The 143,182-nt window shown below is 46.7% G+C and overlaps 2 protein-coding genes across 7 annotated transcripts; one reads left to right on the plus strand and one right to left on the minus strand.

Annotated features, from left to right (window-relative positions):
• The first annotated feature begins 39,718 nt into the window (after positions 1-39,718).
• Positions 39,719-66,495, plus strand: SLC41A3 (solute carrier family 41 member 3). Of its 6 annotated transcripts, XM_065642656.1 has the most exons (12): positions 42,084-42,167; positions 43,033-43,086; positions 46,305-47,126; positions 52,551-52,658; positions 53,506-53,577; positions 54,388-54,532; positions 56,673-56,819; positions 59,436-59,580; positions 60,298-60,377; positions 62,154-62,288; positions 63,098-63,246; positions 65,583-66,495. In XM_065642656.1, the coding sequence occupies exons 3-12, from the start codon at positions 46,932-46,934 to the stop codon at positions 65,766-65,768; spliced, it is 1,362 nt and encodes a 453-aa protein (XP_065498728.1). In that variant the 5' UTR covers positions 42,084-42,167; positions 43,033-43,086; positions 46,305-46,931; the 3' UTR covers positions 65,769-66,495. The 6 variants fall into 6 exon arrangements, with proteins under 6 accessions (XP_065498727.1, XP_065498726.1, XP_065498730.1 ...); XM_065642655.1 differs by lacking the exons at positions 43,033-43,086; positions 46,305-47,126 and adding an exon at positions 39,719-40,004 and having other exon boundaries at positions 41,849-42,167; XM_065642654.1 differs by lacking the exons at positions 43,033-43,086; positions 46,305-47,126 and adding an exon at positions 40,751-40,865 and having other exon boundaries at positions 41,849-42,167.
• A 7,194-nt stretch (positions 66,496-73,689) lies between these two features.
• Positions 73,690-101,126, minus strand: CHST13 (carbohydrate sulfotransferase 13). The gene is made up of 3 exons (XM_065642734.1): positions 101,033-101,126; positions 77,766-77,848; positions 73,690-74,885 (listed from the first exon to the last, which is right to left on the minus strand). The coding sequence occupies exons 1-3, from the start codon at positions 101,124-101,126 to the stop codon at positions 74,040-74,042; spliced, it is 1,023 nt and encodes a 340-aa protein (XP_065498806.1). The 3' UTR covers positions 73,690-74,039.
• Positions 101,127-143,182: the final 42,056 nt, after the last annotated feature.

The following is a 143,182-nucleotide window of genomic DNA, read 5'->3' on the forward strand; positions in this document are numbered from 1 at the left end:
CAAAGCACCTATAAGCTACCTGGGGAATTCCGTGCCTCCTCATCGTCCCATTTAGGGCTCATTCAAAGAAAGGACTGGAATTTGTTGTCGCTGGCAATGCTTGTAGAAGAGGATGTGTGCACCGCTCCGTGGGAGCGTGTGCTCTCGGTGTTGGGTGCTGATGTCCATACAGAAGCTGATGTGTTGTTCTTGATGTCCGTGATTTGATCTGCAGAAGGTGTCTATCATCTCCAGGGCCTCAAAGATTCACCTTTCTCTAAGTGTTCTAACTGCACAAATAAGCACATTTAGGTCCATCCTGGACATATTTCAAATTTCAGGCTGGATTCTGTGCTAATATAAATTGTCAGTGTTTAACAAAGCCAAGAGGATTTACAGCAGCTGCAGATTTGATGCTTCTCCCCAGTGACTGCCTTGGGGTTCAGTTCTGAGCTTGACAGATTGAGTGGTGACTCTACTCTTAAGCCCTTCTGTGAAGAGGTATTTTAAATTCTCAAATTCATCATCTTCCTTAGAGCTAGACAAAACCCAAAGGTTGACTTCCAGCCAGGAGGCACTTCTAAGCTAGGGCGGGGAAAAAAAAAAAAAAATCAGACTTCTGGTTAATGCAGAGAAAGAATAATCATGGAGACTGAAAAGTTGTGTACTAAAATGTGTTTGCATAGTGAACCTTTTTTACCTGTGTGCTCAAGAGCACACAGCTGTTCACATCCACAAGAAGATGTGGAAATCAGAACGGCTGCGGTTGACGGTTACCGTATGCAGATGTAAATACCAATGCCCAGCAGAAAGCAGAGAAGAATCAGGCCTTTTCCGTTAAAATATTTCTCTGGCCCAGGTCATAGGAGTTGCCAGCAAAGGACTTGGTGCCAAGTTCAGTAAGCCTCCCTAAGAATGCGATGATTGTGCTCTTCAGCCACTTGCACTCCTGTAAATCAGCAACATGTGATTACAAGACAATGAAGTTACTGCAGTATCAGCTCAACTGAAGTAAAAGGATTGGAGTATTTTCCAGTTTTCATGGGTATCATTTCTGCAAAGAAAATTCTAAGATGGATGATGCAAAGGAGGACACTACAGACAAGAAAAGATCTGATTGCCATTTCTTTGTTGTTGTTATTATTAATTGCATCTTTTCTAGTCTGAATGCATTTTTAATTCATTAAACTCTGTCAATGTTGAAGTACATTTTTATTACTAGAATGCATTTCAAAACCGTCCTGTATGTAATTTTGTGTGTGTTTGGTTTGAGTCAGCAGTTTCCAGTTTGTACAGAAGTAACATTTGCAATACCGAGTCCTAGAGGAATTTTTCAAGACAACAAGGTTACTTCATACAAGCTGTTGGGGGGGGGGGGATCAAAAAAATTACAAACATCTGTATTTTCTCGAGGGAGACATAGATTATTGCTTACAATGGTGTGGGCTGGAATGTGCCTCTTTCAGCTGGATGAATCCATGTGCTCTTGCCAAGAAAGTTTTACATTTCCCTTTTTCCTCGGCTGCTGTATCCAGCCTTGGCACTGGATCTACTTATTATATTTATTTCTTGGATTTGCTGGTTCCAGTTTTGGCATTTACTACATTTCTGTGTTTGTCTCCCTAACCCCATCTGACATCATTCAAGTGAGATCAGGGTGGGAAAAAACCCACAGCTTGGAGAGTCTGGTCAGGTATGATAGTAAAAATAAGAGCTTATGTAGTGAGAAAAATGACAGACAGTTGGCCAGTTCTGAGAAGGGTTGTTCTCCGGGAGTTTTGCCGTTGTTTTCAATGAGATCAGGACTGGGCACTCGGCTGCAGTGAGAAGTGGACCAGGGCCATGTGGATTTTCATCCAGACCTTCCCAAAGCTCAGGAGTGTTTAAATCTGGCCTCCCCTTGGTGAGAACGTGCAACGCTTGGATGTACATGCGGGTGAGTTGATTTTGAACGTGCCATGTAGGCAGAGCCCTGGCGTTAACGTTGCCAAGCAGAATTTTGTAGAGGGATTGCGATCGTCCTTGGACTTTGAACAAGATGCTTAACGGTGCCATCTCCTTGTGTCATCTTTTTTCCCAGCCGTGCTTGTCCCATCTAAGCGCCAGGGACAGTGTGGCTCACTGTGGTGTCTTTCCAAAGCTGTAAATATCCAGCTATCATATTAAAAAAATTGATGCTTAATACATTTTCAGGAAGACAATTCTGTGCTCACTGCTTGAACCCTGCTCCTGTACAGCTTGTATTCAAAGCAAAGAGTGAAGGCACAAGGCTGCTGTGTTAGGCACTCCAGAGTCAGAACAATGTCCTTTAATGCAGTAGTTACTCTTCATCTTGGCCTTTTATGGTCTTGATTTATTTAAACCACTGCAAAAAATCTGGGAAGCTGGCAACTTTGATTTCTTAATTCCCCGATTAATTTTCTTTAATTTTTTAATAGAGAAATTTGAAAAGAAAACAAGGTTGAGAATTGATATGTGGTATATACCACGTCCTCTTTTGATGGGTAACATGAATCTGTCTCATATGCCTCAGATATAAATCACTTCTCACCAGAGGGACATAAAGACTCTTAGTACAAATGTATGTGTTGGGAAATTGTTCTGCAAATGTTACATGTACATGTGCAGTAGCTAATTTGCAAATCTGAACAACTTGGCTTGTTGACATAGTCTCTGAAGTAATGCAGGGTGCCTGCTTTGTGTTGGGAAATGGGCTGATCTGCCAAATGAAGCTCTGGGGCGGCGGGGGGGGAACCCAAAGCACGGATGGTATTGTTGCACAAAATGTCCCAGCCTGGAAAACTTCTTATTTAATTTTGAGTTTATTTTTAGCACTTATTAATTAAGGGGGGGTTCTCCATGTGGGCAGAGGCGCTATGTCCTGGCACCTCTTCAGTCCACAGTGCAGGGCTTGGTGACGAATAGTGACGAGCGACTTAAGCTCTAAAGATCTGGCTTGGATATGTTGGTCAAACTGAATGCTTTACAAGTCTTTTCAGCTAGGATTGATGTAGAAATGTCTGCTTCTGGGCAGTTCAAATCTGCCTCCAGCCTGAAGCCCTGAATGCTAAGCTTCATTTTGGTGTGTGTATTGTGGTTTTTTTTTTTCCCCACATGAAACTAGGATTAAATCAGTTTCATTTGAGAAAAAAATAGGAGGACGATTTTTCCGAGAGTTTCCTTGCTCTGAGGAGCCAGTAACTAGTAGCCTGTAAATTCTGGGGCCTGTAGATGAGCTGAAAGCTGGTTTCTTATTTCTGAGAGAACTGCTACAGTCAAAGCCTGTCCCTCTGGGTAGACTTTTGGGATATGGATTTATCCTTATTTGATGTGGACACAGTCAAACATGCTGTCTGCAAAGAACAGTATATGTAATAATACGGGAACATGACTCAAACAGGAGTCCAAATCCAAGGGTGCAATGAATGAATTGGTGGTTAATTGAAAGTGCTTCTGAAGTATTTGGATGATATAATGGGAGAGTAGTTTAAAAATGCTTTGGTCTGGTCATTGCTCTCTACTTGTTTACCTGGAAAACAAGTATGTACCAACCAGTAGTAATAACATGATTGGTACCTTCATGCTCAGCTCACGTGTCTGTAGGTTGAATTGTTCAGTGCACATTAAACCATAGGGAAGTCAGAGGGTTTAAATGAATGTCTTGAGTTTAACCTCTTGTGTGATTGCAGGCAAGGGCAAGGAAGCCAAACTGCAATGTGAGTACCAAAGGTGTTACACGGTTTTTAAATGCAGGCCAAAGCCATATTTTCTGTTTTATTGCTAAGTGAGGACTTAAGTTGGTGGCCCCGAAGGTTTACAGAGTTTTAAATGTTAAGTTCAGCCAGCAAACAATGCTTTACATGCAAAAAATGCGCTTGTGTGGTCATAGATGTTCATAAGTAGATCGAAGTTTTACTTGGCGTGGCTTAAAGTTCAGCCCTAACACGTCCATAGGCGAAAACTGTGTGTAATGTGATATTAAGAGGAAAAAAAAAAAGGATCTAGAGAGAGATTAGATTTTGGTGAGATTTAAAATACTTCATCCAGTGTGGGGGGTGTGTGTGTGTGGTTTTTTTTTTTTTTAATAAGTGATTTAGCCACCAAAGGCTTTCAAATACTCTTCAGCATGTTTTAACCTAGAGCAGTGTGTGCAGACTGTAGTGTTTGCGTAAGAAAATATTGTGTGGGGCTGAAATAGTTCCCTTTTTATACGTGTAATTTGTATCTTCCATTACAAAGAATGGCCATGAACTGATGCTGTAATAATAATATGATGAAGATTTTTGGTTTCAGCAGAAATGTGGCAAATTCTGGCGGGCAGTGTGGTTTCCAGAAGACGGACATGTCATGAGAGGCTGCTGTCCTTTGAGTTTATCAATCTGCTCAAATGCCCACACATTAAAAAATAACAGCAATTTGATTCCTGCCTTTGATTATAAGGAAATCATGGATGACATTGTAATGATGGTTATTCAAAATTCCCGTAGTGCCCCAGTGGGAACTTGCGCAAGGAGTAAACCGACACAAAATATTGAAAATGAGGGAGAACCGTGCTGCTTTGGAGTAAAGGAGGAAGAGGAGGGGAACGTGCCCGAGGGTTTTTGGTTCAAGGTTTCCTCATGTCCTTGCCCACCAATCCCTCAGTGTGGTCACTGTTTTTGCATAACCCAGCCCTTGTCCACACGCAGCCGTAGTGACTCCAAACCATTCGTTATGTTTTTCACACCCAGTAAAACGCAGCAAAGCTTCCCTGCATCCCCCCGGTGCCGCAGCTCCGCGCTCTCATCCTCCGTGCTCCCCACACCACCTCACCCTGGTTACACAAGGCAGCCAGCGAGCCAAGAGAAACCGCGGAGCCCTCTGGCCGAACAACTGCTGGTGGGAGCCAGGTCTCTGCTGTATCATCCCTCCAAGGGATCGGGCAGGCGGCAGAAAGGGCCGGGGTTGGGGCTCACAGGGGCTGCCGAGGGGGACACCTCCTCCTCAAACCCTCCCGTCGGAGGAGGCTGCGTTGGCACCTTTGCAGCGCGAGGCCATGGGAATGTGCTCCAAGTAGGATCTGTCATTCGGGACCTTTGGTGGTGGGGATCATGTTATGTGAAAGGGGAGTATTGAGGTTTTTGGACGTGTCTTTACCAGCTTGGGACTGGTCTGTCTCTCTCTTTAGCTGGTTTGTATCCCCAGGTTTTCCCAAGTCTCTGTTAACAAGTGTTTGTTTATGTAGTGCTTGCTCTAGGCCACTCTCTGCCTAGCAAAGCATAATGCACAACATCTAAACAAAGAGAGCAATGTGGGCTAATTAATTCCTGATTCAGGGAAACAAAAGACACATTCCTAAGTAAACTAAATTTTCCTAAAGCTAAATAACCCTTCCCACCTACTTTCTCTCCTCTTGTGCTCCTGTGTACAATAAAATGGCCACCCAAGAAACATGCAGCTCTACTGAAAACACGATGGGCTCAGTTGGGGTTTGGAGGAGCACCAAGAGATGATCTTTGGGCCGTGCTGAGGAGAATTTTTCTGGATGCTACGGTAACACCATCTCTAATGGGAACGCTCTAGTGACACAGCCTGACTTGGCCAGTGTCCACTAGGAGATGGTGCTTTGCTTGTCCTGTTTGCCAAGCTGGGGCATTTGGGCTCCTGTGTTCTCAAGATTGAGCTCAAGCCCTAGGATGTGGGTGTCCCTCATCTCTCCAAGCCTTCTGCTCTCAGTGGATGGGGAGGCTCCTCGAGTGGATAATCCAGACTATATAAATCACTGTCCTCTATTGACTCTCCTATCAGAGGTGCACATGGAAAGCAATTTCATTAGCTGCCTCAGTGAATCTCTTCCCTCCCTCAGGATCAGTCTTTGCTATTCTAGGAGCCCAGGACAGGGGATGCAATCAATTCTGGCACATGCACATGTCAGATGTCAGTGCCTACCTGTGTCCACGCTGCATAAAGAAATGCCTAGAACTCTAACTTCTTTCAGCAGCAGCTGACACCAGGAGTTGGGAAGGATTCTGTCAGCCTGACAGTGGCCAGAGAGCAGAGAGACGGCTGGTCACGCCACGCTCCATGTCTCTGGTGTGAGTCAAGTTGTACACCCCTCTGCTCTGCTCCACACTTCCCCTTAACTCTACGCTTGAGTATGGATTCTTATCCCTGTAGTATTTCTTCAGCTCTCTGAAAGAGTCCCACTGGGTAATCTTTACTGGTGACTATAAACTGACTGGGTAGAGTTGTGCCTCCTTCTTTCCATTCAATTCCCTACAGGGCATATCCTGAAAGCCTTTCTTCCAGTTTCAGTCAGTCCTGTAACTGGGATTTCTCTGTCCAAGGTTTGCTGATATCACTGATGCTGGAGGGTATTCATTAGCTGAACACAACATTTTGGGGCCGGTCCAGGCATGGCTGGGTGAAATTATATGGGCTGTTTTATACTGAGGCTCAGGGAAGATAATTTGTTTTTTAAAACTTGGGTTCAGTGGGAATATCACCTGTCAGCATCTGGCGCTGTAAATTGCCATGTCAGTTTGTTGGCAGAAACTACGAATGGGACCAAAAGTGCCCCTGATTTACACCACTCAAAGCTGATACTGTTGTTTTAGCTTCACAGGATACACAGGCACAGCTAAAGAACCATTCTCGGGGGGGGAAAAAAAAAAGTTAGATATTTTCTTCCTACTCATGGGAGCTGAAAATTCAAGCTTACTGTAAACAGCCTTGGAAAACATTTTATGTTTCCAGAGTTCTGAATCCAAACATTTCCATGAAGCAGTGACACAGTTCGACAGTAACACACTACTTTTCATTAATGTTGGTGGCTTTTTTTTTTCCTAATAGAGGTACAATTTAAAAAAAAAATTGCTCCTCTTGCATTTAGGGACAAATACCTCCCTTCTCAGAGCAGATTTCGGTCAGAGGTGGAGAAAGGGAAGTGTGGACTTCCTTAAAGAAATACCTATATGTGTTTTTAGTATTTCTGGGTATTTTATTTTTCAAGCAGAACCTTGGTGCGCTTTTTTTTAATAACCATCGTACAGGACTATGGAAAATGTACAGGGTTATTTTGGCTGGATGGAGCAAAGCAGCGGGTTAAATTTTAGCACATTTAGTAGCACAGAGATCTCTCTTCTGTGAAAGACAGGATTGTATTATGTAACAGTCCGGCTGCCAAATACTTTTGCTGGCAGCAGTCAGCCTTCTATGCACCATTGACATCAAAACCTAATGAGGTTTGATCCAGAGAAGGGATTTGAAAGGACGTCTTGTTTTTCTTCAATCTTCACAAACTCAAGTTGTTTAAAAAGGGGGAGGAAAGAAAAAGATACAGAGTCTTGTTTGATAAATGAGGAAAAAATAGTAGGTTTTCTCCAAAGTTTTGCCTATTTATTAGTTTAACAGCTATTGCTCAGAACAAGTCGTTTCTTTTGACGGTGTTTATCGTATCCCCTCACCTTGTGTGATGGATCGAGGGGGCCGGAGGTCAGGCCCGCACGTGTTCCCCTCACAGGGACTTTCCGACAGCTTATCTTAGCATCTCCTGTGCCTAACAGTTACACATAGTCATATGGACCATTCAATAAACGTGAGACCAAACAAGTGTCTCACTCCCTATGATGTGTGTGCTCAATGAAATATATCAGCACATAAGTGGGGACAAGGAACACAGGAACATAACCAGGCGGTGCAGGAGTCCTTGGCTCCATGAAGGCTGCCACAGTGCTAGACGCAATATTGCAGGATATTGTGCCAGAGCTAATAAGCTCTTGCTGAAAAACAGGTCTTGCTAGTTTACCTAAAAATGTAAGTGATATGCTACTGGGTGAGGGTAAAGGTTTGTCTAGCCTGATGTCCCCTCTGATGACTGGTAACAAAGGCTGGAAGGAGGAGATCGGGGAGCAGAGCATGTGTTGAGTGGTCTGTCCCCTAATCCAACACCAACCGGCAGGTTAGTCCTATCCTGAGCTGGAGATTTAATACACTGTGACTCTGTGAATGCATTAAATCCCATTTTGAACTTGTATCATGTGGTCACAAGCTCCACAGTTTGTGTTGCATGGAAAACTTTTTCCTCTGTTTTGTTTCAGACCTGCTCTCAGTTTATTTGCACCCAGGCTCCTTTCTCCACGTTGTTGCGTACAGGAACATGGGAACACACTGGCTCATGAAAATACGGAGCAGCGTTAGATCAGACGTCTCCCTTTCACGTTTCTATCGCACTGCAGACATAGTTGGTTTTGGCATAATACGAGAAAGTTTCAGTTTATGAACTTCTCTTGTCATTGTCATGTTTTAGGGTGATTTTGTGGCAGAGTTGGTTTAAAGTGAGGATTTAATCAAGAATGAGGCATACTTAAAGGTGTGTATTAGAAACAGCTTAATGAGAGGTGTAGTATCATTTGTGCATCCATGGAAAAAAGGAATATGAAGTTTCTAATTTGAAATAAATAGCAGAGTTGCCGGCACTAGCAAAACAGAGGCAGGAATGAACATAAGGGTAGCATGTTGAATATTTTACGCAAGTACTGTGCTTGCCTTGGAAACGTATGGCAAAACGTACCCACTTACCTTAACCTCACCTGGGAAGTTCAATATCCTTTTCTTCATTTGCCCCTGGTGTAACCAGGGGTTAAATACCCCAAGTGAAACCGCTGAACAAGTCAGTGGCAGAGCTAGGATTGCAGTCCAGGAGCAATGTCTTACAGTTATGTATTTAGTCTCCTGCTTGTGCTTTTCTGAAAAAGTATTTCTGCTCACAGTGTTAGAGGTGTTAACTCAAATGAAGCCTGACAGTTATACTTGTATTTCTGCTTTCATCTTGAATGTTTCAGGGCTCTCTTGCCTGTTCAACAAGTCCTGTCAAAGCTGTTTAAGAGAAGACTACAGAGCTCAGGATTATGGTTATTTTTGTTTCTTGTTCAGTGTGTCAGCTGTTGCCAAAGCTTTCTGATGATGGTCACATGTAGGAACAGAAACATGCTTAGAAAGCCCAACTTTAGCGTCCGTGCGTGTTACTAATGGTACAGGAGTGGAATGCGAACGACAAACAGCGCTGCCGTGTGATGGGCTGCATTTTGCATGCAGGTCTCAGCATCCGCTTCTCTCCTTTAGAGTAACGTCCAGCCTGCCAGGATCCTGGGCAGCAACAGAAAGCTGGTTGCTTACAAGGTAACCTGTAGAGGAATGAGGTTGTTTTCTCCTGTTTTTCTGTCCCCCTAGGTATTCTTTCCAAAAGCCCAGCATGTTTCAGATCAGTATTATGCCAACGAAAACATATCTGCATTTATAAGTAGCATATGGGTACAAGTCATTTGATATCACAACACTGCAGATTTCTCCTGTTAGGAAGGAGTAATTACACTGAAAGTTTTCTGGTCTAGCACTGTAACGTATAGAGGTCTTGGGGCATACACCCAGAAAGAACCAAGACACTCAAACCTTATCCCAATTTGGATTTTTTGAAGTGCACAAGTTTACGTGGCTTTCAGGGAACTGTAAGTCTCAGCATCTGTGAAGACAACGTAAATTAATGAAACGGTCTTCAGACAGTGTCTGGGAGGAAGGACTAACGATGGGTGATAGAGCAGTGACTGATGGGGACAGGAAACTGCCGAGTCCCTTGGAAAAGCCAGGCTGTGCAATCGGTTCTGTTTTGCGATCATGTCCATATCTACTTTGCTATCCTGATTAAGACAGGGATAAAGAGAGGGATTAGCATCTTATGCTTGTATACCCTGAAAATTTTGGGCTTAGTGAGTGTACCCTTAGCAGTTCCTGCATTTGTAGGAGTGGGTTGTTTTAACAACAGATATGACTGAAAACCAAACAAAATTTATTTATCCAAAGATCAAGTCTTGAAGTCGTATTGTCCCTTGAGAAAGCTGGTCGGGACACAGTTCTTAAACTCATCCGCATTTTCAGGGGTAGGGAGGTATCCTGGGGTTCATGCCATGTTTGTGGTGTGTGTGGGGTTGTGTTTAGTACAATCTCAAGGAACCCACACTTGGACTGTGAGAGCTTCACAAAGAAATATCATGGAATGGAATGATCTTGTAGTTCAGTCTTGTCATTTTAGTCAAAGTAGAGGTTACTTGGAGGATGGACGTACTAAAAACAGTGTTGCCTAAAAGCCTGGTTTAGTGCCCCAGTTTGGTGTGACTCCATTGATTGTGGAGAAGTTGTATTCGTGTCAAAGTGTGGTGACAAGAGGATGAATCACGTTCTGGAATGTTTAATGTAGAAAAGAAAACCACAAAATTTAAGTTGGAGTGACTTATAATATGAACCTATTCCATCAGGGGCACATCTGAAGAAATAAGAGTGTCCTCTTGTTTACAGTACATGGGCCAAAACCAGAGAACATGGTGTTGAAATACTTTTTCTCAAACCTGGCATGACACCCTCTTTTTTTACACTGCTTGATAACTTGACGCTACTAATTATTTATATTAATGTATAGTAAGGCAGGAAAATTGTTGGCTTTTGCTTGGTAATCAATCAAAAAATGTTGATGTCCATGAAGCCTTTACAAGAGGTTATCTCAATACGTTTTGCAGCAGAACATGAGAGCATATTTGCATGTCACCTTGGATGCGCTCAGACTCTTCACAAATACATATATAGATGTGGATGCCACGAGCCTGGGAAAGTGAAGGAAAAGCACCAGACTTGGCAAAGCTCGGGATACAGGTTTGGCTTTGGATATCTGCAAACCAGCTCTAGACAGCGCCCGATTTTTCAGGCCAGGCGGTGTGCCTAGGCCCCGCTATTTTGTTCTGCCCTCATTTTGGGAACATGGCGCAACCCAGAAGCCAAGGCAAACATGGTGTTCGCTTTTACTGGTTATGTTTGGCTGACATTTCCTGAAGGAAAGAGCTCAGGAAAATAAAAACTTAATTTTTATCGGGCATCGTAATAAGAATAATAGCAGCTCATTAAACAGAGCAGTGGCATTTCACTCTATACTTCTGAGAGGCTTGTGGGAGAAACAGACAATGTGCTTTGTAGTGAGGAGCAGAGATTAGTTCTCCATCTATGCGTCAGAAAGTAACAGGTTGCACAAAATAATTTTGGGAACAAACTGCATATTTACTTCTGTATCTGAAAGCCTGACTAGGTAGCAAAGATCTTGTATAGCTTCAAGAGGAAAAAACAACTTTCTGTTACTTAGTTCTGCCTTTCAACCGTTTAAAATGGCCACTTGTAGCATCTGGCTGCCACAGGGAGCCAAATGCAAGCACAGTCATTTCCAGTACCCAGGGAAGTTGATAGAAGGACGTAATCTGGTTTTGATTTGGGCCTCAGACAAAGCATCTGAGGGGGATATATCATGTGGTAGTGTGGCACCTAAATTTCGTGGTGATTTGTTCATTGTCCATACTGCAGAATGAAAAGAATACAACTGCAGGCAAACTGTGGTATCTGTAAATTAATGTCTTTCAACAACACGGATACAGTAGAACATCTGAAAAGGACCATATGTTTGACTAGCAAGACCTATCCACCTAAATCTGGGATGCAGTGTCTCAGCCTGCATCTCATCAGCTGAATTCTCAAGATCAGTTTAGCAGCTGGAATTATCTGCCTGTTCTCCCAGATGTGCTCTATTTGGTTTTGCAGCACCATCTTTGTTATTTAGATGCTACCAGTTTTTACACAAAAGACTTACCTCTCCTGGTTCTTTGTGCCTACTATACAAGCAACCCTGGATGCAAAACAAAACAAACAAATTTGAGTCTTGGATAATTAACCCCTATTTTGGGATATTTATTGCTATGGTGCCTCTATAAGTGTTTGCACAGAAAAGGGATCAGGAGTTGAATCCAGTAAAAGATGCAAACACTTTCGCATTGTGCAATTGTCCTTGTAGCTGTTTAAATCCAGTAGGAACAGCTCCCAAAGGGGCAAAACTTTAGTTACAGTTTCCTAGGAGCTAATGAAGGTGATTCTGCACTGGGCATGGTGGCTTTTGTGGTTGTCACTGGTGCATATGCACCCACCTAATGCAATATGTAGGGATCCGTAAGGCCCTCAAAGGTAGGCACTACAGTGCCGGCCTTTGGTGTTGGGAAACAAAAGGTAAAATCTTCATGTTTAGCAAATGTAAAAATAGGCAGGATAGTAGAACTGCATTCTGGCACTGTGTATTCTAAAAGGAATCACAAATTGATTAGAGAAGCTGTTTTATTATTATTCTGGGGATCTGCCTTTAGCAGTACTATGCATTTATTCTTGGAAAGTTTGCCCTGTTATGATGTTTCAGGTTAGATGCACCAAAATTAAGTCACACTTTCCTCAGCCGTATCTTCTGATTTTCAAATGAAATCTAGATGTATTTATAGTTGGGGGGGCGGGGAGTGAAAGCCAAACCCAGCAGCAACAAATTGTTCCCTTCATGATACAACGAAGGATAAACTTCTATTGGTTTATGGGTTTGCTTCCCCCTTGTCACTTGGCTGCATCTTGGACTTGTAATCTGCACCTTTTAACACCAGAATGAAGTAGATTTGCTCCATATGTTTCGTACTGTATATTGCTATGCTATCTGCTCTTGCTGTGCCCATAGCCCAGTGACTCCCATGTCAACGATGCAAGAGCCAGTAAATTGCAAGCTCTTGGCAATAACGGCAACTATTCCCCCTGAAAATATTGCATTATCCTCCCTGGCAAAAAAGAACATCTAATGGGGTACAGATGATGTGAATTAATCTTTGAATAAGCATTTAATTTGTTGGCCAAGATCCGATTGCCCTTTTTTTTTGGTAGTATTCTCATAATGAACATAAAAAGATTACAAGATTTGTGAATGTAGTCAGTTCTCTGGAAGCTCTGGCAGCTGGCTCAGCTTTAACTTCTTTTTTTTTTTTTTTTTCCCCCTTAGTAATTAAAACCCCTTGTACAAACTCAGAACACAACTATCATTAAGGGTGCTTCCAGAGCAAGATGTGAGATTCAGAACTCCATCACCTCACTTAGCCCCTTCTAGCCAGAGATGCTGAAGAAAAGTATCCTGCTGAGAATTTATTTGAGAAATGTGTTTCTTGCGCAGGTCATTAGAATTGAACAGGTTGGCTTGTCTACAAACATATGGATTAAAAATATTGCTATAGCTGAGATACAGGACACTTAAATTAATCCCTCCTCTTGGGTAAACCCTGCTTTCATTAGACTCAACGAGGAGCACACTGCAATGGCCTATAATAAATCTCACTCCTAAATCATTTCCAGAATGACATACAAGATGGCAGAGAATAGATGTTGGTAATTACATAAAACTTTGGTTAAAAATACATGGAATATATTTGAAGATTCACAAACTTATTAGCAGAAGACCAGAGGAAGGCCCTGTGGCGTTCAATGGAAGCGTCTTGCACCAGCAGCGTGTTTGCGTCACGACAGAGAGGAACTGGGAACAGAAGGAGCGATGAGAGCGAGAGGGATAAAAAAATCCAGAAGAGTTATTTTGAACTGAATCCCAGGAACAATGGGGTGTAGATAAGATTGCAGGCAAGGCTCGTCTTGGTTCAAAGATTTACTGGTGAAATCAGGGGGCCGTGGGTCCTGGCCTGGATCCCACTAGCGCTGCATTAGACTCCATCCCGCAACATGTGGGATCTCGTGTTCCTGAAGCAGCTGAATGTACGAGGCTCCGTGTCTGAGCAGGATGGGGCGAGAAGGTGGGAAATTCCTCACTGCACCTCGTGGGGTTGGTGTTGTGGGCAGCTGGGGAAGGTCCGTAAGAGAAGGGGTGTTTGCTGTTCCCCACGGCCAGAAGCGTTCGTGGCCCAAAGGAATGGGGACGCAATGCAGGCCTTGGCATTTAAACAAGGAGGTGGTGACAGGAAGATTTGCAGGCAACAGATGTGGAAGGAGAAGGAGAGTTCAGGGACAAGGAGGATGGTGTGGTGGGTTCAGGTGCAAAAAGAGGGGGTGGCTGGAGACAAAGCAGCAGGTGCTGGGTCACCTTTGAAAGTGTGCATCTCAAATGGCTGTGGCTTTTTATTATTTTAGCACATGTGGCAGGTTGACAGAGTTCAGAGCTGCATTTCCAGCTTTGAGCTCCTGTTTGCAGTGAGGATTCTTTTCTCGAGCACATTTCTGCAGGGCTTGTGTTACGAGGTGGAAAAATATGGTTTTGGGCTAAAGCCAAGGAGTGGAGCAAAGATAGCTGGGTTTTATTTCTGATCCCAACACAGGTGTAAGGTTTGCAGGAGTCGTTTAACTTTCCATTTCCTTTAATGTAAAACAGAATAATAGCCTCTTCTTACATAAAAGGGTATTTCAAGGCTTAATTCCTTAGTAAAGCACTTCTGAGATAAAAGCCACTGGTGAGTGGTAGAAAATGCTGAAGCAATGTTCACACATCCAGGAGCTGTGTCTTTGACTTTTAACTCTAGCCCAAAGGACATCTGCCTTTTGGTATCTGTACTTCTGTTTTACAATGTTTGTGCAAGTGTTATGTTTGCCGTTTTCCTGGTCAAACTTGCGTGACAAGGTCAGGTAGCATCTTATCTGATCCAGAAGTGTCAGAGTGACTTTGGGCCCTGCTGCAGTTTGTTGTCAACCATGGACACCAGGTGCCTTTTTGGAGATTTCTCCGCTTTGTAGCAGATCGCTCACACACGACTGGGTCTGGATTCAGTGCAGCTGATGGGTAACTGAAAACATTGGGGAAAAAGAGAACAGTGCAACTCCTTTACAGCAATTAGGGAACAAATTACCCATTCTCCTTGTGAGCCTCTTATGTCAGAAAAATTCCCAGCGCATATGCTGCATGATCCTCAAGGATGCTGAGCACTCATGTTGCCTTTTGTTTCCAATGGAGAATCGAGCTGTTAGTTTACTGATAGATTGACTTCTAGTGAGAAACTACAGGTGGGAGAAATTAAATGGGACTGTGACTTTCACAGATTGACATGATGCAGGAACATCTTAAACCTTTTGAAGACCTCTTTTTCTGTCAAAATTAATATTTTTCATGTTCATCAGGGTCCTCTTTGTCCTGCAGCATTGCAAGGGAGGAAAAAGTAAGGTCCATCCACTTTGCTTTGTGTAGTTTGCAATGTTGTGTTTGCCGCATATGGGACCCTCACAGATTGCTGTGTTCTCCCAAATACAAAACCAGCTTCGAGCACCAGTCAGGCACCGCTGTGTGCTGAGGGGTGGTCAGTGTCCTCCCGAGCTGATAAGAGAAGTGAACTGAGCCAAAAGGAAGCCCTTTTGTTCCCGTTATATAAATGGGAGAGGCCCTAAAATGGTGTGACTTGCTTTGGATTGTGCTGAATGAGGGTGGCAGAGCTGCACTGGGACCTGGCATTTTAACTCTGCCACCGAACTGTCCTTGTTCTCCCCTAAGGCCATATTACTCAAACAGGATGATTAAATTCCAGCCGTCAGGATCTATTTTGCTATTAGTAGAGCTGCTGAGTGTTTCTCTGGGATTCCGCTCCCCCCAGGGTTTTCTGTGTGCAGTTATGGATCTCTTAAGTTTTCCTTGAAAACTCAGATTCATTCAGTTCCATGAATGCACGATTCACAGCGGAGCTGACATATTTCATTAAGCTCAGCACATTGCGTAGAGGCTTGGCAAAGGGTCCCGGGTTTATTCAACCCAGACACACCGTGTGACCAGCTGTCGCAGATTGCGTTGTAAAATTAGAATAAAACCATAAAACACACTTGAGGGAAGGAAAAAAAAATTGTCCCTCTCTGGGGACAGCACTTTGAGCTGTGACAAAAGATTCACAGAGCGCATCAGACACACACAAAAGCTTTGTGCAAAACTCAGCTGGTTTCATTTTTCATGCTTGAACATTATACTATGGGTAGGTGCCACTGTATAAAGGATTCACCTTGTTCCAGCTTCAGCACAAAGTTCTGCTCTTAATTTTGCTGTCCACAGTTTCTGGTGGAACAGTGTAGCCTTTTAACCAGGCTACAGGATTAAAAACAACCTGTAAAAACTTTGTGCCTTGTTGTGCTACGTTAGGGAGTGGTGTGAGGATGGAGAGTCGTGCAGCCCTTTTCCATAAAGGAACTAAAATCTGTTTGTATTCATTAGATCTGCTGGAGTCTGTGTGAGGTAGGCACACGTACTGGTTGTCCTTGTTTTGCAGAGCTCCTTCTTTCCCCCTGCATTGCGGGGGGCAGCACGTTGTGGGATTCTTCACCATACAGATGCATCTGGGTATGGTTTTTTGGGGCTCCTCTGGCCTCAGGACTGTGAAGTGGCCTCACCCCAAGCGGTGCAAAGCTCTGACCTCTCAGTTCTGCATAAGGAGCATAGCTGGGTGGCTGTCACAGCGCATTTAATGTATAGGATGTTGCATCAGGAGAGAGGGGTCTGCGCTGCAAGTGTTTCAGACGTCTTTTTGGGGAAATGTCAGGCAGGAATGAGCTGGAACATGAAGCTTGTAGTATCCAATGAAATGGCTAAAGAATCATTGCAGAATTGACTTCTAGGACTTGGAGGCACTGAGGGATTGATTTGTTGAATATCTGTATTATTTCTTGATGTCAGATGGAGATCTTGATTGTCTGAAAACAGGACTGCCCAAATTAGTGGATATGAGGAAACTGTGGCCTAAGTGAATTGGCCACAAACAGCAAGTAACTCCTATTTCCTTAGTTTCACTATTGCAGTTGAACTAGCAGGTGTCATTTTTATTGTCACTGTTAGGTAACTGGCTGATGTATAAGTAGGTCATAACTTTGGTAGAGAAATAATTGGTGACCTCAAGGCACTGATAGATGGCTACTGTAGCTGCTAACAAAATTAGTTAATCAACAGTGATGAAATTATATCATCATCCAGTAAGCGAAGCATGCAACACCGCTACTGGAATCTGCTCAACGCCTGCTGTTTACCTTGATTCATGCCAATTTATAAAATGGGTTAAGCTATTTCCATTCCAGCATCATGTTCTCCATGTGGGAGAAAGCTTGCTTAATGAAATGCTTCCAAGTGGAAAATTCTGTTCTGAGGCTCATTAATCTCTTTCGTCTGTGATAAGGAGGTGCAGTTCTATGTCCACACTGAATCCTGACCCCTCTGGAGCAGAGAGGGGAGCGAAAGCATATACAATGTGGAAATTAAATACATCTTAAATTCTTGTTTGTTTGTGTTTAAGAGCCACACGTAACCTTGGATAGAACAGCTCCTTGAGGTTATTAACAGGCATCTGCAGTGACTTTTCCATGCAATACTATGAGTTGCATTAATCTATTAAGATTAGGTCAGTATGTTGAAAGGGCAGAAAGATGAGGCTGCCGAGGTGCGTCAGCACAATAAATGAAGGTTCGGGTTCAGATCTGTTCTCTGTTGGACTCAAGAGTCAGATCAAGTCCCTGTTCTGGACACTGACACAGCCCCAGTACTGGAGATGGAAAGTCCCCACGTGCTCCATGATAGCACTGGTTCTGCTCTGGGATGGACGGATGGATGGATTTGGGCCTGGGGAAGGCCAGACAGCTCAGTTTCTGTGGCTATCCTGCATTTTGCAATTCCTAAGCATAGTACAGATGATTTGCATCTGATTTACAGCAGAACTTATTAGGCTTATTCTGCATGATTCACTGTGTGGGAGCAGATGTGGCTTTTTGCAATATATAGACAAGAGATCCCACTTGCAGCATTATTTTGTTCAAAAAGGGAGAAAAAATGTCTGATATTGGGAAGCAGCAGGCTGGTATTTGCATGCGAAGAGAGCATCTTGAATATGAGCGTGGGGCTGATAACAGGAGGAAATCTAAATTATGATCTTGGGGTTTTAGCTGCCTTATTCATAAGAAGGTGGCAATGTTCAGCACCTCACAGGATTTAATCCAGGAAGGGATATCTGACATTACCCCTAGTTTCTACTGTGCTTCTATAAATCCTTAACATAAGATGTATATATGTTTGGGTTTTTTTAATAAAGGATTTTTTTTATGGCTTTTATCGGAATGAATCTTAGGTACAGCCCTTCTACAAGTCATGAGGCACATTGATGCGCACATAGAGACGCTTTTCCCTGAGGAGCTGTGGGATTTCACAGTTTGGTTTTTTTTTTTTCTTTTCCTCTCCTTATTCCAACTGGGTATCTGAGGCACAAGGCTGTTTGTCAGGCAGCGTTTTTGTCTCAAGTGGAATGTGACCGGCCTTCCCAATGAAAGGCTTTCAAACGGGCTGCCTGGGGGATCCTACCCCAAACTCTCCCTCACCTCAATGGGAACAGAGCGGCTCCGATCCAGCCCGGCCGGGCAGATCCCCGGGAACGCAGCCAGCTGGAGTGTCCTCTTGACTGAACAAATCCTAAAGGGAGCCCTTATTCTGCTGGGAAGAAGTTGTGGGATTGGTTTTACTCCAAGTCTCTGGCGAGAGGGACGTGTCTGTGGCAGCGAGAGGGTTTTGTCCCTAAATGCTGTGATATGGCCATGCTCTGTGCTCAGGATGGGAAGTGGGGGAAACGGAGCTGAAGTCAGAGCAGTCCTGAAATTGTTTCAGTGGCAATGTGAGCTCAACCAGGCCCCACATATGAGGAGGATAAATGTACCTTTGTGCTGCTTTTCCTTCTCTCCTTTGCTTTTTCTTGCTCTCCTGCCGTTCGCAGAAAAGCCCTCAGGCCTTGCGTCTCACTGCCCATTTGCTGCTCTTTATTTTTCCAGGCAGGTGTTTGGATTGATTCCGATATAATCAAGTGGTTATTGTCATCCTCAGACCTGCTGTTACGTGTTTTTAAGTCCGTAAAACTGCTCGCCTGATGTGTGCAGTATTGCACTGCATGTAAATTCAGGCGTTTTGTTTGTAGCTTCTGAAGCACCTTCCCCAAACAGGTAATAGACATATTTTTCCCATTTAGCAAATAATACCTTAAAGAAAAAAAAAAATATGTGAGTGCTGCGGTTCCCTTGAGTTTTTATATAGTGAAGGCCTCCTTGCTAAATAGACTACTACCAGACTGGGCAGGAGGGTTGGATTTTCAGAAATGTGATGGTTTAGGCCTTTTTAATGCAAATCTGTGTTTCTCGGAGCTCATTTAACAGAAGGAGCTTGTGTGAAAGCAACATCTTTAGGTGCATGCAGTTTTTAAAATCTGTTAACTTGAAGGGTAGTTTAGCTTTGGCAATTGGTTGTTGATATGACAATTAGCACATTTTCCATGGTAATGGCTATTTTCTACAGGCTGGAAAAAAAATACCATACTTCTGTTAAGCACAGAGATACCAGACTCAGTGCGGTATATGTGAACTTACTGTTTTCTAATGGACTTCAGAAATGAACTGCTTTCTTAAGTAACAATTATCACTAGCATTAAAAAATACTGAGGATGGAATTCTGCTCTCATCCATCGTTTAGCTTCGTGTTTCTGTACCTCAGTCTTCCCATCTGCAGTCTGGGAACAAGTAGCTCTGCGCTTCTCAAGACTGCTGTGAAACTTCATGAATGAGAATTTATAGAAGGATTTGAGGTGCCCTGGCAGTGGGGCGGAATATTATTAGAGTCCGAACTGGTCCAGATATTGAGCTCATGCACGGACCCTGGGGACTATAGCTTGACTCAGATGCTGTAGGTAAATTTAAATCTGTGCCACAGTCGCTACGTCTTCAGAGAATGGCTGTTTTCCTTTTAATCTGCTGTTCTTCAATGGGTTTTCAGCCTTTGCTAGCCTGTCTTTGTGAAATGAATTTTCCCCATTCAAAAGCAGCAGTGTTTTATTTTTGTTTTAGCAGTGCTTGGGAATGCAGAGCAATTCAATCAAGAGGAAAATACACCATGAAAAGCTCTGAAAGCCCCGAGGTCAAGGATCTGAAGTTACCCACAATATTAATGACAAACCAGTGGCTGCACCATGGCAACGGACAGAAGAATATGTGGCGTGGAAACCATAAGTAGTGTGGGGCTTTGAAAAAGCACAACCGAGAGAAAAATGGAAATTACATGATGTTCTCTCTGTTCAGTGCTAGGACAGCCATGTACAGTCTAATCCCTAATGTTGGTGAGTCCAAGACTTTCAAGAGGGCCCCATAAGAGATGGAGGAAGGAGTTGGAGCTGGAATTTAAACTGCTGAGAAGTTTTATTTAAAGGGAGAAAAGTTTGGGTGGGAGCAAGTTAAATGAAATTCCTTTTTTTTTAAAAAAAAAAGGATGCTGATGCTATGGGATCTCCATGCCTGGATTCTCCTCTGGGGTTCCCTGCTGGGTCCAAGTGACTCACTCAAAAACCAAACACTGGTGGTGGATTTGATTAGAAATATGAACCTCAGCTCTTTTGCCAGAGCTGGGAATTAGTGGCAATAGGTTGTGCTGTTGACTTCAGAAGGTGTTGAGTTTCCTAATTAAGAAGCGAAGGGATTGTTTCCAAAAATGCCTCTAGATAGAATAGCTTGTTATTATTTACTTTTTAGTAAAAGGTTATGTTTGTGTGACCATCTCTGTTGGCTTGTGGTATGTGAGACAATAAACAGCTGAAGATACTGAGGGCGGAACTGTCCAGCTCGTGCATTCCGTGGCAGTGCTGGGGAGCAGGGAACGAGGCAGGGAGGGAGAGTGAACTTTCTGCTCCTACGGGGCCCAGTGAAAACTGCAGTTCCTGTGACTGTAAGTATGAGAATCATATCAGAAAAAAAAAAAAAGCCAAATAAGCTCTCTAATGTTAGTCTTGCAGTAGTGCTGGTGTCACCTTCATCCTCGCTGGCAGATGAGGTACTGATGAGAGAACTCTCTGAAACAGGGGCTGCTCTTTCACTTCGCCAAAACCCGCTTGTGCTGATGGAGCAGCGTAGCACACAGGGTTAGTTCACACCAATTTGAGCTGGTCTAGTTCAGGCTTTGACAAACATTTTTCATTTGGCAACAATGATGGCAGCAAGTAGTTGGCACTGGTGAAACCACGCTTTACAAACCAGTGATGATCCACCTTACCACGGCCTCACCACCCCAATCTAGAGTAAGTGTGTTTTTGTCATTGCACTGCAATGTGTGCTGAACCTCTGCCTAATCCTCAGGTGACCCACGTTATCAATATGGCTTGAAATCAATGCTGGCAGTTGCAACTGCATATTATCCTGCACAAATGCCTTTTTTTCTTTTTTTTTTCAGCTGTAAGAGCATCTCAGCCAGGTAACTGTATATGGAGCCATGCAGCTTTGTATACGTGTGGGGTTTTTCTTCTTCTTTTTTTTTTTTTTTTTTTTTTTAACCAAGCCCCTAATTTTCAGAACACCAGTGATACAGATAGTGGCTCAAATCCAGGTCATGGTTAAAGTGGATCACTGAGCAGCCTGCCTGCCATTCTGCGTTGCTGTAACATCTGTTGCTGTAGCATTTGTTGTGTACGTTTGCAATCAGATGACCTAATTCTCTTTGTGTGAACAGGGAGAGGGCTGAGATTGGAGGAGAGGCCTGTGCAGGAATCAGTGCATTGAATCTAGTTGGCCAGAGGAACTTGATTGCAACAACTGAATGAGAAGAGCACAGAGAAGTGTACAATACTTGCGGGGGGGAAAGGAGGGTAACTTCACTGGGAAAAGGAAATGGGCAACAGAGGAGGGCAGCATGACTTGGTGGAAGAACATTAAATACAATGAGGAGGTGGTCAAGGGAAGGAAGACCATCTGAAATCGGAGAAGAAGGTTTTTAAAATGAAAATCAAAATTCTTCAGGTAAAGGCGAGAACTGGAAAAGCACTGAGCTTGTTGCAGTGAATGCTGCAGAGGATTGCTTAGCGCCTCAAATATGCCCGTAAGAGCCTTTTGATGGTATAAGAGGCAGTAGCTCAGGACGTGTTGAATTTGGAACAGGAGGGCTGTGCAGCTTCTGGGCCCTCTGGTGAGCGGTCTCCTTTGAAGTACTCTGGTCACTTGGGAAAAGCTGGAGGTAAATGACAGAAGGGAACAGAAAGTTCAGCTGGGACATGTGGCTGAGAAACGTGACTGTGTTTCCTTCAGTTGGTTGGCATTTCTTAGGTACCTTTTAATTTCTTGTTCAGTATACTGTTCAGTGGCCACCCAGCTGATCTGGAGTGTTTCACTTCTGAACATGTGAGAGTTGCATCTTCCCACACCTTCTAACGCTTGTGGTGCTGTAGCTCCAATCATATGGCAAACAGAAATGAGGTGAAACTGGCTAGTCGTTAATACTATTATTTCCTGAGGGCATTCTGCTTTCTAAAATAATCTTAACCGTACCAACTTAGTGAATTTTTAACTGCCTCCTTTGCATGGATCCTTTTATCCTCATAACTAGTTGAAATGTCTAACATGGTTGTGAATTTGCGCTCATGCAGGGGAGCTGGTGACAGAGGTGGGTGGAAAGGAGGAGCTGGGTCTGTCCATGCAAGACTGGTCTCGGTGCCACTGAACATGTTAGTGCGATGCATGTCCTTGTCTTTTGGACACCCTTCAGATAGTCTTAAACTCTTCAAGAGGTGTTTTGGACATTCCTGCAAATCTGGGAGTTGTACAAGCAGGTGGCTACATTGAAGACTAAATGCAATGCTGGTGTGATGGAGGGAGGAAGGTTGCAATAGTGGGTGCCCCATGCTGTGTGACTCTCTGGACAGCTACAGCAGGCAAGGTGGGGAGGTGGTCTGTGTAGCACCCTTGTCCTCTTGTGCCAATACTTTCTCTGAGGGCCATTTTGCTGCTAAAACCAGATATTGAAAGCTCTGAGCTACTCTCCCCTCAAAAATGGCCCAGATGTTGCACTGGATCTAAGAAGCTACAGATCTGGCTTTTACTGGGTGCTTGCTTGACACTCCTCTCATTAGTGCCTTGATATTTGTCCAGGTGGTTGTGTGGCTGTGGAAGCCACAGCTGCCTCACAAGTCCAAGTCCTCACACGCTGGGTCACATCACCAGCAGTGGAGGCCTGTGGAGTTCTCAAGGCTTCTCCATGACTTCAGATTTATCTGGAAGGAAACCAGGAGGGGGATAAGCCTGTTATCACTGCACGTACAGCCTGGTGCCAACACTCTAGAGCAGCGAGATCCCAGGGGAGCTGCTGTCCTTGCCTGTATGAGGCATTTCCAGGCTTGTAGAATGATGTGGTGTGTCTTGTGGGTTTTGACAGTGCAAAAACTTTCAGCCTGCAAAGGAGAGTTGGCCACTATTCCTCCAGCTGTTCGTAAAACGATACGTGTCAGCGGTAACCCTGCGTGTAATATCACAAACAGCAGCTACAGATGGAAAATCACCAAAGTGCAAGGCGTACTGACATGCTCAATGCCTGACATCAGATTCCTCGGAAAAGATCCTGAGGAATCTGGGAACCGTGGCACATGATGGATTATTTCTGGTTTGGCCTCCGTGCAGCTTATTTCTGTCAGTCTTTGCTCCTCTTGACAGCTGGAGGGTTGTGGAAATGCAGCTCCGTTCTCGCTGCCTTTACTATTCCTGCTCTGCTAATAGGCTGGTGTAAGTCTGAGTGTGACACATGCGGATGGTGATCGCATGTCCTAAGGTGACAAAGTCCGGGAGTACAGTCTGCTCTGTTCTTTCCAGCAAGGATGCAAAAAATAATCGCACATGTTTGCTGGAAGCAAAAGACGTGCTAGAACTCGCGCTGTTGTGTTCCATCAGAGTTTGTAAGCAATTATGCACCAAGAAAAACAGCTTACCAAGGGTTGTAGAGAAGAGGCAGATTTAAAGTCCATTGCTATCTTCTGGTCCTTGCCAATAAAACCTGCACAAATTGCTTCCAGCTCCTGCTAGCTCACCGAGGGGCATATTCCAAGCTCTTCCGTCAGCATTTTTCCACTCCTCCTGTTGTTGCAGAATCAGATGTCAACAGCCTGCCTGGGCGGTGTTGGGCAGGACTTGGAAACCATGGAGCACGGTGTCCCCTGGATGCCAAACCCTGTGCAAGGCTGCGAGCACTGTGCAGGAGTGGGATTAGACACAGGGAGAGATGTTGCTCTGTGTGATCATGATTTTTAGGGTCCAGCCTTGTCAAATACTAAATGCTCCCAGCTCCTGGGTGCTGCCAGTGGGATTTGGGATGTTCAGTACCTGCTGCACAGAGTGTCTTGCTCAGATCTGATAAGAGAGGTTTTTACTCCAGGCTTGGATGGTCCTACTTTAGTGTGGGAGGGATGGCTTAGGCAGCTTTTTTTCTTTCAGCCTGTTTCCTAAAGGCTCAAAAGACAATACTACCAGCTCCGTGAAGTTCTTGATATTTCCCCTAAGGATCTCCAGCAGCGGGAAGTAACCTGTCCAAACCTCAGCCTGGAGCAGAGATACAAAAGAAGCAGAGCCCAAGCAAAATCACTGGATGATTCCATGTCTGTAATGGGTCAAAAACCAGGGCCGAAGCCAAGTTTGTAGTGGCATTTCCACTCCAGATCCAAGTTTTCTTTTAGAGTCTGATGTTCACATAACCTGAGTAGGCTGGTGGACAGGCAGGCTGTGCGACAAGATGTTACTGAGTAGCTACTCCGTGTAGTTAATGCTGGCGTCAATATTAACTGGTTGGTCCTCTTTAATAACATTGAACTCTCATTTCACTCTGCCTAGTAATGTATTTTGAGGTCTAGGGCTCAGTGAAGGAGTCAACCCATCTTGGGGCTCATTCTCAATAGGATGGTGCTTTACTAGTAGAGATCCCAGGGAAATGGTGGCACTTGTGGTGGTTTCACCCTGAGGATTGTTTGAACCCCACTCACACAGGTAGAAGGAGCAGAGCAAAAGCTTTGGAGGCTTCTTGCTTTGGCAAAGGAGGGGAGCTCCCTGCAGAGACTGCTGTTTTCTGGGCACCGGGGGCCGAATTTAGTGAATCTGCTCTTGTAATGCATGACACCTGGATGTGCAAAGGGGCGAGATAAGCCATTAGTTCTTGCAACAGCTCTAAAACCAAGAGCAGAAGTCCTGTACTGCTTGTTTGTGGCCTTCCTGGTGTTGCACAGGGGAAGTCTAATGCCATTCCCCTGCCACATTGTTTCCCATGAGGATCTGCCAAAGAATGCGTGATGCAAAAAATAAACCATGGCAAGTGCCGTCTGTTTCCATTACGATGTGGGGAATGGCTGGCTTATGTAATGTTCTGTGTGAAACCACTGCAGAGATCAAATATAAATATTGCTCTATTGTGGAATGTACTGGGAGCATAGTTGACATTTTTGTGGCTGATGAAAAATCAAAGCTCATTATCACTCCTGAGGTTTACCCTCTGTGTGTGTGTTTCTGTGTGGGTCTATTTCTGTATATTAGAGGCTCTGGGTCAAATCCTGATATTCTGAGTCTATTTTTACTTGGTTGCTACTCAGGCAAAACTTTCATTGACACTAACTGGAATGCTGCCTAAATAAAGGGCGCTGAGGGAATCGAGAAGCTGACTGTAACTTGGCTTGATTTTTACTGAAATTCCCTTTCTTGAGATTTTCCTTTATATTATATATACTTGCTAATGCAAGTTTAAAGCCAGTGCAAGTATACGCTGCACCACTGGAGCCGAATGTTGGTTTTAAGCAGCTGGGATCTTTTTGCTCTGCATGTGGAAGAGGTGTCCTGTGTGTCTGAGGGTCTGTACTTTGTAGGACTTTCCCCATGGAAGGGCTGGGGGTCTGTGGGTCAAGCCAGCCAGATGGCAGCAGCGCTGTGCTGACTTGCACTGGCTGTAGATCTGGTATGCAGAATATTTATCTTTTCTTTTTCCCCCCCCTCATCACTAGAAGCATTTGGAGTTTCATGGCAGGAACTCAAACGAATCCCCTCTGATCTCAAAGCTCTCCCTGCATTTTTCCTTCTAACCTGCTGCTTCCAAGCTTATTCTCCCTGAACCGCCGCCACCATCTCTCACAAAGGCAGCAGGTTGTAATTTGGCATGGAAAGCCCCACATGAAAGACACCTGGGGAAGAATTGGCTTGTGGAGTGAAATGCATATCGAGCAGATGAAACAATCCTCTGGCAGTGCCTTGAAAGTGTTGGTCGGGTGGGAACTCTGAACTGGGGACAGTCAGAAAGGAAGATAGATTTCCTTTTATCATTAGCTTTTTTATTATTATTACTGTAGACTCATTAAAATAGTGCACTTGCTTCTCAGGAGGAATTTGGTTTGAGGGAAAATAGACAAGTCCATCCTGGACAGATGGTGCTGCATGGAAGGTGTGATGGAAGGAAATGGAGGGGTGGGTGTGAAACGAGGATGGAGAGAGGGATCACGTCTGATACGGGCTCAAGCAAGTCTGGGAGGGATGATGTAAACCAGCCCCTGAAGTGAGCAGAGGAGCTTGTGGTACATGAAAATCCTGTCAACAAGAAGGTTGTGTGAATTCACAGGGGCTTTTCTGTTTCCTTCAGTGGCACTAATGAGAGTTGTCAAGTTGCAGCTACTTACTGGACATAGTCAAAGGCTTGTTCTTTTCTCTCTCAATACCCCGAGCTCCACTTCCCTGGTATTACCACTCCAACTAGTTTGGAGTTTGGGAACTTGGGACCAACCCACCCAATTCCTTTCTTACCACCCTATAATCCAGCCTGTGTTTTAATTAATTGGGTCATTTTCTAGCTATTCCTGGAGAGTATGGGTGACACCATGATTTGGGCCATAATGCTGGTGACAGAAAATATAAGCGATGTTCTGATTAATGCTGGTTTGCTATTAGGAAATCAGTGGTGGGAGAGTTGCCAAGGGCATATTGCTGTCTCTGCAGAGAAGAGATTCCCTAATTGCACTGTGACACTTAGTGGAACCCACAATCATATTTGCTAGTGTCAGGCCTCTGAAACTCTCCAGAAAATAGGTATATCCACATTATGCTCCCACACCATTAATCATGGGTACAGAGAGGTGACATCCTGTCCATACAGCCTTCGAGAGGAGGTGGTGAACAGGTTGGTTGTTCTCAGTGGTACATGAACCTCTATGGGGATAGCAGGAGGAGGACTGCATCAGAGAGATGCTTCTGATGGACATTAATCAGTGCTAACTTAATGTTCTGCAAACTTAATACACTTTAAATGAGTTGTATATAGGGCTTATTACCTGGCCAAACAGGTTACCCCAAGAAATATGTTGGGTCAACTGCTGTTCATTTTGATGCCAATCAAGTTGAATATAAGCTTAAAATGCACACACTGTTTAAACCTCAGCTTACACTGGTGTTGTGAGTAGAACAAGCAATTTCCTTTTTGTCAGTCAATTTTAAGGTCAGACTTCGTGTTTCTTACCCTGTGATAGGATAGGCTGTCCCAACTGCTGGCCCAGACAGCTGATTCAGCTGCAAAAAAGATAAACTTGGCTTCAAATGCAGCCCTGAGCTTCTGGGGAAAGTGTGCTGCCTTTCTTGGGATATCAGCAGAAGCAGTAAAATGCAGAAATCCCTTGTATTACAGGCCTTTTCATGAGGTCGCTGATTGACTATTTAGGAAACCAAAAGGACTGTGTAATCTGGATAATTTTGCATAAGAAGCCTCTCATGTTTCTCACCTTCATTCATTACTATATGTCACGTGTAATTACAGTTAGGTAAAATATCATTAGCCATTAATTCCCTGTTACTGATGAAGATGGAATTGAGTTACCACTTGTCTTATTTCATGCTGCTTAGTGCCTGAGCCTCCAGAGGAGGATCTCTGAAACATTTCTGTAGAGCAGGCAAAGCGTGACTTTCCTAGAGCCAGGCTGGAGTTGTGGCGCAACCTGAACAACCAGTATTTAGAATTTTGTTTTAGTTTCTCATGTTTTATGGTATTTGAAAAAGTTTAGGAGACATCCAAAAGGCTCCCAGGATTTAATGAGTGCCCCAGCCAGGTGGTTTGCCTGGTGTGGGGATGGCCAATAAGACTTTATATGTAGCTGAGAAGCTCTGAGGGCTCTTAGTGGTGCTTGTTTCTGCTTCCCAGTTCAAGGAGGGAAAGATGGGCAGTCCATGCAATAGAGAGCTAAAGTGTTTCACGTGGGATGATGTGCACATCACAAAGTCTCTGTTGTAATCTTTGGCCTTCTCCCTTTTCCAGGGTGCAGATGGGAACAGGCGGAGCTAAGCTCTGCTTTCCATGACCCCAGCGTCCCAGCTGGCCAGACCCAAGCTGGTCCTGGTCCATGTGCCATGTGGATGCATTAGCAGAGCGCGGTGTCAGGACTAAGAGAGCGCACCTATCTCTGCCCGTACTCACTGGCACACCTAACCCCTTTGTGAGACACAGAACCAGTGTAGAAGGGATGTCCAGGAGCGTGGGCAGCCCAGGAACAAGCCCAGAACTACCTCTGTTCTGTGTTTTTATTTCAGGGTCCTGAATGATTTGGTGTCTGAAAGCAGCAGCAAATAAGAAGGCTTCCAGAGTGAATTTCTTTTAAGTTCTGGATCATTACGACCTACCGTACAGTAGTCTTGTGAAGCCTTGTTTCTTAATATTTGCTGGTTGGGACAAGATCCCAAAAGGAGGGTGGTAGACAGGAGCACCTCTGTGTGACTCCAGCTTCAAGTCCAGCTTTCCCCAAGGAAATGTAAAGGAAGACATACTTTGCATAATGAGGTAATGACCAGATTAATCACCCCCAAGGAATGACTTTGCCTTCTTAAATTACCATGTTAAAAGGGCTTCTTGATAGAATTCCAGGGAGAATCTGACTTGTGCTAGACACTCTATATATGCATACATCTGTGATTTACTTTACACATTCAGGTGTAAGGAGCCACATGGAGATTCAGTATCCAGTGAGTCTGAGTGCCTGTGAGCTCCCATTCCTTGTGATTTGTCAACAGAACTCATGACCGCGTCCACAGAGAATTAGTTATACATGTGACGTGCTTTACTATAAACCACAGCTGCGGGCCTCAATGTATACAACAGGCTTCCTCCAAGTCTGTCATTTAGACACATCAACCCGACATTGCTGCAAGGTCACAGCTATTCAGGAAGCGATGTTAATTACAAACTGGTACTTGAGCTGAAGTGAATTTCTTCAGCTCTGGAAAAAAAATCACCAGTTGTCTTTGGATAATGAGATGTACTCGATAACAGGCTCGTGACTGCCTCTCCACTATTTGATGGTCTTGCCTTGATTTTCTGTTCCTTCCGTTCTGCAAGAGAAGATGGGCCCCTTGCTTTGTTTTGGAAAACACTAGTGACATAATGGAGACCAGATCATGGGACTAAATGAAATGATTCATAGATTATTAGATGCTGAGGCCAGAAGGGACCGTTATGACCAAATCCTCTGACCTGCATAACATAGGCCGGGGAATCACATCCAAAACTTCCTGGAGCAAGTCCTCTATTTGTATGGGAGCTATGAGGATATCTTTTACAAGGGTCTTAATTTAAATTACCATGAGTCTCTCTGATTATAGTAATTGCCGTGAAGCCATGACATCCCTTTGCCCCCAGCCAGAGTGCTCAGGACTCAGCTATAACATGATCATTTTACACTACACACCCTGTTGGGAGGAGAAGGGAAAAGAAGCAGAAAACAACAGCAGAGTTTCAGAGAGGAGATGGCTGTGAATTGACTATAGCTCAAGAACTCAGTGCAAATGGCCTGTTAAAGGAAGGAAAAGGGTTGGATGAAGCTAGACTTTACTGAGATTAAAAGACTATTTCAAGTCATCTAAACCAGGCTCTGATATATCTAGAATAGCCTCATGTTGGTGTCGAGCTGCAGACGGTGCAAGGGGCACTTTGAGATTGCTCCAGTCCAGCCCACGCTCTAGTAGGTGCGCCACAGGGATGCACTGAAGAGTAAATGCAAAGCATTGCTCTCTGCGCTGAACAGAAAAAGGCCTGAGGGTGTTTTGACCTGGAGTGAGCTTGATCCTTTTTCAAACAGATGCGTGACATGTTTAAAACCAAAGGGAAGACTGGACATCAAATGCTTCAGAGCCCGACCCTGCCAGAGGATCTGTTCCTGTAAAATACTGGATGTCCTCAAGTCACTGATGAGTGTGAAGCCAAGTCTCCAGCACATCACAAGATCAGTTTCTTTAATAAGAGTAGTGGTGTGTGTTGGGCAAACATCCCCTGCCTGAGCCAAGGAGGAGAGCAAGCATCTTCTCTAGGTGTCTCTTGTACTCTGAGACTGTGTATTTCTCTGTGCACCCAGTTTGGTCCTCTGGACAAGAAGTTCAGGCTTTAAGGACCAGAGCATAAGCTCTCACACTGCTTCTGTTCACAGCCTGGTTGCTTTCCAAAGTGCCCATTCCTCTCAGAGGCTGCTCAGAAGTGTGGCTCTTCTGCTAGCTCATTTCCCAGGAGTGTGCCTTTCTGTGATGCTTTTCTTCTTCATGTTGATACACAGAGGTTGGTGGTGGAAAGATGAAAAAATGCTGCTTCCTGCAACCACCCCTGTTCTTTTTGCACCTCCACCATGGCCAAACTCGGCGTGTCTGTCAGCCACACGCTGCCACAACAGCCTCTGGGCAGCTGCTGCCCACAGCTGCTTTGTGCTCGAGCTGCTGAGGAGCAGCACATCCTGTGCGCTGCGGGGATGCTCTGGGTGGCGAATCCAGCATCCTCTCCGCAGCACTGAACCACATTAATCCAGCCCTTTCTCACTTTGTACGCTATTTCCAATGTTCTTAATTTCTGATGAAATTCTCTGGGCAGAGGTGAAGGAGAAGTAATACACTGAAAAGCGAGTGTTTTAGGAAAGCATCTGTGCTACTTCTGGAGAGGATGAACTGTCACTAGGCAGAGGTAGACAGAACTTTCTGCTGGCTGGAACAGGGCAGGATGTTGGGCAGATACTGGCAAGCAAAACAGCAAGGGGACAAGGAAGAGTCAGTGGTCTATATTTATTTCATGCTGGCAAACTCTACCAAGCCATATCAGTATACTTCATTGTATGCTTTACTTTTTCCTTACTTTAAAAGGATCTTTGGATTTAACATTGTGAGCATGGGGAAATGAATACTTAGCACTCAGATTTCAGTGTCTCCTTCCACAGTGTCCATTGGCACACGCGCTAGACCCAGTGAGCCGAGGCACTTATTGTGCGAACTTTCAGGATTAAGGTTTTAATGCAGGCAAATGCTGGTCAGATTTTGCTTGAGCAGCTCTCCCAGTGTTGCTGTGAAACGCTGCAGTGCTGAGATGAGTAGTTATGCCAAAACAGTTGTTAACCAGATGAGAGGAAACCAAGCTTGCTCCACAGCCACAGGCTCTGCCGAAGCCAAAAACCACTTGGTCACTGTGGTCTGTAACAAAAGCCTTTCTCGTGTATGAGCAGAGGTGGGCAGTGATGCTTTGTTTAGTGCTGAAGATTTTTCCTAAGATTCATATTGTCTAATTACTGCCTTTTAAAAGTCAATGTTTAAGGCACATTCCTTCCATAGTCAGCAAAGATAAGCACTTTAACTGGGTCCCATCCAAAGAGAAGTGTTTAAGATGGATTGGGTGAATTGCCCTCTGACTCTCTTACCTGCCTAATGTTTAATGGGTTTGGTCCAGCCTGTTTCAATTTTGACCTACGCAGTCGAAGGCTTTAGACATTAGTCCAGTTATGCTGGGTTAATAGTGCTTACAACTCACATTTTCCCACTTATCTGTGAAAAGCAGAGATTTATGTAGCTCAGCTGATGTGCAGTAGCTCCGTAAACCAGAGCAACTCAACTGAGTGTCCGAGAATGAGAAATGCAGTTAACTGTGACTTATAGAATACCCAAGGATGTATCTCCAAGTGTTGACAGTTTATTACTTTCAGGAGGTAACTAGTCAATATTTATCATAGCTAGTTAACAGATTGTGGAGTAGGAAGGGAACTTTGAAAGCCATTTCATCCATCTTTGGCTGTAGCTACCTGTGTGTAGATGTTTATGCCTTTAAAGATCTCCATTATTGGAGGCGTACTGGCCTATTGCTTCATCATCTCTGTAGTGTGAAAGCTCTTGCTAAGCTCAAGTGCAATTTCCCATGTCTTTTTGGATGCTTGTTAGCATTTCAACATAGATAATTAAACTAGTGTATTAATGGACAACAAAATAAACCAAAAATTCCCAAAGGGTGTTTAAGCGGACAAGAGAGGAGGAGGGAGGCTTCTAGTACATCTGCAGCCATAGTTGTAGGTAGATTTTGGCAGGGACAAAACAGTGACTGTCTGCAGCATTAAAGAGATGTTTTAGGAGGTGCTCTGTTTGTGGAAGTAATGTTGAGGCATTAACCCTTTTTTGGTGTGGGTGGTTTTTTTTTGGTTTTTTTTAAGCTAGTTTGCTTGAAAAAACTTCAAAGGACTCTTGAAGGCCCCAACCAGCTCCAGGTAATGAAACATATTTGATTATAATAGTGATTTTTAAAAGGTAAGGACAGTGTTAGCAAAATCTTTTTACACCTGTGCAAGACTCTCTGGTACTTTTTTCCAGTTTCGTGACCTGATATTTGTTCAGTTGGAGTGATAGTCCCTGGTGTTATAGATGGGAAGGAAGTTGTTTTAATGCTCATTCACAGCCAAGAGTTTTCTGGGAGGGTGCAAACTCTCCAAAAGCTCATTAAATTATTACCTTCATCCCCGACTGCATGCTGCAAACCATTTCCCCCTGGTCTTAATGTCAACGTCTGTTCAGGCTTATTATTATAGAGCAGATCACAAGATGTAATGTGCTGCTAACGTCGCTGCCGCAGGCTCCAAACAGCCCGTCACAAATATGGAAAGCTTGGGGCCCACATGCCTATTATGGTTCTCGTTACTCCGAACCACTTTGCTGCCAGCTCAGAGTTTCCAGGCAGCACAGGATCCATTCACCAGCGTCTCTCTCTGCTGGCACAGGGGATTATTAAACGCACGATGCTCGGCGGGATGGTTCTTGTCATTAGCCAGGATCTCCAAGCAGAGAAACCTCTTCGTCTGTCATTTCAAGGACTCTGGGTTTTTTTGCTTAGCACACAGATACATAAATAGAGCTCTCCTGAAGATATCAAAGCTGGTTTAGGTCCTATTTGTGGCAGCAGCTAGCTACTAATGGAATAAAAATCCATAAATGCAATCTGTCGTGTGTCTGCAGCTTTTTTCACCCAAGTGTTTAAGAAAGCTTTACCACAGAACATGTTCAATTGTTAATTGTAATTATCCTGGTAGCATAAATGAGAAGACTGAGGCACTGGAAACGAAAGTGCTGCCCAGACTAGCAGCACATGTCAATGTGAGCCTTGCCTTGCCTCCTCCAAACTTGCTTTTCTAATAGCTGGACCACGCTGCCTCTGAATTGTGCGGTAGTGCCAATAGCCTTCAGGGTCCTAACAGAGCTTTTAGTAAACAATTTAAATAGCGATTTTTAGTGTATATCTTGTGCTGCGACTTCTTGTTGCTTCTAAATCAGAAGGGCTTTGAGTCTAATACAAGCCACTCACTGCTAAGAGAGGGAAGCAAGAGTTCTGCTTGTGGTTGGAGGCACAGAGGGGTTTGGGTGATATTGAGGGTGTGGATTCCTGAAAAGCCAAGGCATGTGGTGGCTCCTGTCAGCGCGTTGGTATGAGACTTAGAGGCAGCACGTGGTCTGTATAGCCCTGGGCAGGCTCTTGACCAACACATGCATTTCTTGCATTCAGGAACCCAGTGTTTCCATGCACAAAATGAGTGGTGGCATGCAAGAACATACTGTCTTTTCCCCTTGTCCAGGCTACAAATGAAAAAAAGCCGAGATTTCCTAGAATGATATTTGTATCTGGTGTTGTAATGTTACATTTGTATACTTGCATGTAATAACATTTCTAAGCTAGTTTGACGGAGTATCTGGGCTCACCATGTCATGTCACCTCATTATTAAGAAGAAGGAACTGGAAAAGAAGAGGTCAGGGAATAATGGAATGGGATTACAGAGTTTAAATAATGTAAATGTTGTTTTTCTGCATGGAGTCCTCTGTAGCTTTGCCTAAGTTAGACAGAACTCCTTGTATCTCATTTTCTTCAAATGTACCACGAGGGGAACGCAACCCAAGTTGTAAAGGGAGATCTGTGTATAATTTTTAGCCAAGTATCCCCGAAGTCTTTCAGAAATAGAAAGTCAGGTTCAAAACAAGCTCAGCTGGTCTGGGTAGAAGGAAATACACAGAAATAGCATCCCCTGCTCCTGGAATGTACCCGTGTCTGGGACTGAATGTTATAGCAGCGCTTTGTCAGAGCCTGGCACAGCAGTTCCCAACAGGGTAGAGAGATCAGCACTGCATACCTTTCGAAGAGGCAATGGAATTGAAAATTTGAAGAATGTAATTTACCCAGGCTGGAGCTGGGACGTTTTCTGCGTGACAAGCTTTATTTCTTCAGTCTGCAACCATTGTTGACAGCCCTTCTCTCACAGTGTTTTGTGCCTTTTTGCTGTGATAGCAGAAGACTGGTTCCAGAGACACTGTGGTGTCGGGCAGGGCAGCTCCAGAAACAGCTGTGAGCGAAGCGTCTGTCTGCATCCAGCTGTTGTCTGCATCCAGCTGTTTGCACATGGGCATCACAGCTACCGCAGTGCCTGGCTGGGTGCATGTAGTGACTTTCCAGCCATGAGAAATACTTAGACAAACCTACTTTAAGTGTGCATCCTCCAAAAGAGCTGATGCAGTGTGGGACTGAGACCAACAACTTATTCCAGATGCCACCAGGCAATCCTGAGCTTCTAATGATTCCCAGCCATCACTGGGCTGGATACAACCATAGTTGGTAACTTGGGAGTAAAGGGGTTTCTTCTTCCCTTGACTAATTCCCTCTGCTATTTAGACCTGTATACCTTGTTTTGCTAAACAATATTGCTTGGATTTCCCAAATCCTTTCTCCAGAAAGATTCAGCTTTTCTGGAAAGAGTTCAGACAGGAATGTTTACTGCTATTTGCAGCAGCAAACTGCTATTTGCAGCAGCAAACAGGTAAGAAGTCAAATGCAAAGATTCAAAATACAGATCAGCAAAAGGCAAGAATGAAACAGTTGCCTGAGGAAATATCCTAACAAACAGAAAAATGTTTCAAAATGATCATTTGTGAGTCACTTGATTTTCACTTCAGCATAGCTGTGCCCTAAGGATTAACTATCTAAATTTAATTCCTCTTAAGTAAGAGACATTTATCTATGGGGAAAGGATGCCGGATGAGTTTTGTTCCTCTTCCTTGGGGGCAATGACATGGCTCTGAACATATTCAGTGGTGCCTAACATTCTGCAACACTGAGTGTTTTTGAAAGATTGTTTATTTTATCAGCTACAGAAAACACATAGTAAAAGGATCACTGCCTTACTTTGAGGTATCATTCCCAGGCAGAACTGAATGGCAGAAATGATGCTCCTGTTACAGGTTCTTGTTTCTTAGCAAAGGTGTGGTTGTGTTAAATTAAGCATGCTGAGGTGACTTAATAATCATTCTTTGTGTTATCGAATTTTCAGGGGTCAGGAGGATGACTCCCTTTTTAATAATAAACATATTAGCTGAACAGAGCATATTTGATGTTGCCGTTGGTAAATTTGGGAGATGAAGCAGATGGAGGAACTACTTGGTAGCTAGGAAAACTCTTTATTTTATTTCTCATCTTCTTACTCAGTAGCCTCAGCTGTTGGTGATGGTGAGAAACAGACCTTGCAGAAGCAGCAAAGAACAGGGTTGTTCCAGGACAATGGGAAGAAGGCTGTGTCCTGCGTCACTGCTTCAGAGAGCTGATCAAGTGGTGTTAGTCAGAATAACAGAGGAGCCTAGAGGTGACTCATCAATGAAAATAACTGGGTAATTAGCAGCAGTGAACATTTATTTAAGAAAAAACCAAATCCCTTCAAATTAACCTACTATCCAGTTGCGTTGACAGTATTTAGGCAGATGTTAGTTAATTGGGGTGAGTTTGAGGAGAGCCACATGAGTGAGTGGGAGCTGATCTGCTTCCCTGAAGACAAGGGACACAAGGAGAACCACAAGGAGGGAAAGGGCAGTTTGGAAATGAGCTTCTATAGTCATAAAGATGTAACTGCGTTCAGGGGCTGGAAGCTGAAACTGGTCAAATTCAGCCTCATGAAGAAGGGCATAGTGGATGAGTTCTTAACCCTTGTGGTGATTCTCCTCCATCACTGGTGGTTGTCTGTGTCGCTGGGTTTTTTTTGTAGGTCAGGTACTTTTCTAACAGAAATGCTGCAGCTCAACCAGGAGTTAAAGACATGCTGTGTCCTTTGACTCACATGGGACAATGGTCCTTTTTGGCCTTGCATGGTATCAACCACAGATGAGCTGGAACCACAGGGTTCCAGTCTGGGAGCTGAGCCTTGTACTCAGGATGGTGAGTTTTGGGGTTTAAGTATGATACAAAATTAGTGCATTATAACATGTTTGTTCCTCTCATTTTGCCTCAGGACACCAACTGTGGGAAAACCACGATGTGTTTGGCTTCTTCTCGGTCTCAGGCAGCAGCCTATGTCTCTGAGACAAGATGGCACGTGAAACATTTCCTATTTTCAAGTATTCCCTGTTGGGGTACCAGGTGAGTCCTTCCTGCAGTCATACAGAGCTATGCTACTAATTCCATGTGGGTAGCAGTCTAGCAGCACAGTGCTTGTTGGGGAAGAATGGATTATATTGCTTGTGATACCTGGAAAGCCCAGTGATGTAAATATGCCCTGAGGTGGAAAACATGCCCTTGGTCTTATTTACCATCCTGCTCTGGGAGCGTCGTGAAGTGTTCCCTTTGTGTGTTATCAGGTTCTGTGGGAACGGGCCCGTTTGTGAGAATACTCACCACGTATGCAAAGGGCCTGGGTGCGCGTCCATGGAATGAGGCAGCTGGATCCCATCCCTGGCTCACACTGGTATTTTCTGCTGTGTGAAGGCATTGGCACCATGAAATGTCAGGTCTCAAAATGGAAATGGCCCAGCATTGTTTAGGACTGATTCCAGGAAATGCCTCTTGGATAGAAACACTCTGACTGCTCCTTGTCCATGACCACGTGAGGAAAAGTATCTAAAATAGGTCATTATTATGCACGGAGAGAACCCTGTTCCCTAAGCTCCCTTGGTTTCCAAGTAAACGAGCTTTGGAGGTAAGTTAGCAAAAAGAGCCTGATTCATTAGCAGCGAGGGAAATCTGTGCATTGGAGGGGTGCCCAGCTGCCCAAAGGGATTTACGTAGCGACATGCTCCTCAAATCTTAACAAGCTGAGTGATACACACACAGGCTTGAACTATATCACAATCACATGCTTGCTTGGCTCATTTCTTATCTCACGGGTTTCTCTGGAGAGTATCAGTTGCTTCAGTCCCTCATAGGATTTCGAGTTTGTAAGGGAAGGAGTCACGGTGAGGTGTCTTCTAATGTGAGAAAATTCTGTATCTGTTTTCTTTTCCAAATTAGGTCACCTTGTAAGGCAGTTCTGGATGGAGTTTGTCCCTGCAGTTAGAGAGGCTGTAAATAACATTAGATGTTACAACACGTTTGATGGGATTTCATTGCGCCATCACTAGCCTATCTGAATATCATATCCCAAATTAATAACAAATTAATTTTATCTGCTGAAAGACCCCAACTGTCACCCTCCTGTCCGGAATGAGATCATTTTGGGCAGTTAATTCGCTTACAGGAGGAACAGGGCCAGCACATTCTTCTGGCTTCATTACAGAGGGCAGGCTTGTGCGCAGCGATGAGTGCTCTCTTTTGTCGAATCGTCTGGAGTGCAAGGAGGAGAATTCAGTCTTTTTGGAGCATCTTCCGCCTCTTCTTTGTTGGCGCGTCAAGCACAAGTGCCAATTAGTGCCAGTGATGAAATGGGCACTCGTCCACAAGATCAGAAACGGAAACCCGCAAACTGCTCTCGCACAGGACGCTGAGCAGCTGTCGGATTATAAAGATCTCTGGCCCCTCCTGACCTGGGCCAGATTTGAACCATTGACCTAGAAGTGAAAAGCTTGAAATCCCTGCACAAGCTATGGAATAAATAGGACTTGTAGAACTGCGTGTCCTCATTTTGCGATCAGTTGCTGCCATCTAATGGCAGATGGGGAGTGGAAAGGCCTCACACAATATAAATATCTTGTCGTTGAGAGTCTAGTATGCGGGAGAGCCTGTGCAAATAGTTCTCATCAGCCCCTAAGAGTGCTGAGGAAGCATGGTGATTTGGGCTGGCTTTATTCCTCTACAGAATAGTTTGACAAAAGCCTGTTGTGCTGCAAGTCGAGGTGTCCCACTACAAAAAAGAGATCTTCATGCTGCTTGTGCTGCCCTATGCTGGGTTACTTCCATACGTGAAACCTGAGTGAAAGTCTGTGGTTGTAACCTGGCTTAACATCTGTCCCAAGGGCAATGGTAATCGAGAGGTGGGTGCCTGTGGGAAGAGGAGGTGATGAGAGAAAGCAGATAGGAGGTGGCACTTTTAATTTTGCCAAGTACCACTGGTGCACGCAAAACATCTACACTTCCAAGAACTTTGATACAGGAAGAGGAGGCGGTGAGGACTAGAATAAAATAAACTATCTGAAAATTATTTGGCCCGAAGGCTAACAGACAATAAAACTCACTTTCCTTCAAATAATGTTTGAAGGAAAGAAGAAGGAAAGATGTTTCCTCCTCCCCTTGCCCAACTGTGTTTTTTTGTCTCTAAAACCCCAGATTTATGAGGCAGTAAGTATCCATCATACAGCAGATTTGCACTGCCTGTTTCTACACGCAGATCTCCAAATAACACTTCTAAGCCACACTAACTAACACTGTCTTATAGAGGAGAAAGGTTAGCGATTGCATATTTCTTTATGCATCCCTGCATGGCAGCCGTTGGGTGTCCAGAGGCATCTCCCGCGATGGGACCACAGCCCCGTGACCTGTGGAGCAGCCCCCAGCAGCCTTAATACAGCCCCACTGGTGACCTGGGAACTTGCGTGGCCCAGCAGTCAAACTATGTCTGTTGCCAGGGCTAACTGAAGTCATAAATCAAGCTTTATATTTGAGAGATATCTACAGTGGTCCTCAGTCACTGAAGAAATGCCATTTTATAATAGGGAAACTGTGGGAAGTAAAAAAAGGTTGTATCTTTGGGCAAAATACTGGGAAAAGCTGTAAAATGCTTGGCTGAAGGAACAGTTGTTGGAAAATAAGTCCAGGAGCAAAGCAACATGAAGGAGAGGAAGGGAGAACAAACTTATTCTTATTTTCCTACTGGAGGAAGCAGTCTTTAAAAGTACTGTGCAGAGAAACAGAAATGAGTGCAATGAGTCCTCAAATGCCCTTGTAACTGCTGCTACTACCTGCACGTCTGTGGGACAGCAGAGAAAAGCAGCACACGTGAATTCGGGCCCAGTGGGGAGATAAAACATTTTAGCATGAAGCTGCTCAGCGTCATGCCAACAAGCACATCCCAGGCGGTGTTGAGCAGCTGAACTCTCCTATCTAGAGTCACAGGAGCTCTGTTTGCAGTCAAGGTCCAGCCACCGTGCCCTGATGTCAGAGCCAGGATCTATCTAAACACCGCTGCCGCGCTTCTGCAAAAGTGCGGCTGTGTGCCGCTGCTGAAAGTCAGTCGGCCTTCTCAAATGCATATCTGCTGGGGACACACCGGGGATTTCAGACTGGGACATGGGGACGTGGTACGTGAGGTGGTTACGTCTCCCCCTGCACATAGAGTGAGGTCTGGCAGGTGCTGGGAGCGCCTGTTGGAGCTGATGGTTGGATCCCTTGTAGAACGGTGACATTCCTGAGCTGGAACTGAAATACCCTTGTCAGTCAAGCTCCCTAGGAGACTTTCCGCTTGCTCTGTGGGTGTTTCTCTGTGAAGCTCAGTGGTAAAGCGATAGCAGAATACATTTAACAGGTCTAAAATTGTCTTGGCAAGGTTGCTACTTTTTAATCTGTATCCCTTCCCCCCCTTATTTCTCCCAGGAAAACACCGTCTTCTGACTGTTCTCAGGGAAGTGTCAGTCGCAAAGCGAAGACATAAAATTACACCAAGCGAGCTGAAATTTAAGCCTCGCCATTACAGCCTTGACATTCAGCAGTTATCGCACACCCTCAACATGCACCAGCTGCAGCGTTTCGTTACTGTCACAAAAACCTTCAGCTCCCTTTGGTGTGCCCTGCTCGAGCCAGAGCTTGCAGGCCCGGAGACACCATTTTATCAGTAAAAGCCCTTTAGCGCAGCGTTGACATCTGAGAGACTTCAGCAGGATATGAGATTGTTCTGGTACTGAGGTATGATTTAATATCCTCAATTGTTCTGGCAATTTGAGCTGCATGATCCAGGAGCCTTGCATGAGTACCATTACTTGAGTGCTTAATGGCATTTATGTGCTTAAATGTGACGGATGCTGCAATCACATTTCTAACGTGCTCATTTCATATGGGAAGGGGAGAAAGTATCAAGTTGAGGGGAATTTTGCTGTCATTGCAGTGGAGGCAGGCTTTTACACAAAGAGCACTTGCAAATGCCAAAATAAGAAAAAAACAAAACACAAACCATACATGGAGGAAACGTCTTTCCTCAACTCAAATTTGCAGCCTCCTGTTCACTCAGCCTATGCTGAAAGTTTTTGTCCTTTCTGATAAGGTCTGCCATGGGTTTGCAGGGGGTGGCAGTGGAACCAGAGGCTTGGGCATGTCCCCGTGGGGCAGCAAGAGGTACCGTGGCATCCCGGGTACCCCAAGCGTTTCCTTCCAGCGGGGCTATTTCCCGAGCAGCAGCCACCCTTGCTGGGAGCCCCCCAGCCTCTCCCTCCCCCTCCAAGCTGCCTGCTCTGGCTGCTGGGGGGCAGGAAGAGGTATAATAATAACGATAATAAAAGAGAGCATAGCAGGGGTTGCAGCAGTTTCCAGCCTGCAGAGAGCGGCCCGGGTGTTTTCTCGGTACACCCACAGGGCCGGGCCGGCAGCTGCCACTCACGGCTCCGCGCCGCCTCTGCCGCCGGGGGCCGGGCTCGAACCCGCGGCCTCTGCGCAGGGCGGGCTCCGAGCCGCGCCGGCGGGCCCCAGATGTGGCCGGCGCTTCCCGCGTTTGTATCGTCCCAGCTGTGGCCGTGGCCCTGCAGGCAGAGCCCCGGGCAGGGCAAAGAGTCGGTAAGCGCTGGCAGGGGGGACCGAGGGCCGGGGTTTCCTCCTCCTGTAAAGAGGGACTTTGTTTTGTTCATTCCTCCTTGCTCCCTACAGCTGTGACTGGGGCCTCCTGGATGTTTCCTTTGCTCCCCAGATGTTGGGCAAGAAGAGGATTGATCCTTCCTGTGGTAGTGCAGGGGCTTAGGGCGTTAGGGGTCCATCCTGAAAATGAGAGCATCAGAGAACATCTGCTAGCGGCTAACCTGGATGAGTACTGGCAGGAGGCGACAGGGAAAGATTTGGGGCAGGCAGAATGAATGACACTTAGAGCGAGAAATGAAACAGCAGGCAAAGGGTGACTGGTAACAATTTTGCATGTTTATTTTTTTTTCTTGCAAGCTGTTGTGGGGTCATGGCAACTTCTGTGTAGATAGATGAGTCACATAGTGCATGCGTGTCAACTAAAGCACAACAGGAAGAAAAAGCATCCAGATTAGAAAGAAGATTAAAGAATTATCCTGTTCTTGAGGAGTGATGGACAGCTAGCTGTATTATGCTAGGTGTGAATTATACCCTTTGCTGGACTGCAGGATGTGAACTGCTCCCATTTCATGGTTAGAGGTCAAATCCTGAAAAGGTCTGGATTCTGCTGGGCTCCTCAGTTTTCATTACTTGCAGTGGGAGAGCTGGTGGGTCCAGAATTCAGGCTGCGTGCAGCACTGTCCGCGTCCTTCTAGGTGTTCTCGGGGTGGGAGCCAGGATGCACAGCAAGTACTCCAGCATGAACATAGGTCTGGGAAGACAGATGCAGTTACAGAAAGGGAGATTGGTTTGATGCTCTATAAAGTTGAAGGTAAACAAAGTACTACTGTGCAGGTCAGCAGAGCATCTAGGGTTTGGGGAGTAGGTGGTGGTTTGCCTTCAGGTTAGTGGAGTGGACAAAACACCAAAGGGTTTCCTGTTTCTGACCCATCCAATGTCTCATTGTTTCTGACTTTGTTTTTCAGGAAATCTTTGTGATTTAAGAAAGCTACCATGAAAGGCGAGGAAGTTCGGCAGAGGAAAAAAGAAGGCAGGACTAGGAATGGCGAGCGATCTAGGCACAAAGCAAAGAGCAAGGGTAAACACAGAGAGAACCGACTTGGCAGTCAGGAGGCAGAGGATGTCTCTTCGCCTGCACAGCAGAAGCTGGTGGCTGAGGGGAAAGTGGCCATGGCAAAGTCACGGGAAGAGTCAGCCGTCGCGATTTGCCTGCAAGTGCTTCTGCCATACCTCCTAGCTGGGCTTGGCATGGTCTTGGCAGGCATGGTTTTGGATTACGTTCAGGTAAGGGAAAGGAACTGATGTGATCTACCTGGAATGGGATAGCTGGGGGACTTTTCTTGAAAGTCTGGGGTTTTGTTTTGGGGATAGCAAAGTAAAGGAGGATTTGCAGCAGTTTTATATGCCAACGTGTCATTCAAAGTCAGCTATTATATATTTTTGTGCAGCTCTCAGGAGATACTGCGTGCTGTTTTTCTGGGCCATTTAATCCTCTGGAGATAAAAGACAAAATGATACCAAAGAGCACGTGAAGGATCTGAGGCATCTACGTAGGAAGGTGCAGTCCTGTGCAAAGATCTCACTTTGCTCCTGGGACGAGGGTGGCTGACTTCCAGCCCCAAGGGCTGTGGTGGCATAGTGCTTTCCTGCAGTAGATGCAGCTTTATCACTCCTGGATGTAGCCCTGGAAAGTCCTGCATCCCCTGCTTCATTGCACAGGGAGCCAGCCAGCCCAGCTCTGTTAATGCGTCGTACAACCAGCTCAGCCTGGCCCGCTCACCACATCCTTTTTGAAGGCCTTGCAGTAGATGACTCAAATCCTCAGGTCTTCTTTCAATGCCATCTCCAATTCTGTGACAGCCGGGATGGGACCTTTCCTCCTGTGGTGCAGCAGTACACAGCTTCAAGGTAATGGTGAGCACCTAATTTTAGACAGTTTAAAGCTGCAGTTAGTTTCCAGATTATAAATTGCTCTATCTTTGCACTCTAGGTGACTCTCAATACTGTGTGCCTTTTTGTTAGCCCTTGTTATTTGTCTAGCCGGCTCTTGGGTCAGACTGCCTTGATCTATCTGATACAGTGACACTGAAACTACTGTGCTTGCACTGACAACTTTCACAAATCTGGCGCTTTGTTCTTCTTCTATTAGCCTTCGGCTGATCTCCCTGAGCTTGAAGAGCTATCAAGGCTTATGAGTGACACCGTATCCTTAACTGACCTTAGCATGTACTCAATAACCAGCAGAATGTCTAATCAGATCAGAAAACACCAAGGCAAATCTAGAACCTGCTGGCAAACTACTTTTTGTCTCCGTAGATGTCATTCTGAGAGTCTTGAGCAGCCACTTTTATTTTTTGGACTGTTCAGACTTGTCCATTCCTATGGATCTCTGACATTTAACATGCATGTTACCTCCTATTGTGAGATATTAAAGTGTGAAATAAGTTGCAGATGGGTTTACGATGCTGGAGGGTTGTTTTTCTTTCGATATTCTTCTCTTAGACAGTATTTTTTTTTTCTGGGAAGGACTGGGCCACTAATATAAACAGAATGTGAAGCAAACCTCCTTCCACTCTGAAATTGCCTAAGTCTGCTTTCTGTTTTATGCAAATAAAGAGCTTTCACGTTAGTGCTTAGAGCCTGGGAAATCAACCGATGCAACATCTCATAGCGAAAGCAGACCTTTGGCGATTAGTACAGTGACTTTTCATGCGTGATGATGAGCCACTTGAGCGTGTCTCACCGTGGACTTGTTGCTTCTAGGAACTGCCCTTCCTTTCTAAGCCAGTCCTGGCCTCTGGTGCTGTTTCTGTGGGGCAACAGGAGATGCTGCGAGGCTTTGGGACCCAAACACTCTCCATCTGCTTGCTCTCAGTCTCTCGGCATAAGCTTTCTTCTCTGCCCTTTCCTAAAGTGAGGAAGTGAGGAGCGAGGTAAAAACCAGGAAAAATACACAGCCTGATCTGACAGAGAGCTAGCAGAGTCAGGAGGGATAGCACTCCAACAACTGGGATTTGTGGTCCCTGAAAAGCATCATCCTCCCATTGATCTAAGGTGTCTAAACTGCTGTCTGTTGCTAATGCTGCAGTAAGAGCACTCACTGGTATCCCTATCCTTTCTTTGCAGGGATAAGATACATCTAAAACTGTATTCTTTGGCACTTGTCATCGTTCTGATCTTTTTTATTGTACTGTGGCAGCAGATGGAAGCCCTAGGTCAGGGTCAGGGCCCACCAAAGAGGTTGTCTGTGCTTTGGCTCCTCCAGGTCAATGCTACCTGTTGGATGGTTTGCAAGCATAGGGATGCAGTGTATTTGCAAGCAGAGAAGGGCAGCAGGGTACCTGCCCAGGTTTTGCCATGATAAGTGGTGCAACCGTGAGGTGTTTTTAGGGGTTTTTTTCCCAACCAGTTATAATCTTTTTCCTGCTGTTCGGCAGCGCTCTATTTCTTCTCAAACCTGACGCATCTCTATATCCCTTTGCCAGGAAAATATGATGCATCTCTTTGCTGACAAATATGGTGCAGATCTTTATCAGAGGCTCCTTAAATGCGTAATAAAATGATCCAGTGTACACACACAGGTCACCTGAACCAATTACTTTCTCTGCATACTGACTCATCGGTTGAGGGCTTTTTATGGTGCTTGCTTAGAAACAGAGAGAGCTGAAGCGTGATAAAACTCATAAACCCTGCAGGCTGATGCTTTAGTACAGGATGTCTTGCTACTGTGTTTGTTAATGGCATTTGAGTCACTCAGACCTATTAATATTTCCTTTACATTAATGTTTCTGCCCGTCGGCAATCCAGTTGGCAGATATAATGGCATATGGGACTAGGTATGCACATTATCAGATCTTTGAAAACTCATGGTAGTTGTCCAGAGATTGTCCTTTATTTCCTTGAAGCCTCTGCGAGTTCCTAACCAGAACTGCGCCTTCATGCTGTCATTTCTCAGTTTCTGGCTGATATAAAGAGGTTGGGTCATGTGTAGTTATTACAGGGTTTTTATTAACCTCCCTCTTCCAGCTATTGTGAGCTTTTTTTTTTTTTTTTTCCAGTTAGATTAGCTGAAAAGTTCTCCCCTGTAAGCTGTAGCTAACTGGACCATTGTCACACCAAGGCAGCTGGGAGTGGAGAAGCTTCGGAGGCTGGACCAAAATGCCGACCTAGAAAGGAGCAAAGGACAGAGTCTCCCATCTGTAGCTAGGGCTGGTTTTCCACCCTGCCACGCTTGCAGAAAGATCTGTTGTGCCTTCTCAGCCCGCTAGGCTTCCTGCTTCGGTTTGTGTGAATTCAGACCAAGAGAAACACGCTGTCCACATGGCTGAGAGTTTCCTCAGTTCCCTGTTTGTCTGCAAGGCAAAAGTGTGTCTTGTTCTGTCCAGCCCTGCCAGTGCATTTAGCTCCAAGCTGGGGACCCTGTCACAAGGACAGAGTCCACAAGCCATTAATCTTTATGTCTCTCTGAAAAGAGTGTCAGGGAAGGGGTTGATGAGTACAAAAAGTGTTAGTGAGGCAATGTAATTTAAGCACTGAATTTGAACTAGACTGAGAAACCTGAGTCTTTCGTGCCTACCAACGCATGCTTGCTTTGAGTTGTTTACCTTCACTGGGGCATGGCTGGATTTGAAGCTGTGGTTGAACAGGGAAAAAGCTCAGTTGTCAATATGCTAAACTAATCCTATGCCCTTTCCATCCAAAATTGTGCTTTTAAAGCTTTTTGATCCTTTGGTCCAATTACTTTGCTCAGATTAATTATCAGAAGGATCCCCAACAGAATACCCTGACTCCCTTCCCTGCATGCATGACTTTGAGCTGAAGAATACACTTCAGCCTTCACCGAGCAGGATACGAATTCTTGGGCTGTACATGGCCGTGGTGCACCTCTGGTTCTTGAGCTGTTGTCAGTTGTTTGACCAGGGAGAATCTGGGGTGAGACCCCCTTTCTCAAACACAGAATTTGCCTGGCAGTGTGCAAAGGCAGAATGTTTCTCTTTAGGGTAGGAAGGAGACCAGTTCACAGCATGGAAACTTCACCCTTTCTCTCTCTCGCCTGCCGTGTAGTGAGATTGCAGAGCTACCTTAAATAAGCTCTCGCTATGACTCTTATCTTGGCCTTTGCAAACTAGCAGAAAGTTGAAGTGATGACAGCAGATAAGGGTGTTCACTTTTGAAGCTTATTGGCTGGTTCTCTGGATTTTTTTTTCCCCTGAAAGCCAGTCATTCAGAGGTATAGCTAGCACAGAGATTGTTACATCCCATGGAGACCACAGAGGGGAGAAGAGGGGCTGGGGTCTAGCAGGACAGATCTTTCACCAGCCGGCCGAGCTGTGTCACTTGCCTGGGGATGAGACCTGCGTAATACCGTCAGCCGGGAGAAACGTGGCCTCATGTTTTCCTTGACCTTTCTTCACCTTCAAGGAGAGCAAAACGGATCCTGGTTGTTAACTCCCCACCTCCTCGGCCTTGGGACAGTGAGAAAAGTTCAACGTTTCTTATGGTGGGAGTGAGGGAAGTGGGGCCGGTTCACAGCAGGCTTACATATTAAACCATCGTATCAAAGGCGAGCTGCGGTCTGACAAGAAATGTAACCTGAGGAGAAAGGACACTAGTGCCTTTGAGCACGCTGAGGGATTCTTGCATGACCTGTCACTCTTTCAGTGCTGTAGCCTGAGCAGGTCTTACTGGTTTTTATCGAGGTGGTGGGAGCTGAATGGGGCGTGGGCTTATTTCTATTCGTCCGCAGACACCTCCACAATCTTCTTTTCTCTTTTTTAATTCCCCCCTGGATATAACTCGGAGAAATAATGTCCGTCAAGTTTCCTGCCACCTGGGCTCAGCCCAGCTGAATCCGTTTTGGAGGATACGCTTGCTGCAACCCTCTGGACGTGCTCCTAGGAGGAGAAGAAGCTGAAGCAATTTGGCATCGTTGCTATAGTTTGAGGAAAAACATTCTTTTGACTTTGGAGAGAGCTACCAGGAGGATCTGTTTGATGTCCTGATCTCCCCCACTTTGCCCTGCCGAGCATGGGGTAATGGTGTTTGACCATGGTGGTCACCCAGTTACAATTGGAACTGTGCTTCCACGGCAAGAAGTTGAGAGGTTTCACCTGCAAGTTGACCAGGTCAGCCAGTGGATTTCTCCCAGAGACTTCATTCTCCATTGCCTCCCAGATTTTTGTGCCTTTCCTTCTGGCTGGCTTGGGCATGGTGGCTGCTGGCCTCTTGATGGATGTTTTTCAAGTAGGTACATCTGTTTAGGCAACTTTGTAGTGAGAGGGTGGGCTACTTCACTGACCTTGTGCATTTGTGTGGTTTTGTTTTTAATGTGTGTGGTCCTGGCAGCCAGTCAGCAGGATGGCTGTCAGCTTCTCCTCTGCTAGAGAGACACTCTCAACCTTCTTTAGATCAGCACACGGGCTCCTTGTAAAGTGAGAGAGCGGCTTTTAGACAGGCTGCCTAATGCTGCCCTCGGTGTGTTAGGCTGGGTGCTCCCTGTGCTGTATCTGCCTAAACACTTGGGTTATGACTGCCATGAAGAAACTGAGGTCAGACTGTGGCATATTTCTGTGTTGCATGGTGTTATTTCTTTCCTTCAAGAATTGCTGATAAGATGATCTAGGTCAGGGTTGTTATTAACTACCTGTCTCACTTAGAGGCAAGTTTATGCTTTCAATTCTTTGCGAACAACCTAATGTAATCTTTGTTCTACAAGGCATTTAGATACTGTGGTGAGCAGCATGCCAGCATAAAAAGATTAGTGTTGCCTACAAACTGAGTGCTTCTTGGCCAGATTCTGAGGGGGGTGTAAATTTGGAATAACTTCCATTGATTTCCAAGGAGTGCTGCTGGATTTACCCTGTTGTGCCCACAACCAGAATCTATCCTGTCTGTCTTTCCTTTGTACCAATGGCACAAATAGAAATGCAAAATTTAATCTAGTTTGGACATCTCATGCCAGTGGATTTACAAATCAAAAGGCTGGCAGAGTTTCCAAAGGATATGTCCTGCACTCTGAGCTCACTGCAGTACGTTGGATTCTCTGGCATTAGTACCACAGCAGGAGCTAAAAATGGATACTTGAGTGTTTGGAAAGACAATACCTTGCTGGTTTTTCTTGTATGGGAAGAAACAAAGAAGGCAGAGACTTGAATTGAAGGGAAGACGAGGAATATCAAAGAAGGGTTAACTGGAGCGGCACATGCTGTTGCTGTGCTGTGTTTGTCATCTCCACCTTGTGCTGTGCTTAGATACAGACCTGTCTTGCAGCATTACAGGAGTTCTCAAACTACCCAAGATGTTATGTTAATAGTCAGCAGTTATCTTGGGCCAGATACCTTGGAGAAGGATAAAGACATAGTACATACGCAGTCCATACCCTTGGCAGGTGAATAGGTCTTTGTCTAAAAGGAATCAAATGCACTTGCTAAGAATCGAGCTTTGTTCAACAATGTAATTGTATCCAAACTGATGGGAAACACAAGCCACGTAAACCCACATCGCATGTGTCCTTTAAATACCAGAGTGCAGTCTACTTTGTGTGTTTGTTCACTAGACGCTTAGAGACGGGGTCATGCATGAAGCACAATAATAGGAAGTGTATTTTTTGGTGAAGGTGTTTCTAACTGTGGTGAAATAGAAGCTGTCAGTGGGTTCAGCTCCCAGAGGAGGGAGCTGGTGCATTGAGAGTCACAGCTGGCATAGGGGAGGTGTCAGTGAGGTGAGCTGCCATGATATCCACAACCCTATATTTAAAAACAAAAGCAGTGGCTGGAAAAGTCCAGAGATCTTAACCATTAAAGGTCTGGACTATTCTTCTGTGCTTTTTTGTCTTTGAGCTGCTTATTTTTCACTTTTCTTCCTGCGAGCATGAGAACTGGAAACTTGCAGTCCCGTCCAACTAAAACTGGAGAGTCCAGGTACCACAAGACTCATATTGGTAATCACAAGGGCTCCCACTACTGAAACTACAGGTTTCTCTAGTCCAGGAGTCTGTGATTTGCCCATTTTTCAGGGGATGGTCTGACTGAGGAACATTTTCCCTGTTTGCAGTCGCTGCAAAACATTCTTAGGAAACTCTATGTCTGCCTTTGACAGGGAGATAAACAGGCAAGTTCAAGGATGGTGTCTAGAGCACACATGTGAGTTTAATGGCGCTGCCCTTTTTTTGTTACATACAGAATATCTTGAAATAACGTGGTTCTATGCCGAGTCCAGCTAGATCTCTTGTTTGCAGGGCTCGCATTGTTGTAAACAGGAGAACAAAGTGGAAATTGCTTGTTTGTGTCCTATCAAACTTTTCAGGATATTAGCAGTTTCTGATCTGTCCTGAGATGAAACCAAGAATTGTTCGTGTTACTGTTTAAAAAAAAAAAAATCAACAACAAAGATTTGTCTAGTCCAGTTGACTCTAAGGCTCAAACCTGGGTCTCTCATACTGTAATAAGAGGATGCCCAAAGAAATACCAGTTTGCCATTTTCTCCTCTTGTTTGTGCAGACGGTGCAGTCTTTCTGAAGGGCTGGTAGCACCGCACGGGTCTTTTCCTGCTGGACATTTCTGCCTCTGCTCCCGTGATCCTTGGCCAGCTGGTTGACCTGAATTCTGGGCTGGCTGGCATTGCTGGAGACCTTGCAGGGCCTGCCAGTGTTTGGCCCACTCTTTTACAGTGAGATGAAGAATCAGATTGAAGCTGGATGATCAGATTTCAAACCAGAGAATTCAGGAGGAAAGCTTCACTTTCATTTTCCCCTTCCACACTGCTGCAGCGGGACACAGTCCAAAGAAAAGTCACAGATATACGGTATCCCTGTCCTTGTTTGATAAAAGCCTATGAGATGATTAGCACTGAAAAAGATTTTGAATTGGCTTGTGTTTTATAGTCCAGGATCTTTTGATCTCTCTATTGACTTGTTCAGGGCAATGGAAAACCTCTGAGGTTTCTTAGCTGCTGCCATGGCAGAATGGATGCCCCGGAGAGGTACCAGGACATGGTTGGGACAGTGAGAACGGTGTAAGGAGGGACAGTGGCGCTGGACTGCAGCCGGGGACACTGTCGTAGGACATCATAGCATCTGTTCCTCTGGGGGACCTCATGAGCAGATCCAGCTGACATGGGGACGAGCTGCCGTGGATCGCGGGGTAACCAAGTTTACTCTGAGCTGCAAGTCCGTTAGGGGGACGTGACGTGGGGAAGAGTCTCTTTCTGGCTGAGTGTCCCAGTGTGGTTTTGCAGTGCTGCAGGCAATGTTTCTGTTCCTTCTAGGCCAGCGTACATCTCGAAGGACAGACTTAATCCCGCTGTCTTCATTCAGGCAGCTCCTGAGCTGTCACGTTCACCTGCTCCTCCAGCTGACGGCCGTGCAAGGCAATGTCACAGGCATCGTGTTTATTCTGTATTTCTGCAGTCTAACACAATGGAGTCCTGGTTACTGCAGTATAAATCATCATGAATCTGTCCTTAGGCTCTTGATGAGTCACTAATGAGACTCAAATGGAGGCAATTAAGTCAGCTTTTTTATTAGTAAAGTTGTGTGATTATTAATTGTTCAAAGCCTTTCGGTGTAATTATATGTGAGGCAGAGTCCCAAAAAATCATACCTCATATGCTGAAACTTCTGTTATGATGGCTTGAGACCTGCAAAAGGTAACATGAACAGATAAAAAACCAAAACCAAACAAGCAACCAAATAGTTCAGTTTTTCTGTTGCTTTGTATTTGTCTTTTTATGTGCAAAATATGCAAGGTCTTAAATATGAGTGTTTGCATATCTGTGTATTTTAAATGATTGAGTTTTTTTACATTGTGACTATGAAGTCTGTTTTTTCTCCTCTTTCTTTTGAAGATGTCAAAGATGTGTTTGGATCTTTATTCTTAATTAAAGAGAGAGGAGAGAGGGGGATTTGAATCTTTAAAAGAGGTGTCTGCCCCTAGCTTTTCTCGGGTTTTTAAGTTCCATGTTAACAAATTTGAACAAAATTGTAGTATGTCAAATAGAGTGACTGTTCTCATGTTGTCTGTTATTTACTCAACAGTAACTTCAACATTTTGAAACGTGCCTGTTTCCAGGTCACCACTGCCAGGAAACGTGCTTTTTTGTACTGATAATAACGTTTTGCCTGTTATCTGCACCTCTGGCGTGTCCTGCGCTGCGTGCTCAGGGCTGTCGCTCCTCCTGACGCAGAAGGGAGCTCTGAGGTCTTCCCAGCCGACAGCCACACGGCTGCCTTTCCCAGAGGAAAGAAAACACCCCGTATGTATTTCCCAGCAGTCTGACAGCTGAACGCGTTGACATTTACCGAGTCCGTCCAACCTCCTGGATTTTCAGGTTTACAGAATCCCAGTGGATGTGGAAAAGATGGGCAGGGACCTGTTCGTTTCGTCCTCTAGTGCCAGAATTTTGGACCATCACATGACACAAGCCAGTGACAAGTTAGAATTAATGAACAAGTTGATCCTTCACGTGACATGTGGCTAAACTATGGAAATTTTTGCCACAGCATGGCACATGGTTTGGAGAGGGGAGATTGGATGAGTACCTGAAAGATAAATCCTTCGAACGCTCATGTGTAGAAACAGCAGCCCTGCAGCTCAGTGCCCTGTGACAGATAGTCGTAGGCTGGAGAATATACAGGAGAATTATTCCATCTACTTGTCGTAGTTGTAGATTGTTGTTTTATACATCTGAATTTGACTGCTGGTGGAGCTAAGGATAGGTTAGATGGACCTGTGGTCTGACTCATTGTGGATTCTCCTTTTTTTCTTGTATTCTGCTCTTAGATGTGGAGCTTGTTGGTTTTACTTCAGGGTGAGCTGCTCCATTCTGTAATTTCATCCTGATATGAGCCTCTCTGACTACAGCGGGACTTTGCCAACATCCTTGAATGCACAGGGGGTGAACGAATTCTGTTCCAAGGCGCTGTATGGTAGATGAAATAGAGAAGACATGTTAATCAACAAAGTTTCTTAAGGTTTCAGATGATTTCTAGTGTTGCAGCTGATTCAACAGCTTCGTACAGTTCAGCTTCAGAGGAACAATGATAATCAAGTTACTGGCCCAGCAGTTCAGGCTTATGGGATATCTTAATTCAAAATTCTTTTTCCAGCTGTGCTGGCAGCATGCTTGGTAACAGGAAGATTTGGGAACTGCCTGTGGAGAAAAGATACAAAAGTCTCCTTCCCTCCCACCACCAGTCTTAGATGCTTAGAGGTTGGGTAAAAAAAGACACAACTCTTTGTTCTTAGATCGTTTCCAGATCTTTGTGTTTGTTCTTAGGAGTCTGGATAGCGATAGGTGTTCCTGTATCGGGTGTCAGTACAAAGGATGGAGAGCACGCTGTATTTCGTTTGGCTTGTGAACCATAATTATTTTTCATGTTGTTCTTGGCTGATGCTAAAGGCACATTTTAATTTGTCGCTTTCCAAAATCTTCTGCTGCCCTCAGGAAGAAGGTTCATTCCTTGTTAGGATAGTGCTTTGCTGTGCATGAGATCAGAAGGAATATTGCAAGCTAGAAATTCCTTCGCTCCCAAAACGCAGCCAGGCCAGGGCAGCATCTGCCCCTGTGTGCACAGCAGACACCTGTAGAGCAGGTGGCGAGATGGGAACCCACTCGTCTTTGAAGCAACATCATAACAAAGTGAGGTCATTGCCTTTGTTTTTTTTCCAGCACTGGGATGTGTTTCGGACAATTACGGAAGTTTTTATCCTGGTTCCTGCCTTGGTTGGCCTGAAGGGTAATCTCGAGATGACGCTGGCATCCAGGCTCTCTACTGCTGTGAGTGTTAACAAGGTGGTTTGTGTGTGTGGGGAGGGTGGGGATTAGCAGGAGACATCAGGAAATTCTGCTTTTATATAAGCACACTGTGTATATGAGACGTGCCCTTTTCTGCTAAGTAGAAACTAGTGGTGTGTGAGTGTTAAAATAATGTGTGTGCCCTCATTTTGTAACTGGAACAGAGACTTTCCATCTGCGTTTTGAAGGTGAATTAATCCCTGGGTGGCCAGTTGCTGATATTTGGGGCCCTGTGACACATGAAGGAGACAAAGCCAGGGCTCCACAGCTGTCAGCTTCAGTTTTGGATTGCTTTGCTGTGGATATTGGCCCTTGAGAGACCCAGAGCTTCCCTGCAATCCCGCCTTGGGAGGAGACCAAGGCTCCTTGGGACCTGCAGTAGCTTTTGCTACTCCAGATTTGATCTCTCCTATCCCCATAAGCAGTTCTGTTTATTTTGGGCTGTTTGTGTTGCATGTCTTGGGAGAAATTGGTGCTTAACAGGGTGATTTAGGGGAAACAAAAGAGGAAAAATGGTTTAATTTGTTCAGCTTTTGGTCTATGTGGGATGTGCTGGTTGTGCCCACTCCATTTGCAGCTGGGTGCCCTGCAATGCCTCTGCAATACCTACAGTACCTCCATGTGAGCCTCGGATGTCCCTGGGACGCTGGGTCAGAGCACAATGGAGATGTGTCAAAAAGGAAATGCAGGGAAGGCTGGGAGATGCTGACCTGCTCTCGCTTCTCTCTGGCTTTCGTGACCTCTTTCCCACAGGGACCAGGTGAAACTGCCTTCAGCAGCTGCCCATTCCACAGGAACAGGTTTTCAGGGTGTCTCTCTTGGCTCCTAGGCTAACACCGGACAGATGGATGATGCCCAGAACCAATGGAAAATGGCCACCTGCAATTTAGCCCTTATCCAGGTGAGTCACTTCAGCTGGGAGAGGAAAAAGGCTCTTTTCCAGTGCTGCAGCGCAACAGCATCTGTTCCCAGCAGCGCTGGATATGGAACTGTTAATTTGGGGCAGGTAGGTACTCTCAACAGAGCCAAGCAGAGCCCAGAACTTGATCTCCAATAAAGCTCTGTGTGGCCTCAGAGCTTGCAGTTTAGCTGCAAAACACATCTAGACATTCATTGCCTTTGTGGACAAGCTGAAAAAATGAAAAACCCTCCTTTTGCAGGGGGAGCTCTGGCACAATCCCTATTTCACAACAGCCCCTAGATAAAGCCTGTCATTTACTGGCAGTGTTTGGGAATCAGCCTTGGGCAGGAAGAGAGAGATGGGAGAAATGTGCGTCTTGTGGCTATTTCTGCCTGTTAAAATCCAGCAACTGGCCTAGAGGTTGCACATGGCAAGGCCACAGGGCTTGCGACACGTTTCTGTGCTTCCCCTTATCACCTTCCACAGCTTTCAGCTTGCTTGGAGTGCTGTGTTGATGGGGAGCCCATTTTTGTGTTGACCGGGGCTATGCCTTTGCTCATGCACTCATTGTCCTTTGCTGAAATGTTATCTGCCCTTTGCAGGCCTCCAGACTTTTTCTCCAAACTTTGTTGGGATTTTTTTTTTTTATGTCATGGAGCCTTACAGGGATGCTGCTTAAATCCATAAGTGTTCAGCATCCCTGCAAGGCTTTGCCCTCCTAGCTGTGTGGCAACGCTGTGCTTGCATGGAGCCGGGAGTGCGTGGGACCAGGTGCAGATGGTTGCTCACCAGCTGTCTTTGCGCCCCCAGGTCCAGGCCACCGTGGTGGGACTTCTGGCTGCTGTTGCTGCTGTGATCCTGGGAGCCATCTCCAAGGGCTCGGTGGAGCTGAGCCAGGCTGCCGTGCTGTGTGCCAGCAGCGTGACCACGGCCTTCATAGCTGCACTTTCTCTCGGTGAGTTGTTTTCCTTCCTCAGATCAAACGTGCAGCACTCGGGTGCGGGAAAAAAACTGTCCCTTCTGCCAGGGAGGCCCAGCTGACATCCCTTTGGTCTGGCACACGGAGGAGAGGTGCAGGGAGAATTAGTCTTGTTTTGGCTGCCTTCACCCTCTCTGCATCCTGCCTTTGCTTCTCTTCTCCCATGATCTGTTTTTCTCTGGGCTCTCAGCATCCACGGCAGCAATCAAAATGTCCCACTTCGCCTGACACATGAAAAATGCCACACGCTATGCGTGGGTGTACACACATGCGCACACACCTTCTCTGTGTGTGTTGAGTGATGCATTGACCATCAACTCTGGCCGTTTCCTAGGGGAGAGTGAGCTGACGCCCTGCCCAGAGCAGGTTTGTTATGAGTCTGGTAGCAGACAGCTCCAGAGCACACTGGAGATGGACTCACATCACCCGGTACCCTGCGGAGGATCATGGCCAACACTGTGGCTTCCCCGTGGGAGCCCTGAGCCAGGTTCTCCACTCCCCTGGCTGTTCCCCGTGCAACGGAAACATGATGGGGTGGACAGGCAGGAGCTGCTCTGTGTCAGTTGGGGATGATCAGTTTGTAAATCTGCCATAGGAGGGCAGCATGACACCCTGAATAGAGAGAGCTGGCAGAGTTGGATACAGCAAGTTTTCTAAATGAAAGGGACAAGTTGGAGCAAGTGCATATCCTGAAGCTGGAGTCAAAGGGTGATTGTAGATGCCTTTGATGGAAAACATGGGATGAGGCAGTTGTTAAGAGAGAAAAACAGCAGTGCAGCTTTCATTAAACCCTTCCCTTCAATCTCCCTGCTTGGCGTGATACAGAGAGGCTTTGCTGCAGTACCGTCCCAGGCTTTCAGCTGGCATTAGTTTCTTCCCTGGACATAGTCACAGGCAGCCTGTGTGTGGGTGTGCACGATGGGAAGCTGCTGGTTTTACAACCAGGGAGGGAAGCAGCACGAACTGTGCGGTGGGGAGGGAAGCGTGGGTGTCTGGGATGGCTTTGGTAGAGAATGCCATGTTGTCTGAGGATGCGTTTCTGTAAAAGGGGTGTTGTAGCAGGGAAGGTGCACATGTGGCATTTCTTAGGGGAGAGACAGTGCTCCTGTGCACGCTTGGCTTGGCAGGCCTGGGTGAGCAGGCACAGAAAGGTTGTGAGCTGGAGAGAGACACCATTTCTCAGGCTTCCTTTGGTATGTGCTGCCAGCCACAGAAGGACTTTGAAGAGATGTCATGTGTCTCATCTCAAGGCTGCCCTTGCTAGTCACACAGCAGTGGAGGCTGGCCACGCAGGGTTTATTCCAGGTGGCTTTTCCACAGGCCTGTTGAAAGATCTGATAGCCAAGGGATTCCCACACGTTCATCAGGATTTGGCATTTGTCCTTCTTAACTTTGCTGGTCAAGCAAAACTTCCCTCTTCTCTAACAATGCTGAAAAGCAGCTGAATTTTCCAGGTGCAGCTCAGAGGACAGGGGAAGAGAGGTGATGTGTGTCACCTCCATAACCCTTCCACTCTGGAGCTGCTCACAGCATCAATGTATATCCAGTGCAATTTAAAGCAGCCCCAAAGACTCTGGGATGCAAGGGGTCAGTCTGGTGGCCAGGCCCAAAGGCTAAATCAGGCTATTCTAAGGAAGCTGAATCCTCCTTGGTGGTTCAAACTCAGAGAAATTTTGGTCTAATATGGGAAATATCTTTGTGCTGCAGAATCCAGAGCAGGAGATGGCACCAGGAGGCTGCCTCATGCCTGCTGTGTGCTTATCTCTCTGAGTGTGCTCCGTGCCTGGTCCTGCTTCAAGGCAGCAGAGATTAGGCTGCTCAGGAGGAAGCTTCTACATTTGGGCTCCCTGCTGGTATCTCCTTTGATCCCTGGAATTTGCTGGTGTGGCTCTGGGCCCTTGGTGCAGTTCAGAAGGGCAGAGTCATGCCCTTCAGGCTGGTGAAAGCAAGAGGACAAATTCCTGGGGATGTCCGATCTCCAGCTGCGTGATACCGCTTTGGGCAATGTGGTTCTTGCTTTTCCCAGAGCCCGCGTTGCTCTGGGAATCACAACAGCAGTTCGGAGGTGAAACGCAGCAGGATGCATTCTCTGATGCCTGCTCTCTGTCTTGTCTAGGTCTGGTGATGATTGGAGTGATCATTGGAGCAAGGAAAGTTGGGATCAATCCAGACAATGTCGCCACACCCATAGCAGCAAGCCTGGGAGACTTGATAACCCTTTCCCTGCTGGCGGGAATCAGCAGCACACTCTTCAAATACATAGGTACAGTGTTTCACAGGGATTTGCAACTCAGCAAGGGAGGGACCAATCCTTGTGAAATTGTTGCAAGGTGCTGAAGCCATTTCTGGGGTGTTTCAGAATGGAGGCAGTCATGCCACTGGGGTAGAAAAATGACCAAAGAGGCTTTTTCCAGGCTCTCTTTTAGTAGCAAACTGGAAGGCATAGCCTAAGAAACACAACTGGGCTTTGTCAAGTAAATGACCATAGTGGGTTGCATAGCTTTGGAACAGAAGGCTGACATATGCAACACTGACTCTGTTCCTGCATTTATCGCTAGCCAAGCATAACCACTTTCTGTGCATGGGTAATAGCAGGTCCTTCCTCACAAAGCTATTCCAGGGTTTTGGCATTTGTAAAATATTCTTGTATCTTCTTGTGTGGAGAGCCATGAATGAACGAGATGTTATCATCTTGGAGGGAGGGAGGCAGTGCTGCATTGTTTGATGCTCACAGGACTCCGAGTAGGAGTTGTGGCTACAGGTTTAGCTGTGCGGCTGGTTGGCAAAGACTTGGGTACCTGTTCATGCCGAAAAGCTCAAAACACGTTCAGCTTGGTGATATATGTCTGACTGCTGCTTGTAAAGTGCTTGGCTATTTACCATGAGACTAACCTAGAATAGAAATAGGAAAACAAGAAGATCCAGCAAACTCAATGCCATTTGAAACCCAAACTGTTAGTTCAGACTGTGAGCAGAAGCAGCGAGGCAGCTGTTGTCAGTTTGCATAACTCGTTCCATATGCCAGCAAGTGAGGAAGCGGAGGAGCACACGTTGCAGGGAGAGGCCCACGAATCGCTTCAGTCCAGCCCTCCGTGAGCTTCAGAGATGCATTTTCTTTAATAGGTTTTTTCCATTACGCCATCACACCTGCCTCTATAAAGTTAGTTGGTCTTTCAGTCGCTACATCTCTGATAATATCTTCCAGGGAACACATGCCGGAACAACATGATAACCTCTATGATTGTGACCAGAGAGCGTCTGGGATGTTTTCAGAGCAGTTTAAATAGCCCCTTGAGATGGAAAATGCTCAGTACACAAACACCGAGTCATTGGGAGCATGATGTGAAGCAGGGAGGAGGAGGGCACTGTTGATGGTGGTTGAATAAATCCATTTCCCTCCCCAGTGTGTAGTAAGGGCCAGGCCATGCTCTGGTAACTTCTGGGTCCTACCAAAATGTCTCAGTCAAAATCACCGGTGCATCTGTAAAGTTTGGCATACTATGTGCCACCTGATGCAGCACCATCTCCTGTGGAATACCCTTTTGCCAGTGAAGATTTTCAATTCTTTGAAAATCATCCCTGCTCCTTCCCAGTTCTGCATAGTGGAGATACCAACTGGGTTACAGCTTGCTTATGGGCTCTGTGCGGGGGAATGTGGCAGAACTGGAATGTGGAGACTGAAGTCCATTCATCCTACCAGGAGTCTTTCTGTGGGATTTCATAACAGATAGACTCCAGTGCTCTGTGTCTGCATTATTTAAGAAGAAATTAATTGCCCGAAACAACAAGGAGTGGAGGTAGGAGGTCCAGTACAGCAACTAAGTCTTGTCATACAACCCATCTGTCTGAAATGACTCCAGGTGGTAAAGTGCCCTGACAAAACAGCAGCTATTTACACCCAGAAGTGGTTGCATTTCAGTGCTGACTAAAGCCGCGTGTAAAGAGTGCCCCTCTTTGTGTGAGAGCCCTTGCTTCATGGAACGTATCATCACATCGGTGCTGTCTCATCCAGGTAGCCTGAGGCTCCCGTAATGTCATTTTGGAAAATGCAAACTTTGAGCCTGCTTCATCTCCCAGATTACCTGCAAAATCTGCATTACAACCTGCTGGCTTTGGCGCCAGCGCAGAGACCAGATGGAGAGCTTTGTTGAAGAAGCATTTTTATATCAAAAGGGTTGGCATCGTCCCCATTGCTTGAAGGTGTTTCTCATGCTTCTGAGTCATGTTTATTTTCTTCTAGTGCTGCACGTCTACTTCTTTTTTAATTCGTTTGCTTCCAAAGGTCACTTCAAGGTTATGCCCCTACTGAATGGAAAAAGCACCTAATGGAAACACATGTAAGCTTGCACGAAAGAAACCCTGGATCTTAACTGGCTTATATATGCAAGAGAGCATTTGTTCCTACAGAGCAGACCAGCTGCTCAGCAATTCTGCTAGCTTGTCACCAAAAGTACCTATTACCTCTTGTTTTAGGTGAAGGCGTGAGGTGTCTGTTGCAAGTGTGATACAGCTTGCACACAGGAGTTTCCTCCTTGCCCTGCTGTTTGATTTGTACCCTGAAGCCAGAAATTTTGTAACTTTTTGTCTTGCTTAGTTGGAGGTGGAATTGGAGACTTGCTCATCTTCAAATATTACTTGCTTTGAATCCTGCTGGTTTTCAAATAACATCCTCTAGCAGTGAGTTTCAGGGGTTAATTATAGATTTCTGTGGTGGAGTGAGGTGGTTGTGTGGGGAATATCTTGGTTCATGTGATTTTTCTGCTAACGTAACTCAGCCTGAGGGAGAGCCCTGCTGCCTTTCTTCCAGACTTGGTGCAATATGATTTTGGCAACCTGTGAAGCCAGGGACATTTAATTCAAAATTTCTTTTCCTTGCCAGATATGAAATACCTTTCTCCTCTGATCTGTGTTGTCTTCATTGTCATGATCCCCCTCTGGGTTGCTATCGCCAAGCAAAGTCCTTCCCTTGCCGAAGTCCTGAAATCTGGATGGCAGCCGGTCATTGTTGCAATGAGCATCAGCAGGTAAACTGAGGAACTGCTCCTGAGCCCACACGCGTGTGCACGCTGCAAAGAGACAACATGCTCCTTTAGAACTCCATCAAAAGTGAGACTGGAAGGGCCAGCAGAAAGGTATTTTTCCAGAGCTTCTCAGCTCTTGGTGGGCCTGCAATAGGCTGTGAGATGGCAGATAAAGAGCCCCCAAATGACTGGGAATGCAAGTCATCATTTTAAGTCTCACTCGCACATCCATGCACCATGTGGGTGCAAGCCAGGAAACCAAAAAGGGAGATGATGACCATTACAAATAGTTAAACTTCAACCTCATTTTTATCCAGCTCTAAAGACTGAAGACCAGTGAATGTAGAGCCAGGTGGTTCATTCCACCTGCACTTCATCTTTCAGACCTAGCTGAGATCTGGGACAGAATTTAAAAAAACTGCTAAGACCAGTATAGAAATGTAGCAAAACTTTTGGGGAGGATGATAAAGGTTCCTTGGATACTACCAGTTTCACTCAAGGGTGGGCAAGGAGGCCTCCCTGATCTCATTATGCCAATAACAAAAACTGTAAGGCTATCTGTTTGTGAAAACTGAGCTGTAAAAGGAGTAAATGGGGAATAGTCCAGCCCTGGCAATGGGGAAGAAGCAGTAACTCATCTCAGTGTGCTGCTGGCACAGTGTAGGAATTACCCGGGGAAGAGAGATTGATCCACCCTCATTGCTTGTCCTTTTTTAACAGCATTGGTGGGCTCATCTTGGACAAAACTGTAACTGATCCAAACTTCGAAGGCATGGCAGTTTTCACACCTGTGATTAACGGTAGGTTGGGCAGAGGGGGTTATATACACACTTCTATTTATACCTCCCATCCTCCCCAAGGGTTATAGTATCCACTGTTGCCCCTACACAGAGGTTTGTGTTCAAGTCCCTGCTCCCATCATGAGTGGAAGTGAAGCTACTGGTCCTCATTACATCCCTACTTATATCTTGAAGTGTCTTTGGAGCAAAATAGCAGGCAGGGTGGAAAAATACTGGCAGAGCTGTGGGAAAGGTTAACAGCATCTGATAGTTGTCTCTGAGAGCTACGTTGACACCTTTCATTTCGTAACATCAAGCCTACTAAGGATGTCACAATAAATCTATTTTCCCTGTCTCTCTCCACTCAGCAATTTGAGCTGTGCCATCATCCTCTCTGCAGATTGCTGATAAAGATTAATTTATTAAGATTATATGTGTATATATATATTAAAAGATTTTATATATAGGCATTTTTAATGTATATATCAGTATCTTGTGTGTGCATATTTATATTTGTTTGAAACCTCGCAATACTTCTATACACACGCATCAGTACAAACTGCCGGGGATCCACTGGGTTATTTTTCTGCTATTTCAATATTCTTGCAGGCCAGGCCCATTCCAGGGGAAGCCCACGTTCCTAGGGCAGGCTTGGCACCTCAAAGCATGGTGTCCTCTTGCAGTGTCAAGAGGGTGTCACCCAGCTGTCACCTTATTGGGTCTGCATGAAGGCAGCCACCTTGCTGACAAACTCTTTCCAGCATGGTTACCCAATGGGCCTGATTAGGAAAGTATGTCAACAGCAATTTAGTTGAACAATGATTGACCCAGACTTTGCTGTGTGGGGGCAGGTGACTGGTTTGGCAGAGCTGGTGGCAGTTTCGCAGTGCTCTGGGTCTGCACAGGTAGTTCTTCCCTTGGTAGGTACAAGGGAGTCCTGCAGAGTGGCAGCACGTGATTCAGAAAGCTCTTATTTGACCTGTGTTGAGTTAGTCTTAATATAATACTTTCGCTTTGATTCTGCTCTGGCAAATCTCACATGTAACAATGGAGCATTTCCTTCCTCAAGGAAGGGAAAACGTGAGAAGCCTGTAGGATCTGGCTTGCAGTTACCTTTTCTGTGGCATTTCTACCCTGCAAATACTCAGGGTGGTGGAGGTTTGGTCCATAGATCGTCATCGCTCTGTTTTCTGCTGGAAAACATAGCTGCTTTTTCATGTTTGCTAGAATTAGTCAGTTTGGAAGGAATTAATTGCCTTTTAATTATCTAACATATTTGGGCTCTGATTCATTCTCACGTGATTCCTTTTCATTTAACAAGCGCGTTAGGTGCCTTCAGACAGACATATAATCACTCTCTGTGGTGTTTGTTGTGTTTTAAACAATAATGGCTCTCTGGGTGAGTAAATCCAAGAAGTGGCCATGAGCAGCATCTCCCGTTGCCTGTGCTGCTTTCCCCAGGTGTTGCTCCCAGGCTGTGTCAAACCAGGTGCAATTCCATCATCTGCAGAGGCCACGTGGCATTTACAGCTGGTGCTGGGAAGCAAGGGAACATGTTTCGTATAAAGCAGTCAGAAGGAGACGATCACTAGAGCCTTCCTTTTGTGAGCTGTTCCTGCCAAGCGAACAGCATGTCATCACCATGACATGTGGGATCAGGTTTTCTCTTTTTCTCACTGCTGCTCCCGATGAGCTTGTAAGTGAATGCGGATGGATTCACCTTGGGCTGGGTTTTAGGCTGATGTTTCCTGCTACAGTGAAGGTTTTCTACAGGTTTACTGTTTTTTGTCCTCACAGGTGTTGGAGGGAATCTGGTTGCCATCCAGGCCAGCCGTATTTCCACATTCCTGCACTTCTGGAGCATGCCTGGAGTTTTGCCATACAAGATGAGGCAGAATTGGCCCAACCCATGCACCACATTCTTCTCATCAGGTAGACCTTGAACCCTTGGTGTCCATGTCTCAAGGCCTGTCATCACAGATAGCTCCTTTATCAAGCCTGGTTGACGAAGGACTAGGTGGGTTTTAAAGGTAGAACTCCCTTTTCCCCTTACAGGGAAGACGCTCAGATCGGAGCGGAAGCATCTTTGCAGTGGGCAGCTTGAAAAATAAGCTTGTGGTGTACTTGCTCACTGGTGTGCGAAGAAACGGGCCTTCAGGGAGCACTAAAGAAAGTAATTGAAAAAAATCTCAGATTTGATCTAATAGAAAGTCATTTTAACCATGGCCAGCCTAGAGCCATCACCTGTGGACAGAGGAGTGAAAAGAGCATAAACTTGCTGAAAATCAGCAATTCCTCCCTCTTCTGCAGTGGATAAACCTAAGCATCAACAAAACTGGGTTTGCCCCTGTTTTCTTTTTAGATTCCAGGTTCCTCTTGATTTTCCCTGCCAGGTTGGGAGTTACTGCTAAAGCAAACTAAAAACTGGGAAGGTGGGTTGCAGCAAGGCAGAGCAGAAGCAGTGGGAGGCAGAGAGCAGCTGAGAGGAGTGTTTGGAAGAAGAGTGGATCGGCGCGGAGCACGTCTTTGGCACATAGTTTCAGTGCTAGGCAAAGCTGCTGAGTTGATGACTGCAGATGCTCCAGATTGCTGCGTGATCTAGAAAAGGCGTTAGCAATGTGGTTGGTGGGAGGGGACAGCCCCAAGTCTATGTACCAGCATGAAAATATGCAGCTGCATCCTGTCATCCCACCACCATTTGCAGCCGCTGTCATTGCTGTTTCTGTCTCTGTCCTCCACAGAGGTGAATTCCAAGTCAGCCCGAGTCCTGTTCCTCCTGGTTGTCCCAGGGCACCTTGTGTTCCTCTACACCATCCATCTGCTGCAGGGAGGCCACACGTCTCTGTCCTTCACCTTTGTGATGTTCTACCTGACTGCTGCTTTGCTGCAGGTAAACCCCAAACTCTCATCCAAAAGGAATCTCACAGATAACATGAAAACAGAGCAGTCCCCAGGCTAAACAGTAAAACTTCTAGCAGCTGCCCATGTTTCCAGTCATTTCAGGCATGCTTCCTACCCAGCGTCATGTATCCTCTGTGGGTCCAGTCATACTTCACCCAAATTACCAGGATCTGGTTTCCCACATGAGCATGGCTGCTGTTAAGGGTGAGTGAGGGGTCAGGTGAGATGAAGTTATCATCTGCTGAGCAGCAGTATGTGTGCAGAGACACACTTAGCAAGGAGATGTCTCTTGCTGTAGGTGGTACCTTGTTTTAAAGTGTTCACTCCTTGAATCCCTAAGACCCAAGTATTTCTAGACTGTCACTGGTCATCCCAGTAACGTGCAAGTGAGAGGCTGTGAAACCTAGCCAGCAGGTTTCCTCACTCATTTTGAAAACCAGTTTCACATATCATGCTAAAGACCCAGGGATCCCTCTCAGCAGGGTCGTATGGGTCAAAAGCAAAGGAAAAACCCAGGCCTGAGAAGTTAATCTTAAAAAGTAAAAGTTCTGGGTAGACAATGGACAGTTCATCCCATTTTTTCTGCCTGTTCCCTTTCGCTGATTTGCCTGCCCTGTAAACTTTGTTGTCTCACCCAGAAATGCATGCAGCTGTTGCTTGAACTCACAGAGGCTCTAACTTGCCCTTTTAAATCAGTGATTCATTAATTTGAGGGTGAGGTAGCTGACTTCTTCCTTTGCCTTACAAGCAGCCTCGTGTCTGCGGGTGAATTCCTCGCCTGTGTAAACAATCAGTTTTTCTCAACCTTTGCACAACCCTAAGCCCAGCAGCACAGCCATAGTTGTCAAGGAAAATATTTCTTCTTCTCTCTATGCACAGAGGTAACTCCTCGACCAGAGCCAAGCATGAAAATACGCAGAATAAATGACAATGTAAAGAGCAGAATCCCAGCAACACCACTGACCCTGAAAGTTTCCCATGGAGGCCAGCAGAGGAGAATATGCTCAGCCTGGTTCTTTCTTCCTTTCCATTATACTTTGTAAAGAAAGACAGAAAGAGAGAGAGGGGGAAGTTTGGGTCAGCTGGAGGAAGCCCAGAGAGAAAGATCAGAGGCCTAGAAAACATGACCTTGGAGGAATGATTGAATGGACTGGGGTTAGCTAGTCCAAAGAAGAGAGGCTTGAGAAAAATCTGGTTAACAGCCTTTAAAGGACCAAGTTTCTGTAGGGAGGGACAGAATAACATTTTCTCTGTGGTTGCTAGGGATGAAACATGAAATCAGGGGTTTCAAATGGAAGAAGGTAGATTTATATTAGTTCTTGAGAAAAACAAGAGCAGAAAAAAAAACCCCAAAAACCTAAAAAAAACGAAGCCGTGGGACTGATTGCTTAGAGTGTGGCATCTCCATCTTTGGGGGTGGATTAGCAAAGGTTAAACAAACAATCATCAGGAAAGATGTGGGCATAATTTGATCCTGTATTGAGGCAGAGGAATGGTCTATATAAAACCCTTTGAGTTTCCATCCAGTTTCAGTTTCTGCAATTCTGTTATTTAATTTATATCCTACATCTCTCCTCCTCCCTCTTCCCCCCACGCAACTTGCAGTTTTCACCTTTAGAAATGCTGCCTCTGGCTTTGGTTCCTGTTGTGCTGCCGTCTCCCATGGAGGGCCCGCAGATGTGGGGTGCAAACTCTCTCTCCGTTCTTAATTCAATTAACTAGACAGTCTTTAATCTTTAACCAAAGTATTTTTTCCTCCATCTGTTTATCAGAATCGGGAATGAAATAGGAATTAAAAGAAATCACAACAAAGATTTAAAAACTGTTGAGATGAAAAAAAAGAAATTATTTTCTCTTTTTTTTATATGTCAGTGCTGCTTGGGATAACTTTGATGTAAAAACTGCCTCAAACTCCAGTTGTCCACTGAGACTTTTAGGAAAAGCAAAGTAGATGTGATCTGAATTTCTAATGGAAAAAAGGATAAAGAGAAAAAAATCTGGCTACAAGCGTATCCCGTGGGGCTGCCTGCATATTCACAGCAGCCCTGTTTCTGCTGGAGTGAATGGGCGTGCTCCCATTCATGGCGTGGCAGGTGGGAACTGTAGCTTGGGGAGATGCTTTTGGTGCGGCCGGGCTCCCGTTTTGGGCCGCACGGTGCTGGTTGGCAGTTCAGGCGCGGTCCCCATGCGTGTGGCTGGCAGCACGGGGCCATGGCACCGTGGGCGATGCAGCGCCCGAGAGTTTGAACCAGCTACACCCATCCCAGCAGCTCCATCCTGCAGAGAAACAGCGGTTTGTCTCTGTTTTTTCTTGCCTCTCCCCAGGTGGGAATCCTCCTCTATGTGGCTGACCTAATTGTGCGCCTGATGTGGAGGAAGGCGCTGGACCCCGATAATTTCTCCATCCCCTACCTCACTGCCCTGGGCGACCTCCTGGGCACCGGATTCCTGGCCGTCTGTTTCCGCCTGGTCTGGCTCGTCCATGGCGCAGACATGAACGTGGGCAACTGAGAGACCAAGTGCTGCTCTGCATCATTCGTGCAACACGGTGCTTTCCTCTGGGACAACAGGGTACCCTGGTGATGAGCGCTGGGTCACCTGGCTGGATTGGGCCCCCCTGCTGCCCCTGCGCCCCACCTCTCCTCTCCATCGTGCCTTACAGCTGCGCTCACCCGCGCCGAGGAATCAGCACCCACAGACTTGCACCCTTGCAAGTCAGCAAGCCGGTTTTAAGCAGTGCCCACTGCTCACACCTGCGCCCGACAAACAAGGCGTTAAGGAGCGTTTGGGCCATTTGTAATGAATGAGCATTTTGATGGGTTTCAAGCACCGACAGCCTGCGAGGCTGCTCCAAAGCCGAGGTCACTGCATCCGATCCTGCAAGTGGATGTCACAGCCTCTCCATCAGACTCTGACTTTCCATCAGGAGAAATTCTTTATTCATCACCTTATCTCTCCCGTCACATCCCTGGATGAGAGGAGCAACCAGGTCTTTAAACTTGTCTCCTCTCCATCGCTCAGACAACTCAGGATCTGATGCAGTGAGCTCCTCGCTGGCTCGTGCCCAGCGGGAGGTTATCTAGGGATACCACCCACCTGCGCTGGCAGCATCACTGTTGTCTGACCGACAGGCTGGATTGATTGCATTTTGGGCACAGGAAGGTTTATTTTTACGGTTTATGGAACGTCCAGTAGCTAAAATGTTTATAGAAACAACACGCACAAATAAAGTGGTTAAAAAAAGGTAATGCTGTGGATTTGGGGTGGTTTTTTCTTGCCGCGGCTCTGCCTGTTTCTAGTACAAACTTGTCAGGTAGAACTTCTTGCTCACTTCATCCATTCGTGGTTGTACAGGACAATTTTAACAGGGCTTCAGGAAAATCAGTGTTTCCTAACCAGGAGCAGCCTTCTGCAGCCCATGTGTTTCAGGTTAGAATTAAAGCCCCTACCTTCTCCCACAGTAGCCACCCGCTGATTAACGATTGCTCTGCAATGAGTCTACAATCTTCATGTGTGCATAAGGACCGTGTTGGGCTGGGTGAGGGTTTGGCACAAAGATTTGGCAAACAGCTCCTTAGGTCCTCACTCCAAGGTGGCTATCCTGCGCTACCAGGAACACGTTAAGGAGGCTTGTGGGGCTGAAAGCAGCCAGTTGTCACTGAAATCAAAGAAGCAGGGTTCTCCAGATAAGATGCCCAAGACTCAGGAGTTGAGGACGTGGATCAAACCTTTGAAAAATGCTACTAGGCCTCAACTCTAATAATAATCCGCTTTTGTGTGTGTTGGAGGAGAGCAAGGGGAAGGTTGTCCCCCAGCCTGCTGGCAGACAGATGCCTTGTTCAAGGACCTGCCAGCTCTTAAACACTTAAATTTGAGCTGTGTTGGGTGCTTGCTGGCCTTGGGTGTTTCTCTGCTCCTGGTGCTGCTCCGGTTTCCCAGAGCTGCTGCAAAGCTGAGGCGCCTGCACAGGATCGACACGTGGCTGCAGGTCCCTAACAGCAAAAGCTGATCAGCTCTGGGCTTGGGGAAAAACCCTCCCTGAAAAAAAATAAGCTGTCACCTTCCTCCTCCCCAAGCCTGCTCTGCTCTTCCTTTTTTTGTTACAACAGGTAAATTATCCCATGCTGGCTGAGCTGAAGAGGATGCGCACACCAGCTTCTTAGTGGGGGAGATTTCAGCATTCGAGGCACACGTCTTGGGCCCTTTTTTATCTCTCACTGCAGCCCGTGTGCTCTCAGCTCCGCTCGGCTGTGCCGCCCTCGGCCGCGAGCACCCACATGGGATTATTGCAGCAGCAGCAGCTGAAGGGGCTTGTAGGGAAAGCAAAGCAAATGTCTGATTGCCGGTCCCAGTTTGAGGGGGGGGCTGCATTAAGAGACATATAAGTATATATTTGAATAACTTGAGCTTAGCGTTTTATTTTGTAAACCTTTATTAGCGCCAGTTTGGCACTTGCTTGAGCAGTCCTGGCACATAACTCCTGGAAAATAACTCCTCTGGCCTCAAGACTGTCTTTTCTCCTCCTTGCTGCGTGTCCTCACTGCGCTGGAGATGTCCTCTCCGGACCTTGGTGCTTTTGCTGCTGGCATGAAATCAGGTAAGGCTGGTCCTAAGGTAAGGCTAGTTCTAAGGCCAAGCTGCTGAGATCACTCCAGCCCTGTGCACGGTTTTTAATGGCTTCAGCATCAGCTCCGAGTGTCTAACCCGCAGCTGCTCCTCTGCCATGTGATTGCAACAAAACCCGGGTGCCGTTGCTTCCTTTCATTGGGGGATTTCTGGGCAGAGTTTGGCTTGTTCTCCTTGTTGCTATTGACAGAGTACACGGATGGGAACAGGTAATGGATGCCATCTGTGTCCTACTTGTGGGACCCAGCTGGGCCAGGGTGACCTGTGCTGTACCTCACCCATGCTGGATTTGGGGGTTCCCCCCTTGCAGGAGGTGTTGGGGCTGTGAGCTGATGTGGGGAGGTCACACAGGGCACAGAGGGACATGCTGTTCTCCAGGGTACCCCGTGGTGTGCAGCCAAGCGTCAGCCTCCTGCCTGTGCACTTAGTGCAGGGAACACGCTTAAGACTGAAAATTGCTTCCAGGCTCAAGAGAAATGATATAACCGAAGGAAATGGTTTCAATAAAAGGGGATTTTTTTTAAGGGCAGTGAAAGGCTAGTTGTTTGGCTTTCAGCCTGTTCACTGTTTCCTCCTTTCTTTCCCTGTGCAAGAGAAAGGGCCTTTGCTAACAAAGTTTATATGTAACCCTGGAGCATGGTTTGGATCAGTGTTCCTGTAACTCCACCTGAACCTGCTCCTCCAATGAAGCCCTCCCAGTGGTGGCACTGAGCTCAGTCCCCGTCCCAGCAAGGTGAAAATCACAGAATCACAGAACAGTTTGGGTTGAAGGGCCCTTCCCAGCTCTCCAGTGCCCCCCCTGCCATGAGCAGGGACATCTGCACCAGCTCAGGTTGCTCAGAGCCCCGTCCAGCCTGGCCTGGGATGTGTCCAGGGATGGGGCATCCACCACCTCTCTGGGCAACCTGGGCCAGTGTTTCAGCACTCTCAGTGTAAAAAAAATTTCTTCTTCATGTCCAGCCTGAAAAGCCACCAAGTTGTCCAGGCATCGTTCCCCTCCTGCAATGGGAGGAAGGTCAGTCAGCGGCTCCCTCGTTCCTGGCTGCAGAGGAGTTTCTCTGCAAGCAAAGGGGCTGTCACCAGCCACAGAGAGAGATGGGAGCAGATTGTTCTCAGGAACAGTCAAAGCATTTATTTCCCTCCCCCCAGCTTCTCTTCACTGCCTCCATCCTAATGCAGTATTTTTCCAGAAACTCTTACTTTGTGTGAGATGCAGCATCCTTACCAGGGACAAGTGAAGTGCCAGCCAGCAAACACAAGCAAGTCTGAAAAGCCTCCTTCAAGCGAGACATTGCTTCCAAGACATACTTGAAAACACTTACATATTTTTTTTTCCCTTCAGTGAAAGTCTATTTAATCCTCCAGCTGGTAAACAACCCAATCTGCAGTGCACAGCAAGCTCTGGAAGGAAACCTCCCTATCGCTGAAGCTCAGTTTTCTTCCACTGGAAGGAGAAAGTCAACAGCTTCACATGGGCCACCAGGGATGGGGCCAGCAGCTCCGTAGCGTGAAATACCCACAGCAAAGTGCCCGCCACGCTCCGAAGGCTGGAGCCAGCAGAGCTGTTAGCGGCACTTGGAGGAAGGGACGGGCTCGGCTTCAGCTGCTGAGCCACGTTGGACTGTGGCAAAGCTCAGCGTTGCAGGAAGGGAAGATGCCGCCTCTTGTCTGGGAGTGCGCACATGTGTTTATGTAAATATGATGTTGCACACACGTGCGCATATGTAGATCTGCATAAACCAAATGGCTATTAAGTATTACAGTTATATACAAATATAATCACTCTATTAGACATACGATATGTAAGTGTAAACCACTGTTTAATCATTCTTGCAATGAATGTTTTATGCACATATATTACATATAATGCATGTATTATCACCTATATTTCAATTATTTGCAATATTTCTATTATACGTGATAATATAATCATTATTTACATTGTATGTGTGTGCACACATGCACATCTAAAAGTGAGACTGTTCTTATTTGCTTTTTGTGTCCCTGGTGCTGTGCCAGCTCCACAGCAGCTCCCCGGCCTCGCACCGAACCCCAGGGCTGGTCTGGCTCCCTCGGAGTTGCTTGTCCCCAAGCCCTGGAGCCTGAGAACAGGATGGGACCCCTGTGGTACCACAAGCCTCCAATGGGGCTGGGGACACTCAGCAACTCAGAAGTCTGAATGCTACTTCATATGGCAACAGTCATGGTTTGTTTATTTATTTATGTATTTTGTTTCTTTTATTTGTTTTTAATAGCACTTGACTGAGGGGGGCGAGGAAGGGAGGGTTTAAATGGAGTTTGTAAGGTTATTCCTTCCCTGAGGCTGAGCCGTGCGCAATCGTCATGTCTAACTTGGATTTTTCCATTTGTCTTCAGGCTCCCGTTGCCGAGCCGGGGTGACCTTGACAGCGCTGGCTGCGGTGACTCTCCTTCAGCCACCACAGTTCTCCTGCCCCAACCCATCGCTGCCAAAGTGGCACTGGGGGCTCCAGCCTGTGCCAGCGAGGGACAGTGCCCGGCCCCACACACCCGGCGGGGCTGCATCGTTACAGGTAGGTGTCTAATTGCACTCACGCTCACTTGGTGGCATCTGCTCCTTTTGGCAGGTTTGGTGCACTCCGTGCAGTGGGGACCCCCCCAGTGCTCTCACCTGGCTGTTTCTGCAGCCACGAGCATCCTCAGCTTTGCTGTGGGACGTCCCTTCTTTGTCCCCCAGCCCAGCTCCTCCAGCTGTGGGGGTAATGGCCACACTCACCCCTCAGCACCAGCCCTGCAGAAGAGGTTTATTTCCCTGCAGAAATACCAACTTGGGGTTGTTTTGGCAGTGTGAGGCTTGTATTTAAGGGCACCAAAAGAAGTCCATGCACAGGTAGAAATGTCCCTGCTGTCCTTGACGTTTATCCCTTTGCTCTTTCTCCAGGTGGCAGCAGCCGTGCTCGTTCCTGGTAGGATGGTTGGTCCTGTCTTCACCTCGTTGGTCACAGGGCTGCTCGAGAAGAGTCGTCACCTCCGCTCATCATCAAACCTTGGCCAAAACGCAGCACAGGACACGGTACGTGGCCCCACAGGGCAGCTGCCCCAAATCCCCATTGCCACTAAGAAAAAGGGCTATGTTTTGGTCCCATTCAGGATCTGGGTAGTGCATTCATGCCCTTCGTTACCAGACACCATCTTCCTCCTGGAAACACTTCCAGTGGGGCGCTCGGGCAGGGCCGAGGGGATGACACCCTGTGCCCTCCTCATGCGGGGATGTCCCCGGGAATCACCTCGCTTTTCAAGCCCTTGTTGCACATCAGGTGCTACTGCATTCCCAGTCCCAAATAGAGGAGAAAACCAAATCTAATTACATTTTAGAGGTAGCCTAGGTTACCTTGATTTTTTTTTTTTCCTCTAGCAAGAAAAAGGGATGCAGTGCAACAGCTTAAAAAAAAAAAAAAAAAGGGAAACAACCAACCAACCCCCAAGCACACACGCACACCAAAAAGAAAGCAACTAGGAGCACTTGAAGTCATAGAGGAAATTAAAATGCCTGTAGTTAGGATCAGCAGTCACACGGTGTCCTCATAACTCCGTTTTGCTCCAGTCCTGCGGCGTTTTTTGATCCCACTGCTCTTGGCCTGGGCAAAGCGCTTCCAGGCCCCAAAAGCTCCAGCCCAGGCTGAAGGCAGTAGCTTCAAAACCACGAAGTGGCCGTTTTCTGTTTGCATGGGCAGGTTTTGCTTCAGAAAGTGGTTATTTATGCGGGGGAAAGCCAAGGGTATGACCTAAATGGGCTGGATTGTGGCTGGTGGATTTTTTTTTTTTTTAGAAAAATCTGAAAGGTGGGTATTTCCAAAGGTCCTACGTGACCCAGAAGATACCCTGTTACAGCCGAAATCTGAGCAGACCATGGTGTTGCTGTTTGGGCCATTGGGTCAGGTCTGATGGGGATGCTGGGGGACAGCCGTGACGACCGGGACCGTCTCCAAATTGCCACCATTGCAGGAAAGGTTAGAAATCAGTTGGCTAAACGACAAAGCCCAGAGGGTGCCATTCCGTTGCTTTCACTCCAAAGAGAGCCCAAAGGGGCTCCTGGCCAGCCAGATATTGCCTAAACATCCACAGACAATGGTTAAAGAGTCTGTGTATTTCTCCTTGTGACTCACTGTGCCATCAGCTTTTAAGAGCTACCTGCAGTGAACAGTATTTAGGAAAAGAAAAAAAAAAAAATCCATCCAAAAAAATCCATCCCTTTGTCTCTCTGAATCTGACCCCAAATTATGATTCATGACCAAAAGCAATGAAAAGAGCTTGTGGTGACTTGAACAATGATTTTTTCCAAGCAGAGGCAATGCTAAGCAGGGAATGCGAGACTCCTGAGAAACTCGGAGGAATGCACTCCAAGCCTGAACGCTGCAGATGAAATTTGTTGCATCATATAATCTGGTTTTGTGCTTTTGAGTTTCAGCTAGATGGGGAGATACTAACACAGCGCAAGAAAGGCCATTTCTGTGAGACCTCCAGTCGAGATTGGGAGAATCAGTCAGACTGCCAGGATCGCCAGCAATTTTATTTACTTTTCTTTTTTTTCATTGCTTTGCTAAACCCAATCTCCAAACAGAGCAACCAAGGAGAACTGTCAGCGTAGAGGTGCCGAGCAGAGAGGAAAAAAAGGTTAAGATATAACAGCCGAAAGCTGTTAGATGAAAACATTATTTTTTAAAGGAGCCTGAGAGCACTGGGGTTTTATAAAAACTCCCATTGTATTGCACTAATAAGTCAAGTGTTTGCAGCCGAGCCAGCAGATACACTCTACAGCAAATTCTATTACTGGCGTATTTATTTACAAAGGCAGCTGCTGAGCCAAAGCCGAACAGAAAAGAGGAAAGACTGAAATATGGTTTAAAAAAAATACAGCTCCTTGGACTGGTTTTAATTTAAAATCCTAGGACTGGATTTGTCGTTTTCTTTTGTGTTTCGCTCCCTCCTCCCCTCTTCTTCAAGGAATGAATTGTCCAAAGCCAGCCAGCCAAAGGGAGATTTTCCTCTAGGTGTCTCTGTCTCCATTTTTATTCTCTTTTTTTTCTCCCACACACACATTCTCTTCTTCTCTGTCCTTCCCGGTCCAGCATCACCTTTTCCTCACCGCAGTGACCTCGCACATCCCAGCACAGTGCTCACCGAAGCACTTTACAGCCCAAACCTGCCTGGGGACCTTTTTCCGTCCCCCAGTGCGCTGTGAGAGTCACCGGCTGTGCACGGGAGCAGCATGAGCTGACGGGACAACGAGCCAGCGCTGCCTCTGGGTGCTGCCAGCCCAGCGGGGCATGACACTGAGCAGTCACCTATATACAGCTTTGCAAAACCAATCACCACCTTGCCTTAAAAACCAGGAGGCGTGGGGCCTGGATTTATTGGATTTGAGCAGAAATTCAGAAACACGTGCAGGCACCTGCACTGCCTGCTCTGCTGTTGTAGTTCAGCGGAAAGCTCTCTGTCTATCAGCTCATACCTCCTCTCTTTTTGGAGTATTTTGCATCCCAACCATGAGCATGTGGAAAGAGCGGAACAAAAAAGCCCTCCAGGCTTTGTCAGGGAGAAATGCACGGTCACACTAATAACACCACTGCCTTCCACAGCGAAGGGGAAGGAGGCACAAGAACAAGGTGAAAAGAAAAGGTGGGAGCAATTTTAAACAGAAGCAAAATCTTACATTAAATTATTGCTTTATTTCTGGTTCTATGCAGGTCTCTGACATGCTCCACCCTGCCCCCCAACACACCACATCCACCCCCAAACAGCTCAGTAAGGAGGAGGAAGACCTGAAGGGATCCTGCCCGAAAAAAAGAGCCTTCCTAAGATTTGGGTCTACAGAGGCGTCTCTTAGCTAAAAGAAAGTCCGTAGCCAAGGCAAGCCCTCCTGCCCAGCAGTGTCCAGTCCCACCACTATCTCCTGTAGATATTGAAGGGTGGGAGGGAAAGGGAAGGAAAAGCTCCAGCCCCAGTGTGTTGAGAGGTGTCCTCCCTCCAGACCGTGCATCAGCATGTGGAGCAAAACGTAATGGTGAGGGCATGGGGGAGAAGTCAACCAAGAGATGAGCACAGGGTGGGAGGAGAGGAATTGTGGCAAGAAAAGAGTCACCCAGTTCTCTCGCACCTCTCCCCCCAGCCCCTGCCTCATCGGATGCGGAGGTACGAGGGGATGGAGTAATTGAAGAGCAAGTAGTCCATTTTGTATAAATTAAAAAGTCTCCTTTGGTAGAAGGGGCTAATGTCCTGGAAGAACTGGGCCGTCATGTCGTCTGTCGTCCTGGTGGTCTTAGATGAAGATGGGAACTTGACGCTCGTGTCAGCCCCAACCAACTGGAGGATGTAGTTGGCATCCTCAGCCAAGGTCTCATACTTGCCCACCACATCGTAGTGGACGATGCAGGGGTGGCAGAGCGAGTGCACCCGCTCCCAGTGCTCGTTGAAAGGCTCCTCCCGCTGAGTCCGTGGATCCAACAGGTAGTAGACGAACTCCTCGAAGCGCACGTCGTCCCCGCGCTCCAGGGCCTTGTCACTGGGCTCCTGCCGGTGCCGCCGGATGATCTTGGTCCCGTAGCGCTTGTGGAAGGCCGTGTTGTAGCTGCGGGTGAACTTGTTGCGGTACGCCGAGACCAGGCGCTCAAAGGGCTCCCGCACGAAGATGAACTTGAGGTAGCTGCGCAGGCGGTGGTTGATCTCAGGGATGCTGTACTCGGAGAGGGTGCGCAGGTTGGATGAGACGTGAGCCTCGTTGGCGGGGATTTCCAGTGGGTCCCGGTACTTGCCTTGCCCCGTCAGGACCATCATCACCCGCTTCCAGTTAGTGCAGGCCACTTTGGGCACGTAGCAGTAGAGCAGCCCATGCGTGTCATCTACCACCAAGTGCCGCAAGTCATCCGGCCGCAGGAGACGCCGCTTGCGGGTGTAACGGTTGCAGGTGTTGCTCAACAACTCCCGTCTCTGCTGGTGAACTGCCTGCAGTGACGACTGCTCAAACTGGGGAGAGAGAAGAAAAAAAAAAAAAAAAAAGAGATGGTTACCAGCTTGCCCAAGCTGATCGTGGCCTACAAACAACACTCGGTCCACAACTGTCCACATCCTCTCCTCTTTCCTGGGTTTGGCAGTCACGCATGTGGGATTTTTTGGGGACAGCGTTGACTTTGAACTCAACTTGCTTTTGTGCATTTAATCCTTGGACCTGCGGGGGGCAAAACACAGAACAAAATGTGATAAGGAGCCAGATGAGGAGTCAAGTCAAAGGGGGTGAGGGAAGAACAAGCACTGTGGAGGGGGTCAGTAACTGAATATTTGTTATAGCACCCACAGACACTGAGCTAAAGCTCTCCCTTACACCAGTCCTGGGGGACATGTGTGGTCTGACTTCTCTGGGCCCTTCCCGAGAGCTTTGGGTTTCTCCTCCTGAGGGATTTTTTTTTTTTTTTCCACATACCCCAGTCTGATGCCTCAGCTCTGGTCACAGTCTCCTTTGCCCACAGGGACGTCCTCTTTCTTTCTCTCTTTTGATCCTTGTGTCACGGCCTGGCAGCTGCTGCATTGGCTTCCCAGGAACCCAGAGTCCCCTGACCCTTGCCCCAGCTGAACCCCCCTCCAGATTTGCAGATTGTCCTTTCCTGTCACAGTTTTCATCAGAAATCCCAAAACGTCATTAAAACATCTGGGGAAAGAACCCATTTCCAGGAACTCAGAAGGGGAAGGTCCCCTCCTCCTCCTGCCCACTCCCTCCCAGTTTTGCCCACCACGGTTGGGAGGTTTCATGTTCAGCCCCAAGGTCATTGCTGGGAATCTCCAACAGCCTCATCCAGCCTGTGACTGACAACCTCACCATCTGTTTGTTAGCCTGGGGGGCTCTGACCCCCCGGAGCTGTTGCTCCAACCTGACGCAACGACCTCCGTGTCACAAGATGACGGTGCCTTCCACTTTGGGGTTGCGAAGACAGTCACGCCGGTGACACAGGACACCACGGCAAATGTCTCTGCAGCCTCAGGATGAAAGGCAAGGGCAGGCCACCTCCTTGGTCCCTACAGCCTTGCCGCTGTCATCGCTTCTGCATGCCAAAGGACACCCTTTGCCAAGCTTCAGGTGCACCTTCACCTCACCCCTGAGGGGTTTTGGGAGGCACCAGAGGCTGGGAGAGGCATCTCTGTGGAGATGGGGCTTTGTAAAGCTCCTGTCAGGAGCTGGGATCCTGAGACAAACTGCCCGTCTCATGGATGATCCAGCAGTCCTGTCACCTTCAGGGGGACACTAACATCTGGGCAAAAAGCTCCTCCTGCAAGGGATGAACCACACTCAGGCTTTTTTGGATCTCATTTCCACAAAAGAAATCATCTTGTCCAGGTCACTGTAGTGACCGCTTTCTCCAGGAACCTGCATGGACAGAAACCTGAGGCAGGGGTGGGAGAAAGCATCTCATCCCTGCTCCTTCCAAAGGGAGATGCTAAGGGAAAACGCTCAGATGGAGGTCAACAGACTCAAACTGCCACCAAGAGCTGACTTTGACATTGTCGGCTACTTAGATATGAAGAAGATACAGCACCTAGGGAGATGATAATCATAGCTGAAGAGCCATTCTCATGGTACACCTCCTTGCGACACAGCCAAACCTTTCAGCAGGAATTTCTCTTGCTTTGAGGCTCTCCATCACCTTTTAAAATTGGAAACCCTTTTTGCGCTTAAAAAAACCAAGGCATTTTAATAATGTGGGGGTTTTTTTCAGGTATTTTTCCCTGCACTTGTGTAATTCAAAACTGTTGGACCGGACAGACAGACACACTGTCTGCAGACATGGCAACAAAGAAATGTGACTACTTTTCAAGTGCTGTCTCCCGGAATAACTGCATGTCTTGCAGTTACTTCGAAGCAGAATTGCTCCCTACGTTTCCTTTTCTTTAAAAGCCAGAGAAACTAAGTATCACTTTTAAGGAAATAACACCACAACATTCCAGCAGCGTTAGGGTTCGCTGGCATCATGGCCAAGGAATCATAGAATACAACCAGACAATCATAGAATCATAGAATCATTTCAGTTGGAAGAGACCCTCAGGATCAGCGAGTCCAACCATAACCTAACCCTAACCACTAAACCATGTCCCTAAGAACCTCATCTAAACCCCTCCGGGGATGGTGACTCCACCACTGCCCTGGGCAGCCTGTTCCAATGCCCAACAGCCTTTTCCGGGAAGAATTTTTTCCTAATATACAATTTAAACCTCCCCTGGCGCAACTTGAGGCCATTTCCTCTTGTCCTATCATAGAATCATAGAACAGTCTGGGCTGGAGGGACCTTCAAAGCTCATCCAGTGCCCCCCCTGCCATGAGCAGGGACATCTGCACCAGCTCAGGTTGCTCAGAGCCCCGTCCTCATGTCCAGCCTGAATCTCCCCTAATTTAAAACCATCACCCCTTGTCCTATCATAACAGCCCCTGCTAAATGTTTATATATATGCATATACATATGTGAATGTTTCTATATAGCTCCCAATATAGAACATCTATCTATCAATTATTAGCTCAGAAAGCGCAGCAATGATGCTCTTGCCCTCCTGTGATGGCCCGGAGTTGGCTTTGAAATATTCAGACAATGAAATCTCCCGGGTTTGCCCAGCTATGGCTCAGCCCACCGGTAATGAAACCATTTGCCCAAGTCCCAGCAAGGGCCGTAAGCAGATTTTTTTATCAACAATTACTCCCCAAAGAGATGTGGTCTTATCTTTTGGACACAGCCAAAGGTTCAGGACCTTGGGGGTGGTGGGAGATGGCGCAGTGCCCTGCACACCAGAGGGGTGGAAGAAGGGGTCAACCCCCAGCGCCCCGCTCCCTCTTCACTCCCCATTTCCCTCTCCCTGTCCCCTTACCTGGTCGCTCTCGTACAGGGCCTGGAGTGGGCTGCGACCGGCCTTCCCCTGCCAGGTGGATCTCATAACCCTGTCTCCTGCAGCTGCAAAAAGAGTGTGAAAAATCAGCGGGGTTAGAATGGCAGCTTCCCTCACCCCCTCTGGAGATGCCCAAGTTGCGATGAGGCAACATCCCCTGAGAAGAGACAAATCTGTTTGGCTCTGGGGGAAGATGCTCGAGCAATTCTTGTCCTTCCCCCTTATTTTTTAACAAAACCTGTAGCTGGGGTTCAACAGATCCTGACCAAACCATTAAACAAATAAAAGACCATAAATAAAGGTAACAGCTTGTTAGCATTTCAAAAGCACCTGGGAACAGTTTGATCTGTGGGCATTTGGGAAGTGCCCGTGTGTGCAGGCTGCACTGGCGACAGAATGACCCCAGAGGTGACAGGACCCCCACCAGCATCGGGTCAAGGGACAAGATGGCATTGGGGCTCGGCAGAGCCGAGGAGCAGATCCAACACTGACAGCTCTGCGCTGAGCCCCCATGGGCTCCGAGTTTGCCTTGCCAGGCTCAGGGACACAGTCATTAATAGACAAATTAGTCATCTGACTGTGATAAGTCGTTTCAAGTTCTTATTTGCTACTTCCTTGTTTTCTTCCTTTCTAAACAGCAACATCTCCCTGAGTTTTGAAGCTGAAGACAGTCCTCACGCCTTCCCTGCCACGCAGATTATCTGGTTTGATGTTGGAGGATTATTTGCTGCAGCACCAAACCTGAGGCTGGATCTCGCCAGCCACAAATGCGGTGCCAGACACCCAGTTGGTGACTGATGCTCAAGTTCTGATGCTCATAAATTATGCAGGGATGCAACCACTTTCCAGGCTATGAAGCATCTGCTTCAGCTGCCATCCCTCAGCCCCAGAGACCCGTTTCCAGCACAGCGTGGGCAGAACCACATGGATAAGCCAAACCTAATCTGTGGAGCCAGCTACGACAGGGACACGGGCTCTCGCTTGCAGTAACACCACCGAGCACGTGTCCCACCTCTCACCCACCCTCTGCTTCTCGTATCTGACCCTTTCCATTGGCAGACAACGCCACAACAGTTCTCATACAAGAAGGTTTCTAACCATTAGGTTGTGCAGCCCCGGTGTTGGCTTCCATGGAAGAAATCACACTGTGAGATTTTAAATGGACGAGGATGTTTCTTCTGAAGGGGATGATAAGACACATTGTTCAGGAGATCGTGGCCTGGGAGGTTCTTCCAGCCCTCCAAATTCCTGGTCCTACAGGGACCTTCTAAAATCTCAGAAGGACATACGTGGTGGAGGGAAAAACATCTCTCACGATTCCTTTCTGGCAACAGCAAGGTTTCTAACACAGAAGCTTTTTGCATGACAGTTTGGGGCTCTGGAGCTTTTCATTCACTGATCACCATTAAATAAAACCAAATTTGTTATACAAGCCTCAGGTGGCATATTTTTAACCAAAATAACCAGAAGGAAAAAATCCAAATCCCATCTTCATTTTTGTGTGCTTATATTTTGCTTAAATGAAAACTGCTCCAAAAGCACAAAGTCACCAGGGTCAAAGCTAAATACTGTTCATTCTTAGAGCTGTAATTAGGGGGAAATGACTGCCTGGCCTCACCAGATTTCATCAGCAATGCATGTACGCGTGTGCGTTTGCGGGAAATTAGACTTCCTACAGCACTGGACTGATTGAGATGTGACCTAACGAGAGGGTACAGTTTCTTCCTCAATCCCCTGTATCAGTTACCCCACAGGAGGGTGAAACAGCATCTGTGCTAACGAGAGATAAGCGGAAGATCCAACGTACGCAGCGCTGGGCTGAGATGCTCGTCCCAGAGGAGCCCTGTTTCACATTTCCAGGCTCAGCCCTCTGCAAACGACAGGGAATTAGATCGACCTTGAAAACTCGACTCGCTGCAGCCCCGATCTGCAAGCAGAGAGCATTAAACTCCAGTCCCTTTCCTGGCTGGGGCTGATAAACTCCTGTTCGGTTTAAGAGCGTGACCCCACCGCGGGCTGCCTGCGAGCGCCCTGCACCACAGCGCACACTTGTCCTATATTTAGTGAAAGCAACGTGGAGGCGTTTGTTTTCAAGATTAACACGTGCATCAACAAGAACCTTTCTTACAAGGGACATAAGCAAACCCCGGGTGGTTCAGGCTGACCTGAAGCTGCTAGAAATGCAAATGCAGGGGCACATGGAAATGCATTCCCTGGGAAAGGCAGCAGCGCCCGGCGCAGGGTCAGGTCATGGCCCGGGAGGAGCGAGCTGGCCCGGCAGGAGGCTCTTTAGGGTGAACAAAAAGCAAATCTGCAGTAAAGCAGGGAGTGAGCAGAGGTCAGGCAGGACAGATCCGTGCTCTCACCGCTCTGGGCTGCGCCTTTTGGTGCCGCTGTGGCAGGGGAACAAGCCTGGCCAGGGATGCTGCACCTCGCGTGGCTGTCACCAACGGCCCCAGCAAAAATTGCAAAATGGATTTCATCCAGCCTTTCCCCAGCGCAAGGTCTGGCAGAGAACAAGCCATCTCCTCTGGATAGCAGCAAGGCCCCTAGGATCCCCTCTATGCTTGTGCTGTACAGAGTTCCAGAAAAAAAGGAAGAAAAAAAAAAAGAGGAAAAAAGCTGCCAGGCGGCTCCCGTGCGGCTGGTGGAGCCGGGGAGCGCTGAGCTGGCGGGGGAAGACGCCAGCACTGCACACTCACCACATCTCGACAGTTTGTGCTCTCCGACACCATGACACCATCACCTGCCCGGGGCGGTCGCCAAACCCTTCAGAGCAAACGTCTGGCCCCGACGGCAGGGTTTTAACAAGCGTCCAACTGCAGGAAGCCTCCTCCCTCAGACTCAGAAACCGTCTGCTCGCGCTACACTCGCTGTCCCGAGCAGAAAGGCAAACGGGCTCCTGGCTGGGCCACGGGGATGGCTTTTAACGCCAGTGCCAAACCCTGCAGCAGCGAGGGAGATGCAGCAGCTGCAGCCGCGTGCAGCTCAGCACAGCATCACCCTGTTACCGGTGCGTGCAGGGGGCAGCAAGCGATCCGTGTGCCCCCTGGGAACAAAGCATCTGTCCTCTGCAGGGCTGGGGTCAGAGCGGCTGCACATGGAGACAAGTCCTGGCTGTCTGTGCCCAAAGCATCCCCAAAGCATCTGGGATCACCCAGCAGAACAGCATTGGCCATCACAGCAGTAGGAAAACCAGGGCTGCTGTGTCCTGCCTGAGCCAGTGGAAAGCTGCAGCCAGTGATTTAACCGAGTCCAGCCCACCTCACACCCGGCTTTGCCACCTAACACAGCTCTGCCCCATGACCTCAAGCTCTGGCCATCCCTCTCTCACCATCCATCAGCCCCAGCACCTACAACATCTCTGCTGATGCATTCCCCTCCCTGGCCCCCCCGGTCACCAGACCCCCAGTCCTCATGGACACTCTCTACGAGCACAGCTTGGGCATCCCTTGGACACAAAACCACATCTGCTCCATCCCAGCTGTCCCATCGTGCCACTTCACAACACGCTCCCATCCTGGGGTCTCTCCCCGTCCTGTCCTCGCCTTCACCGCCTACCCCGAGCAGGCAACAGTCCACCTTCGGAAAGCCAAGCTCAAGAGACTCCACAGCTGGCTGAGCTGCACAGCTGGAAAGAAAAAAACAAACATGCAGGGGGAGTTGGGGAAAGGCTCGATTCTTGATCTGTGCCTGTTTCTTCCATCAGACCTGGGATGGAGCCTGGACTGTGAGGAGGAGGAGGGAGGAAGGGGCCAGGTGGGCAATGGCACTTACACATCCCTCTTCTTCCACCTGTTCATGCTGAGAGCAAGTCAATCACCTCGTCCCATGTACCACTGGTTTACCTATCTCTGGGATGCTCCCGGGACTCTAAGAAGTTTGGTAAGGCCAAGGAATATTGAAATATATAGCAGTGTTAAGGAGGGAGTAGCATCAGAGTAAATTAATGGTTCATGCTGCATTTTGGCAGCACGGCCCTGAGTACAGCAGGATCTTCCATCACGGGGGGCTGCCAAGATCTTCGCAGCCTGACTTTATAGCTTGTTACTGAGGTTCCCAGATTCCACCACGTGCAATGGTAATCCTCGGAAATTTAGCATCACCACAATTACATCTGAAAGCAGGGAGGTCACTTAGCCAAGGTATATTGAGTTTCTAATGGCGAGAAAACATCAACCCTTGGCAACCGCTGGATCACCATTTGGACAACAAGTATCAAGACAGCGTATGTCCGTGATCCAAATCCGAAAAGTTTTTCACTGGGACAGGCAGAAGGAAATATCACATTTGTCCCCTGCAGCTTCAAAGCATGAGACAAGGCACCAGGAGTGACACAGAGCAAGGGACCGAAAACCCCATGCTAAGGCAATAACATCGACAGAATCACCGAGATGAGCCTGAAAGGGAGCTCAGGCTCATTTTGGAGTCTCCTGTGCTTTCAGTTTGTCCTTTGGAGCTTAAAAAGGCAACACGCTCTCTCCCTCCTTTCCCCTGCCAGCCCAGACTTTCGTGCTGTCCCACCAAAACCGGAGCTGTTCTCTCGCAGCGCTGTGACATCGATACCGCTTCCAACGACTCGCCAGCTCTCTTTGGACAAGGGAATAGGTATTAAAGCTGTGAAGATTTAGATGTACTAGTTGATCGCGAAGACAGACAGACATGTGTGAGGTGAGGGAAAGACTGGATCATGCCCATCCCAGACTTCTGGAAGCACTAGTGAAAGAATTTGCTGTTTTGGCTGTAGAGGCTCTTAATTACAGAGGGAGGTTCTCTGCAACCACAACAGCAAATCCAGCGCCTGAATTGAAGAGTTTGGCCAGGAGACAGGAGTCAGGCAGCAACAAGCCTGCAAGGCTGACATCAGCATTACCAACGCTTTAGAAAACAGTCTGAAGGAAAGAAAACGATTAAAGGATGTGGGTGCAACTGCATAGGGGAATAAAATCAACATGGCATTCACTAAGCGCAGCTTATACCCATGCAACCTCATCTGTGAATAAAATAAGCCATTTCTATAGACCAAGCATATGTGGTAGATCTTCACCCAGATATACGTAATGCATGCGATATGACATACCACAGGAAAGAAGTACTTCAGAGAAAATGAAGTTTAAGAGGTCAACTGTAAGGGACACAAGCAACTGGAAAGCAGGTGGCATTTAAATGGGAAACACTAGGCAGATTTCTAGTAAAACACCTCCAAGATTGGCTTTGGGATCAGTACTTTGGGAATGAGTTGACATAAAAATAGATGCTGATGATGGACAAAGCATTGAGAAAAGCTGCCAGGCTGGGAGAGACAGAAAAACCAAACAGGGAAACTAAAGCTTTGTCCTGGACCAGGGGAGTGGAAATTAAACAGAATTTAATTTCACAATGTTGGAATTCAGCACTTTCTGCTACTTTGCTGCTGGAAGTGGCAGGAGCTCCCAGATGCATTAGTTCTGGGCTATCAGCTGCCACTGTGACAGTCATAGAAAAGGCAAATGAAGTCCTGAAATGTTTCAGGTGAGTTATTTGCCATAGCAGAAAAAAAAAAAAAAAAAAGAAAAAGGCAGCATGAATACTATTATCCATGGCGACCTCCACCTGCAGCACTGACAGCTCTGCTCTCCTGGGACCAAGGCAGATCCAGAGCTGCGAGGTGACCGGGTCATCCCAGGACTTGCTGCCCCACGGGAGGCTGCAAGGGCTGGATGTACGTACGGGCTGCACTGGGACCTGATTGTCCCCTGGGAACGGGCCAGCAGAGAGCAATGGGAGGTGTTCCCCATGAAGGACATAGAATCATTTTGGTCGGAAGAGACCCTTGAGATCATCAAGCCCAACCATCCTCGTGCCCACTTGCTCAGGTGCCGAATAGGAAGAGGTTTGGAAAGCCCAGATCAGTGGGAGTCTGGCTGAGATGCAGCAGGAGGAATCCCAACCCCTCTAGGGCTGGAGGATGGAGCATTTTCCAGGCTGGACCCCGGGGGCCACAAGGAGCCAAACGCTCCACTCGCGGTCTCCAATATGAAACACTGGAGAGGGTGAAAACCTGGAGATGCAGTGGTTTCCAGCCAAGGAAAGCGAAGAGATAGCGCTTGTTTGCACATGAGCCCGCAGCCCAGAGGCACCAAGGAGCTAATCCTGACCCCACCGCTGTCTCACAGCCCCAGCTTCGCTTCCTGTTGTGTCTGCTCACAACCTAAAAAAAGAGGAAAAAAAAATAACTGTGGTGCCAAAATGCTCAGTCTGGGTGTTAATTACAGCCTGTGAGTCCCGGCGGGTGAGTGGGATGGGTGCTGGGTTGTACCATGGGAAGAGCTCTCGGGGCAGCCCGTCCTGGGGGCATCGGAGAGATGCTCAGCCTCAGAACAAAAGAAATTCAGAACTTGAGGGAAGGGGGGGGGTGTGAATCCATCACATTTGTGTGAATTCATCACATCACAGCAGATTTAAACACAGGAAAATATCGGGGTGACACGAACTGATTGCCTGGCACACATGGCACGTGCACAGATGTGCAGCCGAACTGTATTTGTACGATAAAGAACAGTTTACAGTGGGAAACAAGTAAGAACAATATTACTCCTTTATATTAAAAGGGGAAACAACACACGGAGCTCTGTAGCATAAAGGGATCAGCACGTGCTTAAAGTCAGTCACTGGAAGAGCCAGGAATCAGGACCAGGATCTCTTAGTGGGCACAGCAATGAGCTTTTCCAGACTTTGCTCTTTTTGACTTTTCTCCAGCACCTGTTGTGGGTGACGAGCAAGTGCGTCGGTTGTACCAGTGATGGCTCACTCGGCCCTGGCTGCAGAAATCAGCCCTGCTTCGTGACGACAGCTCCTCGCTATTAAAATAACTGCACCCAAGAGACAAGGAGAAGGATCCTGCCATCTAATTTAAGAGAGGATATTGAGACTGCATTATTCAAAGCCAAACTAGCTAGAGCCACTGCCTGCTGAATGGGTCCAATTTTAACATCCAAGAGGGGAAAAATAAAAGAGAGAAAAAAGAAAAAAAAAAAAAGAGCTTGAGAGCAGCAGTGATGGATCCAGACATTTCCTGCAGTCTGAGCTCAGTTTTCCCTCCTGGTTTGACAGCAAAGCCTGAGACACACTGCCCGGTTGGCGGCTGGACACTTTGACTGTGTGAGGACGGTCCAGGGCACAGAGGCCAAGGAATCCCACGTGGGAGCAGCAGCCGAAGCCCTGGGCGGTGGCCCATGGTCTGTGTGAGGAGCAGCCCCGTCTGGAAGGATCAGAGCTATTGGGTTGAACAGAGCTGGTCTCAACGAAGCAAAGTTCAAGTCTGGAAGCTCCGGCTTTCATGTTTGGGCTTGTACTGGTGGATAACACATTTGCTCCGTTGCCATCTAAGCACAAGGGTTTATTGTTGTTTCCTTTTTTTTTTTTTTAAAAAAAAAAAAAGAATACTTTTCAAACTGAGGTGATGTGGGAACCCAAACACCAAAATCCTACAGCAAGCTCCGGACCCACCAACTTTACATCGCTGAAGGCAGTGACTGCTGTTCGATGGAGAAGATGACCGAGTAAGCGACCGTTTGCTTTCCTGCATTCATCTGTTTCATTCAGCAGAAATCAAACCAACCGAGTGACTTGAGCTTGGCTGGATCAGACAGAACCATGTTCCAGCAGCATGAAGATGCTTGAAAGCTTAGCTCAGGCTTTTTTCCCACCGCTACACATTTTCTACCATCCCCCCCCAGCTCTTCTGAAACAGCCAAACCAAATAATTAACCCCCCCCGCCTCCCCTCACCTCCCAGCACTTAGAAACTGCAGAGGGCTAAACAGAGATGCCTTGTGAGGAGGTTACCCACAAAGCTAAGGGAAAAACCACAAATAAAAGCAGCTCGGAGGCAAACCTGAGCGAGGCAAGAAAGGACACGCACATGAGGAGGTTTACATAGAGAACAGCACACGTACAACAGGCATGACAAGCTGCGGCAGCAAAAGACACATCTCCCCTCCCATCAGCTTGGGCGGATGAACCTGCACACATCTGCATATGGGAGAAGGTGGTTTTGCAGCACCGCAGGCACCACGGTCACCTGGAAGTGATGTTTTAGCTGCTACAATAAAGTACCATTGCAGGGGAAGATGAGGGAGGGGTGCAGAGGAGGGATGAAGGCTGCACCCCATCCCCAGCACCCATTTTCAGCCCACGTCTCTGCTGATGAAGCATCTCCAGTACCTTGTTCCCAGCCACGTTCCTCAGAAGAGGAACCACAAGCAGTGACCCGAGGTCACAGTCCTCACTTCCAAGGAGGCCCAGCTGTACAAACCTCCTAGACAAGAGGCAAATAAATGTTTTCCAGCCTCCTTCCACCAAATGCACACACTCCACAGCTACTATCCCCCAGGACAAACCCTTCTGCAGCATTTCCATCCTCAAACCACACAGTTCCTGCACACACAGAGGTCTGAAGGTATTGGGGACACCCTGACCGCCCTGCTACAACGTGTGCATGGGCTCTCCCCGATGTCCAAGATGACTTCTTCTGGGAAAGTGGTGATGGGAGGTATCATCCCCTAAAAATAATACCCTTGTCTGCAGCAATCGACACCTTCCAGCTTCTCCATAGTCCCAGGGCTGTGTGGCACAATGGGACAGTAACAGCAGCCAGGCTCCCTGGCACTAATGACCATCTCCATCTAGCCAAGAAACACACTCCAAAGAGGGGACAATGAGTCACTGTTTTACATGGGATAATTCGACAGACCGCGCCGCCTTTAACAGGAAAAATCATTCACTCTTGTCGGGATGTGCCTGGCTGGGAGGCAGCAGTCCATGAGCGAGAGAGGGACAAAGGGGAGCGATGCCTCCAGGAAATGTTAATTCGGGGCGTGGACAAAAGTCCTAAACTGTTCTCTATGGAAAGTGATGGAAGAACAGCCACGCAGAGGGGTGCAGGTCACAGGGAACGGCTGAGCCCGCCAGAAGCAGCAGCGGATGTGGTGAATGTCTGGGGGTAGAAATGTACAGCTCCAGGCACACCTTCCTCCAGCCGTATGTGAGATCCCTGATGCCTGTACATAGACATCTGCTGTCGAGGAACCAGCGCACGCTGCACCAGGGGATGCAGCGGCAGCAGAGCTGCGTCACCTCTCTGTCTGATATTGAGGCACTTACGCCACCCACAAAGTGCAAAATAGTCCTAGCAAGGTACCCTCGCACACAGAAATCTGAGGGCAGACAGGCATAAGGACAGCCCAGGAGCACCGAGCGTTTTAAATGCACCCACACAGTTTCCCACCTGCTGGCAAAAGGCAGCCGGACGCTCCCTGCTCCCCCAGTGCGGGGTTGCGATGTCCCGTGTTCGTGACTGTCACCTACCCATAAACATTTCCATGCTCGATAACTCACGCCAGATGCAATAAAACAGCAGACGGCAGATACGAGGCATTTGGCCTCCAGCACAAAGTGCCACCAGACTCCAGGTTTCTCCTTCTGGATCCAGCTCAACACAAGACACATTGACTCTCATAGAAAAATGCCTCAGTCCAGGCTCCCAAATGCTGTGGCAACCTTTGTATGGGAGGCAACGCCACCGTGCCAAGGAACGACAGCAAACGCCTCCTGAGCGGCTGACGAGACAGAGGCGGCAGCTCTGCAGCTGACCTGCCCCCTTCCCAGCCGCGGGCCCCTGCTGACTGTCCCCAGCTCCTCAGAACCTTCTCTTCCAGCTCAAACGTGTCCCGACCAAGACCTTAACCAAGAATCGCACCCCAGCAGGGCCTTCTGACAGGTGACACCGGCACTGCCACAACTACAGAAACGTGACAATAAGACCGATTTCACATCACCATCCCCTCCTCGACTGAACGGGTCCTGAAAGTACCTCTCCAATGGGCAGCTTCTTCATCCTCACTCCTTGGGGTCTAACATGCTGTTGGCAAAGACCATGGCTGGAGACAGGACACTGGGTGAGACCAACCACTGCCACACCACAGCCTGTGTGCCCCATGGTGTTCTGAACAGCGGTCCAATATTCAGAGCCATTTGGGTTTTTCCGCTCAATGACAGGACCCAAGGGAATGGCAGGAGCACGAGCCACTGGAGGGTCAGGTTGGACATTAGGAGAAGGTTCTTCACCCAGAGGGTGCTGGACACTGGAACAGGCTCCACAGGGAGGTGTCCCGGCCGCAAGCTTGATAGGATTCGAGAAACATTTAGACAATACCCTGAGACACATGGTGTGAATTTTGGGGTTGTCCTGTGCAGAGACAGGAGTCAGACTTGATGATCCTCGTGGGTCTCTTCCAACTCAGGACATTCTATGATTCTCCAAACCATGAAAAAAAAAGAGGGATCTCTGCTGAAAGCGCTCCAAAGAAACACGGCAGGTACTGCTGACGACGCCATCTCCACCGTCCACTTCTATTAATCCTCCTACAGATTTTGCAGGAACGGGAAGGCACGGCGCTGACTTCCACGGTCCCAGGCGTGCGAGCGCTCCCAGCGCTGCAAAGCCAGCGTGACCCCACGGGCAGCCCCCGTCCCGGCTCCCTTCCCAGCAGGCTGCTGGAGCCCTTGGCGTCCAAAGAGACAACGGACTCGTGTGTGTGTTTCGCTTCTCGTGCCTGGATGACAAACCCAGCCCACAGAGCTTCGTGTTAGCAGTGCAAACTCAGCACTCTGCAGTTAACGCTGGAGCTGCGAGATGATTTAGCATTAACGGGTTTGCAGCCAGCTCCACCTTCCATATGCTGTACACAACTGCTCAGACAGCAGCCACAAAGGCAGATGGGAGGTTCGAGGGGGGTGTTTTCAGATGTATGTAGGTTTTTTAAGCTGCTACGAAAAGAACAGTAAACTCCTGACATGAGACTGAGCCTGAACATCCTGCACTACTGCAGATTTCTACTGCATGTCACATGCACTGGGCAGGAGAATAAGTATCTTTCTAACTTTATTTTTTGCCTTTTTTTTTTTCCTCTAACAGGAGGCTGCCCAGCCTTTAACAACTGCCTAGAAGAGACTCCTGAAACCTGAAATCCATGGTCTGCACGGGCTTCAGCTGGATGACTGCTGCTCTGGGAGCACTGGCCGTACCCAAGCCAGCGCAGGGACTGGCAGTCGCTGGTTCCAGAAGCGACTTACGATTCAGAGATCTGGCTGCTAGAGATGCTTTAAAACCACCAGAGCATTACTCCTGATGCTCAAGATCCTGGGAGGTTTACTTAGGAAGAAGTTATTACCATTGCCATTAAGACACTAAAATTACATACAGAAGCTCCCTGTTTTCTGTAAAGCCTCATGAAAGCTCTTTCCTCTCTTGACTCCCGCTTTCTCACATAGCTTACTTTGCCTTCATGTTTCTGAAGGTCATTTGTCTTCATTTCTCACCGCTGGCACCCCTTGGACCACCACAGTGTCACCACCCAGGCACAGGGGTGCGCACAGCTGGCCCTTGGCTGTGTCCTCCCTCCTCCCCAGAGACAATGACAGCTCTGACTGTTTTGCAGTGAAAGCTTTCTTATTCCAGTTTAGTCAACTTGAGTCAAGGTTCAGCCAGGGAAGCTCTAATCAAGTGATGGAAAAGGGTGACAGCTATAGGATTAGCTCACAATAAATCATGCAGAGAGGGAAAGAAAGAATCCAGCTGCTTCACACAACCAGCCAAATGCCACAGCGTCGTCTCCGGGGATCAGAGCAGGACCAGAGCCAAAGGCAGCTGCTCTAGACACTCCGTCCCATTCAGTGGTTCCACCTAAACCCACATGTCCCTGTGCTGGCAGGAGACTCTGGTCACCTGGAACCAGCCCGAGGCAGATGTCAGGAAGGTTTAATAGAAGGATCACAGGCATTTGAGGTGAGGGGATGTATCTCACCAGGGCAGCGTGCCTAGCTCTCCGCTGTCACAAGGATTGCGATTGAGATCTTTACAGGAAACAGAAAATTAACACTATCCAGCAGGAATATGGCCTATGTGAGCAAATAGAATATCTGTGCGTAAGTACCATGCAGCCTTCTGTTTTCAAATGGTTAAGTCCTCCCACAAGCCAAGCTAGAAGCTTTCCAAGAGCAATTTCTCTTCCCCATTACGCCTGTCGCTCTGCTGGCCCCGGCTGGCTGCTTGCATATATAATGCAAGCCTGAACTGCCAGCATTTCCATTCCTTGTCAATAAACCCCTCCTTTCCAGTCTGCTGCTCAACAGGAATTGCAGCAGAAGGGCTTGCGCTGGCAGTGCCAAGGCAGAGATCCCTGCCGGGATGCACGGGGGCTGATTTTCAACTGGCAAAGCTGCCCCAGAGCCCCACCTCCCCCCTGCACACCCGCAGCACTGCAGGCTCCCATCGCTGGGGCAGGCTCAGACAAGCCATAGGTGCAGAAAAAGCTCTTGGGCTCAGCCACATGGATCTCCCCAGCTATGAGCCCATCTGCACCAGCCTTCTGCAGAGCTGCTGTGGCCATGGCAGGTCAAGGTGCTAGGGGACGAGGCTGGATTTGCTCAAAACTTTGCTGAAGTCAGGTCTGGTTCAGGCAGATGCCGTTTGTGCCTTCTGCACATAGGCTACCTACACTCATACAAGAAAAAATGAAGTCTCTCTAACGTCATGTGGCTCAACAACTTGCCTGCTGAATATACGTCAAGTGATCTTGTCAGCTTCGCGCATCTGGAATTGATGAAAGCCTCAACAAGCAGATCTTGGAAAAAAATGCACATTCAGCAAAACAGCCCTAACGCACCACCGTGGACACAGCCATCCCCCCCCGGCCCTGATTCACAGTTCTCACCCCTCTGCTCTCAGCAGCTGAGGGTCTATGTCCTGCTCGTCTATGTGACCGCAGGTCGTCAACCTGCGAGACTCACTGCCACAAGATGCAGAGCAAGAGGCTTTACAACATGTTGAAGAGATGCACGAGCTTGCAGAGGAGGACAGGAGCTAATTACAGCCTGCTGGAGGCTATGAAAACCATCTCTAGTACATGGCTTCTCATTGCATCGCTCCTTGTGCCTCCTTCTGCTGCATTTAGTAGTGGGCATCTCCTGAAGCCACCAAAGAGCCAGCACATTGAGCAGGGGGTACAAACATCTCCAGTATCATTGCAGCACCGAGACGCAATAGATCCAGCATCACAGGTCGCAACTCGTCCGAGTCGTTTTTGGATTTATCTCCCTGCTGCTAGTCAAGCCCTGAGAATGGCTGTTAGCAGCAGATGCTCTGAAGACATCTCCTTCCATTTTACAGGGAATGATCAAGGTCTAATGGAGACCTCAGGAAGAAGGGAACAAGGACTCTTGCATCTACAGCCACCCAGCAGCGGCTGCCCATAGGCAACTGATGCAAAACTCCACCAGCATCACGTCAGTCTCAGAGTGCCTGTGTCTGCTGTTCCTATTAAGCTAAAGGGAAATCGATCTGTCCGATACTGCCAGGAGCAAACTTGGAAAAGACCCAGCTGTGAATATGCTCCCCCTGCACCCTTGCCAAAAGGAACAGCCCGGCTCTGCAGATGTGTGCAGGACTGAACTCGCCGCCTTCCCGTGCCGCGGAGAAACACGACTGCGCAGAGACTCCCCCGCGGCCAGGGGAGCTGGGCAGAGCCACACGCTTGCAGGGCACGGGGATGGGGAATGGCTGAGGAGCTTCTGACCTCCAGTTTGTGCTGATTTCCCATTGAAGAAAGCCCTCTGGAACGGGGGAGCCAGCCCCAGAGATACCCACACCCGGCGGCTCCAAACAAACATCACCTTTGAACCTCGTGTCAGCACTACCCAGTGAAGCAACATCTGTCCAGAGAGCAAGCGTGGGTCGGGTCTGGATCAGGCTTCATGTCAGCGATGAGGCTGCAAATCCCCAGGCAGTGCAGGGACCGCTCCGAGGGACGGCTCAAACCCGCTGCTCCCTCCCTGGAAAGGCTGGGAGAGCAGCCAGGAGATGGAGGGCTACTAATCAAGTGGCATTTACAAAGAGAAGAATAAGCTGTGAGCACTGTTGTGACAAGAAGCCAGGACTTGTGGCCTCAGCATCCCCCCATACCACAGAGGTGCCATGGGGTGGGAAGGGACCCACGGGTCACAACATACCCTGTGCATTAATTACCGTGCAGGTCCAAAATGTTCACCGGCACGTCTCCTCCATGCATACACACCACGGGTAGAGCTGCCAACGCCTGCCCAAGCTAGAGGCTTGCAGATCTGCCACTTGAGCCATTGCAGAGACAGTGTCACCTTCAGAATAGACTTTCTGGGGAGAAAGCAGCTTCAAGTCCAGCTGGATAATGCTCTGGGGGAGTCCATGAAAATTGAGTCCCGTTATGAAAAAGCTGTGTCTCACCAGAATCGGGTGCTTCTCCAGCACTGCAGGTCTCAGCACCTGCGCTCAGCCGTCGTTTGTTTACGTGGCCACGTAACACTCATCCAAGCATGACACCAAACTCGGATCCGGGGCAGGGCAGTTTGCAGCATCTCCCAGCTGCAGAAACAGCTTCGGAATGCGACACGCCACCACGAGGGTTTGGTGACAGCCATCAAGCAGAGCGGCACTGCTGGGAACACTGAATGCATTTGTTTTTCATTGCCCTGATGCATCAGGGAGGATTGCTGGTAAGGTGGAGGGAAAGCAGGACATGCCAACAGAGAGGGAGGCAAACAGGGCTTGAAGGAGCCAGGCTGGGCTGTCCATGGGGCTGGGAATGGCTGGTGCTCAGAGAGTCCAGCTGTAGGTGCAAGAAGCTCTCATCGCTGTGCAGGGAAGGGCCGGGGACAACGCGTGCAACTGGGACAGCAAAAGTAGGCAGACACTGAATCCAGATGGACTCGCACCCTCAAAACCAGGTTCTCGACCATTCTTAATACAAAACAGTGATTTTCACCTCGGCGCGGAGCTGCCAAAGGATGTGGGTTATGCAGCCACGCTTGCAAGCACGGGTAGATGGTGACACGGCACCTCGGCTGTGGATGCCGCTGCTGCAGCCGAGGGTGACGGAGCTGCTGCAGTACTAACCAGCGAGAGAAAAACTGCTTGCTTCTCCCATGAGAGATCAAGTCCCAGCTCTGCCCAGCCAAATTCCCATCAGTCTGCCTGCCCATAAATTTATAACTCTGTTATCTAATGAAAGCTCATCCAAATACGAAGAGCTCAGGGGCACTATGGGGAAAACAGGAGCAGGCAGGCCAGCCAGGCAGCTCCTCTGCCAGGCTGCAGGAATTCCCTGCTGACTGGCTCAAGGTGGGACACCTCAGTGCCCTAAAGCTAAACCTGCTCAGTGCCATCCCAGCGAGCTCAAGGGAATGGATTTACGCAAGTTGAACAGATTTTGAATTCCTTCTCTGAGGCAAAAAAAGATCTGGTCCATCTAGAAACAAAATTCAAGTTTCTACAGATCTTTGCGTCCAACCCTGCAAAAGGTGGGAGCTGGAAAGGGTTACAAGGCAGGGATCTTCTGAAAGCATATTCACCCCAGCCACCCCAGTAAGAGCTGCTGCAAAGGGCCTGGGAAAAACGAAACCTGCTCAACAGTGCCCAAAAAAAAGTTGTGGAGAGCTCAGCTTCCCTGACACCAGAAAGCCAGCGTAAAGATGTCCCCACATCCACAGGTGCCACCAGGCTGGGTGGGCAAAGGGACAGCACCAGCTTCAACACGGGTCTCCAATGGTACAGCTGGGGTCCAGACCCCACGCAGGGCTCCTGCACAGCTGCTCACAAACTCTTCATACTGAAAGGCCATTTTTTAGGCGGCTGCCCAGGGCGAGTCACAGCGATGCCGGGGCTGCCGCTGAGATGTATTTGCCAACTGCAGGGGAGCGTGTGTGCACAGGGGAGAGTGGTGTGTTTGCTTTTTGCAATCGCTGTCCTGTCTGCGGGGCTCAGACTGTAGGTTGAACAACATCCCTTGAAAGCACACTTCAGGACAACACCGTGCTCTGCCAGGTTCAGCCCGGCGAGAGGGGGAGGAAATGCGGGGGCTGTTAAATGGTGGGGTGGCGGTCGAGGCTATTAGCCGTTGCGGGTTCATCTGGCTGCTGGGTCTCCTTGGCTTCATGCACAGGAGAACAGGCACTGGTGGCTGCTGAAACCAACTGTGCTGCCTCCCGCAAAGGACATACTTGGAGGTTGGACTCTATTTATCAGAGCTCTACAACTGACTTTACTGGAATTACATTGGGTGCAAACCTGCAACAGAGCAAAAACTGGGCTGGCCAGAATAAACCATGACAGTTGGTAATGAAGCAATGAATCTGGCATCTGGAGATGAGCATCAGAGAAGGGGGAGATCCGCACAGGGCAGCAGCATGTGTAGGTACCGCATTTAGCAACACCTCCTACCATCCAGCCCTGCTGAAACCATTTTATTGCCAAGAGGGTGGCTGTATTTGAAGAGAAAAATTAGAAGATCTATGTGAAACAGTGGGGAAGTTGTAGAGGACTAGTAGTTGAATATAGACTTGTCCCAAAGCTGCAGATCCAAACAGGAGACAGAGACGGGGTGTCCCAGTTTACAGCAGCACAACCTCCACAGGTGCAGGTACACGTACGGGAAAGCGCAGATTGGTCTCAACTGGACAGTACAGGCTGGGAATACAGGGCTCAACTCTCCACTGACAGCAGTCACTTCCCTCCACCCATCAATTATTTTACTGAGGGGAAAAAAGTGCCCCCAGCTCTTAGGGTAGCTCCATGTCTCTCTGTTCTCAGCATCAGTGCAAGCCCTGAAGCGAAGGCAGGACCACGGCGCTGGTTACCGCAGCTACTCAGTGAGATGCGCCCTCCCTCTCAGATCACCACTAGTCTTTAACTCTCTCTTAACAAGGAAAGTTTTGGGCATTTGCCCAGCTGTGCCTCAAAGCCTCGATGTGAAACATCCCCTCCTTGGGGCTGCAGAGGTATCTGGGGAGTTAAGCTCTTCTTTGGGTCCTCAGCTCCAAGGGGGAGCAATGGGAGTTAAGCACCTAATGCCTTTGTAGTTCCCTGGCTTGTGATAGTGAGTCCTGGAAGAGACAGCTGTGTTTGCACTGAGATTAGGATGGAGAGCTTGTCCTGCTCTCCATTCAGATGCTTGTGGGAAGCAAAGAAAATGCAGCACATAATAAACCCCAGCATCCCCAGAAGTGGCCACTGTGTGACCACTCATCTCCCAACCTCAGACCTTTCTGACAACCACCAGAACGTCCTTCCTGCACCAACACCCAGGCGAAGGTCCCACTGCTCCCAGGAGATGCTTCTGTAGAGTCCTTAACATCATAGAATCATTTTGGTTGGAAGAGACCCTCAGGATCATCAAGTCCAACCATTAACCTAACTCTGGCACTAAACCATGTGCCTTTCTGTAGGAGAAATAGGAGTGTTGGTGTTTGGGGAATGGGAACAAAGCAGAAAATGCAGGTACAACGTGCTGCCAAACAGCTGGGCTGGGACGCCAGAGGGATGTGGGGCCAGCAAAGGTTGGATCCACCCAGCAGAGCCACGAGATGCGAATCTCCCCTGCAGGCACAGAGTTAACTCCCGGCACGCTAAGCCCCCTCCTTTCCCCTCCTAAACCTTCTCACACATATCAGAGATTCTCAGGAAACCATAGAAAGCCAAGAAAGACTAGAGAAAGCATTCCTTGTGAAAAGCCTGGCTCTCAGGAGCAGATGGGCTTCATTACTGCTCTGCTTTCAGCACTGGACGGGGCAGATTTTTCTACCACGACAGGTCACGGCTACAGCATTTCATGTCTTCTTCAAAAAAGGTAGATCTGAGGGTTTTCCAGCCCAAGTTGCCCAACGCCTTGGCTGACAAACGTCACTGTACTTTGAGCTCTGGCTCCTCAAAGGGCAGTGGCTGCATCCTGGGCTTCACAGCGCTGAGAGCAGGAATCCGAGCCAGGGAAAACCGCCCCACGACAAAAGCAAACAAAAAAACCCCAAAACAAAACAACAAAAAAACCACACCAACAATGCTATCTCAGAGGGTGTCTTAGATTTCACAACCCGGCCATGCTTGCAGCGCTAGCCAGGGCCAGGGCAGCGTCGCCCTCGTTATCTGGGAGGCTGAGGACATGTGTCAGCCAGCTGCAAACATCACCCAGGCTCAGAAAGCCGAACTGCGTCCACATCCCAAGGCAGCGCCTGAATTTCAGCCTGAAAATACCTTTAAACAATGGGGAGGAACTGAGGTCTAAAATAAGCTCTTTCCTGTTCCGAAAAAAAAAAAAAAAATCCCTGATTTCTTAGGGTCTGCTAATATCTAAGTGTGTATCTCCTTTCACTGAGGTCTGGGTGCATTTTGTAGGTTCAGAGACTAGTACTCTGCAAGACCTCAGTCAAATCACTTACAAATTCTACAATCTCTATCATTGTATAATAATTTGTCCTCCTGAAGGGAAAAATCTTGAAGGACAAGTCAGAGCTGACTGACAGTTCACAAGAACAACTCTAGACTTTGGATGCATAGCTCAGAAAACTTGAAAGAACAGACTTGCAAAGATCAGAAGCAAGAGCTTCTCCATGACCTGCTGGTGCTGAGAGATGCTGGGATGGGCAACAGAAACCATCCCAAAGTTGGCAGAGGATGGTGGCAATGGGTATCTTCTGTTTCCACCACAACTAACCACACCAGAATGATGAGAGACAGTTTCCTGCCTGTGATACGAGTTACGTGTGGTGGTGCAGCTTCTGGCATTGCTGCTCATCCTCCTGCAACATCCTCATCCTCTTCTCTTGGGCTGGTGAAGTGGTACCTCGGCTCCAGAAGGGCGCTTTGCTCTGTCAGTGTGCCCAGAGGAGATCCAGCTGGTTGATGCAGCAGCAGATAAGGATGGAAAAAGGGACCTTGCTGCTTTGCTGCTCACAAACCTTTCTGGAGTGGTATTGCAGCCTGGGCACTACTGTGATCCTGGTTCTGCTCTCTCTCGTGAAAGAGTCAGATCGAAGGCTGAGCACGTCTAAACTGCAAAGCCTCATGCAAGTCCTACAACTCATGCGGGTTGTGAAAGAACATGGGGGGTATAGGAACCAGCATTAAGCAACTGCTGCTAAAAAGATGTAAGAAGCAACGTCTGGATGCTTCAGTCAGACAGAACCAGAGGAGAAATAAAGCAGCATTTTGAGATTGAGGGGTTTTCCTTCTTATTGGAGAAGGTGATTCAGTGCTGGAACAAACTAGAAACAACTGGAAGCGGAGCGCTCCCCATCCCGCTGCAATGCCCTCTGTCTGCCTTTGTCCCTCCAGCCACCTCCAGCATGCACAAGTCACTGGACCTGGTACAGGAAGGATGGGGAAGAACAGAATAGCTCAGCTCTTATGCGATGGTCTCCTAAGATCAGACTAAATGATCTCCCCCTCCCTTCTTGCCTCAGGCTCCCAAAGGTGCCTCTTCCTTCAAATACTTCTGGGATTGTCCCCTGGCCTGCAAGGGGACTTATTATCAAATAGCACTGGTCGGAGATGGAAGCCTTGAGAGGGGGAAGGTTATGTAAAATGTTTCATATAGCACCCAGTTCGCTTCTTATTAGGAAATACATTATTTTAGGACAGAGGAGCCGCTTTTTAACTGCTTAGGAGACTACAAGTCCATGCACGCATCCCTCTGGCCCCTCACTAGCAGCCTGAAAACTGCCAGCTCTCTCGATGTCAGTGCAAGTTACTTACTCATGGTTTCCCTGAAAGACCTACCATTGGGGTGGCCCCACAGCACGTTTAATTAAGGTCTGCAGAAACAGCAGATGCAGACGAACGCAGGGCCTTACCGCCTGCCACTGACCTCCCTCTGCCTCCTTCAGATGTCCTCCCTTCTCTCCACCCCACATCTGCACCAGCACAGTCATCCCCAGCTCCACCACTGGTGGTAAAAACTGTGCGTTTCCCCTAAGAACAGCAGTGACCAAAGCTTTGATGTAGACAAGGATCAGCAGCTTCCAGCATTTACCACCGTGCCAGTCTAGACTCGCTGTGACCGCAGTCAGACGAGACAACGGACAGAGAGCCCCACTGCTTATTCCTACCTCGATATGCAGAAAATGCACGGTGTGCAGAAGTCAGCATAGCCACCACTAACGATGCGCCATCCCTGGAGGGAACAGCAGAGGAAGATCAACTCAGAAGATGGATGATGATCGTGCTGAGGCCAGGCAGGATCTCCTGGATGGCTGTGAGGCAATACCAGCACAGCCAAGTCCCCCCGATGGACCACATCACTCCCAGCACCAAGCTGAGACCGCAGGTTTGCCCGGGAGCTGAGCATACCTGCTCACATCACCAGGCGAAACGCAGGAGAGCCTGGAGATGCTGAAAGACGACGGCTCCAGCCAAACCCCGTAACCGCCCACTACCACAGTCCTTGCAAACTCCACCTGCCAGTGTGCTCAGCACCACTTTAACACCTTCCTGCAATGCGGATATTCTACTCCCGGCCACGTATCTGTGATTCTGGAGCGAGACAGCTGAAACCAACAGGACAGACAGGTCATCACTGTCCCAAAGTGAACAGGGGACAGCCCACATGCTGCAGCTGCACCCCACAGCCAAGGACAAGGACTGCAGTCCCCATCACCGCTTGCTGGTCCAGCCAAAGGCAAGGAAAGCCAAAGCAAAGCAACCAGGGGTAGGAAGTCAATGCATACCAAACCGCCACATGGATGCTCTCCCTGGGGAGCACCGAGACTTGACTCTCCTCTCTCGAGTGCCCGTGAGGTTGGCAAACACACCCGAGCCTGTCTCTGCCTCCAGGAGGTACAATGGGGGATTCTGCCACCGACTTCAGTACAAGCGAATTCAGCCCAGCACCAAAATAACCACCTCGGCAGCGCTTAGGAGCAGAGTTATTTCAGCACATGCTGGCATGTGGGTGTTTCTAGGGTAGAACAAGAAACCCTTATTTTAGCACAGACACGGAGTTCAGTGCAAACCGCTCCAGCGCTCGACTGCCCGGATGGTGTTAAAAGTGGGAAATGCAAACGGAGGAGTTAATTCCTGCTCCTCCAGATGAGTGAGCCCTTAGCGCTCTCAAACTTAAAAGGTTTCTAGTTATATCAGCTTTCCTCCCATGTTGTATCGCTTGTCCTGGTCACGGGATGGTTCGATCTCGATGTGCTGTTAAAAAGGATTGATTCAGCATGTTACACATCACGGACTGTGGGTGGCCCAGGAAAGGCGACCTGCTGAATCCTCCTAAAGAGGGAGAAAAGGATCTGGCTGCTCCCGAGAGGAAATTGCAGCACTGCTGCTTTTTCTAGTGTTTTTCTTCATTATTATATAGAAACCAAATGACATCAGACACCAGAACTCCAAATAACCTCAAGGCAACCATCACTTTATAGATTACAATAATAGGTAAACAATTTGCAGACAAAAATGTAATTTGTAACTTCTAAAATTCAAGTAATTTGCCTCAGTTTGCTTTCCTTTGGGATTAAAAAAAAAAAAGAAAATAAAAAATAAAAAAGAAGCAATTTTTAGCTTGTTTCTTTTCTGTATATGGTAATGACCTTTCCTCTGCTAGTGTGAGTTTCTCACAAAACTAGAGGGGAAAGCAAAAACTGTAAACTGAATAACAATAAGTGAAAGAAATGGGAAAAAAAAAAAAAAAGAAGGCTGGACACAGGAAGACAACTATGTAGCTAGAAAAAACCCAGATTTTAGAGAACATCAATATCACTTTAATTTACCTCTTTTGTGAACCTTAAGTGGCAAATCTGCAGCAGGTGTTCCCCACCCTCACAAATGGGCTTCCCCTGAGTGACAAACCCCACCAGTTTCTACCAGTTAAGAATTCCTACCCCAGACCTATCACCTCCTACAGGACCTTTCAAAAATCACACCTGCCCCATATAAAGGAAACCGATTTGCAGCCTATTAAAGGCGTTCCCAAAGCCTCGGCTGGCCAGCACCTCTCAAGAGAGCGTTCCAAACCCAAAACCCCTTAAATCTGCCATGAGATGCCATCATCAGTACTGTCACCTGGTTTGCTCTGACCTGACGGGAACTCTCTGTGAAACTGTGTTGAGATCATGCAAGGGATTAAAGTCAAGTAAGCACAGAAAGTTCTGCTGACTCAGACACGTCAAAGTCTCCTTTTGAAAACCAGAGTCCTGAAAAGAGCCACATTTTCCAGTCAAATACTAGAAAGCAAATCCCGTGCAAAACACAACCCTCTCTCTTTCAGGAGCCCTGGAGATTGGAGCCAATTCAGTGCTGCACTTTCTACTGAACAGTCCCAACGCTAAAATAAAGATGCATACATAGTTTCTCTTTTTTTTTTAAAAAAAAAAAAAGCTACTAAAGAATACAATACTGATTGTGGTCTTCTGGGATTACAAGAATTCATTTGACAAACTTCACATGCTCTTATAGAAATACCAAATGCTTGCCAAAACCCAACTCCTCTTCAATCTTATTCAGCAAACAAGTTAAGCCTTTTTTAAAAATTATTTTTAGGGAAAAAAACACATTAAAGTGACGAAGCAGTCCCTATGAAAGGAGAAGCACGTTTCATTTAGTCCACACTGATAAAATTCCACTAACATTTCAGTCAAATCAGTCTTCTGAATTTTAAGACGCAACTTTAAAGGCCCCATTGATGGATTGCCGCTGTAATCAGAACACATTAGTACATTGTTAGAACTACAGGAATTAGCCAATAACGTCTCTTAGGAAAGAGGAGCTAATTTCCCCAAGAGAACAGAAAGCAGGCAGGGAGATAAATAACCCCTCCAGTAGAAAACTGTTTATATTTCAGTTCTGTTATTACTGAATTGTTTCCCAATGTGGCAGATATTTCTAAGAGCATACACTAAAGAAGTCCCTTGAGCAACTCAGCCATCGTGTCCAGGACTTTTAGGGACCGTGGGTGTGAAATAGGCACTTGTGGAACAGAGCGGCTCCTTTGTCTGTCCTGACCCCAGAGGGACCGCACGAAGCTGGACCCAATTTCATGCCCTGCTTTCACTGAACGCGGGGACACCGAACGGGACAGTCACCCAAAAGCAGCCTGCTTAAAAAAATGAAACCTGAATTTCATTGCAAAACGGCCGCGCTGAGCCGGTAAATCGGTTACATGTTGCAAGCAAACACAACAGCGAAGTTCAACGGTCCCAGCCGAGAAAACGTGCAACCTCCGGGCGGGTTCACCGGCTGACCCCAACCTCAACCCCCCGCCGACCGGCCCCACCGACACCAAAGTGATTTTAGGAGGCGGCAAAGGGGCTGACCGCGGTGCCCGCACCCCGACCCGCTCCGTGCCGCCGCCCGCCCCGCGGACCGGCCGGGGGACCCGCCGGGAAGTGCCGAGGTGGCGACGGACCCACCTGGGTGGAGGCTGCTCTGGAAGTAGAAGACGAGCAGCAGGAACGAGCCCAGGCAGGCGGCCAGCACCAGCCGCGCCGCCCGGCTCCGCCGCATCCTCCGCCGCGGCTGGGCGGCGGCAGCGCCCCGCGGCCAGGGCCCGCCGAGCGCCCGCCGGCCCCGCACCGCCCCGGGCGCCGCTCCGCGCCCCGCCCCGCTCCGCGGCCCCGGGGCCGCCTCGCCCCGCCGGCGCCGGCAGGAAGTGACAGCGGAGCGGCTCGGCCGCGGGAAGGGGAACTTGGCCCCCCGAGTGCCCCGCAGCGCCGGGGCTGCCGCTCGGCGCCCGCAACGCGCCTCGCCCCGTGCAGCCCCGCCGAGCGGCGGGGGCGGCGGGAGGGGCGGCGGCGGCGGGGCCGGGGGTCGGGGGTGCCCTCGGCCGGGGCTGTGTCCGCTGCCTGCCTGCGCTCGGGAGTACGCGCTTCCCCACCAAACTGCCCAGATGGCTTTAGAACTCCTCGCACAGAGGAAGAGAGAGTTACTGATGTGCTGGCAGAGTTTCCTGATGACTTTCCGCAGCACGTTCAGCCGTTCGTAAGCATCACAAAGTTTCGTAGCCTTAAAATAAAACTTTTTTTTTTGGGGGGGGTATCCCTCTAGCCCTGCAGACTTTAACTGAAAGCAATAATGCTTCCAACTGATTCTAACTCAAGCAATGGCGTTATATAGAAGGAGGACATAATTTTCCACTAATCTCTGCGTGATTTTGGGAAGCAAGAGTGCAAAGCTCTCTTACCGCGTCCTCTAACCTCCAGGCTCTGTAATTGCAGGCAAAACAAGCTCTGAGCTTCTGTCGCCCTGGTTTTGAAATTGAAGCGATGCTGTTGACCCAACTCTGTAAAACACTCGAGATCTACTCAGAGGCCACTTGCCAAATTAGAAAGAGAGCCGGATTCCCGCTGACATGTCAATCAGTGCTTCTCTTTTCATCCCCGAAATACTTAGCTTTAAAAAAAATAGAGAACAGCTCAAGGAGGAGCCACTAAAAATGACAAAGAAAGCCTGCCTATGTGCATATGCTGACCTTCATTCTGCACTCATTTAGGGCAGAGTAAACCAGGAGGAGGAATTCATTGCAGTGAATGAAGCTGGAATGAAATAAAAACCTGAGCAGCACCTTGCAGGCCAAGATGAGCTATGACCATGAAATCACACAGCTCTTTAAAGTCCCTGTTGGATGCTCTAGAGCAGGGCTGTCCTCCTTTTCACTGGGGGCCACATCAGCCTCACAGTTGCCTTCAAAGGGCCAAATGTAATTTTAGGACTGTATAAATACAACTACGCCTATGAGTTTGACAGCCCCGGTCTAGACAGTGGCGAGAGAAATGAGACCACAACTGGCATATCCAGCCTGTGCAGTGGGAACCCCCTTCCAGTAGTTTTTCAGGAGCTGAAAGGTGCACTTGGACAGTAAGTGAGTTTTTCACTATTTGTGTCTTCTAGTACTTGAACACTGGAAAATCTGGACCAAGGCTCTCACAGGAGCTAAGGAAATAATCATCCTCTTACCTCAACTTCTCTGGGTCCAGCAGGAGAAATAAAACCAGTACAAGTGACCCAACTTTACCCATAGTTGGACATTCTCTTAAACGGAAATACAGTAAACCATCCCAGTTGAAGCTCAGACATTGACCTGTTGAGTCCTGCTGACTGCTGTCTGTGTTTCATACCCGCAGGGCAGGGCCGGGGCCATCTGTGATCACATCAGATATGCATGGCCAGTCTTCCAACAGTCCGAGGTGAACGCGCTGTTCACATCTGCGGGGCTAGATGAGGTAAGGGGAAGCACATCACGAAGATTTTAGAGGATTCCTACTTGGACTAATCTGCAAATCAGGTTGGTTCCATGTTAAAGCATTCTTTTTAGAAGGACAAACCCATTTTCAAGGGGAAAGAGGTACAGCTGCTGGGAGGTCAGGGCTTTGCTGTTGCCTAGTTCTGTGCGTGAGAAACCACCCAGGTCCCACATGTTGATGTCTTGTACCATTCCCCTTCCCCACATCCCCATCATACAGAAAAGAAAGAGCAACCCCAGCCCATGAGGCGGACAACAGTGCCTGGTGCTTACCTGGCAAGAGAGCTCACCCCAGAAGCGCGGAGGATTAAACTCAAGCTCTCAAGACTCCAGAATTATTATTCCAAGCCTATTTCTAAGGGAAATCAGATTCAGTCCGCACTGGAGAAGTCTCTCCCTCCCTCTCCAAGCCCCACTGGTTTGACTGGAGAACAACTGAGGTGCGACGCACACGTGAAAATACAAGTGCTCAGTGGCACATGTGAAATAAGCGTGGCAGTTTTCCGCGGGCAAGCATTGAGCCTGGCTCTCTCAATCTGCTGCTTTGCCAGGTTAACTGGAAGAACTGAAAAATTAGGATTTGCTAGAGACTGGCAGTGGCTCCTTCCCCGCCAGGCTGTGAACTCCCTGTGGAAGGGCCACCGTGCTGCCTGTCTGCACCGTGGAGTTCAGATCATGGATGGAGCTATAAAGGCAAGACTGTAAAGGCAAGGTCCATAGCCAAGAATAATGGTCAAAAGGTACTAATAACATGGTGTGGAGGAAAATTATTTGTTCCTGCTGAGGCCTGGGACTGCATCTGACTTGTGAGCGAAGAGGGGGCGCTTTTTGCCCGCAGAAAGATGTGCTGCCTTTGGTGCAGTGCATGCTCGATTCCCTCCCTGCTCATTAGCAGTGCTTGTTGCTGTCTTCCCAGCAGATTTCTCCCAAATGTCTTGCTGTTTCCCAGGGCCTCAGTGCCACTGAGTGAGATTAACCCCAAGCTTTGGTCTGATGATAGTGCTGAATGGAAATTAAACATTGGAAACTGAGGAATCCATTGAATTCCTCCTCAAAACCTGGTTTTCCAGCTGCTGCGAAAAGGAGCCTTTCTAGAGGAGATCTTAATTTTGCACCCAGTTATTTTGTTCTGGAGGCTGAATGCCACGGAAATAGTTTTGCCCTGGCCTTATGCTGGTGAGACCTCCATCTGCTGGTGGCCAGCCACCAGTGCACACTGTGTTTGCAGCTGGAGCCCCAAATTTTACCAAACCAGCAAGAGCTTGGGCAGATATGTAGGGAATTACCCTGATGTACTACAGGTTTTCTTCAGAAACCAACATCTGGGGAGCTATTCACAGAGGTTGCTGTGGGTTCTCCCTGTTTTCTAAGCACTGCATTAGACATCACCCTGCCTCCAGGATTTCTACAGGCCCCAGTGTATCCTGATGCTCAGTGCTTTGTTTTAAATGTTATGGCCTCACTTCAATGTGCCAGCTGAGAGGGACCTTGCAAAGCCCCAGCTCATCCCCTTCTTGAGCAGATGTGTGTGCAGCTTATTCTCACAGTTTCCCCAAGATGGACACCTTATGATCTTGCCAAGAAATCCCTTTCAGCTCTACAAGCCCTAAAAAAATTTTCCCACCACCTTATCTGAACCATCCTGGTCATAACTGGGACCCACGACATCTTGCCCTGAAAGACATGCAAGGCACCTGGTTCTGTCACATTTTTGTATTAACCAGGAAAGGTTAATTCTGCTAATAGCACCAAGCTGGAATACTGGCTTTCTCAGGCAGTACATTGATTTTCCACCATCTCCTGTAGTCCTTTTTACCTGCAGAATGTGAGTTTTCAAATATTATTCCGTTAAAACACTAGTGTTTATGCCCACTTTGCACTGATACGCAACAGCCATAGTTCAAAGCAGCAGAGAATCACACTGGGGTGGACTTTTCACCATTAAGTACTGGAGTAAATATTTGCAGGCTCAGTATATAACAGAAACAGGTTGGATAACAGGTAGAATTTACATTCAATACCTCTGGAGAGGTAACTGGAGAATTAAAAGTACCTATAATAAAACAAGATGCTTGGTGGATCTTTTAAATCTGTGGCCAGATTTTGCCACTTGTTCATATAAAGTAGCGCTGATGCCTTGAGGAATCTCCTTGGTCTCAGGGGGACAGGGCAGGCAACAAACAGATTATTTGAAAGCCACTCCACACCCTGGGAAATCCCACTGATTTGGTGGGTATGACAGTGTATGTTGCCTAAAGTTATGCAGGTTCATATGCCTTGTCAGAAAAAAAAGTACTAAGGGTTAGGATAGTCCAAATAGCATCTGGTCCTGAGTAGTTAATATTGCAACCTGGCTAATTGCATAGCTTGGTAACCTTTCTGTTCCCAAACAAAATGCTAATCACTTCCCAGAGATCTTTTTGCAATTATCTCCTGATCTTCTGGGAAAACTCCCTAGAGACCAAGAACTAAAAACTGAGCTCTCACTTCTCATTGTGAAATGCTGGCCTCCATCAAAATAGATTTCAAGAAATCATTCATTTAACTTTCTTGCTGCCACAATAAAGAAAAAAAAAAGGAAAGAAAAGAAAAGAGGAAAAAAAAAGCAGCAGCTGTTTTCTTTTAAAAAGAGCAGCAGTGATGGGAGCAAACCAAATTACAGGCTCTGAGGGCTACTCTCTGCCGGCAATGCTTGCATCTGCTGGAAAAGCCGTCGGTATGGTGGAAACTCCCATCAACCATTTTACTCAGTGGTGGCAACCAGGGACTGTGTTTGCCTTTTGTACTGGGCATTTATATTTCATTAGTTTATTCACTGTTACCCGCCGGGAGCTTGCTCTCTGCTGATGTCTGATTTAGAGGCTCACACGAGGAAGGGATGTGATTTACAGACACACACTGGAAAGCCAATTGCCCTCGATCATAGCACAGCGTTGGGAATGGCCGTTCCTTCCGACAGCAAGAGCAGCAAACCTGTCAAGCCTCCCAGCAGGAGCATGAGACTCCGGCGGTCAGCGTTTGCTTCGTGCTCTGCTCTTTTCTTGCACATTCCCAGCAGAAAGCTGCAGCCTCTCTCCCTGCTGCCCAAAGCACCGGCTGCAACCGCTCAGCTCTGTCTGCCATCCCTGTAACAGATGCATGCATGCACAAAGAGAAGGGGATGCTGCAGTGTTGCTGCAGGGCTGAGGTGGGAGCCAGCTAATGATCTTCCTGCCCAAAGGGAACCCTGTAATGCCCTGGAGCAAACTACCGCTATGGTCCTGCCCATCGTATGTCAGTGCACAGCAAACGACTCAACACATAGCTTCTGCATCGCAAGGGAACACAATTCATGGGGAGGAGATGGAGAGAGGTAATTTTTCTACTGTGTCACACAGATCTCGTGTGAGCAAGGCTTTGCACAGAGCAGGGACTTGTATACTCGGTGCTCTTTTTTACAGTCTGGTTATGGTGGCTGGGAAAGAGGAGTCGGAGCATTTCAAGCACAAATAGGTCTTGCAAGAAAAACGTGTTTCAAGCTTCCCTCTGTAAGTGGGAATTTCTCCCTCTCGTTCCTTGAGATCTTGCCTCCTCCAAGGAAGAACTGCATCTGCAACATCTCTGAAGGGTAAAACCTCCTGAGTCAGGGCCCATAGCGTTTTACCTGGCTCACAAATACCCAACTCAGAGCAGGTACGTTACCAGACTTGTCATAAGACCTGAATTACCTTCTCTTGCAGGTATCTTAGGATCAGCAGCCACTGAATATTCACTCTTTAGTAAAAACATCCTCTGTCTCATTCTTATCTTGTGATGCAGATCCCAACAAATAACACCAAATGATGTTGTGGGGAAAAATAAATACAAATACTCCTATCATTATATACTCAAATCCCTCAGGGCAGGATGGGCTCTCACGGGCCCAAGCCAGTAATTATTTGGACAGACGGAAAAGCCCGACTACAGCCTACGCCTCGCTGCGTCACCTCAGAGCGTGGCATGGCAATATTTAAGTCCCTGGGGCATTACGAGCACTGCCCTGCTGCCTGAGTTTGGGAATAAAAACAAGTCACGGCCAGTCTCCCCCAAAGAAAACAGGCCCTTCTCATGATGCCAGATCCGCTGCACCCAAACTCCTGCCGGGACTGGGACATCCCTTTGTGGGGATGTGGTGCTTTCCCTGGTAGAAACAACTGAGCTCAGACAGGTGAATAGAGATGCCACATGTGTGCCAGCACGTATTGACTGGGTAACCTGGTGGCACTGGTGCTGGAGGACATCCATGTGGACAACAGCCAGGCAACCTGCTCGGGAAGCTGCTCTGACCTTCTAGGAAAGCAAAGCACGCACGCATATCTCTTTGTTTCAAGTATCGTAGCATCTCAAGCAAGATACCCACAGTACTGAAGCCAAGTAATAGGCATTGGAGGAACTACCAGCTTTTGTTGCACGGATGAACGTCTTCTAAACCCAGTAGAAGCCACCTGAGCGCACCGCTGAGCTCCCTTTCCCTGTGCTCACCAGTGTGACATTGTGATGCCTTCCAGCTGTGCACCAGGAGGAGTGACGAACATCTGTTCAAAGTTTGCTTTGAAACCCTTTCACAAAACAAACACTCACCGTACATGGTTTCTACTCTGTGGGGAGGTGAGAAGAGCTGCTTTCATGCACGTGGATGCATAGACACCTATTTTGCAGGCATGTTCTCGAGAGCACAGTTTGCATTTGGAGGATGGGAGAAGCTTGTGACAGCCTGCTCTCTTCAGAGGGGTTCCTGCCTTGGTCCCCAGGAAAGCCTTGGGTGAGGCAGGCAGAGGAAGAGATTTATTTGGCATATTGGCTGACTCAAATCCTTTGCAAAGTATGAAGACCCAGTGAGTTGAGGTTTATTACCTGCTCCTCTAAAGCTCTTCTAGAGCAGGAGAAACCAGCCTGCATCTTGGTTTCCTACCATCTACAACTCGGGGGAACACAGTGGGGAGTCTGCATTACTGGGTAACACCAAACATCACAGGAATTTGTCGTGACCTTGCTGGGGTATTTGGGAGGTCAGTGCTTGGCCTGTGAAGCCTCTGTCTTCATTCAAGTCCCATTGGACCTCCTCAGCAGTTGCACATGAGATGGGCACAAGACCTGCACCATGTGCTGACCTTGCTACCGTGGTTCCAGCATTTCAGAACAAGAAATACCCTCCTTGGAGCCCAGGTACAGTTCGCACTCAAAATATTCCCAAAATATGGAAACAGGGACTTGCAGATGCCATCAGGAGATCTCTCCATGTTTCAGGGCAATTTGTGCACTGTGCTCTTTGAACCATTTGGCTGAAGCTGGTGATAACTAAGAGGGCGGGAGTGTTTGCCCACACAGGCACGGTGCCTTTGCTGATGTATTTGCAAGCCCAGAATTGTTAGTTTGAAGCCTGTAATGAAAAGGCCAGATCTTTGGCTGCTGTAAGCATTTGCTCTGAGACTGTATTCATTTTTATCTCAGCCGAGGGACCACGTTCAGGAAGGCTATACATACATTGGACAGAAAGAAATTTGTCAACAGCATGCTTTTATATCTTCACAAAAGGTATAAGCCAGATTATTCTAAGCTGGGATTTATTTTCTTGGAAGCGTGTGACTCAATAGCACAGACGAGCCTGATATCTTAGCAGAACAGGTAGCAAAGACTGCTCAGAAATTTCTGTGAAAATTCCTGTTTCCTGGACTTCAATTTATTTACATTAACTTGTTCATGACCAGAACCCCAGGACCAAATGATCTGGTCTTGTGATCTTTTATATCCAAGCAGCCCGCGGCCAAGATATAGAATGAGAGAGAGACACCTTAGTTTAAGTACCTTGTCTGGAAAGTTCCCTTTCTTAGCATAGCAGCAATGAGCACAAGATTGTGATCTGGGGTGTTTCATTCTCCAACTCCCTCGGTCTCAGCAAAAGCAAATTTGTTCTTGAGAGTAGAGTGAGGGGGTGTATTGGGCGAGAAATGCTCATGGCCAGATGAAGCAGCTCCTCAGCAGGGGTTTGTGTGCTGGAGAGTGCTTCTTCCCTGCAGCGTTCACTTTGCTGCTGTTATATACACACATCCATCTGAAGTGGCTCCAAATACAAAGGGGAAAAAAAAAAAAACCACCAGTCTGTAAAAAGAAAACCAACATAAATTGCCATCAGTGGTCAGAGCAGTGCTATAAAAGTCTCCTGAACCACAGAATGAGCATGCTGAGAATGTTCCCTTTCTCCTTAAAACCCTGTGTTACAGACAGGGACGGATGTCCGCTATGTTCTTGCCCTCTTGCATCAGGGAAGCCTGCTCAGGTCTGTACCTTCTCCTCTCCAGACCCCATATCCTGGCAGAATAATCAGACCATCCAGAAATCCTGACATTGCTGAGAGTCCCTACAACAAAGCAACCTGGTCTTGGAGGAAGAGGAGAATGAAAGAAGACAATGAATGGAGTGATGTTTTCAAAGAAACCTGTGTGGCTTAGGTACTGTCATCACTGACCAAGCTTAGATGAGTCTTCAGGTTCCTAAATCCCTTCAGCACTGCTGAAACATTCCCTCATGACTAAAACGGAGTTTCTTGTTTACTGAAGGGGTATGATTAAAATAATAATAATCATCATCTAAATAGCATTTGTGAGGCTGTAGCCTGCATGTACTGCCATAAAGTCGAACCCAGGTTTGTTACAGCAATTTTAAGCATAGAGAACTAATTGCCTAGACATGACAGGCCTGGTCAAATCCAATCTAAACAGCTTTGGTTACATGGTAACCCTGGCTGAAAAAGCATGTAAGTATTCTTTGTCCAGCAGTCGTCCATGACTGTGTTTTCACTGTTCTAGGAAGCCTGAGATACTATTTTTATTTAGACTAAAAATAATAAAGGCTTTTCTCCAATCCTCTGGGTGCCCTAATTGAATTATGTCTGCATTAGTAAACCCCAGCACTGCTAAAACCAGACAATCACCTACCCAGAACGTCTAGGAGCCAGATCTAGGAGGCATAGTGTCTGCCACCTCCAGAAACTCGATCCAGAGGTGTCTTTTGCAAGAAGTTTTGTCCTGGCAAGTTACCAAATCAGCTTAGGATGGAGTGGAGAAAGCACATTCCAAGGCTCTGAGCCACCGCAGGGAAAGCCGAGCCGGCTCTTTATTAAAGAAATCTTTCAAATGAGGAGTTTTGGTCCAGTGTTTGCAGAGTCCATCAAAACCAGAAGGGGACAGGGCATTGGATTTGCAGCTGGAGCTCTTATTACTACCACAATTAATTCAGGAGAAACAGCCCCAGTATCCCGGCAGACCAAACAACTTAGATCAAAGGTTTGCAGCTAATGCCTTTGCCTCTTCTTGCAAATATTAACCATGGAGTGATGACTCATGAGTTTCTGCATTGCGTGCTCCCAGAAACATAAACCTGTGCATCTCAGTTTCCAAATGCTTTGAGAATCTTAGAACCTTTTAGGTTGGATGAGACCTTTCAGATCATCGAGTTAGGTGCAGCTCAGAGAGGACGTGCCCGTCCACCCTGCCACAGGTGACCCTGGCGAAGGTACCAGCCTGACCTACGGGGTGACGTCCTGTTTAAGCACAGATGGTCTCGCTGGCTGAGTGACTGATGCTCTGCACTACTCAGACATGGCCAGACTTCTCTCAGAACTCTTGGCCAGTAACATTAGCACTGCCGAAAATGTTAAAGAACTGCCTGGCTGCTACCAAATCCATATATTGATGGCGGCTAGCTCCTGTACTTTTAAAGCAGGTGCTGTATTTCCGGCTGGTTGCAACGCGATGGGCTCTACCCTTTTCAGCGTGGCTAAAATAATCCACAGAAAGACCCATGAGCTTGACCTTCTCTGAAGTTTGCTTTCAGTGGGAGGGGGGAGAGAAAAAGCTGATTCTTTTCTACAGATGTTCTCGGCAATAGTGCGATTTCAGCAAAGCCAGAGAGAATTCAAATGCCTCTCTCAGCTGAGGAAGAAAGCACAGTCATATGCCTTCCCCAAACCTTCTTTCCAACTAACAGTGCAGCCAGTGTCATTGAAAAGAAAAATAAAAGAAAAAAAAAAAAAGAAAAAAAAAGAGGCAAATAATAAGGTTTGGTTCTGAGTGGTTTTTGTTCGTTTGTTTTGTTTTTTCTGTTATTTCTGTGGTTAAAGCTGCAAAAAAAAGGAGCAGTAGCCGTTTACAGCAGAAACTGAATATGCTACTGTGCCGAGGTTCAATTCAGTGAACTGGACAGTCTTGAAAAGAAATTGGTTTTCAAACTTCAGAAATGAATTTAAACAAAACTTGATTATCTCTTTCCGTGGGGGCATGTTCAGGAAACACCAGCCAGACACAGCCCAAGGTAGCTCAGGACTATGTTGCAATGTTTAAAACCTGAAGCAATGAGAACTGCGCTGAAGCTTGCTCTGTTCTATTTCTGTTTCACATCCTGGAGCTAACAGAGTGGAGGAGCTTGAACAAAGTGCTTCAGTCAGCCTCTCTTGGCTTATGCCCTGAAATGCCCCTGCCCAGCAGTTCAGTCCTGCAGCCCTCCAGTCCTTCCGAGGGTTCTCCCAAACATGAGATGAGGCAGTAAAGCCCCCCCTCAGCCTCCTGGTTTTATCAAAGCAAGACTAAGAATACATAATAAATAACGAGGAAATTAAAAAGTGCTGCTCAAATTGCAGGAGCGCTAGAGAAGGACATGATCTGAATGAAATATAAATTAGAGGAGCGCTGCGCCATGGCCCTCGTCCAAGCTCGCATGGTGTGGGGAGGCTGAGGCGCCTGTTCGGACCCCCCCTTTGCACCACGAAGCTGGTGAGATCCAGCGGCTGCTCTGTGCATCAGCCCTGTGCTGAAGGGGGATCAAATCCCTCTGGGCTGAAAACACCAGGCTCATGTTGCTTTTTAATGATGCCCACAGGCCATGTGGAAAAGCTTCCTGCTGCCCAGCAAAGCAGCTGGAACTGAGCAGTAAGACAATCGATGAGAGGGAACCATGATTACACATTATCTAGAAATATGACTGGCCCGGAGTACAAACTCTGGCTCCATGCAAGGAAAAGATTAGGAATCGAGGAAAAAAAGATGTAATAAAGCTGTGTTACCCTGACAGTTAATTCTCATCCACACTGCAGTGCAGTATATATGGCTTTACTGTCCTCTCCTATTCCACTTTCTTAGCTATATTTCCTCTGGTAGTTGGTTTGTAGCCAAGCAAACTATTCCTGCAGAGCCCAGCAGAGATTCATGGTGCTAAATCAGCCAGCCATGCAAGTCAAGGCCGATGCTGGCTTTCCAGGACCTCCTCTCAAGATTTCCAAAGCCTGACAAAGCGGGCATGACTCCACGGATCTCGTGAGCCACTGTTTGACTACACAGGAATTTATACTTGTGTGGTTGCTACAGCTTTCGCTGAAGAAGGGATACACTTCACTAGTTAACATTTTCCAATGAAATCTTAATTGGCCTGTGCAGAAGCCAAGAAAAGAAAACCATTCTCAGCTGGAGTCTCTGCAATGGATTCTGCAGTCAGTCAGGACAAGTGCACAGTAAAGAGAAACCTAATCCTAAATCCCAGGCTAGGAATGACAATGAATAACACAAAGCAACATCTCCTCATTTTGGACAGTGTCTCAAATACCAGAGTTCCAAGAATTCTGATCTGCAACTGCGTGTTGACTTTTGTGAATGTGACAGTGAATCTTAAAAAAAGTTACTATGAGAAGATTACCAAGGAAAAGGTATCAATCAACAGCAACATAGAATCACTTCATGTGCTTCCTTAATTTGTTAAATAATGGCTGAATAAAGTAAGAATATGTAACAGCTGAGTGAAATATTAGACTGTTCAGGAACACATGGCAGTGCTAAAAGTATCAGCTTTTCCTGCACAGAGAAGTGGTGGTATTTCTATATGGATATAACCAACAAAACTTTCCATCCACTCCAGCTTTTGAAACAATTAATCTCATGGAAACCAGAGCTGGAAATCCTGCTGGGGAACCAAATGCTTTAAAAACAGTGCTTTGCTGAAAGATCCAAGAGCAGTGAAAGCAAATGCACCTGACTTTCTGGGCTGCACTCAGATAAAGCCCTTTAGTTGCAGTGACAGATGTGAATACCTCTGTTCTCCTGTATCAAACCTTCCTTGCCAACTTTAAATCATGTTAAGTCCAAAACAGGGGGGGAAAATCTTTCCTTACGTAGCTTTAGAGAACTACTTTTCTCCTTATCCAAAAAGCCCTTCCACCTGTCTGCCCTCAAGAATATTGGCAGCAAAATTAACCATCAACCTGAAGAAACCCAGTTAGCACGAGCATTTCCCAGGAGATCAGTGTCCAAACCCCCTCCAGATGCAGAAGGTGCCGTTTCTGACAGTACAGGGGTTGGTACCGAATCAGCATCTGAATTACCCCGGTTCCCAGGACCCCTACACACACCTGGGTAGAGGCAGGTGCCAGAACAGTGTCTGAGACAAAGATGGACCTGGCAGCCAGGGAAGATATTGGGAAAGTAGGAAAGGGAACATCAGCCCCCAGTTTTGGTGGCTGACTCCAGAGGGCTTGTAAAAACTGAAAAATGTTCCCAGTGTGGTTGTCCAAGCTTGTACAACCAACGAAAATCAGTGAAAGATCCATTTGCTGACTTCAGGGAGGGCAAAAAGGTACATCTGCCCACATGAGATGCTCTCGGACCACTATCCTCCAGTTCAGGAGCCAAGGGCAGATTCACAGGGATTCAGCCACAAAGAGGGAATGGGAAAGGAGACCCTGCGTGGATTTGGTGAAGAGAGGGAGAGGGTTCAGCAGCAAGCTACTCGATTTGTATGATGAGAGAGAGGACAGGAGCAGGGAAAGTAAATTATCCAGGAGACAGACTGTGACAGGAGGCGATGAAACGGGCTGTGATTTTACCACTGGTTTCATACTGGCTCTCAGGACAGCTCTGCCCAACACCAGAAAGCACATCCAAGATATGACAAGTTTCAAGTCCGACACATGTGGGTGGTAGAATTCCTTTTACAAAACGGAGAAAAACCTCTACCACAACACAGTAAGTAGTAAGAACAACATTCAATAGCACATCTCCTCAATCTTGGCCATAGTACAGCTGAAACATTTTTGCTGAAATTTAGAGCAAATTAATCAGCATGAAGCAGACACTCTCTGGTTGAGAAGTTTCAATGCAAATAGTTGCAATTTGGCAAAACTATAAGCAGCTGAAATGAATTATTATTGCTGGAAGTGCTAGTCTGTTTTAACAATAGGTGGTGTACCTGCATCACTTACCATACACACAATATCTAGTATTGAGATGACGAAGACAGAAATGAAGGCTGGTATTGTTAATCACTAACACCTAAAGCATTGTAAGGAAGTCAGGGAAAGCAGCTTTTTCCTTGGAGTCGAGAAGTGGTAATTTCACCCTCTCTTGCAGAGGAAACACTGGTTGCTGAATTTAAATTTTCACAGATCAAAAAAAAAAGCCTTCCAGGTGATTTCTAATCCACGCAGTTAACCGAGCTCATGAATTTTGAAATTGCCTCAGATAGACAGCATCTCATTTTCCAAGTCTTTTTGAAAAGCCTAATAAAGATGAAATGAGCAGCATTTTTATTACCCATTCCAACACAGAGGTGAGGAGTGGAAACATCAGGGGACACCGCTGGGTCAGCAGACAGGTACTGTGGCTTCTCTGCATTAGACACGTGAGGATGAAGGGGTGGGTATAGTTTGTATAAAGATGTAGACAGAGCTGTGTAGGGGCCTGAGGTTAGAGAAGGAGATGATGGAAAGCAGTGGTTTGCAGGAGCACACAGTGGGTGCCCCAGCCTACGAGTTGGATTGACAGTTGCGTAAAAAGAGATTAGTATAATGACAGCATCCTGGGGTTTGAATTTCAATTCTTCCACCAGATTCTAGGGGAATATTACAGCTATTACCTAAGCAAGACAGGTGAATTGTCGAAGTCACATCAAACACAAAGAACCCTGGAGACTCACTGGGATGGATGTTTGCAGGGCGGTACCCTTTGGGATCAGACTTCTATTCAAGCACATCAAAAAGATTTGTGAAAGAGAGTCCCCCCCAAGCATCTCGTTAAAGAAACAGCAGTCCCCCAAAGCCCCGCTCCCTGACAAGCTCTATTCCCAGTTTCCCATATTGCAGGAGGTCTCTGTAAAACCAGAGGGGCAGCAGCTGGGAATGCAGAGCTCTGCTCACACCTTCAGCAGAACTTCCCAAAGCCAGCACAGGCAGGAGAAAAGCCCACCGGCCCAGGGGTCTCAGCAGCTTCTGCTTTGGAAAGTGGGTCTCAATGCTTCATGGCAAGCTCTGAAAGGGTTTTAGTGATGCCGCTATAGAAACATTAGATTCAGAAGAGGCCACGTTGCCAGACAAGTTAATGCCATGGGGAACACAACACATTTACGGCTCTTTATGACAAAAAGTACACAGCCAAGCATACAATGAATCTTGAAAGCTTTGTAGGAGCCCCATAAACGCTTCCATGTGTTGATGAGGTGAGAACATGGAGCTCTGTGCCCTACCAGTAGCCACAGGTTCCTTTCCATTTAACTCTTAAACCAATTACACATTTGCTACCATTTTAAACCCTCTGTTGCACATTTGGCTCTTGTCACATGGACTTCTAACCCACACTATCCTCTTCCAAACAGGAAAGCCATAATTCCACAACAACTGAACACAGACAAAGTAGAAAGTAATCAGTAAACCATTATTAGAAAGGCATGAGACAGACTTTTCTCCTGGAGACACATTCTCACCAATCCTTGCATCAAGGTGGAATGACTTGCCTGTGATAGAAGAATGAATCAGTGGCAGAGGAAAAGAAAGGATCTACGTAACTTGGTTCCAAGAAGTTTACTCCAAAAAATTAATCTGCGCCCCCTCCTAATCCCCATCTAGAGAACCTTCCCTGTGGGACACCCAGGTTTATTATCAAACCAGTCTCCCTGGCAGGCTGGTGTGCAGCAGAGCCACGTGCTCCGTGCTGCAGGTCAGACTCCGAGGATGAGCGGGTGTCACTTTTTTGAGGGTGCCGGTGTTGGCAGGTGATCCCTGCCTGTCCTGCACCCTGTTAGAGCAGCAGTGGTCACATGTTGCAGGAAGACAAATGGTTTCAAACACAGGCTCTGAAATACCTAACGCACACGTCGTGACAGAGGATCCCTCCGAAACGAAACCCACGGGGAAACCCCTGCGCTGCCAAGCTTGCACGCTGCCAAGCTTGCACGCTGCCATCGAAAGCAGCCTGCTCTTGGCTTGTACTGAACGCCCATCTCGTGTGCGTACCACGAACCTGGAGGGTTTTTCTGGCTGTTTTACTGACCTGCAGAATTGCCTGGGAAGGGTGAGGAGTCCTCGTGCGGCGCAGGGTGTGGGTGGGGAGGGGTGCGGGGCTGCCTGGAGCAGGCGGGTGAGCTGCAGCCGCTGTCTCCAGGACGTTTTCGGAAGACAGAAGGTTTTGCTCTGAAGGAAAAGGAGAAAAAGAGATTTGCAGAGAAGTCAGGCATCTGGCTGAACCTACACAGGTACCTACACAGGCGTGCGAAGGTAACACTGATCCCCATGTCTCTGAGGTGAATGGAAAGCATTCAGCCTTCTACTAAATTCTCTTTATTTGCAGATTTATTCTATTTATTGAGAGTCTCTCACAGTTCAGGAGTATACAGAAGAGTTAATTTAATTTACTATGAAATGCCACACTGTGGTATGAAGTGTTTCATACACAGGCAGGATCAAAAGGTTTCACTGAATTGAAAAGCTGAGTTACATTTGATTATATTCAAAGCGGAGAGAAAACAGAAGAATGGGAAGAAAATAATTTTCCATAGGTGAAAGGGGATGGAAGTTAATGATCTGTCATGGTTAACTTACAGCCTCTTATGCTTTCTGGGTGTTAATATTAAACCAACTAGACTCCTGCCAACTTATCACCTGCAAGATACCTTTAACTACTAATCCTTTTTTGTTGTTGTTGTTCCATTCGAATTCTTTTACTTACACATCTCAGAGTGTAAGTTCACTTTAAGTTCACTTTTAGAGTAAAGGGTAAACCTGTCACTTTGCTTCAACTTGCCCCAGGAAATATTATATTATCAATGCAGCAAAACATGAGCATGGGTACATAGCCTGGGGGTTTGTCATTTTAGCAGATTCCCCCTTGTGCAGATGCGCAATTCAATCCGAACAAACTCTCATGTTGGTTTTGCTGTCTATTGTAGCACACAGGCCAGCCTGCTGGGATGTCCGTTTGGACATTAGAAATGAAATCTTGCAGAGAAACTGGCTCCATTTCAGGAAAATGAGGCATTTTCCTGGGGAGCGCAGCTTCACCACGAGAGCAGAAGCATCTTGCAGAGATGCATTGAGCTTTCTCCCCACGCCAGGAATGCTCTAACCCCCAAAACCGCCCTTTCCCAAGGGTGCCCCCTGCAGCAGGAGACCAGGTCCGCTGCAAACCAAGCACAGGCTATTATATCAGGGTATTTACATCCAAACCTGCTCAGGTCACTGCTGACTGACATGGGGAATAATGCCATTTTTAGTACAAAGTCAACCTCTATCTGTGGAGAGGCTCTGCTGCTCTTCAAAGAGCATCTCCCACCGAGCTCCAGGCAGCTGTACCGATGCCACACCAAACTGCCACATCTTCTCAGATCCACAAAGGCACCACGTGCTCCCGAAAACATCCCCTGCGTGTGCCTGTAATTTTGTCTAAATTCATCCTTGAACCTTTTGGGCATTGTAGGCTCCCCCACCCCTCCAAAATGCAGTGCAGACAAACTCCCTCTTCTTTTCATTTAAGGGAAGGACTATATGTAAAAGCCCTAATACAGAAGACCACACTTCCCTCTTTGTGCATGGGAAGCATCAGCTGGAAAGGAGCCAAATAATTACTGAATCCTAGAAGAAAAAAAAAATACAGCTAACTAGTTACCCTGAAGAATTGCAAACCAAGGCTGAGATTTAAAAAAAAACCCCAAACCAAACAAAAAACCCCCCCCACACACAAAACCAAAAACCAAAACAACATCCAAAGAGGTATAAGACGTCTATGGCAAAGCATCAACCCCTTGGGAGATGGATTCATCCCCCAGCAGTTCCACTTTGCTGGGATCATCTCCCAGCCGCCCGCTCATCAGCGCTGTGGCTGTAACGAATTCTCCCGAATGTCCCACATAATACATGTCAGCTGGTTGATCACAGCAAGCTCGGAGGAACCGCATCCGAAGATGTATCGCTGAAATCACAGTCACAAGTAGATTGTCAGAGGTGGGGATGTTTCTCTGGAGGTCATTAATCTGCTGATTACGGAGCGTGCTGACTGCCAGCTACGTCAGACGGACAGGCCTGGCTCTCACAGAGTGCTTTCCGTTGGCATTTGACCCGGCTGAACATTTGCACGACCTAAACATTCTAGTAATTATTTCACAATGCTCTTTTTAAACCTTAGGAAGTGTGCACTGGCCTTGTTCGGGTCATCTCCTCCCCGCTGCCATCGCAGGGGAAGGGATGGCTCCCTGGTAGAGACCGATTCGGCGCACAGATCCTCCAGCTCAGCCTGAGCATTCCTTACGAGCAGACCGTGGTTTTCTCAAGTATATCCATTATTCAAGCTGACCATACGCTTTCTGCTGGCATGTTGCTTTTTGGCTGTTTTCCCCCCGTCTCTGGACCTGTTACAAGGAGTTCACTGACACAGCAGTCTATTGCACAGCCTCTGGGCTATGGCTGACCATGTCAGATCACAAGATCTTCTTGTTAGAACCCCTATAATTGGAGGAAAGTCCTGGCTTTGAAGTAAAGAAGGTCGTGGGTTGTTTTTTTATTTTGTTCTTGAGAACATCAAATCTTCTGGATCAGACAGGCCTTGCCCAGGGCATTGTTCCTGGAAAAAGGATTGTTTGAGCTGTAACCTCCAACTGCACCCTGAGCGGTAACGGGCCGTGGGTGCAGATGGAGCTAAATTCCTCTGGCTGAGTTTCTAGCTGGCCAGATGCAAGCCCGGCTCCAGGCCAGCAGCCGTCGGGCTGCAGGACCGTGGCACCATGCCTGGCTCTGCGACTCGGAGCCCTCCGTGCACAAACACAGGGGCAGGAATCGGCTCCCCGCTCTCCATCCACGGCTCGCTCTCGGCGTGGAAGGGTTCCAGCATCTGCACAGGGCATATCTGCTCGGTACAACCTGCACCCTCACCCGGCTCAGTCTGACCCAATCTGACAAGAGGGTCACGCTGGCCTGTGGACTCGGTGTTATGCATTTTTATCCTTTTTTTTTTTTTTTTTTTCCCTTTTAATTTAAATGCAGATCTCCCTCAATTTTACTCACAATCACTTGGCCACCAAATGAGTTGTGATTTCTGGTGAATTACTCACAACACCATCCATTCAGGGGAAGCACCAAAAAAATAAATCAGCAAAATTTGCATGGTCACTTGCAGCACCTGCCCCGTGGTGCCAGCTGCAGAGGAGGTGCCTCGCTCCTTTGTCACCATGCCTTGATGCCAGGGACCTAACAAGGCAGCTGAGAAACTCCAAATGCTGTGTGAAGCAGGGTTTCATTAAAATAAAGCATACCGAGCACATTGCACTTATTGATTTGTAATTCTCACCAGTGGTTGTTTTCATAAAGTAATTGCAGATGCTTGCTCTTGTTGCTTGCAAAGAGAACAGTCGAACCTTAGTCTGTCTTGCTTAACAGCCTCTGCATCAAAGACCTCATGAGAGGTTTGGACACTTTAAAACGATCAGCAATTATCTGCGGTGCTGGCTTTGCATTTACTTTCCTTGCATATTCATGCCAGCAATATTTTAGCATGCATATAACAGGAGGAAGCAAAGACAGTGGGGGATACAGCTGAAGTGAAGCAGATGTCTTTTAAATTCAGAATGCATACAGCACAGAAACACTGAGTGATCGAACACAAACTAGAAGTGAAACCAGAAAAAAACAGATTTTATACTTAAAACGGAGCACTGCAGAAAGAACAAAGAGCCTAAGTGGTGCAAACCAAACTTTTAACGCTTTTCACTTTGAACACTCTAGTGCATTTCCAAGTAGCACAGGTTAAGAAATGTCAACAAATTTAGGTTTATGTTGACCATGTCCCTTTAATTATTACTTTTTGGCACAGCACATAGGACACTTCCAGGCCAAAACACAAGTGTTGTTGAAAGTACAACCATTCCTTCCCTTTGAGAATGCAAGTTTTCTGACTGTTATATAAACATCTTTGGACCTATTTTTTAGAGATTCATCACATTAGCAATTATACTATTAACAGTGAGTCAGAGAACATTTTGCTGATGTTTTAAAACATGTAACTAAAGGTCAGAAATTACTAAACTTCACCAAGCAAGCAGACCTGATGTGAAACAGCCTTATTCGCTTCCTTGGGATTGCTCTAATGAGCAAGGGTTTGCAGCGTGTGATCTTAGATTGTGAACTATGTAGAGCTGCTGCGTTTTAATTGCAAGGCATCGGGCACATCCAGACAAGAGCAAAACATAAGGATAAAAGAGCAACTCTAGAGAAACAGCAGATAATTATAAAATGAAAAAGAACCAAGGGTGGAGGGTTTCTCTTTTTCCTGGTTAGTCTGGGGAGCTTATTCAACTGAGGCAGCAACTAGTGGTCATTACAAAAGTGCTGTGACACGCGGGCAGTGAAAAAAAAAAAGCTCAAATCCAGGCTTTGACAATAATCACAGACCTGAAGACAGACATTCCACTTCTCTTGGAACAGTTCTCTTCTAAAAGCAGACCTGAAACTTTACCCACACGCCAGGGGCTATCTTCGGTACGGGAGCCCTTCTGGATAAACCAACGCGATGAGTTTCTTGGCAGTGGGGCAGAGTTACTTCCATGCCTGATTTGGCTTTCATACGACGCAGATGAGGCTGTGGAAAGAGGCAGGTAGGCTGGTGAAACTCGGTATTTTACGAAATTTTGATCCATACGGGTTAGACAACTGCCTCCTCCCACGCTTTAATTTCAATAGGATCTCGGAGGAAGCTGAAAAAAGGGGAAATAAAACTCAGATTAAAACACAGCTCCTGTTTTGTTCATGTGCCTGTCGGCTCAAATCGTACAAAATGGTCGGGTTTACCTGGTTTTGATAGCATACCAAAATATCAGCTTGCATTTTCTCCAAAAGCTCGTGAATTCCCTGGCCGTGGCCTGGCTGTGTGGCAGAACCACACAGGTTTTACACTATTTTGCTTTTTTTGCCTGGGTATGTTTCTATTAAAGCTGTTTCCCTGCCAAAACCACAAAGGATGAGGCGAAGAGGGAAAAAACCCCAAACTTCCAAGGCTATCAGTGAAACTGTTCTTGAATGAGGTGACATAAGCCTCGCGTACAGAAGATTAAGCTTAATCTCTGAAAAGGGACGGCGGAAAGGCTGGTAGACTTCAAAATGAGCTACAACAGCTGTGTTTGCGTTGGCCAACAACCGCGCTCCGCTTTGGCTGTGGCTGTTTCGGCTCATGTGAACAAGGCAGATTATTAAAATACGGCGTTCAGCAATCCCGTCCTCGGAGGCCTTGACAGAGCAGCCTTCGCCTTTGTGTTTCTCTGCTTTGACTGAGTGTAATAACGCAGCAAAGCGGAGCGATAATGCAACGCGCCCGTGACAACGGAGTCAATGGTAATTGCACGGTGCTGCCCTTAGTTCAAAGCAAAAGATACAGTTTACTGGCTTAAAAACGTGCCTTTTTGTTTCACAAAATACCTTTTGGGTAGGGAAATGCATGTCTTTCTGTCTGTCTGGTTTAACTGCTGGGTTTAATTGGCCCTATTTTAGAGCATAATGGCTAAATCAGCAAGACATGGCAGAAGTCAGAATAAATCAAGCTAAAAAGCTTTTCATAACTTACTAGTCACCACAAAAGGAGAGAAACTGCCCATTTTCCACAGTAATAAGCTATGCTACCAACCTGAAGGGTAGCCTAAAAGTAATTAACAGTACCAAAAAAGAAAGGGTGTGTATAAGAGTGCGTCTGTGGAGCCGCTCCACCCAGTAGAATGGGCAAAAATTAACTGGGTGGACCTGCATTCCCGTGGCAGCTCAGAACGACTGCGCTTGACATTTCTGTGCCTGGAGATATACATTTCTTGCACATGACCACAAGTGATGAGGAAAAACAAGAGCTTGAAAAGCGAAGCAAGACAAAACAAAGCACTCAAGGAAAAAAATGGAAATAATTTGTACGACAAGATGAAGAGCAACTCACCGTGTGTTTCCAGGAGTGCTGGTTTTCATCTCTGCAGTAATTATATCGTTTATGAGGCGATGTTTCCTGTATGATATTTAGAGTTCTTGTGGGAGGATGTCATAACATCCATGTTTATTAGATAACTTTTGGGACCTTGCTGTGGGAAACTATAAAAGGAAAGAATGAGAGAGATAAATTGTCTAAGAGAGATCAAGTGCTCTGTTTGAATGTGAAGGGTAAAACACACATAATAGAGACAGGGGAAATAATCACCCAGTGCCTTTTTTTCCTGCAGATATAGGATGTCTGGTATTCAGGGCTAACCTGGTATCTAGGATGTCTCACTTACTGGCAAGAATCAGGAAAAAAAGGGATGCAAGTATCCCCCCCTGGTTCTTGCTGGGAAGGAAGGAGCTCAAAGGAGAGATGCAGTGCAGAAGGAAAACACGCCGTGCTGTTAAGCTGTACTTCATACAGAAGAATTGCTCAAAATGAGCTTCCTTCCCATTAAAGGGTTTCAGGACGATTCTACTCCTGGGCCCAGACGTTTAAGGCTGATCGATGACCCTGCTGTTGATGTCGATTTGGGAGTCACAGAGCTCTGTTCCACCACTCCGATACGTGGACTTGAGGTTAAAGTCAGATAAAAAACTGGGCTGGGCTCTGACCTAGTTTCAGACAACATGTTGTACATTATTAGAGCTTTATTAGCCCAGGTCTGGTCACCATCACCTCTTTGTTGCTGAGCTTGTTTTCTCAGGAAAGTCTGAGAAGAGAAGTCAGCAACATTCACTCCACCTTAATGACCAAGATATTGAATTATTATTTTTTTTAAAGAAAAGAAAATGGAAGTCTACTTTTTGTTTGGAAAAATAAAAAATATATCAGTTGTACAGAGAGAAATATTCAAAGTATTCAATTTTGATTTCTGGGGTCAAATCAACTTAATTTCCTCTCCCTCAATAGGATGTCCCTTTGGTATTTGATATCTTTGATATCTTTTCTGTATTTTGTTGTTGTTAGTAAAAAAGATGTTAAGGATCCTTCCAGCGTGCACTCATGAATAAATGTGAAATTCATTCATCTCCTAAAATCTGTCATCTTGGCTGCACAACGTGACTTGAGGCAATGCTACTGCAAGTTGGTTGTGGGGCCCGCTCCAGATCTCCTTTCATCCCAAACCTCCGCACAGACCTGAAGGCATCACTGCTGCTGGCCTTGCCAGCAGATCTCCAGCAAGCCATGTCGGCCACCCATCACTGGGCAGAAGAAGCAGGATCTCCTTGGCGGGCCTTGAGAAGGAGGAGGGGGAATCGCTCTCTACAAATACCTGAAAGGAGGTTGTAGCATGGAGGGTGTTGGTCTCTTCTCCCAAAAACCAAGTGATAGGATGAGAGGGGAAATGGCCTCAAGCTGCACCAAGGAAGGTTTGGACTGGATATTAGGAAACATTTCTCCATGGAAAGGGTTGTCAGGCATTGGAACAGGCTGCCCAGGGCAGTGGTGGAGTCACCATTCCCAGAGGTATTTAAAAGACATACAGATGAGGTTCTTAGGGACATGGTTTAGTGCTAGATTTAGGTTATGGTTGGACTTGATGATCTTTAGGATCTCTTCTGACCAAAATGATTCTATAATTCTATGATTAAATCCAAACACTCACCAGTGCATAAAGAACACGGGTACCAATTTGTCATTGAGCTGGTCTGATCCCAAGGCCTTGGGTGTTTTCATCTCTTCCTCCCCTGCGCTCTGCGTTTCTTATCAACGTTGTAGGAACAAGTCTGCTACTGTCTGATCTGAGCAGAGGGATCTTGCTGAGGAGAGGACAGACCTCATGCACTCCTGTCCCCTTGAGTCTGTAGGTCAGAGATTGGGAGCAGGGGACACGATACATCAGAGCACTTGAGAGGAGAATCGCTGCCCGCAACTACGTCCTTGATGTGCAATTGCTCTTCATAGCCATGCCCAGTTTATGGAGCCGGGAAGCTTTTTCCTTATTTAAAAAGTAAGCTTTATGGATCAGAAACAAAATGGTAAGGTGTGTCTTCACTGTAAGGTTTTTACTTTACAGCAGTGATGGAGCAGAGATAGAAAAAGTTCGGGTTTAGCTCTTCAGAGTTTGGAGTGACTGCAGTTAGAAATATCACCTTCTGACTTGTAGAAAGAGCACATTTGATCCGGGAATTGCTCAGGCAAGAAAAATCAATATGGACTGGTATAATTTGTTATTTACACAAAGTCGTTCTACTCTTGACTGCTAAAGGCTTTACACCTTTTAGTTATAGACATTTTTCAAATAGATTGCACTGAACACTCTAAACCCCACACAGCTCTTCTCTCCCTCTTGGCTGCTGGTTAAAGTTTTAGGTTCAAGTGAGGAGGTGAAGCAGCCAAGGAAATGAGGCAGAAATCTGCAAGGAAGAGGCCCAGCGTGGGCACTGGTGACATTAACTCCTCGTTGGGAAAAGGTTTGTGCTCCACATGAGAGGTCTGTGAATAGCTGCCAAGTTCTTCTGTCGGGGTGGGTTTTTCTGTGGCAGCATCATGTCCTGACCCAAAGAGCCACACTGGGCAGAGCGAAAGAGAAGAGCGTCAAGCTCTGCGTCAGTATTTTAAAGCTGAAGGCAACCGGCATAATCATCCAGCTCTGTTCATCTGGGGAGAAGAAATTGCTCTTTGCTTTTTGAATGCTGGGTTTGTTCTGCACTGCTGCTAAGCTGGGCATTTTTATTTGTTTGTGGGGGGGGGTTGCCCCTTTTTTGAATTTTTTTTTTTAACTTTGTCATCTGAGGAAATCCATATCTTGAGTAAAACTAGCAAATTCATTTTACAAGATGAATGCAAATGAAAGCAGCCGTCTAAGCTGTCTCTGTCTTAATTCAGAATCTGATTATTTCCTTCTCTTCCATCTCCATCTGCTGTCTGCTTATAGCTACTCGGGTTTACCATTTTCAGTGTCCCTGATTAACGCTTTCTGCTGGAGTAACGCCTTCTGTTTGATCATCACGTTGTCCTCAACATGCGACCTGCAGAACAAGGGTGGCATCCCAGTGGCGCAGCTGTACGGTCTCTATCCCTGTCACCGCAGCACTGAAACGTGGCTCTCTGAAACTGCAAGTGTCATTTGGTCTGAGATGTTTCAGTTTCAAGATGGGGAACTGCACACGCAAGTCTCTTGGAGCAGCACTCCCATAATAAAAATGAGACTGATGATGATAGTTTCCATTATGGGAAAAGCAGAGTTCTTATAACTCCTTTTGTCAAAGTTAAATTCTTCTGCTTGGCCCAAAAAGATAATTCCTCTCTTTGAAATGTAGAACTGATATTTTGCTATTCAATTAAATTTCTCTGTCTTCTTAGATATACTGCAATTGTCACTCGGTTTCCTAAATGTGGCACTGTGAGGGAGGGACTTATTCACTGCTCTTCTCCCTGAGGCTGTATTTAGGATCTGCTAAAATTAACCTATAAGGGTGTCTTACGGTGCAGCTCCATGTCATTTGCTGTGCCACCTCCCCTGTAAAAACAGTCTCTTCATTAAAATAAGCCTATTAACCTCCATCGGTTCACCGTCACATCCATGACCTCAGGAGGTCAGAGTCCTCCTGGCTGACAGCATTCCTGTTTGTTTCCAGCTGCTTTCTCACACGCTCCTACAACTAATCCCAAACAGCAGAATGTGGCAACACATTCATTGCCCATCACTCAAGAAAGTGAACAAGGTTTCGTTTTAGGTTGATCAGCCTTGACAGCATCCTTTTAAGAAGTGCCCTTTCCTTGGTGGATGGGTAGGAGTCTCCGGACTCTGACCATGAGGGTCTTTCTGATTCACTGCCAGCTCCAGGGTGCATTTCCCTGGGAGATTTCCCACAGTCAGGGGGCGATTCTATAGGTAGCAGCTTATATAGCACCATCTGACCTTACCATGCACAATATTTAAGCAGTGTTGAGCAACTATGTGTGTCGGGGATGCCAAAGCTTGCAGTAGTGCAGAGTTACAGGGGACACATGTCAAAGTGGAGGTACAGCAGGGGACAAGGGATTAGTTACAAAATCAAGGTGGAAAGGAGTGATTTGGAAACTTTACCCCTTCCCATAACTACTGATTCAGTGAAACAGGTTTTTTTTCTGCACTGCAGTCATAGCCAGCAGCATATACAGAATAAGGATTGAAATATTTTGAAGTGCTGTCACAGTGTGAATGATTTTCTTTAGAGCATAAAATCAGACTGCAAAGTTATTTTCTGTCTGCAGTGACACAAGAAGAATATGAATGTGATCATATCTGGCCCTGGGCATCCAGGAAAGCAGAACTGGCCTTAACCAGATTCTCTTTTTTATTCGTAGTCCTTCTAAGAAATATAAAATCCAAAAGAAATTCTGAATCTGGCTAGATGCCTCATAAGAGGAACAGGATTTCTGCATAGCTGAAACAGCATGACTTTGATTATTTGAAAACGCATGATTTAATCATTTCATTACGCATACCTTTTCTCAGCAGGCGCCACAGCCTAAAACAGACAGAGACAAGCATTAGATAAAACAACATGCTTTCTAGCTAAAGAGATTGGAATCAAAGAGTTTAATCTTGCAAGGCACTGACATCCTTGGTGCCTTTAGACTTGGCTGCAAACCGCAGGCTTGCAGCATGCTGTCGAATTGGGCCTTAGCAGAGTCCTCTGCTCAGAAGTGACACCCGGCGGGATGACTTTGCTTTCTCCCTTCCATAGCGCACGTCTGCCCATGTCCCACCTCACTTCTCCTCATCTTCCTCACACCCACCGAGTGCAGAGTGCTGTTGGTGTCCTGATGTCCCCTGGCAGTTCAGGGCGCTCACCTCCCTGCCACTCATCCATCCAACATCTACCCAGGCTGTGAGATCATCACGGAGGAGACCTGGATCTCAGGTCTGTCCATGAAGGACCTAAGCAGCTTTTTGCACCATATAGTCCCTAAGCACCCTCAAGCACAGCATCCTTTTCACGAGTCACAGAGAGCTACTGAGTAACAGTGCACACCACAGAGCTTCGGTTAGCAGCACGCAGTCCATCAGAGAATCATAGAACATCCTAAGTTGGAGGGGAACCACAAGGATCATCGAGTCCAGCTCCTGTCCCTGCACAGGACAACCCCAAAGTTCACACCATGGCCCCAAAGTTCACATCATGTGTGACGTTCGCATCGCGTGTGGATAACGTGCAGATACTCTACTTTTCCTTCACAGAACACCTGGTACGCATCTCTCTACAATGCCAGATCCTTTTCCTCTGGTAAAGAGTGGAAACCACCAGGGCCAAAGCTCTGCCCTGTCCCACAAGCACAGTCTGCTCTGTACTTCTCCCTTGGTACAGCAAAGAGCAGTTGGGCTTTGCTGCCTGTGCAGCCAGATGTGTGCTGCACAGCATCTCAACACAGACGTGCTTGTCATGCTGGATTATTTAGGAGCGGAACAGTGTCCAGATGAGCCTGCTCTGATTGCAGAACAGAGCCTTGCGTTCACATCCCAGCTCTCCAATTATCCAGTTGTTTTGACAAACAGCTAAACCAAATGGCCTCTATTTCTAATGAGCATAAAAGAACGTGCGCGGAAATTCCCTCGGGAGAAGCCCCCAAACATGAGCTCATGGACCAGTTTTACAGTACTGGAAATGAAGAACGTTGCAGTTTGCTGTTGGGGCGGACTGGGAGCCACGCACCAGTCATGCCCATTGTCCAAGCTGGATGGAAGGCTAGGGGTGATGGTTTTAAACTAAAGGAGGAGGGGAGATTCAGGGCAGACACGAGGAAGAAATTGTTGGCCCTGAGGGTGGTGGGAGCCTGTCCCAGGTTGGCCAGAGAGGTGGTGGATGAACCATCCCTGGAGACACCCCAGGCCAGGCTGGACGGGGCTCTGAGCAACCTGAGCTGGTGCAGATGTCCCTGCTCGTGGCAGGGGGTCACGGGGGGAGCTGGGAAGGGCCCTTCAGCCTATATTGTTCTGTGATCCTATGAAGTCGAGTCCTTTGCATTAATGAGGCACCGAATGCCAAACTCAGGGCTCATCTCTTAAGCCTGGGCTCAGCACTAAGCTCAGGAGTCTCTCAGGCTCTGGACTGAAGCCAGCCCTGCCCAGGCTGGCACCCATCACTCAGAAGCTATTCTCTGCTACCCAGGGAATCGGGTGTTTGAAGATTTGGGCACAAGCGTTGTAAGATCCAGGCTCGTCAGACCTGCCTGAAATCTTCTCTACAGAAGACACCTGGGGTGTCGCCACCAAACAGTCCATCCTAATGTGCTTCAATCAACCTGCACAAGCCCCCCATAAGAAAGAGCAGGGACTGCAAACACATCTTCACCGTGACTCTCTGGAGCAATAAGAATAACGATGCCACCCTCTCTGTGCCACAAAGGAGGCTGAGAACACCGACCAGTTTCCTGCAGACCTGAACTGGATTCACCCTGTGACCTGAGAAGGCAAAAGCTCAGTCCCAGGTCCTAAAACGTGGTGGTCTCGTGGCCAATTAAATGCTGTTCAAAGGGCAGCAGAGCATCAGAGAGCGCTTTGATCTCAGAGATTCCAGCCAGATGTGTAATATCTACTCAGGTGTTTGCGCAGGTATCAGTAGCAGTCGGTGCACATCAGACAGACAGGTTTCTTCCTGGGTTTGCTGACAGAAGCAGCGGTTGCTCGCAAATCACAGGGAACAGAAATAATCCCTGCCCTTTTTAAACATCAAAAACTGTAAAGCTTCACAGCTGCACGGTTCTGAAATTGGATTGAACGAGTTGACTTGCCAAAACCAGAGATCAGAGTTCTAGGTCTTTCATGCCACAGCTGAAAGCATCAATAGCACTCAAAGAAGAGCACAGAGCTGCCTTTCAAATACCAGTTGTGACTTTAGAAACATTATTAGGTCTTAACCTTCAAACACAGTAGCCTCAATTCAAAATGGATGCGGGAGTGAAGAAAACTGATTTTCAGTACAAGCATTTTATTATTTAAAGGACTGATTTTTCTTTCTGGAGTTATATCTAAAACTAGTTAAGAAGTCTGGATATCAATTAGTCTTTGAATTTAAAATAAAAAGCATTTTTCATCTCCAAGTAGAAGGGCAGCAGTGTATTTTCTCTGCAAGCAGTGCAACAACAATTCAAAAGCAATATCTGTGTAAGCACAGACTTGATCACACAGGGATTCAGGGGAAAAAGGCTTTTGGGATCAAGCATTCAATTCCCCAAAATTGCTTTCCCCACTGATCCAAAACAATCCCTGTTGACTTCTCCTGTTGCTGTAGGACCCCATCAAGCAACCAGAATGTCTCTCTGCTTAGATAAAAATCTCTTAGCTTCATATATTATCCCAGTACCTGAAATACCTGAGTAGCTCAATGTAAATTATGCATTTATCCTTTGAATGCCCCTTTGAATTCTGGCACTGTTACTACCTACCTTTTACAGCAGGGAAAAAACCCAAGGTATAGAGATCTAAATAAGTTTTCAGCAGCTCTTTTTACTTTTTTGGTCATTGCATTATTCACTCGGGTTGTTATAGATTACAAAATGTTATTAGCATATTACTATGTATTAGCAATTGAATAACTGATTCCAGCATTAAGATCAGAGGTACTTTTCTTGCAAACACAAGGAAGGGGATCAGTCAGCTTTTTACTCACCACAATATCTGCTCTGACAGGCTGAGCTGGAGAGCCCAGCAACACTCCGAGATGCCTGTCAGGTCTCTCATCATCTGGGGAAACAACCTGTGGGGACTCTGACACTGAAGATGAGTTTAATACATATGTGCGCACATATATATATATATAAAACATACCTATATTTTTATGGTTTTATATCTATAAAACACCCATATAGCTATAAACATATATTTAGGTAGATATGTAGGCAGAAATATGAAAAAATGTAAAATCCATAACTGCTGTAAAATTAACTATTTTCAAAGCATAACATTCTGGTCCCGAAAACCCTGGAAACCTATTCGCAATGACAAATACATTCTGTTCCTGACTGTTTATCACATACCTCAGCTGCAAAACCCAAAACCACTTTGTGTCACGGCAGAGGAAAGATGCCAGAAAACAAACCAGAACTATTAAAATTTTTAAATCTACTGCTAACGCTACCAGCACTTTCTCAATGGACACTGACATGTCTGCACCCCTTCTAATGCTCACCTAAAAAGCAGTGCTGATAATGCAAAACCTCAGGGCCCACTTAAACTGCTGAGGGAGGAATCCGTGGAAGGGCACGATCCAGTTATTCTGGCATCAAACCAGAAACAACTCAGAGCCCTGAGCTCTGAGCTCCTTGAACCAAAGCCTTGGATCAATTTTGCTGATATCTGGGCCTTGTATTCATATTGCCCCAGGTAAAAAGCTGCATCCGAGCTCCCCTGCACCTTTGCAATCTTTGAAAAGCATGGTCCAAATGTTGCATCTTGAGACCATGTAGATAGTGCACGGTCTATAAAAATAAAACAAATAAAAATAAACATAAATAAACAACATATAAAATAAAGAACAAATAAAACCCCCAACCCCAAATCTCCTGCCTAGTTTACATTCTCAAGCTTTGACTCTGTACACATACTAGGAACCAGCCAGACAACAGATGCATCAGGAAATTAGCTCGTCTCTTCCAAGAACACACATTAAAATGAAGAAAGAGATGAAGAGATGAAGATCAGGGGACGTGATGCCCTTCGGGGCCGACTGCTGGAAGCTTTGCCTCTAGGTGATAAAGGGGGAGGTGGTTAATCCAGGGCAGACGGAGGTAGATAGCATTTCTGTACTTGTACAACATTAGTCCAGACAGGAGTCTATTAACAGTGTCTGATGGAAGCAATTGTATTATTTATTAAACTGACAAGATCAATTGGCTGCTTTGTACCCGTATAAAGAGAACTATTGTACTTTCATGTCCTTTTAAACACAGAGAATAAAGCGCTCCCCGGGGTGCTTTCATGGGCTGCCTTCGATTAAGAGTTCTTAAAACATTTGATATTGTCAGAGATCAGCTCGCCAGATCCCCAACTGGATTTGCAGCCCTCACAAAGAAAGGAAGGTGGTAGCAATTATAATTAAAAGTGAGCTGAGAAGGAAGGACCTTACCTGACTTCGAGAAGAGCTTTTACTTACTGTTCCCAAAGACTAGGCTCCAAACCTGAGGGAGACTGAGCTGCTCTTATAGCACCAGCAGCAATGTCAGGACTAGCGTCATGGCCCTGGGAACTGAAAATGGGATGTTAATGCTTTTCTTCACCTGAAAAATACGGGGACGGGGGGAGGAAGATGACAGTTCTGGGACATGAGTAATTTCTAATGACAGGCAAAAGTTTTGTGTGAATTATCAGCAGGTTTTAAGATGAGTATATATATTACATTATATATATATATATTTTCAGGTGTGGGGGATGAGGGCAGAGGGGAAGGCTTTTCTGGATGCCTCTGACTGATAAAGCCCTTAGCTATTGCAACAATTCATTATTGACTTTCATCTGAGAAGAGCTCAGATGCAGTGTGTGACATGCTGGACACAAATATTTGGACCTGTTGCTGTTGTGTAGTTAGTGAAAGACTCCACAGTTACTTTCTCCGGGGAAGAGCCCAGGTCCGTCGTTATTTAGGACATGATGCTAACTACGTGTGTGAGCACAGACCTTCAGTGCAGGGTATTTTGGGCAGTACGGCCAGAGGATGAAATTTTATGAACAACAAAATAACCAATTTCAGTTCATTTGGAGTGGATAAATATGCTAACCTAGTGGCATACTTGATAAATTAATAGCCATCCTGTCTCAGAGCAGATATTTCTGGGCAGTCATGGAGTTTTCCAAATATTTGAATGCCCCTTTTATTAATACTATGTGCTCCTGAAGAGAGATGTGCCCTGACTGCACCCAAGCCGGGCGCCAACTTAGGGGAGGAACAAATTCTTCATGGATACCAAAGCAGTGTTGTTCTAAGGTTTATCATGTCATGATTATGTGTTTTATCAACCTAGAACTAAAACCTCTTGCAAGGAACCAAGTATCACTGTGACTCTTGTACGAGACGAAACTCAGACCGAGTCTTTCACAGCTTGCCCATGGACTGGAGATGACTCTGTTCACAATTACAGCCAAATAAACTCATAGTAACTCTGTTAGAAGACTTCCATGGATTTGATCTTGATTTATCTGAATGTAAATGCCTAAGTTTCACCTTATGTTCAAACTCAGTTTTTCTATTGGATTTTTCCAGGTCCTTACTGTTAACATATAAAATACATATACATTTTAAGCTGAAATCTCTACAGCCTGGCGTCCCAAATTTATTTCTGCCCCAGACAGTTTCAAAAATAGCAGCAGTTACAGCTACATGACGTTTGCTTCTGTTCCGTTCCCCGCTGTTCTATTTTCCCCTGTTTCTTACCCCTGCCACCTGGGTGTGCAAGCCTTTGCCAGCAGTGCCAAGAGCTTTGCTTTGAGTGCAGTCCCCAAAACTCATGCATTTTCTAGTGTTTTACTCTGGAAACTTTAATCCGCAAGCTGCTGCTGCTTTATCTCCACGGAACCCAGCAAACCCCGAGCCTGGTGTTCAGCATCAGGCCTGTGCAACCATCCACATAAACCAGCAAAGCCTGTGCCCCCCCTCCCGGCTGCTGAGCAGCACTGCAGGAAAATCATCTGCCAAATTGCAGGGAAATTAGTGCCCTCAGCTTTGTCCCGGCAATTGCTACAGCCTTTCAAGATACCGACCTTTTGGTGAAGTAAAAAGTGGCTGAAGACATATCAACAGCAGCATCCTCTGCACCCACCGTGGAGACCTGTATTTCAGGATGGTGTTTGTTGGTACTAAACCTAACGGATCTGTGGCCCTATTTAATTTTGTAGTTTTTTATAAGCTGGTTTGCAAGGTACCTTAAGGTGCCACTGTGGTCAGTCGGTGTCACAAGTGTTACTGGAGAGGAAGCTCAGATTCTCCTGCTGTGGGGTACCCGATCCTCTCGGGATCAACCTACGCTGGGAAAGAGCTTTATCACCACAGCCCTGCTGCTGGATTATCCATACGGGCAAGAGGACAACAGGGACACTACCAGAGAGTGGAAGGAGATGGCAAGGGATCACCTGTAGAAATGAAAGGAAGGAGGAGCAAGGTAAATACTTGTGGCAGGGAAAAAGGACAATGGACACATGAGATAACTCAGGCAAACACTCAGACTCAGCCGTCACGCAACACGGGTCAGTGCCCGTGTTCCCAGGTCCGCAGCCTTCCTAGATTTGAGGACAGACAGGCACTGTAGTTCGGTTAATTACAAAAAGTTTTCCTGTTCCCCTTTAACATATCTATCAAGAGATGATTCACTCATTTTCTTACAAATTGCACTGGGAAAATGAATCCTTTAGCCTACTATTTTATGTGTAAATTTGACAGAAACAGCTGACCTTGCCCGCAGGAATAGCCAAATGCACTCACAAGACAGTCTTGATGTCTTGAACCATCCTGTGATCTTCGCCTGCATGCACAGAAAAATAAACATATTTCAAGGAAACTGTTGTGTGAGAGCACAGCATAATTTGTCCTGCTACGGGTCATTGGAGTCTCGGCACAGCGACAAACGTGTCATTCCCTATAAATTATACCGAGTAGGTAACAATTCTGGAAAATACCGACCCAAGGATTGAATAGTCCATGCGGATCACAGGAACCCTCTGCTTACCACGAGCATTTCTCAGGAGTCCCCTCTTTTCTGTATTCCATCGGAACGGACAGTTTCAGGAAATCTGTAGGAGAGATATAAAAAAAAATCACATACAAACACTATTCTTTTTAAGAGGTATAATATCAAAACCTTCAAATCCCTTTGCAGTGCAACTTCATTCCAAGAGACACATTCTAGTAAAGCAGCAGTTTAAGGTGAGTTTCTCCTGTTTTGTCATCATTCATGAGTTTTCTTTAGCAATACCTTCCATTGTCCAGCTGTAGTCTAAGTGCACCAGGGGCTTTTTCACCTCTTACAGAAGCACAGTGGTGACAAACTGAAAACATTTCCATGGAAAACCACCTACGTTTACCACAGTAAATACTTGCATGGCTGAGGAAACTCTTATTTGTGTTGTGTCTTCCTGGAACCAGTACTTCCCGGTTTAGTGAACTTCCTGGACATAATCTTCTAAGCCATAATTAAAAGACAAGTTTAAGCATATATTGTATAATGAACTGACATTGTGAGCATAGCAACATCCTGCTTAATAGCTAGAAGTATAGGTGTCAGGATATTTTTATTCAATCATATCTAAATTACTTATTATTACAATTATAAAGGACACCGAACAGAATCTAAGAGGTCTTTACACCTCATGTGTCCTCAAAATTCCAAATCTCTGTTGGGTTTTTATGTTTGCTTGTTGCAAAGCCAAATGTAAAAATACAGGAAAATAAACCAAACTTTTTCTTGCAATCTTAATTTATCTTCCAGGACTCTGTGATTATGGTATGATCCCATTTTTTTCGTCACAGGATCATTTCTTGCTTATGGCCCTAAGTGTGCCTTCCAATATTCAGAGGTCTGTCTTAGCTCCAGTTCTCAACAGGCCATCAACGTGCTTGGCTATTTCAAATTTACCTCTGAATACAGAGGGCTTAACTTTCTTATCTCCCTTTCTGCTGTGCTTAGCAGTACTTTATCTCAGCTGCCGTCTTTAGGACTCTTGTAGGAATTTATTAAAAGCACAAACCACTGGGGATGTCCTTTTTTTTTCCCCCCCCCACTGAAGAGCTTTCTATCTTAGAAGCCTTTTCTGTTCTTTTTCCAAGCTTCAGAACAGGATCAATAAGAACTTATCACAAGGCTGCTCTCTTGTGCTTAATTGTGTGCATATTGATGCTGCATTCAGAAGAACCGAGCGAGCCTGAGTTCAGCTCTTGAGCAGAGGGGGTATCGCATTTAGAAAGCATTTTGAATCCGCCTCTGATTTTCCTCCTCTGTCAATGAACATCCTCAGTGAGCTCAGGCCTTACAGGAGCAAGGCACAGAGAATTCAGACAATGTCCATCTGCGTCTTCAATCAAGTATTCTAATACCAGCAAGAAAACGTTTTCCGTGCCTCAAAAAATCTCACAAAGTGAGCCATATGGTATCTTGTGCAAGTTTACACAGGAAAGATGAGAGATGGGCAAGCAGAGGACTTAACCCTGGGTGAAGCCAAAACAGCTGCAGGCACAAGAATTCAAAGCTAAACCATTATAGTTGCAGTGCCTTTTGCTGCTGAATCATAGACCAAAGTAAACATATCATCACTAATAATGTGGACAGGGATATCACTCTTAAATACCTATTTCTACTTTTCTATGAAGACTGTGCATAACCAAATAGAGTTTTCTGGCTGCCGAAAGGGCTAAAAAAATTTATTTTTTTTACTCCTTCTCCACTTACAATTTCTTGTTCTTTGCTTGGTGTATTCTGAAGGTCTCATGTTCAATGTCAGGCACCTAAAATACAATAAAATAAAATTTAAAAAAAGCACAGATAGGCCATTACCAGAAATAAAGCATGCCTTACCCCTGTTCCCTGAACCACCAGCCTGTGACATGTCAAAGCCAGAAAGCATTGATTTTAAACAAAAAGTACCAGCTCCGATTCCCGTGGTGAGCCTGGCTTTCAGTAACCTCTGATGGTGTGACACTACCTACCAAAAGATCCTTTGTGTAAGGAAAACAGAATAAGCAAACTAAACAAAACCACAAAAAAGCCTTTGAGGCATCAACAGCGCAATCCCACTTATTCATAGCTCAGCTGAAGTGCTGCCTATAAAACCTACTGCAGTGATTTATTCTGCTCTCATTTCAACACTGTCAAGGGCTTTGCCTTCCTGCTACAAATCACAGAATAACCCAAACAAATGTAGAAACATTTACACTAATAAATTCTACATTGCATTTAGGTACACATATTGAACTTGATGTATATCTTCGCTACCTTCTGCAGCAGCAAATGCACAAACTGAGGCGGTTCTACCAGTAGATGTCACCGGGAGCAGAGAAAAGCAGGAGGCAGCTCTGGTAGGTCCCGGCTGTCCCACCTGCGGGTGCAAAGGCACCCAAGCTCAGCCTAGAAGGGGTTTGAGACGGCACCCGAGCAGGAGGTTGCCCAAGCAAACATGATTCATCAGTAGTCCTGCTCCTGAGCCAGCGGGTGCAGGGCTGGGGGAGGACACGCGTGACACACGGCTGCACTTCGTACAGCCATCACGGCGGTTTCACACAAACCTGTTCCTCAGGCCGCGTCTCCAAGCACACGGTGACGAAGGGAGAACGCAGGGAGATTCCAGCCGCAGGAGTTTCCAAACCCCTGTTTGCCTGCAAGCGCTGGCCCCAGTGATTATTCAAATTGTCTGTCACAATTATTCCTTTGCATGAAGAAGGGTCATCCCTGAGCTGATTTTACTCGTCGCTGCTGCGAGCCGAGTCTAGGAAGATGATGATGATGAGGGTTTCGGACGTAGCGCCGATCAGGCTGTGTGGTGGCAAGGTGGGATTTCAGGATGCCTAAAAATCAACATTCCTATAAGAAGGATGTTTGTAAAAAAACCTCAAATGCCTTTAAAACCCACCCCCACCTGCACTCAGAAGCATGAGATTCCAGCTCACACATCCTTACCTGTATGGTGAACACGCTTAAAAAAATCATTCACGGCAGTGAAAGCCTCACTGGAAAAAATATTTTTCCATCAGTGAGTGAAATTCAAATACGATGTTTAGGTGAGACATAAATGATACACAAGAGAGACCAACAGCTACACTAGAAAGTGTAAGGAGTACGTTGTGTTACGCCTTTTTATATCAGAATAAGCAAAAAAAATATTTCACGCTATAAATGCAAAGGTAGAACACAAGGCTTACAAGCCATCTGCTTTCCAGGAGAGGTATATTTCATCTCGTTTACTGCTTCCATCCACAGCATCCTTCTGAAAAAGCGTTCTGAATCTTTTATTTTGCTAGATCTTAGTTATTAGTACCTTATACTATAAAAATACATGTAAGAATTTTCTCCCGTAAGCCTTCAAAAAAATATTAGAGGCTGAATAAAGGATCTGTGACAAGTGAAACCTCATAACCGTAATTGATCAAAAGGCATTTTCTTCCACCAAAATTTCTCTCATTGTCTTCATCAAAACTTACGTTTCCATGAAAAACTTTAAATATGGATTCTTTTTAAGAAAACAAGACCTATGGTAAATACAGAAATAAGCAGACTATTTCACAAAGAAAGCATCATTTATTTTTCCAATTTAGTTTTGTGTGTGTAGTGAGTGGGATGTACATAGAGCGAAGAACCAGCGAGGCAGCTGGAAGGAGAATGGGCAAGAAATACATCAGTGCTACTGGGTCTAGTATCTGTAAGGAAACCCAGCCTGGCTCACATAAAGAAAAATCCTATTCAAATCCAGCTAGGCACAGTCTAATTAATGCACGCATTTTTTTGTGTGCACATAATATGAAACGTGCACTTTTCTTCGATGGGCAGCAACCTCTCCTTTGGAAGCAACTCTCTTCAGTAAAGCAGGATGCGAAATCTTCCAGTTTTTGTCCAGATTTATAGCTGTTCTTGCAAAACTCGTGCCCTTGCACTGGATTTTACAGAAAGTTCGTTTCCCCCCCCCACTGCCTACTATGCAACTCCATCTGCAGCAGAAGATTGTTCTGAAGTATATTTGGCACGTGCTGGCAGGCTTAGCTGCTGGGATCAGTTCTTCTTTACTCTGAGCTGATTCTGATGTTTCTGAATGCAGCCCGCTCGGAATTCAACTCCTTGTATTTCACGGCAGCACAAATTCAACTACATTTCTTACAGGTTTCAAAAAGCAATTAGGCAAACAAGACAGAAAAATCCATCCGAGGTCTTAGTTAAAGCTCAAGTAGCTGCAATACTACAGAGCACTGGATGCTGTGAAGATGTATCGGGAGACTGTCACGGTACGATTCCCCTGTCCATTTTATTTCCTCTATACTGAACTCTATAGGAGGCTATATGGAGCTCTCATCTGCCTTATTCTGGCTGTTCATATGTTACATTCGCTTCCTGAGAAACCTTCCAGGTAGGAGTCGGTGTCAGTGACCCCAGCAACATCAGCTTTTTCTCTCTTCTGGTATTTTAAGATGGGTTTTCTAAGATGGCAAAGATAGAAGAGCAATATTCTATGAACACAGCAAAAGGAGACACGATTAAGGTTAAAGCCTCCCTCGCACTGTATTAATATGTTTGCAGAGCTCCAAATCAAGATTCCAGACTAAGAACCCCACTCCATTCCTGCTTCAGCCTTTCCTGTGTTATTTTTCCTCCAAATAATGCTGCTGTTTTCTTTTTTCAGCAGCTCGTTCAGTGCAAATGTAAAAAAGAGGGTGAATTGTCCTGGGTTCTCCACACTAAACGGTCCAGTGCTGTTGTGTACAGACAACAACCACTTCAGAAAATGGTGAAAAGTAAACACAAAGATATTTCTAAAATGAAATAAACCCCCAAGAAAACATTTAAATAGATATCAGAATTAGATGGATTTTTCCGACTCAGATTTGGATTTAAATGATGAAACTTCCTTCTTTGTCTTTTACATTTAATAAACTTTGCGTATTTATTTATCTAGGCATTTACTCCAATTCATGAGTGCTCTATAACACTGCGAAAAGGTCAGCATGAAGTGATTCAAAAAGCTAGATCTGAATCTTATTGAAATTCAGATTATCCTCATTTTCTACAAGGGATACGTTTTGCTGGAGTGCTGCTCGCCGACAGCGTGGTGCAGGAGGTTTTGCAGAGGATGGAAACAGATATAAAACAGTTGAAGAAAAGGGAAGATCCACCAGCTAATAATGGGAAGGGTTTTTACACGTTCCCATTTTCTAGCTGCTGCAAATATCCGAGAAACAGCTGTACGTGCTAGTGAGAAACTTAGAGCTTTAACTGCACAGCAAGATATAAAGTTCAATTTTAAAAGCTTCCAAGATACTTCCAAAAGCAGTGAGGTAACAAGCACAGGAGTGTTATCAAGAAGGCTCTCAGCCAGCAAATTCTCCTAAATAGCCCAGAGCTTCATTGAACAGCTTGCGCTGGAAGATCAAGGAATCAAGAGGATCTACGAAACAATCTTAATGCTGATTTAGTAATTGCCCGTGAATACAACTCATCCCAGACTAGATGGGGCTCAAGAGACCTCAGACCCATCAGCTCCCCCAGATAGGTCGGGAACGGAGCTTTAAGTGATGCAGACACCACATGTGGATTCCTCTCCAGGGAATAATTTTTCGCCACATTGCTACAGGAAGAATCCATCACCTGGTAATTTTATTCCATTTGCAAGGCAGTGAACAACTTCAGCAAGCAACAACTAAATTAACCTTAGAAAAGCAAAGCCAGTCTCAGTTGAAGATGAGACAGCATTTTACCATGGGGACTTAAACACTGTGGCTGTACATCCACAGAGAGCTGAGCCGACTGACAAACACAAAATGTGGCACCTCGAGCCAGCACAAAGCCAACAGGCTGCCTAAACCTCAGATATCACGGGTTGAGCTCTGACTCTTTGGCAATACTGAACTTACGCTCAACTCTTGCCATTCCCATCAGAAGATGTGGATGTTATGACGCTTTGAGTCCAACACAAGAACATGTCCCAGACCTGCTGCATTCATATGAAATCAGGTCCAAAGTCAGGAGGATGTAAATGGTCTGTTGTACCAGCTCACTCCCTGACCTTGTCCCATAAGTGCCCTGGTCTCCGCACTCACTTCCAGGGACTTTTTTCGGAGCTTTGTTGTTTCTTTTGGTCTGCTCCTCTCTGCCTTTCTATCTATTGCCAAGTATTTTCCTCTTCGTCTACATGTTCAAAGCACAAAGCTAAAAATGCAGAAATCAATCACTTCTGAAGCTTCCCTTCCTTCATGGATGAGCTCAGCCCGTCTCTTGTGGTTCGTTTCAGCAACATGGGCAGACAAATCTGCTGACTGTGACCAGAGAAACCGGCGGCCGTCCTGCCCAAACAGCCCGGAGCACTCGCTGGAGGCACAACGTGTTTTCTGACGCCTATGTTGCGCTAATGGTATATCTCCAGCTGCAACCGGCGAGCAAGGGATGCGAAGGAAGAATGTGCTCCACGTAAATTTCGCCAGCGTGTTCTCAGATTTAATTGCTTTAAGTGGTGGGCAAAGCTGATGGGATATAATTGATGTGGAGACTTACTCCCAAGCCTCCTGGAGGAGGCTCTCCTTTGGAGAACTGTGCTTGCTGACTAGGGACAAAAAAAATGTGAGGAGTCCAAAATCACCTGCCATTTGCATGGGCTGAACACCTTGTGGTGAGACCATGAAGCAATAGGCTGGACACCTCCATGGATACCCATGCAGGCACAGCTGGGCATAAATTGCCTAACACTGCAGGCCAAAGTATTTAAGTATGCAGCAATTTAAAGTGGAGAACTTTCTTCAGATCTGTGAATGGATTTCCAATGTGGGTTTTTTATCAAATATAACACGTCTTTTTTAAAAAGCAGACTTTAACTCCTCGAAGTCGAGATCCACACCTTCTTTTGCACGCGGCTGTAGAGCTGCCAACGTGCTGGTGCCAGCCCAGGGAGCAAGGGACACACATCGACTCCAAGACCTTTGACATAACATTACTTCTCTAAAAACCCTCAACACACTCAAGATGGGATCAAGATTAAGCAAATCAACATGTTGGGACGTATTTTGGAGGTAGGAGAGGAAGGGAAATAAGCAATGTTTAAGGAGTTGCCTTCCGTCCCCTTCCCAGATAAAGCTGGAACGCTGACTGGCCCAGCCCACGTAATTGTGTCTAAACCACGACGCACACGCACTCCCTTCACACACTTCTCGGGAAAACAAAAACCAAACAGAAACCCAAACCTTCCAAAACACTAAGGGAAACTCGGGATTTTGCTAAACAGTACGCGCCAGATCGTTATCATGATTTTAACTCAAGTATTCATAAGCACCGAGTAAGCCAGTTTTAAATGCAAAAGAACCAACCCAAAAGATCTCAGTAAAGATCAAATATTTGCAGATGAACCTTACACATAACACAGCCCTGACCATGGAAAATTGAATCTAATCAGTTATATTGGTTAAACTACACGTGGGTGGAATTTAAGTGGGTTGTAAGCAACTACGGTGCAGAAATCAGATTAAGTCTGGGAGAAATTGCAGTGTGTGATTATCATGTGATAATTACTCAACATTTTGACAGAGCCCAAGGCTCAGCTCAGCCCAGCCCTTGACAATGAGAATGCAGGATAAACACGCAAGTGTGAAACTGCATCACTTCTGTGAATCCACCAGCATTTCCTATGTGGGAAGTCCATGACCTTCTGATGAAAGCCCAGGGCTGTGAGTTCATGAGGACCCCTGGGGACCAGAAACAAGGTCCAGACCCCTGGAGAAGGCAACGTTAAGTCAGCTGCAGCACAAATCTGTGTTGATAACCTTTTGGAATTGGGTCACCACCAATCGTTCACGTATGTGGAGTTCTTAGAGAAACCCGTCTGGTCCTGGCATCCATTTGATCTGCTCTTCGTGCTGTTTCCACAGCAACTGATACTTAGATGAAAATCTCTTAGCAAGTTGGATCTACGGATGTCCCCACCACATCACAAGGTAGCAAAGGTGGACAGTTGAGGCAAGTCCGGGAGGCATTTATCTTCATATTTACGAAAAGGGTTTTCAGCCTTGTTTTCCATTTGTTCTTTGTCTTTTGACAGGAGAAGCATCAGCACACCGATTTTTATTTACCAAAACATGGTCTGTAGGTCAGTCACAGCAATGATGTTTTTTCTGTTTGGCCTGTTCTGCCAGCTAAATAACTCTTAACAATATTTGATTCCTACGTTAAGCTTCCACATTACACACAAATCGAACATTTCTTTGCTGTGAACACTATTGCTGAGAGATGTAATAGGAGCCATGTGCCTTTTCAGATAAAAGATGCTTTACAAAAGCATAAAAATCTCATTATATCTTCCCAATGGCATTCAGATTTGTCCTGTTGAATTTGAACAAATTTCTTTAAAATTTTGGGGAATACAGACCTAATATTCTAGTTCTTCACAGGATAATTTCATGTTGGGCAATACAGATTCTAAGGCTCGTTTTGAGGGAGGGAGGGAAAGTCTGTGTTTGTGGCAGAGGGTATTACATGAGCTGATGTAACCTGTGGTATTCTCCCAGCTGACAAGCTGAACCAGCTCTGAAATACACTTTATTTCTGTCTCTGCCATAACAGAAGCCTAAGAATTAAATTCGAGCTCTCAATCTTTGTCCCGAGGAGCAGGACAAATGAGGGATGGTTTGGCCCCAGTACAGGAGCCAGATGTGGGCTCCTAAAGAAACACCTCCAGAGATTCAATAAGCTGCATCACGCGTAACGAGGAGGGAAGGTGATACAGAGCCTGAGGACCAGGGAGGTGATGCTGGGGGCAGCACTAGTGCACACATCCCACATCTTCAGTCTTTCAAATCAATACTGAATGTTGCCAGCGGAAGGTACGTGGAGAAGGGTAACACAATTACATCTTTGGATTTTTTTTTTTTTCTTACTACTCAAAATTTAGAAGAGACACCACTGTATGCTTGAAGTGGTCTGTGCCACAGGTATTATTTCCTTCAAAGACCAAGGGGAGGGAAAGACAGAGAAAGAAAGAGACTGAAGGATGCTATTGAGAGAAGTGAGAAATATAAGCTAACTAAGCCTGAAATGGAGAAGCACATTTCAGTAAAGCTTCACTATTGCACAATTTGATCACTAATTTCTTGCAAACGAAAGAACTGAAAAAAAACCCACACACAAAACCCCTCCCAAACATTATTTTACCACAGCCAAATTTTTTTTTAAAGCCTATTAATTACTCACGAATCAAGTTACATTTCTTCCAACTGGCTATTTAAAATTAGACAAGTCGGAGAGACTTTTGCTTTAATGTTTCCAGCTGTAGATGTTGGGCTGGTGACCTTCCCCTCACCCAGTTCTTTTTCTGTCCGACATTGGTCACCCGAATTTGAAAAGAGGAAGGAAGTTCAAGCAATCACAGTGATTTACTCAATCAGGAGCAGAACAGCCACCCA

This window comes from Caloenas nicobarica, chromosome 11, assembly GCF_036013445.1.
Source record: "Caloenas nicobarica isolate bCalNic1 chromosome 11, bCalNic1.hap1, whole genome shotgun sequence".
NCBI lineage: Eukaryota > Metazoa > Chordata > Aves > Columbiformes > Columbidae > Caloenas > Caloenas nicobarica.

Coding starts and splice junctions, on each gene's coding strand:
- SLC41A3 (XM_065642655.1), top strand. CDS start 41,877: ATGAAAGGCGAGGAAGTTCGGCAGAGGAAAAAAGAAGGCAGGACTAGG. Junction 56,820..59,435: donor CACACTCTTCAAATACATAG/GTACAGTGTTTC, acceptor TTTCCTTGCCAG/ATATGAAATACCTTTCTCCT. Junction 62,289..63,097: donor CACCACATTCTTCTCATCAG/GTAGACCTTGAA, acceptor TGTCCTCCACAG/AGGTGAATTCCAAGTCAGCC.
- CHST13 (XM_065642734.1), bottom strand. CDS start 101,126: ATGCGGCGGAGCCGGGCGGCGCGGCTGGTGCTGGCCGCCTGCCTGGGC. Junction 77,849..101,032: donor CCAGAGCAGCCTCCACCCAG/GTGGGTCCGTCG, acceptor CTCTTTTTGCAG/CTGCAGGAGACAGGGTTATG. Junction 74,886..77,765: donor CCCTGTACGAGAGCGACCAG/GTAAGGGGACAG, acceptor CTCTCTCCCCAG/TTTGAGCAGTCGTCACTGCA.